The sequence below is a fragment of the Siniperca chuatsi genome, linkage group LG9 (assembly GCF_020085105.1).
Source record: "Siniperca chuatsi isolate FFG_IHB_CAS linkage group LG9, ASM2008510v1, whole genome shotgun sequence".
Classification (NCBI taxonomy): domain Eukaryota; kingdom Metazoa; phylum Chordata; class Actinopteri; order Centrarchiformes; family Sinipercidae; genus Siniperca; species Siniperca chuatsi.
The window spans coordinates 26,882,118-27,026,296 of NC_058050.1; the positions used below are offsets into that span (position 1 = coordinate 26,882,118).

The 144,179-nt window shown below is 41.0% G+C and overlaps 4 protein-coding genes across 5 annotated transcripts in view; 2 read left to right on the forward strand and 2 right to left on the reverse strand.

Annotated features, from left to right (window-relative positions):
• Positions 1–24,094: 24,094 nt before the first annotated feature.
• pomgnt2 (protein O-linked mannose N-acetylglucosaminyltransferase 2 (beta 1,4-)) lies at positions 24,095–46,890 on the reverse strand. The gene is made up of 2 exons (XM_044208528.1): positions 46,525–46,890; positions 24,095–27,885 (listed from the first exon to the last, which is right to left on the reverse strand). The coding sequence occupies exon 2, from the start codon at positions 27,816–27,818 to the stop codon at positions 26,010–26,012; it is 1,809 nt and encodes a 602-aa protein (XP_044064463.1). The 5' UTR covers positions 27,819–27,885; positions 46,525–46,890; the 3' UTR covers positions 24,095–26,009.
• A 5,318-nt stretch (positions 46,891–52,208) lies between these two features.
• On the forward strand, positions 52,209–107,707 carry snrka (SNF related kinase a). The gene is given in 9 exon segments (XM_044207978.1): positions 52,209–52,516; positions 53,368–54,081; positions 80,126–80,267; positions 91,682–91,894; positions 99,059–99,193; positions 102,867–103,068; positions 103,280–103,389; positions 103,889–104,426; positions 104,428–107,707. Coding segments are annotated over 8 exon segments (2,559 nt in total). The 5' UTR covers positions 52,209–52,516; positions 53,368–53,492; the 3' UTR covers positions 105,058–107,707.
• A 1,857-nt stretch (positions 107,708–109,564) lies between these two features.
• ano10a (anoctamin 10a) lies at positions 109,565–141,463 on the reverse strand. The gene is given in 16 exon segments (XM_044207982.1): positions 109,565–111,322; positions 122,258–122,274; positions 124,333–124,449; positions 133,621–133,749; positions 134,120–134,311; positions 134,479–134,667; positions 134,799–134,873; positions 134,985–135,040; positions 135,870–135,980; positions 135,983–136,253; positions 136,479–136,663; positions 137,035–137,154; positions 138,616–138,750; positions 139,738–139,935; positions 140,029–140,184; positions 140,878–141,463. Coding segments are annotated over 15 exon segments (2,001 nt in total). The 5' UTR covers positions 140,165–140,184; positions 140,878–141,463; the 3' UTR covers positions 109,565–111,252.
• Positions 141,464–143,645: 2,182 nt separating this feature from the next.
• The window catches only part of abhd5a (abhydrolase domain containing 5a), a 13,045-nt gene continuing 12,511 nt past the window's right edge, over positions 143,646–144,179 (forward strand). Inside the window, exon 1 of one of the 2 annotated variants that reach the window (XM_044208198.1) lies at positions 143,646–143,838. In XM_044208198.1, coding sequence (XP_044064133.1) covers positions 143,792–143,838 — 47 coding nt within the window. In that variant the 5' untranslated portion in view covers positions 143,646–143,791. The other variant, XM_044208199.1, reaches the window with a different exon arrangement.

Here is a 144,179-nt window from a genome sequence, read left to right on the forward strand (position 1 = left end):
AGTACGGTGAAGGTCATTATCTGGTGCAGATCAAAAAGAATGGACTATTATAAGAGGCAGAGGCGAGCCATAGGTCTGCTGTTGCTACCTTGAGGCTGTGATGTAAACATGTGAATCACAGGCCCGCTCTCTGGGAAAAGGAGGCCATGCAGGTAATGAGGATATTTTTCCTCCCTTATTAGGATGATATCAAGTTTTGCATTAGCTTAATTTTCAATACTATTACTGTGGGCACATTTATCCAAGGTGACTTCCAAGTTCATGAGTGCACACAGCCCCCGTGTTCATCAAAGTCTGGATACACTTTACCTTGCTCTGACAGAAGTCAGGCAAATGTTTTCATTGCCACGGTCACAGGTTGTCATTTGTCATTGTTGATTGGTTTCCAATCTCAAGAGGGCGAGTCTTACATAATATGAGCCAGCCTGAGGGCCGATACAAAGGGGGTGAAGAGAGAAGCAAAAGTAGAGGAAGAAGAGAGTGTGCTGCGGAGAGAAAAGGAGGGTCAGCCCGGCCTCGCAGGCGTGCATGCAACACTGCGGGGGACAAGTGTAGCAATGGCAGAAAGCTAGCCGAGCTCACGAGGGTTTCAGATGAGGCCTGCAACCTTTTCTTCTGTTGGCACAAGGCATTTATGGTATGTGATGGCCTGTTAGTAGCTGGTACAGCCATAAGGCTGCCTAGTTTACGCATTCACTATATCCTAAGTAAACAATAAAAAATTCAATATTTTACTGTAGTGAGCAGTAAATTGAGATTTTAGACACTTATGAATCACAGACCGGTGCAGTGTTCCATAATTAATGTACATCAAAGGTGAAGAATTGCATTGTGGGGGTTTTAGCAAAAAGCAGTGTACACTACATTTTTCATTCTGTTTTAGGGCACAACATAGTGTATACTTACACTTGGAGTTCAGACACTTGTGTTTGAAAGTTAATATCATGCACTAGGTACAGTAGCAAATAGAGTCTGATTTCAGACCATGAGAGCTGAATACCAGACTCCAAGATTTGCAGCCATTCATGCAAATAAATATTGCTAAATAACTGACCTTGTTTGCAGATGACATTGTCCTGTCAGCAGTTTTACAGACGTCTCATTTATAATAGTAGTCTATGGGAAAAAGTGTCATTTGAGCCTAAGGGATTTTTTGTTGTAGATCAGTTAGCCACTGGGACTCGCTGCAAATTATCCAGCTCTCTTAATACACTCATCTTTTAGGAGCCCAAGTAAAATCCATGATGGCGTGGGATTTCTTCTTTGCCTCCTCACTGAGTGCTGCTCAGCAGCAATGCACTCAGTGTTTCTACTGGTGGCCGTAAGATATATTGCAGCAACACTATAGACTACCATTTTAATCAGTAGTGTTGCTGCAATATATATTCTGTATTGACATTAATGGAACCTTAAAAGTTGATAGCAAGATTCTCATCTGGTGAGTTTGTACTTTCAACATTCTTACCATAATACATTTTATGAAGGCCTGAGTGACTGAACTGTCTGGGTTTCATCAGATAGCTATCAGGCTGGGCGAAGACAACATTTCTCATTCGAGGGGCAAAATCTGAAGATGTAATTGTGACTGAAATCATGTTAGTTCTTGTGAATTTGGACACATTTAGTACAAACAGTATGTACTAAGTTACTACACATTTGTGATTTAAATGAAGGAAGTGAACAGAGCGTCAGAGCTTCCGAATATAATATAAGCCTTATCCAGAGAATTCAACTCCACAGCCAGCATGTTCATCTTGATATGAACCCCAGTCTCCCTCTCCCTAATTACTGCTCCATTCATGCATCACACTTTAAGCTGTAGTGATGACTGCTGCAGGCCGCCAGCGATTAAAAGAATATTTACAAACTTTCTGCTCATGCCCATCAGCTAATAATGATGTTCTCACAGCAGGCGACAGCGAGCCATTAATAAAGACTGTAGTAGAGAGCTCAGCTGCTCTCCAACTTCTAACCATGGAGCAGGGAAAGTGGATCAGAGAGAGGTCAAAGCCTCAAGCCTCTGCTGTTCTCTTTGTTCTTTTACACCCTGATTTCTGTTCCCTTTCTCCTCTCTTATCTGCTTCCCTTTCAGCCATTCTAAGCTCTACATCTGGAGCACTAAATCCTGATTTTGAATACGACAGCTCTTCTGGCAGGGTCTGAGTATTTGAGAATGTGATAGGGCACTTGCTAACAAGTTTTGATTACCAGACTTCAGCAGGATATGTTCTTATCTGGCTGTTACAGTCCTATCTGTTTCACAGTTAACACCTTTTAGACAAAGGAAAGATGTTGCTCATCTTGCATGTTCAAAACATCTATTATGCTCACAGCTTTGGCCTTGCATGGTCCCAGACCTTTTTTTAGCCACACTGGTGGCGTGGCTCGAGGGATGGCGATGTCTAAACAGTTATTGGATGGATTGCCAGGATTTGTTTCAGATATCCAAGGTCCCCAGAAGAGGGGCAAAAGCTGAAAAGGCTGGTGCTCCATGTCTTCAGCAATCAATATTTTCAGGTAAGCTGGTTAGCCACATAGCTGTACATAGCCACATAATCATCTGTAGTTTCATCACTATGAGCAATCCCTTTCACATTGTCACAATGTTTTCACATTGTTATTATAAAGATAGATTATAGCTGCTTTAAGGATTAATATAAGAGTAAAATAAAGTCACGATACCTTACGTAGCAAGTCCAATTTATTTTATTAATGGATTGGTAATTTAAAAAAAAAAAAAGTATAAAGCTTTATATTTCTCTTTACACTCCATTGTAAATATTTAATTCACACTACATATGTGTGTGTTCATAACATTTTTGTCAGTTTCAGGGCTTCAACCAATTCCACCAATCAGATGGTCAGGGAAGCCTGCATATAACCTGAGAGGCAAAACCCAAGGCATAAAAGCCCAATAAGCACTCATCTTAAGCGCTCGTCTTAAGGCTTATTGTTGTGAGTGCACGGTAGCAACTGAAAGCAACCCAAACGAATGTATCAACATTTTAATCAATCAATCAATCAGAGCTTGTGTTATCTGGATTTTGGCAGTTGTACAGTTATAGGACACTGTTTGGAGAGATTTTAGAGAGTAAACCAAACTGAAACTATAAAAGTGTGACCAGCAGGTACGTGGAGGTCAGGGACTCAAAAAGTTCTAAACTGGCACTAACTGTTCAGAGGAGAACCACATGGAGAAACAGTCCTCTGGTGAGCCACACATTTTATTACTGGTAATTGCTACAAACTTGCAGAACGGCCTCTTCGTTCAGTGCTCAATCTCCTGATAGCATTAGTGCTTGGGAACCACTGATGCACCGAGCAGAATAAAAATATTAAACATTCAACACAGAGAGGACAAGGATACATAGTGGGCTGTTATTTTTCTCAACCCACACTCCTCTCACTGCACTCTCATTATCCCTCAGTGTGGAAAGTATTAACTAATTATGATGGCGTTGCAGGCTGGGAGCCAGACAAATATATTTGGTTGATAGAAACCAGTTGGAGACGTTGGTTGCTTCCTGTCCCAAAATTAGTAAGCCTCCACCCAAGAGCTATTGCCAGTATAAACTGTGTGCAACCCTGCCATATTTGCAGCTAAAGCTATAAAAAGAACAGTGGTTTAAAAGGGTGGCTAGAACTACAAAAAAGGCTTGCGGTTATCATCCTTTATATTTAAAATTACAATACACAGTCGTATGAATGTATCATCGTTATCCTTTCATGCAGCTTACGCTCACTCAGTAACAGCTTTAGCTCCTCACTGAAACACTGCAGTGTGGATTATGTTCTCCAACATTCATGCGAGCACACCGTGTGGTCCTTTGATATGACGCTGCTGCTGTGAAGATTCATGCGGGGGTGACCACTGCTGTCTCTCTGCGGCGCCCTGTCAGCTCTTTACAGGTGAGTGATAGTCGACAGGAGCCGACACATTAGCCCCTTGTCTGCCACATAGTAACCACATGCCAGCCTGCGGGGCAGACAGCTGGTGCCGGCATGGATACCAGCGCTGCAATGGCTACTCATGGCAGTTTGCATTACACTTATTCATGCGTGTCTCTGGCTGCTTAATTAAGTATTGTACCATTCATTCTTGCATATCCTAAATGTGCACTTTAATTGGCTTTAATTTCATGCAGTGCATGTACAGTCAACCAGGTTATTGTATATTCTGTCTTTAAGCCTGCATTAATTCATTTTAATGAATTATGTGGGGGCAGTGCAACTGTCAGCAGGTACACACAGGACACAGAGGTAAGTGGCGATACTATGGCAGGTTTATTGCAAACAGCAGGCAACCAACGCAGAGGAAGGAGAATGCGTGTATGGGAACGGGATGATGGAAAGTATTTGTTAAAGTCTTATCTGAGTCTTGAAGTCCTTTTCTTTTCCGGGGTTGGCTTGGAGCTGAGAAGATTGCAAGCGAGGGCTGAGGGAATCCAAGGGACCGGTACGTGAGTCAGGTAGATCAACACGGTAGTGTTGAGACCAGACAGTGAGTGAACGGGAGGAGTGCTGCTTTATAGTGCTGGTGGGTGATTGCTGACAGGTGAGTGTAATCACTAGTCGGGTGATTGGGACCTAATGACTGTGGTGGGCGGAGATGGTGGTGACTGTGTAGACTCCCTGACAGCAACAAGCTGTAAACACATTGATAACACATTTTGACACTAGTTAATCTGGCAATATTAGCAAAGCATTGCCTATTTACACATTCAGAAGACACACTCTCTTTTAGCTCAGTTTTGGCCTCCTCCACCTACTGAGGAAAATATCTGGCTGCTAAATGCTCCACTTTTTTGTTAAAAACTGCCGCCTGCTGCTGCTGCTGGTGCTGCTGGTGCTGCTGGAAATGGTGCTGGGTTGGGGGCCGTGCAATAAATATAATAATAACCTTATTTATAGGGCACTTTTTAAGCAATGAGCACAAAGATTAAAAACACGCAGCTGCACGCAAAATTGGACTGTGGCGTATGCACTGCATGCAATGTGAAAGTGTAAAGTCGTGTCATTTGTATGCAGCTTGAAGAGGTCTGGTTGCCTACACGCATTTGATCAATCAAATCAACCAAAGAGGAGCAGGGTTATCGAGGCAGCTCCGTGCTAGGCATGGTCACATTAACCGTCCGACCAACGAAAAACTGCGCCACAGTCAGCCCTGCAAAAGAATGCGATGTCACAGTTTTAATGTGTGTTATTAATTAATATTGAATAGGTCAATCGTAGACTGTAAACACTGTATGACAACGATGCTGCGGTCAGCTTAGTTTCATAGAGTAATATTATACAAAGCCTACTACAGTCTGTTTGGCTGCAGAATGCATTGGGCTTGATTGACAGCCTGCTTCCTGCCGTTATGACAGTTAACGGTTCATCGCTTGACTTAATTCCATGGCTTGTCATATGACTTTGAATATCTCTACAGATGATAGAAGCACATGTCCTCATCAATGTCAAATGTGTCCCTGTCCCTCATCTAAATCAATGCCGCTGGCAAAACGTGCCAAAACAATCACATCCCTTTGGTTTCTTGATAAGGCAGCCACTAACTGCAAGCTTGTTAATGTGTCACTTGTACCTGCTATGAGATACTTTTAGGGAAAGAGATCACAGTCCTGAGTGGCATGAATAATGAAAATAAGCCCTGTCTCCTTCTGTGGAAAGCAGTCTGCTGAGTGACATGAAATCGCCCTGGCTTGTCTGGTTTGGTCTCAGAGTCCTGGCTATTGTTACTTAAAGAGCTGCCAACTAGGCTGGCACAGCTGATGCTCCTGACTCCTGCACTGATCCCGTGTCTCTGGCATGGCAGCCTGTCAGCCGCTGACTTCACTGTTTCCTTTAAGCTGCTAAACACTGCCAAAACAGCAGTTTGTTATTCCAATTCTGCCTTCAGTACAGTGAAATATTCTAAACACTACGGTCAGCAAGCATTGTATCCATTCATTCGTCCCCATAGTACATACAGTACAGTGCCTATAAAGAGTGTTCACCCCACTTTATGTTTCTTTGCCTTACAACACTGAATCATGGTGGATTTAATGTGGCTTTTTTTTGACACTGATAAACAGAAATAGACCCTTTAATGTCAAAGTGAAAGCAGATCTCTAAATGCAATTACAAATATAAAAAACATGTTTGCATAAGAATTCAATATTTAGTATAGTTGTTCTCAAACTTTTTCTGTCACACCCCCTTCAGAAGCCGAAAAAAAGTTCATGGCCCCCCTCCCCAGCAAAAGTGGATTTCATTTTTGATCATGTATCATCATTTCATTGTCATTAACAGTATGGGCAGTTGAAATAAACAAAAGATGCAGGTTAGCAAAATAGCCTGGCCAGCATCAGAGCACGTTTGTCTCTTTATGTCATCACATTAATCACCCCCCCCAGTTTGGGAACCACTGATTTAGTAGATGCACCTTTAGCAGCAGTTACAGCCATGAGCCTGCACTTTCCCCCATTCTGTTTTAGTGAAACTGCTCAAGCTCTGTCAGGTTTTCCTTCAGGATCTCTCTGTATTTTGTTTCATTCATTTGTCCCGCCACCCTAAAAAGCTCAGTCCCCCTCACAAAATTCTTTGACGCATGTTTTTTTGATTAAGGGTGCTTTCACACATTGCCTGTTTGGTTAAAGCGAACTCTGGTGTGTTTGCGTCCATAGTGCAGTTTGTTTGGGCTGGTGTGACAGCCATCAATCTAACTCTGGTGCGGACCAAACTAGGCTGGAGCAAACGGACCAACAGGATCTCATGATCATAGACATGTGATTTTAGCATGAATTTAAAAGCTAAACAACTATTAAATCACTTATCTTGATAAGTGATGTACATATTTATGCAAATCACTTGGTAACCATGGTAACACATATGCACAGCAGCACATGAGTGTGGAGATTTTCCCTGATCAATCACACAGTCACAGTGTGCTGAGCTTGTATCTTACTCTGTGTACTTCGGCAGTTCATTAAGTCCACTAAAAAGTGCGTGACACACTGATCCCACAGTAATACCTCCCGGAATATCTGTAATACAAGACACCTGTTTTTTGTCCTGTCTCTGCCTGTTTGTCATTACTCATATCTCAGTTTATGAGTTTTCAGTCTAATGATGTTAATACTGCTCATTATCAGTTCTTTCCTCATGAGCTCTTTGTGACACTAGAGAACATAAATATGCACACAAGAAGCAACCTGCTGTCTGTCAGCAGAATTCGATCTCCCCACGTGGGCTCATGTAGCACTAATGATGCAGGATAACAAAACTGTTGGAGAAATTTAGACGCGACCAAAGGGTTTTATGGGTGTAAAAGAATTTCTGAAACTTAGACTAACAGATGGTTTTACAAAGGAGGCCTCGGGACTCTGTGATTATGTTGTTTTGGGTTAGGAGGTGCCAGCTACTGATAGCCCTGGACCTTGAGAGAGGCTTGAGGCACTCCTAACACAGATAATTATGCAATAAAGCAGTCTGTGCGCTATTTCTTCTGATTTATCTGTTGTTCCACCCTCTTTGGGGTATGAGATGTGGTCATTTTGGCAAGCTAAGTATTGTGCTGCCAGTGCTTCTCTGTCGACAGATCTGTTTGTAATAAATCCATATATTCAGGTGAGGACAGCTGTGGCTCCTTGAGGTATTCTTTTATTAAGGACCATCTCTTCAGCACAGCTTTTCTTCATCACCAAAACTGTCCAATCAATCAGTTACCTGCCAGTTTGTCCTACTTTATGTTTACTCCTCTTGGTTCGTTTGTAAAGAGCCAGTGTGAACATGAAGCGGACAGAACTAAAATGCACTCATGTATGTCCTCTTTCCGTGGTCCGGTCTGAACTACAGGTGTGACAGCACCTTAAGTAGACCGTCTTTCTTTTTGCCACTCTGTTGTTGTGTGTACAGTCTCTCCAATCTCAGCCTCTGAAGCTTGGAACTTCAGGGTTGTCACAGGTCTCTTGGGGATTTTCAGTGGTGCCATACCATTTCATTTTTTTTTAATTGATTTTTAACAATTGTAGCTAATTGTTAATAGAAGCAGAGAGTTTAAGCGGCTCTATTCTACTCTCTTAAGAAATAAAATATTAAATTAGGTCTAATATTTGTACTATCAATATGAGGAGGGCATGTTGTGGTACCAACTCCGCTGTAGTATGGCAGCCTCCATAGGACATATCTTGCCATTGCAAAAAAAAGCAGCAGCCAATAGTAAGATGGTAGGCTAAACTGAATACCAGATATACCAAACTGTATATTTGCATTGCTTTCTTAAAGTATTAAGCAGAATGTGACAACCAAGTCAAGACAACATTTCATGTTTATGATAAACAGGAATTAATGTACATTCAGCATTTATGTTGAATTTGAACGTTATTTTTTCAAGTTGAAGGTCTGCTTTGTTTTCTTGAAGATCTTTCTGCTTGGTGAGAAGAGTTACATTAAGCAAGTAGGCAAGTCGAGCTGTTGAATGGAGTGTTTAATTTTCTGATTAAATAGTTGAGTAAATGTAACAGTCTTCTATAGTTTGAGTCAAAGCTCAGTGCACCGAGCCTAGACAACAACATCGCTTGTGTGTTAGCTGAATCCCTGTGCCTGTAGCCGCACCTTGGTAACTAGTCACCCCCCCCCGCCCCTGCGTTTCAATCATCATTTTGTGGAGTGTTCATTTATCTTCATGGCGGAGGTTTTGCCACGATGCTTCCAGATACAGCTGTATTCATACTACAATTAACTGAAATCCTTTGACAACACACGGGTTCCATGTAACTAATTATGTCTTCTAAAACCAATCAGCTGCATCAGTGATGATTAATGTGTCCTATTTAAAATGCATGTGCATTTAGATCACAATAAACGAAAGCTTCCGAGGGGCTGAATACTTTTATTGGCGCTGTAAATCAACTACAACTCAAAGTGAAAGTCTTGTCTTGAAGCAGTTTTACGGTCCTTCCTGCTGCGTCCGTACAGTGGAGCTACATGAAAAGATATTGGGGAAACTCACATGTATTTACATTGCTCTCTATGATATCATACGACAGACACACACCTGCTGCAGCATCAACAATAACACTGAGCAGCTTTCACCAAAATGGTTTGGTTTGTCCTTGAGGAGTTTTTGGATCAAGACAAACTTCTCTTTAACTGTTCGACTTTCTTTCCCTTGAACCGTAATGGGGCCTGAGATCAGGAAAAAAAACAGCCCTGGAGCACTTTGTGAGGCTGGAGCTCAGAGTAATGGAAAAGAGGCAGACCACAGTTGCATTTATTGCTCTGGAGTCACCACATGCCCTCACTGGTTTATTTTTTGTGTGAGAAATGTGATTTACTGAAAAAGAAAATTGTCAGCAGCTGCTGAGCTGAGCTCCATTCAGCCTTCCAACTCCATATCCTTCATTTTTATCTTGTACTTTTGTCTTACCAGCAGAGAAGGTATGACAATCCTTTTGGCAAAACCTCAAGTCTACCTGAAAGAAAACCAAAAGTCATACTTACTTCTGCTCTTCTGATCTCTAGATTTCAGAAACGTGAGGTTGTTGAAGTTTTGAGGATGGACTGTCTGAATGTGTCTAAGGAATACTCCCTGCGAGTTCTGCTTCAGTCAGCCAGTCACTCAGATCAGCTGTCAGCCTGGCTGGGAGCCGCTTTCATCTCCAGAGATGCGCCATCAAGTTGTTCCCAGCAAAGACACAGAACATATCGGGAATCATTATAAGACGCGAGAGAACATTTACTAGAGTTTGTTTGGTGTTTTACTGAAACACAAGAGGTCCTGGCTGGTTTGAAATGACTTTCAGAAAAGTACAAAACTATCACAACTACTATAAAACCATTTACAACCTCAACAGGCCTCTCACACAGAAGAGAAGATGGGAAAATGGTCGAGTCACAGATGTTTATGAAGTAATCATTCCCTAATGATTCCTTAATATAGAATCTCCCAGTCTGTTCTCTGCTAAGTCATCATTATCTACTATATAGTCCTCCATTAGTAATTATTAGGGACTAAGTACTTAGTACCCATTCATCAATAATCAAGTCGTTCCTGATTCGTTCCTCACTACGTTCTGAATGAACTAATCATTAGCTACTCCATAAAATTTGATTAGGAGTTACTCATTAACTAATGGTTCACCAGCAGTTGGTTCCTCATTTGTTCCCTGGAGACTACTCAAAATTGTGTGTCCCTTATTAACATGTAAGGTACTTACTGTAAATAGGGGGCATATCAGAAAGTGAGACAGTGAGAAACTGTGTGTGATGTGAGTTAATCACTTGGCTGTAGCAGATATTTGACTTTATCACTGGGTTGTTGTATGGAAGTCTCAAGGAGAAAATACATAAATAATTATAATAAATAAATCATACTGACACAGTTCCTTAGACGTTTGACTGTCTTGACTTAAGCAATGATAAAGGGACAGGTCATTTCTGAGGCCATGATGATGAAGTTTACTTTTGACACATGAGTTAAATGTTTTGAGTGACCACCTTTGCAGCACAACAAGTGTTGTTTGAGCATTTTTTATGGTTTATTAACGTTTTAACAATTTGTATGTTTATGTTTAGGCTCTCACAGCAAGGTTAAGGAAAGTTCATGATCCGGCTTAATACAGAAATAAGTATGCAGTGACTTTAAGCATGAGACACGATGTATTAATTAACATTTAACCAAAACCACTATTTTTCCCAAACCTTATCCAAAGTGCTTTTGTTGCTTGTGATCATAATCCAGGCAGCGACTGCATTTGTCATCACAACTTAATTGGGAAACAATTGAATACTATATAAACCCAATATCTAGGACACAGGGTTAGGTTATAATCTGCTGGACCCATGTTTGCACCAGATTTCGTACAAAGACTGCTTCCAGTGACATTGGTAAATAAGAAGTGTAGGTTGGGACCAGGGGTAACAAATTGCATTTACTCTCATTACTGTAACAAAGTAGTTTTTTGTGTACTTGTACTTTTTTGAGTATTTAAAAAAAAAAGGTAATTATTTTACTTTTACTTAAGTACTTTTTATCACAAGTATTGTACTTTGCTACATTTCAAGTCCCATCCGTTACAGAGTATAAACAAAAGTCACATGAAAAAGTCCTGATAAACCGTGTGAGAATGGAACAAAAGAAAGATGTCAAATGAGCAGCCTCGTGTCTGTAGGGGTGTCAGTCAGCACTCAGCTAACACTGTGGAAAACGTACATGTTCTAAATGTGCATGTTCACTGGCCGAGTGTCGGGCGTGTGAGCGGTGCAGTCGCACCTGGGCTAGCTGGTTTTTGAACAGTAAGTAAGTGATGTTTTCCATCCATCGTCTGGAGCTCTCTCAACTGTCACCGAGCCCCACATCGAGACTCTAAACGCACGTAAAACTGATCACCGAAGCATTGATCACAGAGCCTGACACTCTTCACTAAACAGCCTTAAACACACAGTAACATGAGCTGTCTTACCTTAAGATGGGCATTTATTTCTGCAGTTTTAGTGCAAAACCATCCACAGCCGTCATAAAATCCATGGATCTGACCTGATCGCTGTAGCTAGCTCATTCTGCACTCTGAGCTAACCAGGTTTCCTTCTTGGGAAGTGGCATCCCTCACACCATTGTTGTGTTTACCAGTGTTGCTAAAATGTCAGTGCTAGAAATGTGAAAACACGTAGGCAGAAATATCATGGACCAGTGTCGTCTAAAGCTGCTTTAAAAGCCAGAGGAGCATCCTTCTTCTAACATGATTTCTGACATTTATTTTGCAGTCTGAATGAGTGTAATTAGCTGTGTGATTTCATCCCCTTTTTATTTCACTCCACTGAGAAAAGTGAAATATTTGCCACATTTCAAACAAGCACATCGTAATGTTTGAGGAAGGTACTCAATCCTGTGAAATATTCAGAGACTTTCAACTGAGCGAGATTGTATTCCATATAGTAAAATATTCAAGCAGAACAGGTCACACTCATCCAGAGATGCTTTCAATAAGGGGAAATATTCAAGGCTGCCTGACAGCTGGTCAGCATGATCTATTCAAAAACGTGTTTACAGCTCGCCCCACCCGGCTGAATTCATGCTTAGTTCTCTGAATTGTTTTTCTGGGCTTCTTGGCGTCTCCCTCCTTCAAGAAAAACAAGAACATCCTCCCCAGGGAACCCTTGCCCTGCACTCCTTTCCTTCAGATGCAAGAGTGTGGGGATGCCAATGTGTGTGTGTGTGTGTGTATGTGTGTGTTTGTGTGTGTGTGTGTGTGTGTGTGTGTGTGTGTGTGTGTGTGTGTGTGTGTGTGTTTGTGTGTGTGGTAATGGTGCACCACCTCATACCTTATTTATGCTGATGTCTCTGCACTGGTTCCCCTGGCTCAGAGGGTAAAATGTAGAGATGGATGGAGATTGCTCAGAACGGATGGATTGGAAAAAGAGCAAATAAAAAGAAGAGAGTGACATGACAGAAAAGCGCTGACTAAATTATGTCAGGAGAAACCATAAGAACCCAGCAGACAAAGAAATAGAGCAGGAAAAACAGAGGAGTAAAAGGTGGAGAGGAGCGGAGCAGCTTTCTCCTCAGCCATCCATACCCATGAAGACGTGATGCTGGAGCTCGTTGGTAGTCGTCTCATTAACCAGACTGAACACACAGCTCCTCCCTTAGGTGCATTGCTATCACAATGATGAGTGGTGTATCACCATAATAACTCTCTCACACACACACACACACACAGGTGTACACTGCCACAGTAGTAATGAGCAAGGGGATCTGTGTGTTCTCTAATTCCCATGTAGAGCTGTGGAATTTGTGTGGAAATGATTGGTGGGGAAATGATGCTAATGACAAACTGTCTCCATCTGTCAGCACCATGGTAGAAATCTCTAAAAACAGCGTGATGAGCCAATCAGATTCTTACCGTGACATTAGTGCAGCAGCTCCCGTGTTGAAGTTTGCTCTAAGCACCAGGGTGCTACAGCCTCCTGTTGAGCCTTCGTGGATCTTATATGAAGGGGGAAGTGCTCACCTGACAAATCCAGTGACATACTGTAACTGTCTCTTATATCCAAGTAAGGTTTCTCTGCTGGTGCTGAACCAAGAAAAAAAAATGTCTGGATACATTTTCTGAATAAAATTTACATGTGCTTATTTCTGCAGAAGAATTGCAATGGAAACATTTGAAACAGCTTAAATGTCTTCAAATATTGAGCTTTTGAAATGTATTTGTATGGGAGTAATAGCTCTAATTAAAGAACTTAACTTTTTTCAGTGTTTTAACTTAAGCCAACTTCAGTGGCAGTTGAAATGGGAGCACTTACAGGAGTTGAAGTTTTAGTTTGCGTGAAAGTGCTGAAAGAAGTCAAAGTGTCAGTTAAGGGGTAAACACTGAAAAGAATTGAAATGTCAGTTAAAGCGGAAGCACTGAAAGGCACTGAAGTGTCAGCTGAACAGCATTTGCTGAAATGCACTGATGTGTTAGTTTAACATTTGCTGCTGCCAGCCCTATCTTTCTACATAGAGTTTTTCGTTGATAAATACAATACAATAAAAGCCTTGTTAACAAATGAAAGAATTCTGTCCACAGAAATGCTAGAAGGCTTTCAATCTGAAACGGATACAGGAGGTGTTGAGTTAAAAAAATGTTTTATATTTTTTTCATGTCTGTGACATATTCTACAGATATAGACATTGAAACTGTAGAGAAAGGTGTAATGTTACTGGTATGATGTCCATATGACTATCAACAGATCAGTTTCACTGTCAATTTTTGCTGAGAACTGTGTGCATCACGCAGAAAAATGAGAAATGAGAATGGGCGCTGAAATGAAAAGCAAGAGGTTCTGCTCAGGTAGGCAGTGTGGCCCGGCCGTTAAGTATGAGCACAAATTCTAAGCACTGAAAGTAATTAAAGGGTTAGTTGATGTTGTAAAGTTTCAGCTGAAGTGGAACCACTGAAAGAAGCTGAAATGTCAATTGAAGACCATTTGTGGAAATTTGATGCAGTGTCAATTGAAGTGTACGCACAAAGTGTCAACCACTGAAAGTAGTTCAAGGGTTGGCTAAAGTGGAAGCACTGATAGAGGTTGTGTCAGCTATAGACCAATTGCTGAAATGTGCTCTAGTGATAGTTGAAATGTAAGAACAAAGTGTAAGCACTGAAACCATTTGAATAGTCAGTTGAAGTGCAGTAAAATAAATTTTAATTGCAATTGATGTGTACATATTGTCCCTAAGAAAAAAGAGATGAAGTTGTAGTGGTAGATGAAATGTAAGCATTGAACTCCAGGTACTACTGCTGGCATTAGTAGCAGTATTAGTAATTACACAGGTAGTACTACTAGTGCTAGTAGGCTTGAGGTGCCTATTAAAGTGTAAGCACTAAAAGCAGCTGTAGTTGTCAGTTAAGTGGTAGGCACTAAAAGGAATTGAGGGGTCAAATAAAGTGCAAGAGCTGAAAGGGGTTGAGGGGTCAGTTGAAGAGCAACTGTTGAAGTGTGAGTGCTGAACAGAGTAGAAGTTTCAGCTGAAGTGAAGGTGTTGAAAGGAGTTGAGGAGCCAGTTAAGGGGTAGGGGTTGAAGGGACTTGTAATGTTAGTTAAATACAAGCACTGAAAGGGGTTGAAGTGTCAGTTGAAGATCATTTGCTGAAATGAGCTGTATTGTCAGTTAGTATAATGCATAAGGGATTTCAAAAGTAAATTGAAGTGTATGCAGTAAAGGGAGTTGGGTAAAGGGGTAGCTGAAGTGTAAGCACTGAACTCCAGGAAGTGCTATTATTACTATAGCATTAACAGCAAAAGCGTAAGGAGTTGTAATCACACAGGTGATACTATTAGTGGTAATAACAGCAATAATAGTAGTTTTTTTTAGTAGTGAAACAGGTACTGTTAGTGCTAGTAGTACCAGATGTAATATTAAAAGTTGGTTCAGTACACAGGTAGTAGTATTAGTGTTAGTAATAGTAACAGTAGCAGCAGTAATAGTACTTACTGTACTAACTGTAAGACAGTACACAGTAGTGATACCCCTTTTACATATTAAACCCTGGCCCCTAGAAAGTCACCACTGATGGATTGAATTTTATTGTAGGGTGTTTCTCTTATTTTGTCCACCAATTTAGTTTCCCAACAAACAGCACAAAGAATAGTTACATCCAATTCTGTCAAATTTAAATGCTTCTTATTGTGATTTGTCTCTGTAGAGGGGCTGTTAGTCACTCACTTACATCTTGTGATCACCTGTAATATTATAGTTATATTGGTGTAAGGCTTCTTCATTATATGGGTTACATCCACGGTCCAAAATTAACACCTGCCAAGTGCCAAATGCGGGTAAATTTTGGTTTGGAGGAAAAATAAATTGGGGTCACCGGCCAGGTGGCTGGTAAACAATTTGGTATCACAGCGCATGGCCAGGTTTACTTCGCTGTGTTTTTTATGTGTACTGGCTGAGACTAATGTGAAGCCTCACTACCGCATCTATCGTGACGTCAGCAAATCAAATCAAAGCAGCTTAATTCTCTAATCGTGACTCCGAGGTAGGCTATATTTCATATCAGATGGCGTCAAGTATAAATATCAGAACACCGGCTAACTGAAGCCTGTAACATTAACATGATAAACAGCAGGGCTACGGCTACGTACTGACTCTCCCCCACAGACACACTCACACACACCAGACAGCCTCTCAGCCTCTCTGAGCCGCTAGCTCAGCTACAACACAGGTACCACACAGAAACTTTTACAAAAGGGCCATGAATGTGCCTCTAGTGACTGGTCAAAGCTCCAGCGGACTCTCTGTGTTTCAGCCTGGACACGGAGAGCAGCTGCTAATGGCTCTTCCTAATTATTTGTATAATGTGTATAATAAAGTTGTATGGCCCGGTAAAAATATTTTGGGGTGGTACATTTTCTGGCAGATGAGCCAAAAACTTCATTTTGGTCCCTGGTTACATCTGTGTGATACATTTAAAAATAGTCACGTACTAATGAAAGTGTTCATGCTCTATTCTAATGAGGTGAAAACTCGTATTATGCAACCAGTGGCACTGACAGAAACTCTCTAACATGAACTTTACACACACCCTGCCCTGCCCAATCCCCCAAAGTCACCTTAACCTTTTAACACAGATCAAAGAGGGACAGAGACACCAGAAAGCTTTAGTCACAGTTCAAAGCACTGATATGTGTGTGTGAGCAAGAGATATAGAGAGAAAGAGAAGGAGAAGGAGGTGGTGAGAGAAGAAAGGGAGAGAGTCAATGAGGCACAACCCTGACTTCAAACACATAGATTAACCTTATACCCTTCCTCACAGCAGAACATTGTTTCTGTGAAAAGCCAGAAACCCATTAGTGAGTCCAAGCTCTCTTTTGGAGGATCGTGACGGGGGGTAAAGCAGCATTGTCTGAATACAAAGCTTACTGGAAAAATCCACCTAAAAACTAAATTCACATACAGTAGGTCATTGCTGCCAGCTTAAAGGGTTCAGGCTTGATTTGTACTGATGTGTACATTTGTACCAATGAGGTGAACAAGCCAACCAGTGGGGAAGAGAAGCAAGATTAACAGCAGTGTCATCAAGAGGTAAATACAAAAGCTGCTCTGCTGTTAGTAAAAGGACAACTGACACAGCTGGATCTTGATCTCAGGGATAGACATACTGTGAATTTTGTTAAGGTTGGATCTTTTATTGCAGTTACTAACCTGAATAAAAACAGAATAATACATGAACTTTTGACCTCTGACACGTCATTTGAGCTCATGCCAGAGAGGATGTTTGCATCAGATCATCTTGATGTGACTTGATGTTGGTGTAGTCTTGAGAAACAGAGCATAGTGGAAGGAAGGCTTAAACAGAGGGTAGGCATTAAATTGTAGAGAAAAAGGTATTGTCAAAAGAGATAATTACCAGTATGTAGCATAAATGTTTCATTCATAGGTGTAGTACATGGCTCTGTGTGAGATGAGGAAGGTACAGATATCCCCTTTGGCTGGGTTGGATTTATCTGTGCCTGAAATGTTTGAGCTGACATTTGAACAGGGAGAGATCATTTGTATTTACAATGTTGGCCTGGAAAAGGCAAAGAGTCAACACAGGTTCAGAATAAAGGGCATAGATAAGAGATTTGACAAGAAGACACTTAAGGGCAACACACTGCAGTAGCAAAAAAGCTTTTTAAGCTGGTTTTAAAGGAATCCTTTTTGGGAAATATGTGTATTCTATTACTGAGTGTTAGATGAGAAGATTGATGCTGCTATAATACTGCAATTACTAGCTTACCATAAAGACTGGAAGCAGGGGCAAAAGCTAACCTTGCTCTCACTAAAGTTCATAAATTGTAAATAGTTACTGAATGTTATCATCTTTTTCATATTTCTGTTTCAGAAATACTTTATTCAGAAATACTTTATTGATCTCTGAGGGGAAACTCTTTTGTTACAGCTGCTCACTATCACGTCAATGCACACAGGAATAGAAGTACTAAGCAAATCAAAATATAATACACTATAATACAGGCAAGATAAATTAAATGTTTGTGTATGGATTAAATAAATGAGACATGTTAATTAGTGAGTTTTAGAGCTCTTGGTAGTCAGCCTGTCAACAATTCCAGAGAAAGATATCTGGACTACTGGCCAAATTACTGCGAATATTCATGGTCCCCAGAGAATTATCATTAATGGTTTTGGTGAACCCCTGAGCTTTCCTCTGGTGACACTAACCGGTAGAAAAGTTCACCCTGACCAATGTTTTTTTCAATGACAATTTATCTCAAAAACTAGCAGCTAAATTTGCATGAAATTTGCACATTAGTACATGTGTTACAGTATAGACAGGCAAGGGACACCGCGATGGACAAGAAGGTTCTTTATTGAATAACAGCCAGATATAGTGGGTATGGAGAGAGGAATAGTCTGTGGAGATCATTGGAGGCAAGCAGGGAGATCACTGGAGACAGACAGGGAGATCACTGGAGACAGGCTGGAGAAACACTGGAGACTGGAGAAACGAAGTGTTATGCCGAGTGGCATGGAGAGTCCTGAGTTTGAACGAGGTCGGACACATACTGAGGTGAGTGCAGGTCTTTTATACTGGCTGTGATTGGAACTAATGGGGAGCAGGAGTGTAATTGGGAGCAGGTGTGGGTGATTAGTGGATGGTGGAGCCTGGCGTATCTGTGACAACATGCTCTGCAGAGGATGAACCCTTTACACTTTGAATTCTCTGTGAGTTTGCCACCTTACAGGCTGTAATGTTACTTAACAGCGGCCAAGTATTTCTTTCTAATGTATTATTTTTTAACAAGTCCACAATAAAAGCTAAAGCCAGAATGGGAAGACTAACTGAACTGGCTACAGCCTTTATGCAATGAACTAACTAAATAACTCTTAAACGAGACAGAACTGACTGGAGACAATGTAGTAGCTTGCCGTTGGCATCTCCAAGACTCAACTCAACATACTGTATATCTCAGCATAGATCTTGTTCCAGATCAACAACAAGATGAGCTTAACAGGTGAGGCGTGATGAGGCTGATCAGTCAAGCCACATTAGTCCCTATCAGCGGGTACTGGCTGGGAATGTCTTGTAGCGCTGTCCACAGGACAAACTTTAAATTTTCCACCCCACTACTGCTAATAGTGTGCTCAAACTGAATGTGAAGCAAATTTTAGAAGCGGTGTGATCGCATATACAGTAAAGGCAAAGACACAAGTGCATGTGAACAGATGCAGATTTGCTTTAGAGCGACATTTGCACTTAGTCCTAGGATTTATGACACCAATTCATGAATGTATGGAGATAAGAAACCAAGGTGAAGGGTCTGGAGGATACAGCACAGGTACACTCTGAACAAACACAGCCAGTGTATACTTTGCTACCTATCTGGCTACAGCGTACAGTTGGTACAGTGGTGTGAAAAAGTGTTTGCCCCATTCCTGATTTTTTTTTGCATGTTTGTAAATGTTTCAGATCATCAAACAAATTTAAATATTAGTCAAAGATAACACAAGTAAACACAAAATGCAGTTTTTAAATGAAGGTTGTTATTATTTAGGGAAAAAAATCCAAACCTACATGGCCCTGTGTGAAATAGTGATTGCCCCCTAAACCTAATAACTGGTTTGAACTGCCTTTTTAAGGTCATGCCACAGCATCTCAAAAGGATTCAGGTCAGGACTTTGACTAGGCCACTACAAAGTCTTCATTTTTTTGTTCTTCAGCCATTCAGAGGTGGACTTGCTGGTGTGTTTTGGATCATTGTCCGGCTGCAGAACCCAAGTTCGCTCCAGCTTGAGGTCACAAACAGATGGCCGGACATTCTTCTTCAGGAGTTGTTGGTAGACAGCAGAATTCATGGTTCCATTTATCACAATAAGTCTTCCAGGTCCTGAAGTAGCAAAGCAGACCATCACACTACCTCCACCATATTTTACTGTCGGTTCTTTTTCTGAAATGCGGTGTTACTTTTACACCAGATGTAATGGGACACACACCTTCCAAAAAGTTCAACTTTTGTCTTGAGTATTTTCCCAAAAGTCTTGGGGATCATCAAGATGTTTTCTGGCAAAAATGAGACGAGCCTTAATGTTCTTTTTGCTCAGCAGTGGTTTTCATCTTGAAACTCTGCCATGCAGGCCTTTTTTGCTACGCATTCAATCTAAACACACTATACCACACACTACACCAGAAAAACTCCACAAACTCATTAGCTTGTTCTTTCATTTGAACATGCCCATATTTTGGGTTGAGTCCACATGGACTCTTAGTGTGGCTTTAAAGCTTTTATATTGGTACACTCCCGCTACACAATGAGAGCGACAGTGTCAATCTTCCGTTATCACAACTTTCAAACGTAAAGAAACGTATTCCAAACATTGAAGCTAAACACGTGTCATCTGTTTCCATGATGTTTTGCTTTCATATTCCAAACAATGTATTTCTCTGTTTGTTTCTTTCTTACTGTGTCTTCATCTGCTTGCAGCCCACAGGAACTCTGCAGGGTCAGGTGTCTGATGTAATCTGAAAGGAAAGCTGTCTAAAATCCACTCATGCTCCATAAATGCCAGATAAAAAATGATTTAGTTTTGAACTGCTGGTGCACAGCTAGGCTGCTTTATCCCTGGACAAAAGTGAGGAGAATTTTTTATTTGCCTTCTCAAATGTAAATCAGCAGAGGTGACTGATAGGAGAAACCTTTCAGAGTAGGCTACTCAAAAAATGTAAAGATATTCAAAGAATGGAAATGACAAAGACTGATGTTTGGAGTGATGGCTGCAAAGAAATCTTTCCACGTACCCTTCATATTAAATGTGTCTTTGTGAATTAGACATACAGCATGTTGTACATTCAGTTGACAGATTCAAATATGATCCCTGCAGTGTTCACTGTCTGAACCTTTTGAAAAAAATATTTAGTATATATTATTTATATAATTGTCTGTTTGTATTTGTTTCTGTGTAGTATAATATGGGAAAACTAATTCACAGCCTGTCACAGCTCCTCCTATTTCTCCACTCTGTGTGAACACCAAAGCTAATAAAACACTGATGGAGGGTGGAGGAGGGAAAAACATACTTGGAAGGTTGATTTCATGTAATTCCATCCCTAATGATGATAAATGTACTCTGGGGAGTTATTCAAATATTCAACTCCTGTGAAGGAAATGAGGAACATTTTCTCTCCTGAGACTCATGAAAACACACCATTATTCTTGTCAGGTGTAAAAACAGGTCTACAGTTAATTTGAGGCCCTCCTTACCCATGTGTATGGGTAAGGAGGGCTCAATATGTGGCTGTTTTATGCCCCTTATCACACCCCCACACCCATTCAGACACACACAGTCCATTACACAACAGTCCATCTCTCAGTGCTGCTGTGGGCTCCCTCTTCTCCTGCTCTGGGGAAGGCCACTGTCACTTAGCCTAGTGCTGCCCATCTGCACCTGTCAGGCGGCATCTTGTCTCTGCGGTTAAGCTGGCAGAAAATAGCCCTGGGAACAGAGAGCACTATGGGAACTGAAGAGAGGGGCTAGGCTGAGTCTCAGCTCTGAACAGGCAAATCGGCCCATCGTCCTGGAGACCCGATGGCTTGCTGTGCTTCTGTGGGCTTTTTCAACTGCAATTACTTTTTTACTTACGTGTTTTCTGGGCAATGTGCTCATTGACCCAAAAAATAATAACAATTTGTGAAAGTTCAGGTGTGCTCTCTTTTAGTTTTAGTTCAGGTAATCTGGATAAACTGTCCAATTGTCTGTCTGGTTGTGTTTTTGCCCAGTCAGACTTTGTTGTAGCAATGTTGTCATGTTCTCAGCAATTTCTTTACAGTAAAATTATAATATAACTGATAGCGCATGAGCATGTCTATAACAATGGAGCAAAAAAGATTCCTGGCTCACTGTTTGCATATTATCCCTGTGTAAGTTTGTGTTTCTGCCCACTGTCCAATTATATACAAGTATATGAGTGAGTTGGACTGAAGGCTCTGCTGGGATTGGCTCCAGCCCACAGTGACCCTAAACGAGAATAAGCGGTTAAGCAAAATTAAGTATTAAATGCTATTAAATGAATACCTTAATCACTCACACTATAGTTTTACATCTCCTTCTTCTCTGTACTGTTAGCAGACATGTCCTGTAAGGAGACAACACGTGAAACTGTTTCCTAGTGTAGGAGTTGCAGATTCTTTCGCTTTACTCAGTGACCTGATAATGCCACTGGGGGCGGTTCCTTCATTCAGTGTGGGCAGTAGGCAAGAAAGAAAATTCTCCATAGGGAGTGATTATGGCACCCAGTTGGCCATTAATCTACAGTTTAGAATGAAGGTGTCATGTTGAGACAGGGAGTTAATAGTCATTTCCCTCACTTTAGCTACAAAAGCTTGATTTCATATCCTGGTAAACATTGGCCTTGGCATTCATAAGCTGTTATCATCTACTCTTATATTGAATCACACTGCAATCTCATATTCTGAATGGTACATTCAGGTCAAGACTACTGAGATTTCTCTTCACTGTTTAAAGGATGCCTTTAGGTGGCCAAACACACACATCTTATTAATGCTTTAAAATCCTGCCAAAATAATTGTATACTGAGTTTCAGTTCATTTTTTAATAACTTTCACCGTTTCATTTTCAGGGTAATCAGCACTTATTTTAAAATGTTCCCCCAGCTAATATAAGGTACAGAAATTATTCGAAAGAGCAAAAATACTCTTCCAAGCTCTCTTGACCTATGTGGAAAATGAAATACAATATGAGCTCATGGCTGGATTAACCTACCAGGGGGGCCCAGGGCAAAAATTAGTTGCTAGGTCCCCATTCCTCCCAATGTGTACAGTTTTTCTATGCTCTAATACAATCTGGCCCCAGATTTGCTTTATGGTCATTTGATAAAACACATCAATTTATAAATATGCAACATAAGCATGAATCTAAAATAGCTACAGGTCTTAAAATTTGATTTTGACACAGGGCCCCTCTTCAATAGGGCCTCAACATCAGGTAATTAAGCAGAACCACCATTAAGGTCCTTTTCATGTCAGTTGATATTGTCAAATTCTTAATTAAATTAGCACAATCCAGTTGGCACTTACGAACCTGGAGCTATCAGGGCACCTGGACTTTCACATTTTGAGCAAAATTTACCCCAGCAGATAACCTTCACTGTGTAAAGTGCAATACTTTTGGGATCCTTCAAAAATACCAAGGTTAGGAGCGTCCTGCTAGCTCACCTGGTAGAGCGCGTGCCTCATGTATAAGGCTGAGTCCTTACCACCGCAGCCTGGGCTCGAATCCAACCCACAACCCGACGCTGCATGTCATCCCCTCTCTCTCTCTCTCTCTCTCTCCTATATTTCCTGTCTCTCTTCAACTGTTCCTATCAAATAAAGGCAAAAAGCCCCCAAACAATATTTTAAAAATACCAAGGTTAAAGGAATAGTTTGACATTTTGGGAACCAGGACTTAGATGTGAAGATTGATACCACTCTCATGTTTGTGGGGTAAATATGAAGCTACAGCCAGCAGCAGGTTGGCTTAACATAAAGACTGGGGTGCCAGTATACTCCAAGTGCTACTACTAATACTCTTAAGTGCTTGTTGGATGGTCGAATCGCTTCGGAAACCCCTCCTCCCACACATTTCGGATCATCAGATTGGGGGGGGGGGTCTTTGTCCGATCATTTCTGTAACTTTCCGAAAGTCACTTCACACTGTGATTGGCCGGGCGTGCAGAGGTGAGAAAGAAGCCAGGATATGAACTTCTCTCTACTTCTACTACTCCTGTCACTTTTCATGTGAGCAACCAAGTGCATTGCTATGAATGCCTTCTGGGAGAGACTGCCTGAAAATGTGCTCTGTTATCATATTTAAACAATATCATGTCTCCCCCTTTCTATAACAGCCGGCTTTTTTAACTCTACCTTCGAGTGTGGCCGTTCAGAAGAACTTTAACACATTTGATTTCTGACAAGGTCAGATAACATGTTGTACGAACTACTTCTTTTCAAGCATACGCTAACCCTTAGTAAGGTTGCCAGGCAACCAGCGCAGACTCCAGGAAGTCATAAAACCAAAACGTCGTTTTTTCACTAATGCAGATTTTTTACGGATTAAACAAACAAGATATGTGTTAATTAGTGAGCTTCAGACATGCTGGTTGACAGATTTTATTGACCCTAAACTAGGCTAACCAGCTGCTGTTTGTAGCTTCACATTCACAAGTGGTATCAATCTTCTCATCTAACTCTCAGCAAGAAATCGAGTAAGTGTATTTCCCAAAATGTCAATCTATTCCTTTTAGTTTAGTCATACAATTTTGACTACAGTTGTAAAAATCCAGGGCAGTGTTTACTTGGGCTGCCATCTTAAGAGGGAACATTAGATTCACATTAATCTAACCTTTCTTAGCAAGAAAATGCAAACTTAATTGGATCCTAGAAAAAGCCTACTATAACACAATGGTATGAGAAATTTTCTTTCTTCCAACAGAAACATTTGGTGGCAAGATTAAAGGTAATGAGAACAGCATATCTATTTAATCATGTGTGTTTCTTATTGTATGATCTTGGATTAAGTGTTATTATAATTTTATTATTGGTAAAAACTGCTGGAACAAAACAGACACCATAAGAAATAAGCTTCTTTATTCAATCACAGTTACTGAAAAAGAAACTCCAACTATTTGCTAATGTAGAAAACAGAGACTTGGACTCTCTCATTTCACTCAGCACATACAGTATGATGTCTCCACTGAGGTGGGGCAGGGGCACATAGAAATCTAATCAAGAGTACAAACACATACGTATCTAAACCATCACACACAACAATGGCTTAAAATAATCTCTTAAACGTGCATCAACAAACAGAACTGCATCTGAGAACTATCAGTGAAGTGAAAAACTGAAAAAAGGGATATACGGCAAATTCCTATTTAAGATCTGAGGTAAAGGAAAAGGATCTTCATAGTGGTCGGCAGTCAAAACATTACAAAGAGGGTAATGTAATGTTTAAAGGACTGGTCATAGGTATAAAGTCCAAGAAAAAGAAAGAAAATGGCGTCATCTTAACAATGGCACAAAACAACACAATATGTTGTTGGCAGTGTTTTTTAACTTGTGCCATTCCATAAACCATCTCTTGCCACATCTCTACTACCACATACTAATGCCTGCAATTCTTTATGTTGCAAGTTTTTTTAAAAATAAATACATATTTGCAGTCAAGCTACCAACAAGCAGCACATCATTAGCAAATGACACAAAAACAACTTCAACAGCCAGCTTGGATGTCTGTTGTTTCAATCTAAAATTCAACATTAGACTTTTTCTTACTACCTGGAAAACCTTTGAGGAAAATAAAAAGACACATAGCTGGGAATTTCATTTTAATTAACAGAGTTTTACACAAGGCAGTGGAATCCTACGCTGCAACATACCTCGTTGTTGTTTTACCTAGTAAAATCCAACTGTCCAGCAGCATACTGCTGCTTACAGAAAGGAAACTGCTTTACACTAATTATAGCCTGGCATAATAGATTCACTCTCCACAGAAGATTATAATTATTACAGTTGTAATTAGTGCCAATTAGAGAAGAATAATTTATTTATGCAGTAAAACGGATGTAAATTATTTGTGGCTGGGCGCAGCGAAAACACAAACTTTTGTGTGTTGTGATATTTATAACATGTAAAAGAACAATTTAAAGATAGTGCTGTTAGAACAGTGACTTTCATCACAAAATGCTCCAAAAAGTATTCTGAAATGACACACATCTTTTCTTTCAGGGTTAAAAAAAAGGATTACCATGGCATTCATGAAAAAGCCTTGCTTGACACTTATTTTACACAAATCCTTTACAATGTTTTAGAGACTGTGTTTAAAACTGTATAGTTCTTATCAAACATTAGAAGTATGAGAGATCTATAACATGAGTAAGTAATATGGCATGAATGACGACTGGCTGAAATTATGTGGATGTGCTTTGGTTTTGGCTAGGTTCTGCGAATAACGGTGTATGTAATTCAACAATTGATAGGTAAACTAAGCCACACAGGTATCACACATACAGTAGACATTGAAGTCAGAAAACATAAAAAATCTGCTATTCCAAAATCTCTCTTGCTCTCCACAGAAAAGCTATATTGCATACTGTTAAAGGTAAAGAACCAGTGTTTTGACTAATACTAAAAAACATGTTATATATTATTTTGCACATAAATAAATCTGCTGATTTGAATTCTGGTATTTTCAGTAGAGACATGGTTTAGCTCTCTTTCTTTCTTTCTTTCATAGGCTACTTTCCATTCATTAATGGCTGTTGCCATTGAGTTCTGACCCTGAGCCAAGTCTTTTGCAGTTCATCCAGAAGTCTCATCCATGTTGTCTGTGCTGGCCAAGAAAACATCACTGTGCAATAGTTCAACAGCCTGTACTAGGACAAAATGTAATCAAACAGTCCACTGTTCCAATTTGATTGTCTGGAACAAGCATGACTCAACTTTTGTGTAAAACTGCACAGCAACAAACTGGCAAGGTGTTTGTACTAGGTCCTGCACGTAAGAACATCTGCAAAGGGGCCGAGGAGGTTCTTGTTGAAGATACACCTGACCCATACCAGGTAAGTGGTGAAGGGCTTAATGTTCTCTGAAAAAGTGTAGTTCTGATGGGGAAGGATATAAGGCATGTAGGTGTTCTCTCCCTGCTCCTGGATCCAGACCTCGTACTTCACCTCTCTCACCTTCAGGTATTTCAGATTCCACGGGATCTGCCAGGAGACTGTGAGTTTAGCCTCGTTAGTGGTTTGTACTGAGGTCTGACACTGGGGTTCTCTGACCCGGCCTGGGTGGACTGTGCTGGCCGGCTTTGATTTCTTCAAGCTGGGCTTTGTCTTCATGCCCTCTTTGAGAACTTCCAGGAAGGAAGGGATGTCCACCAAAGTGTCCTGGTAGATCCGGAAGAGCCACTCTGGGTTGCGGCAGCACAAGTGCCTGGGGACATCTTTGCTGGCCAGTATTCGCTCTTGCTCTTCCTTCTCCAAGTGATCAATGCCCCCTTGTTCCCAGGGTCTGTCTGGGTGGGTGATGGTGTTCTCCTCCTTAGTGTTCCTCCAGGAGACATAGTGAAGGTCCATGCCTGGAAGGGAGGCAAGGGTTTTATATGGGGTATACTGTTCTGGGTTAACAGCAAACGGGAACAGCTCCACCAGAGCAGCTCCTCTGGGGAGAAAGAGTGAGGTGATAAGCTGAGCTCCATGCATACTGACTAACATGGAAGCACCGCTGATCACCTGGACAATACTGGGGAAGGACTGTTCCTCCAGAGATACCGTGACCACTCTCATCTGGAACTCCTGGGCCAGCGCCATGATTAGCTCTGCTTCATTCAGTATCAGCCTCGTCATTGAACGACTAAACACAACAATGTATTCATCCCTTTTCTCTTTGTCCTTCTCATCTTCAGCACTCCCGCCATCCTTCTCCACCTCTTCCACCCTTGTGATGTTCATTTTCTCCATCAGAGCCCTAGCAAACTGCCGGATCTCGTTTCCTGAGACCAACATGTTGGCTTTGGGCCCCTGTGGCTGAACAAAACCATACTGGTACCAGGTGGTCATCTTGGACAAGCCAACGTATGATTTTGTAAAACACATGAGCTTGCCAAAGTTCCTAAGCTGTTCTTTGAGCAGTGGCTGCTTGCTGCTGAGAAGTCGGTAGAGGTCAAAGTGTGGGCCTTCACCCCAGCCCTCCATAAAAACCAAACGAGCCTCATCATCTAAGTCTGAATACTGTTTCATAGTATAGAAGGCTGGGAGCAGGTCATCATGGAATACATGCATTAGGTTGTCGGGATTAAACCGATTTAGGATCAGTGTCACATCTGGTACAAACACAGGCTTGGGCATAAACTTTAAAGTAGCAGCTGGGAGCTCTAAAAAGTTGAAGTACTGGGTGTTGTGATCCTCTACTGAGGACAAGTCCAGCAGGGCAGGTTGGAAACGCCTAGACCCCAGGTTAGGCAACATGACAGAAGAATTGGAGTGGAAGAACACAAACTCCTCTGCCTCGGAGCAATAGCAGAGGTAGTCAAAGCGGCAGATGCGGTCGGTGTGCATCTTGCCTGTGCAGACCATGCGGGTGCCGTGTTCCTGAAGAGCCTGCAGGGCAACATGGTAGTCAATGCGGGCCTGTGAGAGCTCCTGGGACTGCCGTGTCATGTGCAGTTCTTCCTCCAGCAGGGCAGCATGCTCACTCAGCTTGGAATACTTCCAAAGCAGAGCTGCAACTACAGAGACCAGCAGCCCGTTAAGGAGCGCTCCCACGCTCATCCTGCAGCCTGCCACTGAAGCCCGCATCACTGCTGCTGCTGAGGACCCACCTCCCGACTCCAACTGGGACGAGACATCTGCTGCCAGGCAACGACTTAGGAAAGGGAGAAGAGGATGTAAAAGAAGATGGAGGGGTTGACCACAGGGGGAAAGGGGGATGATAGGACAGGGTAGGTGAGGAGAAAGTAAGGAAAAGAAAAGAAGAGGTTTAAGAGTAAACTAATCATAAAGTCAACCTTAAACACAACAAAAAATCGAAATTACTCTGATCTGATTACCAGTGCAGGAGACACAAAAGAGCACTGATATAATTAACAAATCAATAGTCAAGCCTATATTGCTGCAGTGCTCTTTATGTAAGCGATACAATCCAGTGATTCATCAGATCAGGTTTCAGCTCTCGCCTTTGGGAATAGTGGTTGTTTACCTTGGCGAACAAATGAGACATTTTCCTAACCTTACATCCCCTGTCACCCTCCCTGGATATGTTGAGACAAATTACACTGTGAGGAGGCACAGAGAAAAGAACAAGAGTATTGCTCTCAACCCTACTCATCTGCATACTGAGAGAACAAGTGAGTCATTGAGAGACTCTAAATCAAACCAACAGTTAACTGCAAACACGAGGCAACTAGCATGCTAAATACCCATCTGAGGGCTAGCTTAACTACCACAGAACAAAGGGTTCACATGAATTAATTACTTGCCATTTTATTCTTCACTTCACAAGTGCATGAGGTGCATGCACATATCAACATGCACCTACACACAGCTGAGTGGTTGGAGTCTAAGTCTGTGCTTAGGTATGACATCCAATATGTGACACTATATGATTTAGAGAGAAACTCTTTACCTCTGAAATTGTCCATCTGGCAGAAAGAAAACTAAATCAGGTCAAACTAAACCAAGACAGGAGTCTAGGTGAACACACATACACACACACACACATTGCACAAATTCATACAAGTAGACATGAACAACACGGTGACACAATACTAGACCAGCAACATGTCTCTTGGGTCAGTAATATTCCATAACTCACTATATTTCTATTTCTGCTCTAACTTTTTCCTAATACTCCATTTTTTCTTGTAAACAGTTTCATTCTATTACCAGTTACCAGTCTTACATGATTTGCACTTATGCTTTTTTGTTCCTTAGTTTCCGATCCTCCTCCGTTTTCTTGTGTGCTGTCTGCAGGAGCCGAGCAGAGTCCCTGAGCTATTTTTGACATCCCAGCAAGTACAATATGTCACTGGCAACAGGGTCACTCTTTGTGATCAAACTCAGTGAATACACACAGGCACAATATGGGCAGTTCAAAATGCAGCTATGTTCAGCTGCTCCAGAGAAGAGAGGACAAGACACAATCTTAAAATGCATAAAAAGATAGTAAGTCTTACTGCTGAACACTGAAATGATGAAAGACAGCACATAGCAGAAGCATAACTCAGTTATTTACATGTAAGGCTTTAAAAAGAAAATGGATTAATCTTTTTCTCTCCTAAATAATGACACCAAAGCTCCTGTGTGCATATCTTTGTAGGGTTTTAGGGCTATGGATATAGGAGACATGTCTAACTAGATAAGAGTTATTTTTCGTTGATAAAGCCTAACAAAGAATCAATAGATGATGACGCTCCCAGAGACCAAGTCGTGTCTTCAAGATGGAGAACGCAACTTAGAGAAAAGGCTGAGGTTGAAAAAGATTTTGATGCCAGAAGAGCATGTTGAGTTGTGCCCTACTAATATAATGCCAGGAGGGGGACTGCATATTATTCTGGGAACTTTGATGTCCACCTTGTTAGTCATAAAATAAATCCTGAGCTGCCTACATCAAGAGAAGAGCAGCCTAGCCAAAGCCAGAAGAGGACTACCAACTGGAACTGCTACTATCACCAGCAGCCTGAAGGGAGGACATCGTGTCACATGGGCGATATAGAGTCCAGTAGTGGGCTACGGGTGAGTCAAACTTGTCCCCCCAGACCAGTGAAACAGAACACACACTCATGTGGGACAAACATTCTCACATCAAACTTGTAACACCCAGGGTAAAGCTCTCAAATTAAAGGCAAGTAAGGTGGAAGGTAGGCCATTAGGGCTGCACAATATGGTAAAAAATAATAATATTGTCATTATTTTGACAGATATTACGATATGATTCACTCATTTTTGCATCACAATTTTAATTTTCACTTGATGTAAATAATGTGACATTTGTTGGGGTCTGTACCAAACATGTTTTCTTAACATCTGGAGAACAAGATTTGTAGGCCAGGGCATCTCTGCAGCATTACAGTACTTCATTATAATGCTGTTTTGTCACACTTTTTACCTTTGTCAAAAAACTGCAGCTTCTGCGAGTTGGATATTGCACTTGGCCGTATTGCGATTTCGATAATATTTTGATTAATTGTGCAGCCCTTGAGGACATGTTTTCAAATTCCTCCAAATAGGCCTTTTCTTGGACTTCTTTCTTTCTTCACAGCAGGAAAAGCACAGGCGTAAATAATACAATGAATGACGGCTGAATTAATTTAGCTACTTCAGAGATGATCTGGCAACTTGGGTGGCGTCAGACAAACATCCGAAACTTGGATCTGTGTAATGTATTCATAATAAAGTTTGAGGGCCATGCAAATATGGGGAGTTTCCCGGGAGAGACAACAAAACGGGAGGGCCCCAGGAGATGGCCTTGAAATACGGGAGAAACCTGGGAATAACGGGAGTGTTGGCAGCTATGCTATTACTTACATTTTTTTTTATATCTGTGCCAGTCTTTCTGTTTGTGCTAGTACTAACATGTCTGCCAAAGCGCCACAGCAATAAAGTCAATTTCTGCAGCTGAATATTATTTTCAATATCGATTAATTTGCCCATTATTTGTCAATTAATCAATTCATTGATTATAACTGCTCTATAAAATGTAGAAAATGTGAAAATGTATTTTTCCAAAGTCCAAGGTGAAGTTCTCAAATGTTTTGTTTTGTTCAAATCCTAAAAGATATTCAGTTTAATATGATATAAAAAAAAAGAGAGAAGCAGTAAATCCTCAAATTTGAGAAGCTGGAAACAGAGAATGTCTGGCATTTTTGGTAAAAAAAAAAAAAAGAAAAAAAAAGGCAATTGAATAATTGATTCATGGACTACTCACTGCAGCTCTACATTAGTCCTGCTAGAAATACAAATACTATTTTTCTCCATCTGATGTGTTTTGTGCCCACCTTATTTGCATGACAGGTACAAACAGACCAGGCACATAACTGCATGCAGCTGACTGTGTTATTTTACACTGTATGTACACACTAATGCTCAGTACCCTTGGCATGACCATGGCTTCTATTGCATTTATTTTTTACTTGAACTGTAGGTCATTCTTGACAGAATGATGACTGGAGGCAAATGTCCATAGCCAAGATTCTGACCCTGACATCTCCTTCACTGTTGATCTTACTGGGAAAACTGCCTTGAGTCAGATAGGACACACAATAAGGATATATTGGTTAGCTATTGTTACATACAAAAATTGTGTGTTGTAGGATAAGCCATAAGACAAAATCAAGATCAAGAAAAATAAGTGAATCTGGATAAGCAGCAAATGCAAACAGCAAGGAGAAAATCTATTGTTCATGTGCAAATAAACTCACTAAATTCAAAAGAGAAAGCGATGCAGGTCAAGACTACCAAGATTTGTCTTCACTTCGTTCAAAATGCACTTACTGCATAATAAGCTGATAAACAAAGCTTAAGGTTATTTCCCATGACAAAATGTAATGGACAGCAGATGTGAATCAAAGCACCTCAGACACCAAAAAAAAACTAAAATGAAGTGTGAAGAGGAAGCTGCTAGTGAGGCTAACATTAGGCAGGCATCCTGCATGCTCCTTCAGTCCACAAGGACAAGGGCAGCGTGAGGCTAACAGTGCCAGCAGTGCTGCTTAATCCCTCTCAGTGCACACTGGCTCCCACAGGGACGCATGTGAATGCCCTCTGCAATTTGCCTGAGCCAAGCAACCGAAAGCTTCAAAATGTCAAAGCCACTGCAAGACACTACAGCACACACAAAAACCCTCGTTTGCATCTGCACATTCATCAGGCTAGAAACAGAGACCTGGACACTGAGCTGTTTACTGGTTCTTGTCGGGTTATTTAAAACATGCAGGTTAGAATCAAGCTAAAAGAAACCTAAAACAAGAGGGCACTGAATCTGATGTCTGTGTGTGTGTGTGTGTGTGTGTAGTCATTTAAACTGACCGTGAAGACAAGTGGCTTATGTAATCTCGTCAGCAGTGTGAAGGTGCGAGCCAAGATACTGCCAGAGACTAAAAATGTTCATATTAGGAAAAGGTCACAGCAGTTCCAAATATAAATCAAACGTTAGATGAGATTCATCTCCTGAGCTATGCTAACACTGGAGAATGGTTTCATATCCATATTCTATTTCTGAGTTTGTATGCTATTAAAGGTCTAGTTTGTAACATTTAGGAGGATCGATTGGCTGAAATGGAATACAATATTTATTAGTATGTTTTCATTAGTGTATAATCACCTGAAAATAAGAATTGTTGTGGTTTCGTTTCCTTAGAATAAGCCGTTTTTACCTACAGAGGGAGCAGGTCCCCTTCCACAGAGGTCGCCATGTTGCACCGGCATGTTTCTACAGTAGCCCAGAACGGACAAACCAAACACTGGCTCTAGATAGGGCGTTTTTCGCAAGTTTCACGGCCACCATAGTTCTCCTACGCGCTTGGAAAGGGAGATTGAGGAGTAAAGAATTCAAATGGTTGCGATCTGCAATTTCACCGCTAGATGCCACTAAATCCTACACATTGGACCTTTAGTAACCCAATGATTCTGTGTCCAGATCTCTCCAGTCTGACGCAAATTCTCCTCTGAGCTTCCAAAATGTCTCCAGAGGTCACCAACTACCAACACTTGCTACCACATCCTGTGGAATACAGGTCTACTGAACCTGAGTTTGACCCCATTCATATGAGACCACGGTTACAGGTTAATCTCTTATCATTACCATTCAGAGATGAATGGTTGCAACTGTAGTTCCACACACATTACTGCTAAACCACATAATTAAAACAGAACTTTATCATAGTACCAAATTATCTTTGACTTTCACTTAATGCAGGACAATATGACTGAAATCAATTCAATTAAATTTTATTTATATAGCGCCAATTCATAACAGAAGTTATCTCATTGCACTTTTCCTATAGAGCAGGTCTAGACTGTACTCTATAATATTATTTACAGAGACCCAACAAATCCCATAATATTAATAAATTAATAATAATAGGAATGACAGTTATAGGAATAATAATGACAGCATTAGTAACAGAGCCAATAACAACAACTGTAGTAGCAGTTGTCGAACAGGAACACGGGGGCAGCAAGTGACCCACAACCACAGATCGAGTCTCTGCAGCTCCGGAGGCAGAAATGCCTGCTGAAAACAACAGAAGGAAAGAGGAGAGAAACGAGAAAGCATAGAACTACGGGAGAGCGAAGATGTCGAGTTAGTAACATGCAGTAATAGGATAAAAATGCATCCAGATGGAGAGGGAGAGGAGGAAAGAGGAAAGAGGTGCACCATGGGAAGTCTCCTGGCAGTCTAGGCACCCAAGCCAGCCCAAACTATAAGCTTTATCAAAGAGGAAAGTCTTAAGCCTACTCTCTGTGGAGATGGTGTCTGCCTCCCGAACCCAAACTGGGACCTGATTCCACAGGAGAGAAGCTTGATAACTGAAGGCTCTGGCTCCCAATCTACTTTTGGAGACTCTAGGAACCACAAGTAACCCTTTATTCTGGGAACGCAGTGTTCTAGTCAGGTAATACTGTATCATGAGCTCCTTAAGATATGATGGTGCCTGACCATTAATAGTTTTGTAGGTGAGGAGAAGGATTTTAAATTCTATTCTGGATTTTACAGGGAGCCAGTGCAGAGAAGCTAATATTGGAGAAATATGATCTCTTTTCCTAATTCTTGTCAGTACACGTGCCGCAGCATTCTGGATCAACTGTAGAGTCTTAAGGGACTTATTTCGGGCAGCCTGATAATAAAGAATTGCAAAAGTCCAACCTAGAAGAAACAAATGCATGCACTAGTTTTTCGCCATCATTTTGAGACAGGATGTGCCTGATTTTTGCAATGTTGCGTAGGTGAAAGAAGGCAGTACTTGAAGTTTGTTTCATGTGGGAGTTAAACAATAAATCCTAATCAAAGATAACTCCAAGGTTGCTTACGGTGCTGCTGGAGGCCAGGGCAATGCCATCTAGATTAACTATATCTTTAGATAATGTATCTCGGAGGTGTTTGGGGCCAAGTACAATAACTTCAGTTTTGTTAACATCAAAACCCTAACCCTAACCCCTGATGTTAAACATGAGTTTAACATCAGAAAATCACAGGTCCAAGTTTTTATGTCCTTTAGGCATCCTTGAAGTTTTGCTAACTGGTTAGTTTCATCTGGCTTGATCGAAAGATATAATTGGGTATCATCCGCATAACAATGAAAGTTTATGGAGTGTTTCCTAATAATATTGCCTAAAGGAAGCATATATAAGGTGAATATATTAGGTCCAAGCACAGAACCTTGTGGAACTCCGTGACTAACTTTGGCGTGCACGGAGGACTCACCGTTAACATGTACAAACTGAGAATGATCTGATAGATAGGATTTAAACCAGCTTAGTGCAGTTCCTGTAATGCTAGTTACATGTTCCAGTCTCTAATAGGATGTGATGGTCAATGGTGTCGAACGCAGCACTAAGATCTAACAAGACAAGTACAGAGACAAGGCCATTGTCTGATGCAATTAAAAGGTCATTTGTAATTTTCACCAGTGCTGTCTCTGTGCTATGATGCACTCTAAATCATGACTGAAAATCCTCAAATAAACTACTGTTATTTAGAAGGTCACACAACTGATTGTCGACTGCTTTCTCAAGGATCTTAGAGAGAAAGGGAAGGTTAGATATAGGTCTATAGTTGGCTAAAACCTCTGGATCAAGAGTGGGCTTTTTAAGAAGCGGTTTAATTACAGCTACTTTAAAGGATTGTGGTACATAGCCTGTTAATAAAGACAGACTGATCATATCCAGTAACGAAGTGCTAAATAAGGGTAAAACATCTTTAAGCAGCCTAGTTGGAATGGAGTCTAAGAGACAGGTTGATGGCTTAGATGAAATAATCGTCGAAGTTAGAAGGTCAATAGGAGCAAAGCAGTCAAAATATATATCAGGTTTTACAGTTGTTTCTAAGGTTCCTGTGTTTGAAGGTAAGTCGGTACCGGTAACACATTAGATGAGTAACAACAATGTGTTGAAATAAGCATGATTATATTGTTACATTTATTAAATTAAAGAGATAGAAATGTACATTATGCTTAGTTAGCTGCATGTTTTTTGTTTTTTTTTTTGTCAGGCCATTATTTGAGACCAAGCTTTGTTTTCACCTTTATTTATTCAGAAGGGAGTTTTACTGAGAGCAGTGCAATACAACACTGATCTGCTGGCCACCGAGCAGCTCCACTGGAGCAGTTGGGGTTAAGAGCCTTGCTCAAGGTGACAACTTTCCAGTCGCAAGCTTGCTTCTTTAACCTTTAGGCCATCACTGCCCCTTTTATTTGAGAAAAAGGGTAATTGTGTAATTGTAACCTGGGCCCTATATATATTTTTTTCTTTTACATATTTTGGGGTGTAAATGACTAATAGGTACCAAATGTTTTGGAATTGGTCCAGTAGATCACCTCAGCAAGCAATTGCAAAATGGGCTGCAATGGCTGCAACATAATCCTTGGGGGCAATTGTACCCGTCAAAAGTGCTTGTTTTTGCCACTGCCAGGCTCAGATCTGACAAGTGTCTGACAACATTATGGAAAGGATCCTTACAGAGATAGACCTTTTTAAACAAACACTTAAATTACCCTTTGTTTGTTTACCTTGATAGACAGAGAGGGGACTAAGACAAAGCCCCCGCCAAAACAAAACATTTAATTACAATTTTCTTGGAATTCATAATTTGTTCATCAAAATTTAGTAAAACAATAGCACGATATGATCATCAAAATGAGACTGAAAGTTGATAAATAGTAATACTGAAGTGTATCACCCAGCTCTACTTTTACTTCTCTTACTTCACTTGATCTTGGTTGCTTGCCTACAAGCGCATGCTCGCTCTCTCCCTCTCTCTCTCTCTGCCTTTACAAGCTCACAAGAAATCAGGTTATTTGGAGAAATTAGGTTAAGGCAGGAAATCAGAGAACATGTTTGCCTGGTCACTGTAAAACTGTAAATCAGATTACTCCCCTATCCCCAGCAATAACTCATAACTACTGTAAGTGTATTAGTGATATAAGATACTGCAGCCTGGAGAGTTTTTTCCTGGTTGAGGCATGGACTGAGTGGGCTCTCTAGTGAGAGACGACACGTTTTTTCTCACTTTTGTGGCTGAACTGAAAGACTACTGTTAAGCTATGGACACTGACATAAAAATATTAATTTTAGCTCGAATTTTGGTTGGACTTGATTAAGTCATTTCTGATATAAAGGTGCACAGCAACAAGTGATGATGATCTCTTTTTACTGCTGACAAAAGTCTTGGCTTCCAACCCTGCCGGAAACCTGGTTATGCATATACATGACCAGAAAAATCTAGGGATATAAAAGTAGCTACAAGTAGCTCCTAAGTCTGAGAGAAGCCAAAGGCAGTCCAGATGACTCCTAAGCCACTAAGACCTGCCCACAATCAGTAATGAGCTGCTGGTAATGCGTCTCATCGTGTCAAGCGTTTTGTAAAAAATAAATTGATAATGAACTTCTAAAACCATATTTTGATGGAAGCCAGTTAATAAGGGTTTAGTCGTCTCACCAACAAGCCAGACTCAAGATTTTCACACAAAATCACTGGAAAAGCAATCAAAATATGAAATGTATCAGAATAATATCATCAAAAGGCACGTAGGAAAAGGGAATTCTAATCTAAATCTAAGATCGAAATGTAACTTAGACTAGACTGGTTAGAGTGAGTAACATTTTAAAAGACCTGCACTCTACATCACCCTCAGAAAAACAAGGTAGGGAGGGGTGTGTATATCCCAGAAAATTATTAGTCACAACCACAGAAAATATAGATATCAAAAACCATCTTACTTATAAAAAGGGTTTAATGGAGAATTTTTTATGTAATCCTAGGGGGCCTTAGTTCGAAGGTGATAAATCCAATATAGTTCTCTTTGGAGGAGTTGTTTCTTAGTGTCACCTTTTCAACCTTTGAGACTCAGAACCTGGACAAGTAAGCATGATCGGTCCGCGACCTGTTATTTCTGACCATTTGATGAACAAAAATGTCTATTACCAGCTGTAATGGAATAAAACACAATACAGTGAAGAGAGAGACTCTTTTTTGCTCTTCACTCTTTGGTATGACAACAAAAACCAACTTGCACTTGAAACACTGGCACTGCATATTACATTCAACCAAACCCTTGTGTGCAGGTCCCAGACTAAAATATGACTGCAGCTTACAGCATTATTTGTATCCATGCAGAGTAGCTCTCAACAGACCTGCCCAAAGCATGTTCAATGCTATTACTGCTGTGCCTGTGTGTAACACCGCAATTAAGCCCATATTTAACAAAAACAAAGCAGCTTTAGGATTCCAAGCAACAGGCATTTTAAATGGCTGAAACATGGATTAAATATAAAACTAGGTAGCATTAATATTGCTGCAAACTCATCTGCGCCAGACAAGCTCAGCCTCTTACCTTTTTATAGTCCATTTGGATTCAGACTCAAATGTCTTCCTCTAAATTAACGCCGGTTTATTTTCCACAAAGATGCATTCTGAGATTAAATACTACCATTTAAACCACCGGGAGAGTCCAGTACAGCCTGACTCTGGACAGTAAAACTGACGTCCCATTAGCGCTAGCTTCACAGCGGAGCGTTCAGGCCCAGTCTAAACAATGCAGCTTAGCTGGCTTACAACGCCAGCTGCATGTGTAACATATAGCGACTGTGGATAAGAGGGGAGTTGACTGCAAAGACATCATATTTAAGTTTATGTTCTGCTTGTTCAACAGTTGTTTGATAAATTGCTATTAAACACATATGGAGAGGATCTGAATTGCTATTTTTATTCTCAATTCTTATCATTTTGGCGCTGGTGAGTTTCCTTTGGCAAAAAATCTCTTTGAAGGGTGCCAAAAATTCCTCATTGCAGTCTACCTTTACATCGACCCTCAGACATGGATACATTATCCATCATACATTATTATTATTATTATTATTATTATTATTATCATTATTATCATCCTCCTCCAATGGAAACCTTATTAATGTACTGAAAGTTCAATATTCACTCTTCTTTTAGCTGTGGTTTGGTCTCCACACAGCTTCTGAGAAAAAGATCTGGCCCATTGTCTGCTAATTTCCAACTTTATTCACCATGTACTCGCTAACTTCGTCTTCTATTTGGTGCTGCACAGGTAGTGCACATTCAGTTTATCAGAGCTTTTTAGCAGAAAGCCTGCTGCTGTAAATTTCCCCAAAATACAAAGCAATCCGCTAAAAGAGGCTAAAAATTGATAATTCTCTGTGTTCATCACTATTAGTGACCCTTTTCACATTACTTGTATTCAGTTGATTTAATTAATGAAAGAATATTTATTAATAGAGCTTTAAAGGCATCCTTGATTAAAGCACTAAAACCTTGCTTAATGATGTGCACTTTTGTGCTGAAATAAATGATCTCATGTCAGGATCCAGAGTTCTAAAGACACAGCAGCCTCAGTTGTAGAACAACAGCTATGTGAGCTGTAACAACACCGCTCTCAGCCCCCTGTTAGCCTAGTTACATCAACATTTGACTTTGTACTGACTATCATTTTGTAACAGGCAAATAATTACAAGAGATTTAATAAATGCAAGGGTTGGGAGTAGTATGATGAAATTTGTGCACTAGTTTTGACAGAAAATTTCTAAAAATTCGAAACCAGAGCTCAGCACACTCCACTGCACACCACCGTGCTTCACACACTGGTTTTTCTGAGACCCACCAGAGGATACCAGGCAAGTTGGAAAACACACAACCTTTTTGTGCAACAGCACTTCTGCGGTTGGATTTCAGTCCGCCTACATGTATAATACTTTTCCTCCATCTGCCTGAAAGTGTGCATGAAATAGCATACATACATGCAGCAATGTAGAAAATATATTTTTTGAGTGAGACATGATTTTGGAGCAAAACTATTTTGAGTGTGTGCATAAAAGTTTTTTCTAGAGCCTTAACCCCAAAGAAAAATCAAGCACAATACAGGTCTTTTTGGTCTGAATAGTAAAACTGTTTAAACCTGCATAGATAAATGTATGCTTGAAGTAGGAGGTAAAGCAACTGGATGCTAGAAAATCCAAAAACAGGTCAGCCATGTCCTTTCCATAAAATCTACCTCTTATTAGTTTGAAACTGAGTTACAGGCTGAAACTATATTATTGCATCATTAGAACAATACTGAAAGAGTATTTCTTTCATCAGACATTTGCTCCTGACAGTTTAGTCTGTCCTAGATCCAGTTCCACATCACTTGAAACCAGTGCAGGTTAGTTCTCAAAACTCAAAAGCAGACTAAGTATTGTTGCTTTAAAGCAAACACAAATCTACAGCAAAACTCAATTCAAGCTCAACTCAAAGGACTAACAATTTTCCTATGTCTGTCAATCTATGGCAAGGTTCAATAGGAATCTGTCTGGGACAGGTGTAATTTCCCAGACATGGCAGCTATACAAAAGACGCGAGATAGCCTTTGCTGAGGCACCAACATGAACCTTTTCTAATCCTGATTGGACAAACAGACCACTGTCTACCCTGCCATTTATGCTTGCTTCAGATTTTCAACTGGAAAAATATGGTGACCATTCTGAAAAAACGTTTCCTACACTATCCAATGAAATCAGTGTAGAATAAATCTGAGGTGAGATAAAGAACATGTTTGGTGAGGAAAAGGTCAGACTTGAAGCCTGATTCAGCAAATTATTAAGTCATGCTCCATTTTACATCTGTAAGCCGAATTTAGGTAGTCAAGAGATCTGATTCATGTCATCGTATAAACACTCTCCGTAGTTTGATGATTGGCATGGCTTCCGGCTGCTGGGCTCAGTCAGTTCTCAGCGGATGTTTTCCAGACTAAAATCAGACCTTAAAAGATTATGGTTGGCTTTGCAAGACTATTCTGTATGTCCTCGTGTCTATAAATTAACCCTACTGTGACAGTTTCCCCACCGTCTTCCAGTAATTATTGTCAGAGCAGTGCATGCTACCACTTGGAGCTGCTTACCGCTGCCACCTCCAATGTTTCCACAGCAGCAGGGTAAGGTGAGGTAAACGACTCAGGGAATGCGATGCAACACAAGGCGAAGTACGCGCTAAGCATTTTCTACGGGTCATAAGTAAATCACCTGTCAAAGCATTGTGAGATAGCATACGACGGGGGTCGTATAAGTTTGTATGTCCCTTGCCTTCAAGATTACAGATGAAAACAAAAAAGCTTCTTGGCTTGGGAGCGCTGGCACACCCACAGCTGCAAGCAAGAAGTGGCAAAGGGTGTGTCGCACAATTTATTTATTTTTAGTGGCTCTTCACCGTAAAGCCCTGGTCACATCAGAGAGTGGCATGGTGAAACGTACCCACACATCTTCGACGCTTGGCGACGTAGTGTATACTTGCAGGGCAAGTGGGAAAACCCACTGTAACCGCTAACAAACTAGCCAGCTGGAAATGCAGGTGCTAGTGAGAGTGTGTTCTTTCTCGAGTGTGTGCTTTTAAGTTAAGTCCACTGACCTGTAACTGTCATGTCTCCTTGACCTTTCATTCCTCATCATCTTTAATAAAAAAAAAATCGGTTCAAGACCACCTTACCCCCCCATAAACTGCCTGTCAGTCACTGCTCTCTCAGCACTGCCTTCGAGGCAGACACTGAAGCTCTGGCTTCCCCAGTGTTGCTGGTTAGCATATCTGTTTGCTCTGGAGATGATAAGCACCTCAATGATGTGGTGGAAGGCTGCACGGGGCAGCCTGGAGAGTCTAATGCATTTTAATGAGAATCCTGGAAAGCAAAAGCTAAGGGGGCTGTGGGGGAGGGAGAGGCAGCGGTAGCCCTGCGCTATGGCAGCTCATTCGGCCCCCCAGTGTTTATCATTCCTTGCAACTCACCGTCACCCCTCTTTGGAGTTAATCTTCCCCCATTTCTTCCCCTTTCAAATCACCTCGGAGAGCCCCGACATGCCTCTTCAAGAGGAATTAAAAAAAGAAAAGAACATCAACTGTATCACTTTAGTCCTTTCTCTTCCTCCTTCTACCTGCTTTTCTTTCCCTTTGGCCACTTGATTGCTGATCTCTTCCTGGCTGTGATGATGCGTCCTTATTCATTGTTCATCTTTATTCCTGGACCAAATGTGGCCTGTCAGGTTGGATCAAGCTGCTTGGAGCTCAGTGTGGCACTAGGGAGAATTAATGGCCCAGCAGCCATTATCTGGCTGTACAAAGACAAGTCTCATACCCTTTCTCTCACTTTGCATCTCTTTCTCAAACACGTTTGGACAGACAGGCACACACACGCATACACACACACATTGTTCTGTTACATAAATGTAGTGCAATGCCATCCAGTCTAGGGGTGAAAAATAGGCTCGCTGCTTCATAATGACTGGCAGTGAGTGTCAGAAAATGCCCCTGGTCTGTGTTAGACACATCCCATGTCTGACTACTGGCCTATTCCAAACTGAGACTGATTGCTCGCCTGATTTATAGGCTGCTACTTAATAACAATTTCGTCCTTCTCTATATCATTCGCTAACAGCAACCCAGTGTGCCCTCTGAAATACAGCAGATTTAGGACCAAGACTGTACACAACATTGTGCCGTCTCTTCTCCTAAGGGACACAAGAGAAACAGAGACTGATGTGGACCATCTGCAGACCGTGTGTGTGGAAGTACGTAACTGTGACAGACAAACAAAGAAGAACAAAGTGAGAAGGACATCTCTCTAAAAACACTGCAGCACAGCACTTCAGCACTGCCCCAGGACAACAGGCAATATTCCAGAAAGGGACAGAAATAGAATACCAAGGCTCTCTTGGATATATCTGCAAGTGCTCAAGCTCTTAAGTTGCTGCTCCCGTCCATTTTGAAAACTTTGGTAACCTAAGAATTCGAAAGGATTTTCATCTTTTAAAAAATTAGTGTAGGACACAGCGTCTCTTGCTGAGCATCCTCTGGTGCATAAATACTCTTAAAGGGCTGATATATTCCAAAATGGATGTGGATACAGAACACACACAGTTCTGTTTATAACACACTAAGTGTCTGCAAACACTGAAATGTTCGCACATGTTTGTCTGCGCATAAAGTCCTCAATGCAATGGTTTGATATTAGTCTGAGGACACCAGCTACCAGCTCTACCCTGTAGCTGCTTGAGCTAACGTTAGCTTCACAAGCTGAAGCTGCCTTCAGATGATAAGACATGTGCTCTTCGCTCACCACGAGGTAAGGTGCTGAACATAATGCAGAGACACTTGCAGAGGCAAAGCACAGCGCAGGTCTACGTCATCAAAAAGTGTGTAAGGAAGCTAAGCTAACTGTAGCATTGGATTTAGCTAATTGCGTAAACTTATATGCCTTTTCACAAACATGGTAGCCCCATCTGACTGCTGACATTTCGCGCGACCCTGCGACGACAGAGTCACAGGGAACGAAATGAGAACCGTGCCTTCTGAATTGTCAAAAAAAAATAAATAAAAAAAAGTGCAACACACTTGAGAAAAGTGCGGACTGAAGAGGGCCGTCTCTCGGAGGTCAGTTTTTGACTGCTTGATAGTTCCGGTTTTTTGAAGTGGGGCTGTATGAGGTACTTATCGATAGTCAGTGTATTACCTACAGCAGATGGGGGTCGGAGCCAGTCTGGAGAAGCAGACAGCTGCTCCGCCACTGACGCTCAGCTCTGTATTGTTGTGAATGGGGATCAACAGTAATGTGTATTTTTACCGCCAAACAAAGTTCGACCTATAAAAATCAATATCAGTCTGTGTACACTATAAAAGTTAAATTCTCACCGCTTTATCATGCTGTCAGACAGCCCTTTCCTGTCATAACCACGATGTAATTAAACAATTTGCTTTTGGATTTGTTTTGGAACATGAGACCCATTCATGAGACAACAATGTAGACATTTAACCTAGCTAAAATGAACCTACGTTGCTTATGATGCAGTTAAACAGAATGCTTGTTACAGTAGCCTTATTATGTCGCTTGAGAAGAGGGAAAAGTCCAAGCTCACTGAAAAGGACAGAAGCTGAAATGACCTTGTGACAGTTTCTTTTAGTTGCAGTGGTTGTGAAATCAATTTATAAATGTCATATCTAAGCCCTGTCTTTTAAATGACCTAACAGCAGCTGCAATAGCTGTAAAGAGCAAAAACCACATTCATTTTTACTAGTGTTCGCTTTATATAGCAATGTCATAATTCTAGGGGGAGTTTTTCCCTATATCCGCATGCTAAAATCGACTGTAAACACATTTTAAAGCTGATATTTAATAAACGTTCTTGCCCCTGGACCTCCATTGGGGATTCGCAACTTTGTCACCTTCTTCACCACTGATGAGTTTGCATGTCTGAAGTTTGGATGCACAGCATGAGTTTGTAATGACTGACACACCAGGTTGGAGGACGTTAAAATGGATAAACAAGTTAATACAAAATAATTATTAGTAATTATTACCACCTTTACAGGTGAACCTTTTCTGGGTGAAGCCTCTTGCAATCGTGTTCTCCTTTTCCCTGACACCTAAAATTAAGTCAGTTAGAAGTCTTTAGATAATTCAAGTGCCCAAAAGCTTGCAAACCATTTTACTGCATTTTATTTTACTTTGACTCCAAATTATAACCTACATAATCACCACAGCTGTGTGACAATCACAGAATTCAGTTAACTTACATGGGTTTTGAATTTCTTTGAAAAACTGATTTTTTGCTAGAGCTTTATCTAGATTGAAGGGTAGAGTCAAGTGTCTACATATTTGTGAACCTGCACAGGCCTTATGCACACAGATGTCTAGCCTTGTTCAGGACTCTCATCCACTGCGTGGGACACAGTTCCCATAGACAAACTTAGGGAAGCGGCTGTGCGCTGCTCTTTATCGCAGGTGGGGGAGTACAGGCGTACATTTGCCAAACCAACCACTTGGTCTTCATCCTTGAAGTCTTTTCTCTGCTAAAACCGAAAAATATGCTTCCGATAAAGCATAAATCTCACCTTTGCGTTGCTTGTCTGAGTAAGATTTCTAGTGCAGAATCTTCTTCGCCTCATTGTGTTGCACCAAGCCGTAATGGCACATTATTGCCCACCAAGGCCAGAGGGCCAAAAACACCCACTGGTACAGATGTTGTGGGTGTTTTTCCGCCACGGCCACAGGAGGCAACAATGAGCTCATTCCACACTCGAAAACAAACTTTGACAAGTGACACATAATAGTAGACTCACATGTGCATCAGAGGGTGCTACATTTACAAACCTAAATATAGAGAAAAAGCCAAGAGAACAAGGAACTGGACATCAATTTTAAAACTCTTAAAAAAATTCACTTGTAGCATTGGAGACTTTCACGCAGAAACAGACGCAGCCCAGAATGACAATAGCCTGTTATTAGATGCACGTCTTTTAGTTCCGTATGGAGGCCATTGTGCCAGAAATCCTGACTTGCATTTGTCTGACACGCAGGACTGAAGATTTGAGGCGCATACACATCAGCTCCTCCACAAGCCTCTTGAACTCCGATCACCTAGAAAAGCTTTTTACGTTATAAATCTCTCTGCAGAGACGTTTATGTGCACCTTTGCAGAAGTATGTTTTGAGATTTACCCTAATGCATAATCTGTTTTCCAACAAAGTGCTGAACCCCATACTGTGTGTGAGTGCATCCGCTCTGACACTTTTGAAAAGCCATGCAAGTCAATTCTGCTTAGCAGTTAGGGGATGTGGAAATACATGAATATCAGTTACTTTAGAGACAAGGCTGCAAGCACATTTTCCCCTTGAAAATGCAAGAGTATTCACAGAGGGTGATCCAAACTCATCTTTTCCTGCACAAGTCAGCGTTTCAGTATTCGGGAAATTTGCAAAGAATGGCTTTGAATTATTCCCAAAGACAAGAGCAGAAATGCAGATCAAAGTGACAGTACAATGGGGAGAGCTCCGGGTCTGCGACACAAGACCCCGTTAAACGTCTCCACTCATTTCAGACATAAAAGAGGCCAAGGAAAACACAAGAAATGGACAAATCATGGTGATGTAATCAAGATGTGATTTCACATTAACTTAACAGCTAATACTTATTAAACTGAGTCAGTGCAGCCAATTAAAATCTATAATCCAGCATATTAGAAACAACAAGATACCGATGCAAATTGGCCTTGTATGACTTTGCAACAAGCTGTGAAACATGTCTTTTTCAATTTTGGGGTCAAGACCCACATTTCAATGGCAGGGGGATTAAAATAAACCACATCAATATTAACTGAAAAATTCAAATTTCAGGACATTCCATAACGGTAGATCTTATTTGAGTTAGAGAAGCCTCTGAAGAATATAACAAACTCCAGGGACATGAATTAACGTCTCGTCTGGGAGTCGATGGACCATAAATACCACACAAGCAGCATTATGGTATTTTCATTTTTAAAGCACTGGTGTCATCATTGTGGAACAGACAAAGAGACCCCTTGTCAACAAAGATAAACCTATCAGCCTGTTTTCATTCGCTCAAACTGTTACATTTCAGTAATGCAGCACACTGAAGCAAAAATGATTAGAATAATAGTGGTTATTCTTAGATTTGTACTCTAAACCTTACCATGACATGTTACTAATACACACTAGGGAGCTCAGTACACATACTTAGATTCAGTGAGGCAGGTGTATCCACTAAAACCATTTTTACAAATAAAGAAAGCTTTTTATTTGTGGATTGGCGTTTAACTACATTGTTTAAAGCAAAGATCCACAGAATACATAGTTACTATTATCAAATTGATGAATACAACAAAGGGGTGTATTGTGGGATAAATAATGAATTATGTCTTTTCTCAAAGAAAACACTGTTCATATTAATGATGATAAGTGAGCACCGACTAGAGGTCAGCTTTAACCCACCCCATTTATAAATGAACACTAATCAATGCCTGTACCTATATAAAGCAAAAACACATTGCATGTCTAAGGTAGTTTTGAATGGGATTGAAAATGGGTGACTAAACTATATCAAAAATTATGAAAATAATGTATTCATATCCATTCAAAATAGATATATTTGGACACTGGAAATACAGGTTCTTCCTAGCTGCACTGTTGACAAACACTCATTCATTCATTTAATCATAAATTCATTTGAAGTATATTTTAAATGATCTTTTTAAAGGTGCATGATGTTTACAGCACTTAAGAAGTCAAAGAACATACACATGAAGGTTTGACAAGGTTTGATATTTTTATACACACATCTAGAAGCCTCTTTCTTACAAGGTAACAGCCAGACACACTCATCTGAGATATACCAACACCTGCAAAGGCAAAGCCCCGTGACAGTCAGGCTGAAAGAATTGTATCGATACAACCCCTTTTTGTTCCACATAAACAAATAAAAACCATTATCTGTACAATAAGTCTTACCTCAGGTCTCACTGAAAATGTTGCTTTTGTCTTTGAAGACAGTTGACCGGTTAGCTCATTTAGGCAGCATCAGTGCCTCAGTATGTTGCAGAGACGGTCCTGAACAGGAACACAAGACATGTAGTGGGAATGAAAAGAAGAATACTGGCGGATACTGGGACTATTAGTAAAAACAACGGCGTGTTCAGTCATTAGATTCTCCGAGACACCGCCGGGGCTTTTTGGCGTTGTTTACGAGCTAGCCTAGCTGTCAGAAGGCAGAGAGAGAGCAGCTGCCTGGATACCGACTCCACTCTGCTGAGTCCAGTCTCCACCTACCACCGAGGGAAGTCCCGCGCTCAGATCTCGCGATGACACTCGACCACTCTAATTGTCACATGTGCAATTGATAATTATTGCATCTTGTGCATATTGATCTGATACCGTCGTGAAAGTATTGAGATCCTTTATTTTTTTAAAACCCACTCTTTATGCAATTGCTCCAGTCCTGTCAGTGATACAATAATAATGCAGTAACATATAATATAAATTAAAAAGCAATAAATAAATAATATATTTCTTTAAAAAGTGAAGTATTAACTCCATCTGTAAAATAAATATAGTGGAGTAAAAATGAAAGATTTCCATCTGAAAAGTGGTAGAGTAGAAGTAAGTGGCAGAAGACCTGAAAAGTATCTGTACCTCAGAATTGTACTCTTGTACAGTACTTCAGTAAATGTACTTAATTTTCACCACCGTAAAGAAGACAAACAGAAAGAAGCAAACAGCAACAAAAACAATAACATAATAAAAGTAAAGAAAATCATCAGTCTATTATTGTGGGCTGTAGACTGAGGGAGAAGACTGATAACTGCTCACAGTGCAGGAAGAGGTCGCAGTGTCACCAAGGGCCAGATCTGGCCAAGATGTAAAAGTGATCAGTAAGATGCTAAAATCAAATCAAGGGAGGTGGTTTCATTCAACAAAATGGGAATGCACATTTGGGTCAAAGTTAGGTCAGGAAATAGCACTGATGTACATAGGAGTGGTTTTCCCTTGATGTGTCAGAAGGATTCAGTTCTGCAGAAATGAGAGAGCAGAATTACTGGCCAATGTGAAATGCACTGGCACTGAAAGGAGACACGCAGAAGAGCTCTGTTTATATTTAAGGGGAAAAGTTTGTCACCACGGTCCTTTTTCACAGCAGACATTTTGACTTGTCTCAGTAGGAAAAGCACAGGCCTTACTAATAACATTAACGATTGGCTCTGTTATATTCAAGTGTCTCAGTGAGCTGTGACAGTGAGCCAGCATGAACAATGCCAGGACCCTGGAACTGAAGCAGCTAAATGGATGTCAGCCACCATTCATTTTATTATTTGCACCTGTGTTTTTCCTACAGTAACATGTCTTCTGTAAAAAAAAAAAAAAAAAAAGCCCCATGCAGCTAACATTTCAAACTCTCCAAGTGATGCAGTGGGAAAATAATCTGAATTCAGTTGCTATTTTCATAATAAAGGATGACGGTCTCTACAGACTGAGCATGTTTTGAAAGGGATTGCATATCCATGATACATGGTTATGGATCATAGTTATGATCAAATTATACTATGATTTAGGTTCATTATGATACCTTTAAGTGACCCTCTTGTGAGTCTTGAATAGCCCATTTTTCTGAAGTTCTTAGTGGCTCAGTGAAGGGAAAAAGTACAAAATAAATGTATAAGTCCCAGAATGGAATGGGCCATGCGGCAATGTGATCAAGAGGTAATAAGATGATCATTTAGCTAATAAAAAACCCTAATCTATTTTAGATTTCCCCCATCAAACAAACTCCTGTGAATCTCCAGAGAAGCAAACTGTAATTTCTACTTTGAGAACAGTTTATAAGTACACAGTGTGGTGACATCAAATACAAAGCAACACTCCCATCTTGAGTCTGAAAAAGGAAAAGCAAGCAACACTGCCAGTATTGTTTTTTATTTCTGTGAGTGTGACATAATATCCACATCATTAGATCTACTTGAAATCTCAGTATGCATAAACATTAAAGGCATGGCCTACAGAATGAAAGTTCAGGTCACCTTGTCCTTGTCTTTCACACTCTGGTTAAAACCCCAAATACCTACAGATGGATGACAAACTGAAGGATAAAAATAACAAAGTGTGTTAATAAGGTGTTGCTCCACAACAAGCTTCCAGAACAGCTCTAGTGCTCCTTGTTATTGGCTCTCCAAGTCTCTGAACTCTACCTGGAGGGATGAACACCATTCCTCTAAAAGATATTCCCAGAAGAGACTACCACCGTCAGGATAGAGAATGCTTCATCATAGGATAAAGTATTGATTTGCAGTGACCCTTCCCTCTGTGGCTCAATCCATGCACCCACAACATAACAGAGCCACTTGACTCTAGGGGTCACACATTCCGGACTACACTGTTCTCTGGGTGAATGCCACACCTCTACTTGTAGAGGAGGCATAACTTATCATTTTAATCTTAAATCCAGGTCAACTGGACTCACTCAGCATTTTAAAACATGTCACATGTTAAGTGCTTAATTATATCATGCAGTGCAACTGTATGGAAGCGCCTACATTTGTTATGTTTCTCACTTATTTATTCAGGTTTTTTTCCTTTAATAGACGTTTTTCGCAGCCAGAATTTCAACAGGATAAGCACAGATGTGTGAAAGTCGACGGATGCTGGTATTGTGGATGCTCTGGCTCATGGGCATGGCTACTGGGACACTAGCCATCGTTAATGTTTTTAATTACACCTGTGCTTTTCCTACTAGTCAAAATGTATGCTGTGAAAAAGGCGGATTGGTTACCTCTCTGTATTCAATTAATTTATTTTTACTTATATAGCACCAATTCATCACAGATGTTATCTCATTGCACTTTTCCTATAGAGCAGGTCTAGACCGTACTCTTTATATTATTATTTACAGAGACCCCACAAATCCCACCATGAGCAAGCACTTGGTGACAGTGGCAAGAAAAAACGTCCTTTTAACAGGCAGAAACCTTGGACAGAACCAGACTCTATGGTGGGCGGCCATCCACCACTGCCGTGTTTTGAGAGAGAGACAGAGGGGTTTTGGGGGAGGGGGGTGGGGGAGAGGGAGGCACAACGCAAATGCCACCTAGAATTTTTTTTTTAAATAGTAGAATAGTAATTGTAGTGTTAATATTAATAAATTAGCAATAATAGGAATGACAGCTATAGGAAAAATAATGACAGTATTAGTAACAGAGCCAATAACAACACGACTTTGACACGACTGCAGACTGTACAGAACTCAGCTGCTCGGCTCTTAACCAGGACCAAGAAGTACGACCACATCACACCTGTTTTAGCCTCTTTACATTGGCTCCCTGTTTGTTTTAGGATTGATTTTAAGATCTTGTTGATCACTTTTAAGGCTCTTCATGGCCTGGCCCCAGGTTATATTTCAGACCTTGTAATCCCTTCTGAACCTTCACGTAGTTTGAGATCTTCGGGCAGGGGTCTCCTGTCTGTTCCTGAGTCCAGGATGAAAACTAAGGGGGGCAGAGCTTTTGCTATCAGGGTCCCAAGGCTCTGGAACAACCTGCCCGAAGAAATGAGGTTGTCTGAGTCAGTGTCTTCGTTTAAATCTCGTCTCAAAACACATTTTTATCTGAAAGCATATCCTGATTTTACCTGAACTGGCTGTTTATTTTACTGTTTATTTTATTGCTTTTGTGTATTTTATGTATTTTATTTCTTTATATCTCGTCATTCACTGTGGTATTTTATTTCTCTTGTTGTGAAGCACTTTGTACTTTGTTTTGATAAGTGCTCTATAAATAAAGTTTTCTTTTTTTATTATATTTATAACAACAACTGTAGTAGCAATTGTCAAACAGGAACAAGGGGGCAGCAGGTGGCCCACAACCACAGATCCAGACTCTGCAGCTCCGGAGGCAGACAGAACAACAAAAGGAGAGAGGAGAGAAACGCGAAAGCACAAATCTACGGGAGAGAGAAGATGTCGAGTTAGTAACATGCATTAATGGGATAAGAATGCGTAAAGATGGAGAAGGAGAGGAGGAGAGAGGTGCATCATGGGAAGTCTCCCGGCAGTCTAGGCCTATAGCATCATAACTAAGGGATGGTTCAGGGCTCATCCGAGCCAGCCCTAACTATAAGCTTTATCAAAGAGGAAAGTCTTAAGCCTACTCTCTGTGGAGATGGTGTCTGCCTCCCGAACCCAAACTGGGACCTGATTCCACAGGAGAGGAGCTTGATAACTGAAGGCTCTGGCTCCCATTCTACTTTTGGAGACTCTAGGAACCACAAGTAACCCTGCATTCTGGGAGCGCAGTGTTCTAGTCCGATAATAAATAAATAATAATATATTTACATATATTTTCCCACCATAAGTAAATACACACTTGGAAATATATATGTGGGCATTCTTTCTTTTCCACATTCTTTGGATTCTCTCACAAAACCTTATTACTTTCTTACATGGAGGCTGTTTTCTATTGTTAGAATTCATCTCTGTCCTTGTTGTTGGGCTGTGCACAGTACTTAAACAGGAATAAAATGAATAAAATATTATGGTCAGAAATAAAAATGACACTCTTACTTATATGTTTTAGTAAATACTACTGCAAATACAGTACATAACCTTTAGAGCCAAGTTCAAAGAAAAATACTGATACTTTATAATTTCATGCAAAAAGTGAATGAGAGTGTGTGAATCCGTGAATGAGGAAACATTTTGTGAGAACGTGAAACACAAATAGATTGGGAGGAAACACACCCTGTTGGCAACTCAGGTCTTGGTGCAGGGTGAGGTTTCTCAGTATAGGTGAGAAAAAACAGTGATGCCTCCAAAATCAGACCACATTTTTCTTCAAAAGTCACAGTCAGCATCCAATCAGAGAAGGAACATACTCAGGTAAGTCAAGTAAAGGCCAAAACAAATGTCTGTTTTGTCCGTCACTAGGTGTCACTGCACGCCGTTTATTGGGAAGACCAGGCAACACTGTCAGGCAATGGATCCATCGCACAAAAACGTAGGTTGTTTAAATCTTGTAGTATGAAAGATACATGTTTAAGGACGATCACCACATCAAGTGTTGTCGGATGTTGTCTCCTTGTATTAAATTATTGGCTAATTGGGCGACATATTGGGACGTCCTGCTATGCATGTCTCAAAATACACCAATAATACTCATACAAGAATACTCCCTTTCATTAAGGCCAAACTGCCATACCTTTATCAATTAGACAGGCCTACTTATTCTACCGTATGTTTTTTTATTGTTGTGTAAATAGAATGTTTCAGCAACCTTTCCCAATCAAAAGACTTTGTTTGACGTCAGAGTCGAATGCGGTTGGTGATGCTCTTATGCTGCCTTCACGTGGTCCTCGTGACTCTGAGCTCCCAAATTGTGACCATACAACTTGCCCGACAGGTAAATGCCCTTTAACCTTACTGTTATATAAAAAAACCAAAAAAACAAAAATAAGTTGACAAATTAAAAAAACTTTTTTTTCGCTCTGAAAAAAATATTTGTCCACCTTATGGTAAATTTAATGGGAGAAGTTTGGCGTTGTATAGTATGTTTTCATTCATTTATTAAACATTTGTGATGCATATCTCTTTAACAGTGGAATCATTTTCGAACGTGTATGATGTGCTATGGTAATCCCATCCTGGCAAAAGTCTAATCGTGTGGGAAAACTCGACACTTTTCTCAGGACGTGAAGGTAGCATCACAGCCCCACCGCCTCGGCAGGGAGGATACAGCGATTCCGATTAGGGCTGCTGTTGCCAACGATGCAATGCCTCGTTTTACGGATGAACCCTGGGCATAGGCACCTTCGGAGTGCTGCGGTCACCTCGAAGAGGCGGTACCATCCTTGTCTTCTCTGACAATCTGCGATAAGCTTCAATAGAGAGCACTCGAGGACCCAAGATACCCGGTAAAGACCGGACTCGGGGCTTTATGTTTACCGAAGAGAAGCTGGAGAGGTGAGCTGAGCGAGCCGTAGTAACTTTAGCTTGCTACATGCTAACTATGGCTAGCTGTGTGATATTTAAAGCAGCACCTGTGTACCTGAATGGCCAGCGCTCTGTTACACGGGTAAATGTGTTTATGTGGAGATTATTGTTGGGTGGGTTTGTGAATTAGCGGGCGACGTTCTAACGTCAAAGAACGAAAGCAGTTAACGTTAGTCAGCCAGTAAGCTAACGTTGATAAATCAATGAACAACGAGCTAGCCCCTGGTAACGTTAGGCTAACGTTAGTTTGTGTTACCGCTGGGCCCGTTATGCAGCTGACTTCTGGACTAGTCTGTCAAACTCAGCTGTGGTAGCAGGTCAGCTGCCTTCGTGCGACTATTGGAAGCGTTTTATTACAGTTTTAGGAAAGTTTTACTTGGTTCATTGTAGCAGCACGAGGCAGCACATCAGGATAAATTAGCTAACGTGAATGCAGCAGCCAACCTGTCAAAACAAGCCCTACGCCTCCTCTGAGTATTCAGCAAGCCGGGGATTTAGCGTTAAGTATGAAGTTTCTATGCCCTAACGCACATATTATTTTTGCTCTTATCTTCATCTTTACTCGTATTTTTGTTCAATAGGCTTAATGGAAGCTCTTTTATTCTGTAACATATCCAAGCATTATTCTGCTCAGTGCTTCACTCTGGGAGGGGGCAGGTACATTAGTGTTGTCTGAGAAATATAACAATGAGGTGAACATGGGAAATGCTTAAAATTTAATTTGGACTCATTAATGTGTTATTCTGTTTTATGGTCAACTTTGCCAATGTAATGTTTCTTTATTAAAACTGTGGTCATTTTGTGTGTCTTATATCTTTTAGGAAGCTGGAGACATGGGTTTCTCCTTCAGCCTTCGATGAATTGAACTAAGCTGGACCCACGCAACTCAGCCAACCGGCTCCTGCCTACAGTGGGGGCTCCCCTCTCCCCATCGCCCTCTCCAGCTATGGCAGGCTTCAAGCGGGGCTATGATGGCAAGATCGCTGGCCTGTATGACCTGGACAAGACACTGGGCCGTGGCCACTTTGCTGTAGTCAAGCTGGCGCGCCACGTCTTCACTGGGGAGAAAGTGGCGGTGAAGGTGATCGACAAGACTAAGCTAGACACCGTGGCCACAGGCCATCTTTTCCAGGAAGTCCGCTGCATGAAGCTGGTCCAGCACCCCAACATTGTGCGCCTGTATGAAGTGATTGATACTCAGACCAAACTTTACCTCATCTTGGAGCTAGGCGATGGAGGGGATATGTTTGACTACATCATGAAACATGAGGAGGGTCTGAATGAAGAGCTTGCTAAGAAATATTTTGCCCAGATTGTCCACGCTATCTCTTACTGCCATCGGCTGCATGTGGTGCACAGGGACCTCAAGCCAGAGAATGTGGTGTTCTTCGAGAAACAAGGGCTGGTCAAGCTCACTGACTTTGGATTCAGTAACAAGTTTCAGCCAGGGAAAAAGCTGACAACCAGTTGTGGATCTCTGGCATACTCAGCACCAGAAATACTTCTGGGTGATGAGTATGATGCTCCAGCCGTAGGTATGCAAAACATGTGGGCTGATGAATGATGCCAAAGTAATGAAATGAGTCACACTGTTAATTAGAAAATGACAGAGTTACAGTGCAGAACTACCAGACAGGATGTGAACTAGATCTTTGATTCAGCCCATTTATGAAAGTCTGGTGCTTTCACATAGGCACACTTGCTATTTTTTCTTGTATGATCCATAGATTGTTTTAAGTTGGATGGACCAGGCTTGCTGCCTGTCGCACCAACTCAGTGTCCAGTCCACTTATTAACTCCCTTACCGCCCAAAAAGCATGTCTCCGTGTCAGAGCACAGGCTTTTGGCATCAGACTACACAGGACATCTTTATCAAAGTCATATTAAAACCCAGCTTCAGCACTGTGGTGTAATGAGGTAGGCAATGTGGCTAGCACCTGTTTCACACATTTTTGTCACACCTTCCTGTAACACCTTGGCTGTTAGTTTGCTTACAGAGCTTGAGCACGTGTTCAGCATGGCCGGTTTTGTGTTAGGATAGCCTCAATCCAGAACAGCCATCAATCATGTGCCAGGGCCCTGTGCAACAGAATATACAGAGTTGGACTTGTTTTAAATCTCAAGCTCTGTTCCAATAGCAGTATACTGCTAACTGTACTTGACACTGATCATTTTGTAGGCTGCCATAGGCCATGTGCTACAAGGTCAGCTCTACTAGCACTGATGTCTGTGGGTGTCCCATTGCACTAAATTAACTGGCTCATTGATTTTCTATGAGGGCTGACAGGGTGCAGACAGACAGATTGTGTGTCCTTCCATGACTGATATGATATCTTTCACATCAGGTAGCTTCAGTGATGGTAAAAAACATGGGACTAAGTCCAGCTTTTGAATTGGATAATGAGATGTGTGTTAAGCTTGTTTTTCGGCCGGTGTGGTTGTCCATGTGGTGCTAATCCTGAAGGAGTCTGAAACTGGTCTCATGATTGTTTATGTGCATAGAAAATGCTTTCAAAGGCAGTCAGCCAGGTATTATTTGCTTCCCCTTTTTAGGTCGTGGTTCTCACAAACTTAAGAGGTGCGGCTGAGGCAATGAGGAAACTGTGGTTACTTTCTCATTGAACTTGATATACACCCACACACGCACACACACAAACACAAACAAACCCACACATACTCATCCTAAGAACTTCCTAAGAACACTCGTGTTGGAGCTAGGTCATGGAGGGAATATCATGAAACATGAAGAGAGTCTGAATGAATGGCTGGCTAAGAATGCTAGATTGTCCATGTTATGTCTTTCTGCTGTTGGCAGCATTTGGTGCATAAAGACCTGAGGGTCAGTTCATGTTGGGTTCTTACAGAAGCCATGGCTGGTTAAGCTTACTGACCTGTAATATGAGCTGTGATGTGATTGGCTATGTAGAACTGGATTTTGCAATCTTGAATGTGAAGGCTTTTTTTGTAAATACGCAATGCAAGTTCACTATGCTATCAAAACTAACATCAGGAACTGCCGTCCATTTTCCTGACCATGTAAATTAGGTTAAACCCCTCCTTCATTTCTCTGTTCTAAAGGAGATTAAAAAATGTCATTCAGGTCTAATAATGAAACATTTTTTAAGTTGGTCTACATGGTTGGCTACTAATTGGTCTATAAGTATTTCCACCTGTGCTGAAAACCCTCTCTGACGGTGCACTGGTTGCTGGTATACACAGGTATTTTTTTGCAATGCGACCAATCCTTGGAAAGTTTTCCTGGTGCACTCTCCACCACTCCATGGGATTCACCTCACTGTCAGCCTCAGTTATGGAGAGGTATGATGCCAGTTCTCCCTCAAGTACCTCTTTCAAGGGTGGTGAGGAAGATGTGTCTGTGGTTGTTGAGGTGCTTGATGCCTGAGCATGAGCAAGCATGCGTGCTTGAGCATATTTTGCAAGGTCAGTGTCCTCAGCATCTGCACTCAAGATATTCATTTTCAACAGGCGGAGCACGGTGTTCAAGTAAGACACACTCACGTAGTCCTCACCTGACAGCGCATCTGTGAAATCTCTGAGAGGACTGAGGGCCTTCTTGACAGATTCCAAAACGTCTATATCTTGCCATGTTGGCACAAGGTGTCTTGCTTTTCTGTCCGCCTTCAGCACCTGTTGAATGGCTGCCTCCTGTTCCAGGACCTTTTCAATACGTCACCCAAGGAAGAGCCACGTCATGTATTTCGTCTAGTCAGCATAGTCATCTAGTTGGCTACATCATTCTATTGGTTTGTTCATGTAGCACAGATCCACTAGTTATTGAGGTTATATGAAGTTTGGAAACAGAAGAAGACATTAAATACACAGTTGCTACGATTCGCCTGAAAAGTAGATTGTGGACGCCTTCAAGATTGATCACGATCTAAAATCATCAGTTCGCCGACCCCCAGCCACAGCCCTCTTGGAGCCATTGATGGCCACTCTCTGATACTGTTTTTGTCTGTACTCTTCTGTGCAACATGGTGCAGTTTAGTCAAGTGTTGCAGTGGCTGTGGTGGGGCTTGCGATGCTGTGGTCAGAGCCATTAGCCTTGTGTGTTTGTTGCTCTGTGTGTAATGTATAATGTAAAGTGAAAGTGCTTATTGTTTGCACGTGCAGCCCAGGCCACGGAGAGGTTTACTTTTGGTTTTCTAGTGGCCATCCCTGGGGAGGGAAGCCCTTTTTATCTCCTAGACTTACTTGGGGCCAAAACAGGCGTGTGTTTTTAATGAAGTTAGTAGTTAAAATTAAGATCTTTATAATTGAGAACCACATTCCTTGTCTTTGTATTTCTTAATATAAATGACAGTGGAGGCAGTGCAATCAATGACAATTAGTAGTTTCATTACGGAGGGTGATGTCTTACCTTCATGTACCAGCTGATAGTGGAGACGGGTTAAAGCTTGTATTAAGAGGTTCAACGTGTTGTGCTTCAGGCACACTTTAGCTGATGGAAAGCCCTTGACTTACAAAAGCCTTCCTGTCTACTAGTCGCCATTGATGACCCATATCAACGTATTGACTGCTCGGTGTACCTGTGCCCTGCAGAGCTGTTTGGCAGGCCTTGTCATTTGCACCACGAGGGCATCAGAACTGTGTCTCTAGAGAGCAGCCAGAGGGGCTCTTAATTGCAGTCCTGGTTACTGCTGCCTGCTGCCAGTAGATGGGAAGAACAGTTAATCCATGCTATTGTTTGGACTGGGCCAGGAGAGGATGAGAGGGAGGCACGATACAGCGATTACACAGTCCCGTGTTGATACAGACTGGCTTGCTTTGATTAGAACTCATTCATCTGGTTCCCACCACTGGGCTAAAGACCAACTTCCTCATTATCTATTCCTCCCCAAACAAAATGTTTGTAAATGTTTCTACTAGAGTTGGGTTCAAGTAATAGTTTACGTAATTACTCCTCCTTCACACGATTACTTCTTGGGTAAATGTATTTAGTCCTGAATCATATTTGCGAGCTCAGAATGAAACCCTTTGTATCATATTATATCAAAATGACAATAGACTAAGCATTACTTAATGATGACCGAAAAAGTTTGGTGTCTATATACTTAATGTGTTCATGCATTTAATATGCATCCAGGGGTGCTGCATGGCCAAGACGGGTTCTAAAAACAAATTCCCTGCAAGAGCAGTTAATCTGGACTGAACTCTGATCTATGAAAAAATGTAAATCACAACCCCTTCTATCTTTGTTTGTTCTGATATTCTGCCAATTACATAAAACACTGGTCCTTTTTGATTCAGTGTTACAGATGTGTTAAATGGTCACAGAAAGCCTTCAGTGGCACTGCTGGCTTTTATTTCATTACCGTCAGAGTATATCCAATGGAAGCAAAAGAGATGGAGTATAACATTTAAAAATTCAATATTTACACTTGTATTTCTGTCCATGGTGGTTTCTGTCCCAGTAAATCTGTCTTATCTCCACTTTGGATGAAGAGTTGTGTCCTTCCTGTGAATAACAGGTAATGCTGCTATTACAAATTAGTTCGGAGAGGACTTCCTCTTCTTTGGTTGGATTTGGACTATGCACACGAAACAATATTCAAATTCACATTGTAGGTTCAATTGTAAATGCAGCACATTGACACTCTACACATTTGACTGCCTTCCTTTACCTTTGAGCTGCATTTTTCTCTGTGCCAGAGGCATTTTGTAATGGCCGACCAGGATGTAAAGATGTGCATGACAGACCCACACAAATATACACACTCTAGTACAACAGTTTTCCAGTCACGTAGAGGTGTCAAAGAGGCGTGTGCTAATACTGTGTGTTTCATAACTCAGCATATCAGACTGACTGATTGAAGGTTTGTAGGAATTGTGCATGGACAAACAGGTTCATCAGGGAGGCTGACATAACTGGATGAAACTACAGTGTGCACATAGTTTTTTGAGTGTGCAGTAGTAACACAATTTTATTAATCAAATAAAGTCTATAAAACGTTCTGGCTGATATTAATTTCCAGTTATTTAGAGAAACATTGGCCAATTTGGATTTTACTAACTGTGTTTCACTAATTGGTTCTGCTTGAAAGTTTTCATTTCATTTGCATTAATGGGATAAGAATGCATACAGATGGAGAGGGAGAGGAGGAGAGAGGTGCATCATGGGAAGTCTCCCGGCAGTCTAGGCCTATAGCAGCGTAACTAAGGGATGGTTCAGGGCTCACCCGAGCCAGCCCTAACTATAAGCTTTATCAAACAGGAAAGTCTTAGCCTACTCTCTGTGGAGATGGTGTCTGCCTCCCGAACCCAAACTGGGACCTGGTTCCACAGGAGAGCAGCTTGATAACTGAAGGCTCTGGCTCCCAATCTACTTTTGGAGACTCTAGGAACCACAAGTAACCCTGTATTCTGGCAGCGCAGTGTTCTTTCAAGCTCTTTAAGATACAATGGTACCTGACCATTAAGAGCTTTGTAGGTGAGGAGAAGGACTATATATATATTCTGGATTTTACAGGGAGCCAAGGAATCTTTCTGCTATATTTTTTTCCTCTTTTAAGTGACATAATCATAACCCAGACTTAAGCAATAGGCCTTTTTCACAGCAGACATTTTAATTTCTCATAGTAGGAAAAGCACAGGCTTTACTATTAACATTACATCTGTTCTGTCCCAGTATGCTATGGCAGTATGACAGTAAGTCAGCATGAACAATAGCAGCTAAATGCTATTCAGCCATTATTAATTTTTATTAATTACACCTGTGCTTTTCCTTCTGTGACATGTCAAAATGTCTTCAGTGCAAAATGCCTATGCTGCTGGTTTTCAAGTAACTGGCCAATTTCTAGCTTTACTGGCTAATACTGGTAACTGGTGGATACATTGCATCACTAGCTGTTGTTTTTTTTTATTTAACTTTTAAAATTTTTCACGTACTTAATGTTATCATTAATGTAGAGCTTTGTCATTCATATACAAAGTGAATGAATGATTGATTGATTGATTGATGTATGAAGTCTCTTTTTGGCTCAAACCTTTCAGGCAGTGGTGAAAATCTAAAATTAGATGTCATTCATTCATTTATTTCAGCCATTTAAACCCAAGACTTCTGCCAGTACTCCATATCCAAATATTGTCTCAAAAACTTTTGCTTAACAGTGTGATCCTAATGGAACTAGGCCAGTTCTGCTGTTGGATCTTAATGTTGGACCCTGCTGTCCAGTTATCCTTATCAGTTATCAATTTCTTTTCACTTTCATAGAGGCTAAGCATGTCTGTTGCCAATATGCATCATTGTTGTACAAAGTGTTGGCGTGCGGAATTCTTCCAATACCTGTCGTACTAAAGATATTTCAAAATCAAATTATCTCAGGAATGGGGAGTCAAGCTGAGAAGTGGTTTGTGTTGTTCTTTAACAATGTTTATTAGAGGATAAGTAATAGCCAGCCTTCTTATGTGTAGCTTTACAAAATATGAACAAAATGCAAAATATTGACAACTGGTTAGCTCAGCAGTTTGATCCATGGTGTTGCTCTTGTTAATGTTTGACATCCTGGTTCACAGGAATGTAATACTTGGTCTGGTATAATGTAGTTGTGTTGCTGCGACTGCCTTCATTGACCGAAATGGAAGAGGTATGAAAATGTGTTTAGGATTATTACCGAATAGATGGTCCAGTCTTAATTAAGTGGCTGAGAAACTATGGGCCTATATAGCCTGCCAGGGCCAATGTAAATATGTCTGTGTGTGTCCCAGTTCGTCTCTGTGAGGTGACACTCAGGAGAAGAAGCCTTGCAGCGAAGCTCAATCTCAAGGGAGAGAGAAGGCTGTGGAGGAGTGCTCCATGTGAACAAGGATGTGTTGGAAACACATGCATCACATTCTATTCCCATTAAAGCCAGTGTTACTAATGACACCAGGAGTTGGCAGATCTTGTCTAGTTCTTCATATCAGGTACAACATGAAAATCCCATGAGCATCAGGAGCAAGCTACATGTGAGAATTGCTCCAACTACCTCCTATATATAGTAACTTGTGGATCTAAACTTCTTGTGTCTTGCTCTAGTCCCAAATTCTTGTTGAGCTTGTAGAGCTGCAATGGCTAGATGTCCATACGTAGTGCCCCCTTGCACCTGTGACATTGATTTCAAAGCATATGAATGCAGGAAAAGAAAGGAGAGGAAATAAAGCCAAGGAAGGATGGAAGCCTACTTAGGCACAGTGGCTGAGAGAGCAAATGTTTATCTGTCAGTCAGTGCTGGTGGGGATTAGTCAAAGCTAGCTGGGCTCTCAAGAGAGACAGACAACAAAGAGAGAGAGACATACGAAGGAATGGGGTGACAGGTGGCAAAGGTTGTGAATTACACTCTGTCTCAAGACATGAGGACATGCTCTGAGTCAAAGGCTCCACTACTAGACTTTCAGGATGAGAGCATTGCTAACCGGTTAATTAGTAGTGATCTTCCATTAAAACCAAAACCAAAGCATTTTTTTTTTAATATATATTTACATACCGTATCTCTGCTGCCATGGTTATATATCAATCTGAAAATGAATAACAAAACCCGGGCCTGAGTGTGATTTTAAGCATTGTTTTGACATTACAAAAATCACAATATGATATGATATAATCATCCCTAAGTAGCCTAAAGAAATAAATGAATAATATGGCCATTCAATAAAAACACTCAATTATTGAGAATTAATTAACATTTAATATTACAATTGCATGAATTAGATAGGTTTTTTGTCTTTTTGTAAAGTTATGTTGAAGTCATATTGATTTTTTTACATGAGGATACATTCTAAATATTTGTTGAAGCTTTATGTGCCGCAGACATTGATGCAATGAAGTCGCACCCCTTTTTAAAAATTCCAGTAAGCAACTACAACTACTTGCCAGCCTGTGCCAAACATTTTCTCATCACAGTGTTGATGTACTGTATGTCACACATCAATGAACAATTTAATAAAAACTTTGCTCAAGCCTATTAAAACCTAAAACCATAAGTAATATGAAACTACCCTGCTGTGATGCGGTTACCAAGGCAGCCATAGAAATGTACTACACTTTTTTTCAGTAAAAGTAAGCTGACAGTTGGGATTCATCACTCTGAGGGCATTCGAGTGCCCTCATTTTTTGGACTTGAGCTGAAAATTGTGATATGACTTTGGAGGTGGTTGTTGGTAGTGTTGTGAGGGAGGTATTTGAAATCACAGGGATGTGAAAATGATTGTGATAGGTGGTGTCTGCATTGCTGTAAACTATAGTCAGGATTAACTTGCTAACTCAGGATTGTCCCAGGGTGAATGTCAGTATAAGGTTAGCTTGACGTGGAGAATGCTGGTCAAGTGGTTTTAAATCCAGGTTTTATTTGTTATCCAGCTTTGTGAGGCACTCTAAATATGGGTCCCATGTTGAGAATGGAACCTTAGCGAATCACTGAGTCTTGCTCCTAGCAGTAAAAACTGCTGTATATGGAAAGTGAGATTGTCACGATACCAGAATTTTAAACTTTGATACAATACTAGTATAAAAAAAACGATACTCGATACCCCATTCAATACCACGGCAAAAGGGGGTAAAAAAAGTCCTAGGTACACTAGATAGGATACATTTTTTTCTTTTTTAAATTAATCACCTGCACACAGTGTTATTGACTTTTGCCACCTACAAAAGTCAATAACAGTTTAAGTGTACGCTATATTTAGAATGTTTTTTTCGCCGCTTTACCTTGCCGTCAAACAGAGTTGTGTAGAACAGCAACTCCTGTGTTCTGCGCCGTAAAATTACTGTTTTTGTCAAAGGAGTCTGGTCATGGCTTTGGAGAGAGCGATAAAAGGCGTCAGTTTCCCGTCGGAAAGGCTGTCTGACGGCAAGGTAAGGCGTTGAAAATATTCTAAATATAGCGTACAGCTGATATTGATTTCTTGTTTTTGTGTGTATACCAGTCAGCGCCGCCCGTTTCCAGTGATACTACAGTATCATGATGTACCAGTGTTTTGTTTTTGTTTGTTTGTTTTTTGGCATTTCACTTATATTGACATTGGCAGTAGAGAGAGACAGGAAAGGCAGGGGAGAGAGAGGGGATGACATGCAGCAAAGCTGCGGTAAGGACTCACCCTTCATACGTGGTACCAATGTTACCATTGGAAAATGTCAGAAATACTGTGATGTACTATATACATAGCTACACTATGTAACTATGTAGCTGTATAAACCACCACTACCTTAATTTGTAGCCAGAGTTGGTAAGTGTGTTATGAGCTGGAGGCAGAAGAGCATTCTGCCGTACCCTGCAACCAGTAGGCTATCTGTTTTCAGCCTCATTGTGAGATGTTTCCATTTTGACTTGGCCATCTCACTTTGTCTTGTCCTCTCCTGTACTCCTCTGTCATCTTGTCCATTTCCTTCCGTTTCACAGTCCAGGTTGAGATGGCAGACGTCTGGTCTGCTCTGGATCTGACACATCTGCTATTAATACACACACTGAGCTACTGAGTGGGACAGGCACTCTCTGGCTGACTTATCAAAAAGTTCACATCCTAGATAAAGCAGCCAGCACTGTACTGCATCTGACCAGCCCAACAGTGAATCAGGCACATGTGTTCTCATTTGTTGTCAGTATCTCTGTCCACTGTCAGTTGACATGGAAGTGGTGAAGAGTATTTTATCACAGCCACATTCAACAGCCAACATCGAGTACAATAGTTGCTAGCCACATTAGCCCCGCAACCTGCTAACGCCAAGTTCAACAGGCTAACCTGCAAAATACACAGCCAAGCGACATAAAAACTGCTAACTTACAGCTTCCAAGTTTGAAGTTGGTATCGATCCATCCTTGAGCCTCAGTTTTAAAACAAATCCTGCTTTGTAACTTACCACAGTCAAAGCTAAAGCAGTCCGAAGTAAAATGGTTAACTTAGCGCGCACACATAAGAGTTTTCCAGTTGTTGTGGGCACATGTCCATCAAAAATAAAAAAAAGTTAACCCACTGGGTTGATTTGTGCAGCCAACAACAGAGAAATTAGCATGCTTTGCTCATAACGTTACCATCCACATCTTCGTGTTACCGGAGTCGGCGTTAGCGAGGAAAATAGTATTTACTGGATGTAACTTCAGTTTTATGAGTATGTGCGCAGCCCTCTACCTGTATGTTATCGCAGCCACAGTACAGCACATTAGTTATAATATGCTAAAACATTTATCATGGTAATGATGGTATTGCTAAGTCCATGTTGTGGCAGAATGTGAGACCGGTGAAGAAACCGGTATACCGCCCACCCCTAATCACAGACTAAATAAGGACTTAAAAACATGTCCCCCTTTTTAAGAAGAGAGTAACAAAGGAGTGGAGATGAAGAAATGAAATTATGTCGGCCTTCGTTCTCACCAAAGACGGAGCTACTGGATTAACTATTATCACAGTATGACTCCACTGTAGAGAAAGGACAGCGAGCAGGCAGGGAAACAGAGGTGATTAAGTGTAATTATTCATTTCAGTGATCCATGACAAATGAGAGGTGGTGCTGCTGTGTGCAATGAGGCCCATCACTCTATATCATCACAGGCCACTGGGTAGGCATAGCTGGCTGTTTGGCATGCTAATTGACTGACTGGTTGATATGCAGACTAACATAATTGTTAACTTACAGGCTGGCTAGTTGGCTTGGATCCCGTTGTTGCTCCAAAGTTGAATATCTAGTCATTTTGATGACTGTGGTATTGACTAGCCACGGATATTTGTTAAACTCGATGCTCACACTTGAATTGAAGTTGATCCCCTCCTGAAAATACTTTAATTGACAGGTCCTCGAATTGTGCCTAGTTGGGACTTGTAGGCAAATCATTCAGTGGAGAAAGGGAGAGTGAAGGTAAGAGAATAAACGCTAGCATCCAGATCAGATCACTTTAAGGTCAGATTGAATTGTCTGCATGATAAGTGACCATTAGCAGCACTATGGGATCAGAATTTTATTTTAGAATGGTCTTGTAACGTAGGTTGTTCTTGTATTATTATTGGACATGAGTCATCACAACATTTTGTCTGATAAAGCCTATGAAAAATGGAACTATTGTAAAAAAAGAAAAGACATGCTATGACATGCTTGGAAGTGAGGTTTTGCACATGCAGGCCTTAAAAATATACATTTGAATCATATTTTGGTCTTTTTGCTTCTGTGCAGGAAAAATAAAATAAAATCATGAATCATCCATATGTTTAAAAAAAAAATTACTTTTTGGCCAGATTGCCCAGCCCATCTCTATTTAAATATGATTTGAACAAACCACTGTAATACAGACAAGATTTCCTAGAGGTGCTCAGAATCATGGAAAGTTTGAACATCTACAGTTCCATGGCAATTGAGCAAACTCAATCTTCCGATGCGGTGTAAAGCTCCAGAAGCTACTAAATGGACCTTGAGGTTTTGTTGACTGCTACATCTAAGGTCAAGAATGAACTTGAAGTCAACTTGAATGAGAAGTTCTAGGCTGTGTCTGATATTACTCTCCATTTAATATGTAGTGTGCTAAATGTACTGTCTGCTAATTTATTTTATCGTCTGAAGTGTGAAATCTATGTACTATAAAGTACCCTAAAAATTCCAACAGTGGAACAAAAAAGTAGTGTCCATGGCATGTACACACTTATTATTTTGCCAACAGTTCCACAATGTTGCATTTTATAGATGCAAAAATTAGAATCGACCTGATAAAATGATGATCATCCATAATTATCTGAAATCACAATATACTGTGCACTAAGTAAAATATTGAATGTCTATTTTATAGGAAATTGTGAATGAGTGAAAGGGGCAGTGATTTCTGACAATTCTAGAAATGCTCAGAATCGTGGAATATTGAGCAAAATCAATCTGCTGATGAGAGCTGTGTGATGCGGTTGAAAGCTTTTCAGAATATCTCTTGAAAGAACCTTGAGGTGAAATTGTTTTGTCAACACTGTAATGCCATTTTAAAATACAGGGGGCTTGATAATTTTAGTGCTGGTACTAAGAAAAGCTACAGTGTAAATCCTTAAAACTATTAATTATAGTATTTCTCAGTGCTGATCTGGTCCAGTTCCCTCAACACGGTCCCCTGTTATTGGTACTGTGGCTGCTGTCATTTCAAGCTGCTTGGTGGTTTATCAGAGCAAAACGCCTGAATGCAGAGTAGGAGAGGAAAAGATGCCAAGAGACAAATCCCACAGTCGCTAATTAAAGCATCATGGTGCCACTGTAATACAGGGAGGAGGAGGAGGAGAGGATGTTCAGGAGATCGCAGATGTATGTGTGTGTGTGTGTGTTGGGGGAGGGGGATTGGGAAGAAGAGGACAAGAAAAGTGGAACATGGTGGGCTCCACCACCAAAATTAACAATTTTAGAAAGGTGAGTGAGGGGAAAAAAGAGAGTGGTGGTTAAAGGTCAAGTACCGTAACCCCACTGAGGAGATATTGGAGGAGGGAGATAGCTGGACGGAAGGATGGGAGGATAATGGTGCCGGAATGCCAGGACGATAGCTAGTGAAGAAGAAATAATGACAAGTGGATTGAGATGTATGATTGATTATAGAGAAAGATATAAAAGCAAAATAGGGTGGAGTAGAGGGGGATAGGGGACAGAGGGGCTGGGTTATCCCCTTCCTGTTTCCTCTAAGAGCATTGTTTGTTGAGGCCGATATGGGAATACAGAAAGAAATTGCTATTTTAATAGTTTAACAGTCAACTCCTTATTGTATTTATACCAGAGTGTAGTTGTAGTCATTCCTGACTGCTTGCATTACTGGTGTGAATATGAATTCAAGCTTTTTCTATATGTAAATCACCTGGGAACCTAGCACTTAAAATTTAAATGTGACACATAATTGTAGACTTCAATGCTTGACTTTGCCAGACTGTGAGATAGAAAGATTATAGACAAATATTGATGGGTAGGGCTGCCATGTTATTGTGTGCGAGTATGTACCTGTGGACAGATTTGCCAGAGGGGCCTGACAGAGGCACGTTTCATTCTCTAATTTTAGACAGGGAGCGTTGCTATAGTAACTAATGCTGCTGTGAGTGAACCAGGTGTGAGGCAGAACGTCTGTGGTCCCTGGGGGTCTCTGGCTTAGGTCAAACTTGGGCACATATCGCTACAGCAGACTCATGCAAGAGACAATGCTGAGCACACTCACACAAATAAATTGATAGCACAAATTAATAGATAAATGCAACCCGAGTATAGCTTAAAGAGAGAAAGTATTTATGTAGTTGTGTGTATGTGAAGGAGTGTATATGCTGCAGGTCACTACTGGATCAAGCTCCTCGCCCTGGTTATGGCATCAGTATAGTTTTTTTCTTTACACAGTGCAGCAAGTCTCAGGAGGGCCTGGGCTTGTTTATAGTTACATAACCCACTAAAGCATGACTAAATGAAACATGTTTATAAGACCAGATCAAAAACATAGATGGTTTATGGGAAACTGCAGCAGGAGCACACAAATTTCATGAGTCAAGCCTCCGTCAAACGTTTTTGTTATAATAAATGCCAGTATGCATGGAACATACAAGCTCACACACTCAAAATAGGTCTGGATGAGCCTAGTGTTGGTTTCCTGTTGTGAAAGGCATGAGTAATCATATGCTGTTCAGTTAATTAAATGTGCAGAGGAGACGTGATGGATCATCGCTCTGCTTTGAATCATTTTCCTGTAGAAAACTTCCAAAGTTCATAATCTTCAATTTGAGCCCAAGATGACCTTTCTATCTTGAAAATTACGCTTGTTGTGGCCAAAATTCTTCACTGTACCACAAATCAGAGAAAACTGAATTTTCAGTCGCTAGCCTTCCAAATGGGAGTAAGCATTTTTTTTGCATCTAACAATATGTTCATATGTACTGCTACTACTGCTATCTTAAGTGAAGAACATGAAAAGTGAATACTACAGTAGGAAAACAAATGCTTTTAAATGGTATTCAAAATATTTTTATGTTGTATATGCACAGATAGCTTGTCCAAATCAATACACTCATTTATACGGTTATAATACAGACTAGCATGACTACCATGTGATCAAGAAGCCAACCATCAATAATTATGAATATTGCAAATCAATGTGCACCTAAGTACTTAACATTTAAAAACAGGACCAAGGACTCATTTGAAAGGCAACATGCTCTAGTTTGTGAAAATGTGCTCATTTAGTATTGTGGCTAAAACAACCTACACTACATCAGCTCAAACATGAAGGAAAAATCATTTTAAAATAGAATGGCAGCAAGTCCCAGAATCTTATATTGCTACTTTCTCCTTTCAGGGTACTCTCTGCCAAATTTCATACTTATATGATTATTTATGCAATTGTAGTACCTTAATATATGCATTTACATCATTTTGCCCGAAACATGTCCCCAAAAAGGCCCCCTAAGGCCAAATGGCCCAGAGTTGGGGTTGGTCGTTATCAAATTGTGATGGTCCGAAGTATAGGCTAACAGGAAATAGTGAAAAATGGGTAGCAGAAAACATCCTGAGGGCTGGACCTGGCTCCCAGCCTACTAGTTTACTGTTATCATGCTAATTAACCAAGAAGAAGTCAGAGACAGAAACACCAAGTTTATTTCACAACTATATTGTCTTTTGTGTTTTTAGCCATGCTAACGGTGTGGCTTTAAAGATAGAGTTGTTGTTAAATCAGTCAGTCCACCACTTTGGTCTAGGCTGAAATACCTCAACTATTGGATGAATTGCCATGCTGTTTGGTACACATTCATACCCCCTTAAGATTAATTCATTTCTCACTTTGGAAATCCTTCTCTTTAACTAGCGCCATCAGGTCAAAATTTCAATTCGTCTAATACTTGTGACCAAATACAAGACATTTGTCAGCCTCAGCTGTATTTTGTGTTTAGCATTGGTGGAAGAAGTATTTAGATAATTTATTTAAACTACCCCTCCACTCAAACATGTGTTATGTTTAAATCCCCTAAAATGTCAGACCTCGACTTTACTGACTTGTATCTGTGCAAAGTTTGTCATTAGAGAGGTGTTTTCACATTCCTGAAGAGGTAGATGTCTGTACACTTTCCTAAAATCTGAGATTCAAACGCACTCCGGACAAGCTAGATGTGGGACGTCACAAATTCAAAAGCCAACAGCAAAGAAACCTGAAACCTCCAGCGCAGAGCGGACTTGTCAGTACAGAGAGCGAGAGTTTGCACTAAGTTAGCTTAGTGAAAGTTTTGACAGCAAACATGGAGTGCAGTTCTTGGATGTAAACCAGACCCTGGAGCTTCCTTCCACTGTCTACTAACATTACGTGATAACAATGTGAACGCACTGTAACATCGTAGCAGATATTATTGTATGTTTCACAACCACTAATGCTGTATCAGCCATTGCAAGTTACAAGCTAACAAACAACATAAATAAATAAAAGATGCTAAGTACACTTACCATTCTGATACGACTGCTAGTCACAACAGACTCCTCATCTGGAGGGGAACTTTAAGTAGAAATAGCAATACAACACTACTAAAAATAAAGTACAGTACTTGACTTAATGTGTTACTTTCCACCACTGGTTTTTAGTGCTAACTAGCAAATGTTAGCATGCTAACACACTAAACTAAGCTGGTGAACATGGTAAATATTATTCACATCAGTATAATCCATTGTGAGGATGCTGAGCATTTAGCTCAAAGAACTGCTGTGCCTAAGTACAGCCTCACCGAACTGCTAGCAAGGCTGTGGACTCTTAGTCTTGTTTTCTTATATGAGAGTAAACTGAATATTTTGGATTTTGAGGGCTTGGCCAGACAAAACAGGCAATTTGAATATGTCACTTTGGGCTCTGGGGAATTGTGACATTTTATAGACTAGGTAATTAATTGAGAAAATAATTGCGTATTAACTTAACTACTAACCACTACTGTTAGTAGTTTAAGAGTTAGGGATTTTAGTTTCTTTCATATTCAGAGCACAGGAGAAGCCCCCAGCCATCATGCTAATATAAGACAACATGAGGCAGGAGATGCCTGGGAGAGAGCTGCACTTTATTCTGGGGCTCTGGCTCTCATCCATATTCAGCAACAGCAGCTCTGCTCGTCACTGAGAGCTAGCATATTTCTGCTCTCCCTCCTCTCTCTGTCTTACTCCCTCACCCTGTCTTTCGTTGTCTCAGTCACTCGCACATACTTACCCAACATGTGCACAGATATCGTACACACACACACACACGTATTATTTTATATTCTCTTATGCCAAAACACATCCTCCTCCTCTGATCAGTGACGTGCTGTTGTGCTGTCTGTATCAGTGTATCCTGGCTGCTTCTGTGTGCCATGGTTCTTTTCAACATCTGTTGCTGTTTCTCTCACTTGCAGAACGAGGACAAGAAATATGCCCCATTGATACAATTAACATTTGGAATCGCACAGGAACAAAATCCCTCATAACCCTCCACAAAAAAGTGCTGGCACTGTTACTTTTTGCATGCTTGAAACCTTCTGAGCCTCAGTCAGTCAGTGAAGGGGCGGGGGTTGTGCTTTTTAATAGAGTATAATGGAATAGCTTTGGCATGTCTGTCTAATCTTTCTGTCTATTTATTCCTGCGCTCTTGCATGTCTGAGGTTAGGTGTGGTCAGTCTACCAGCATTCTCTTTGAGACGTCACTTATTGTCTTCCAGCATCCGTAGCATTCTTTAGATCTCAAAATGATTACTTTATCTATTGACTACCAATCACTTTACAGTTCGCTAACAGCATAACAAGAGGCAGTGAAAGTACCTGAGAATGGTTCAATGTAAATGATAAAGCCAGTCCCCCAGGTTTCAAGACTACTGTCACACACTGACAATCCCAGAAGATGTTTAAGCTGTATTTGCATCTGTGTGTGTACTTTTATAATTTGCTGCAGGTTATAGCTGAATCATTAGCAATTGTAACATGTCAGGAGGATGTGTGTATGTGGAGGGGAGGAGGATGCTTGATGAAACTAGCATCAGGATAGCATTTCATCTTTTCCAAGGATCCTAATGCTGTTGCCTGAATTTCTCTTTTTTTTCCACACATAATGCTATTATCCCAGGTTTCTGTAGTTGAGAATGTACTAGTGTTACAAGTAGTTTCAGCCATTACCAATTGAGGATGGGCAAATTTGGAAACTTTACAGTAGATAGAGATCCTGGAGACTTGATCTTGTATGATGCTGATAAAATGTTTACTTCGAACCACATTGATTTTACATGGAACAAAACCCCCTTTTTATGTTAATACATTTCCTTTGTGATATTTTCAACCATCGATTTCTCTAAAAAAATCAGACCATACTCTGTTTAGTTCTTTAAACAAAACAACCATTTCAAGAATCTCTAATTTGGAAAGTTTAAATTAGTTTTTTGAAGGCCTCAAGTCTGCTGAAACAGACTACAAAGGCTCAAAAGTGTCAGACAACCCTGGTTTTTTGAAGTACAAGGGTGCTTCCCCAGACCCCTTTTGAAAATAGAGACTTGATTAGACTTGCTTGATGAAGCTTCAGACAAGTCACCAGAGGAAAGCAAAGTGCATGGCTCTCCAGACCTCCAGACAGAGGACAGTCAACCACTAACAAAGGCTTTGTAACTACAAACCAAGATGAGATTCAAACATTCAATCAATCAGACGGAAAAAAAGAAAATATCACTTTCAAACACAAACCCTGTATTTGACGTTGGACAATGAGCATGCATTTTACCCACATTTGACCTATTCATACCAGACTGCTGCAAACAAGCCCTGTCTCCAAATTAGGCACCATCAGCTTGTGTGATAGATGGAGGGAGTCCACCAGTACCTTAAGCCATTGCAGTTGTCCTTGTTATCTGTGCAGCCCTGCTTCCTCTGTGCTCACTATATTTTCTTTCTGCTGCCTTTTCTGCTTTCAGAAGTAGCCAGATGAAATGGGTCCAAAAAAAGTTCTGTCTCACTTTCTCTCACTCACCCACTCATGTTCTCTCTTTCTGTCTCTTGCACTCTTATTTTTTACTTGTTGGGTAGTAGGTTACATAAATATTGTTTAAACATAAGTAATATTAAAGCTAGGATAGGTAATGTATTGCAGAAGCATTTTTTGTTATTTGTTAAAATTCTGTTTACATCCCAGAGTCTGGATCGGTGATTGTGGGCCACCTGCTGTGTTCCTGCTCGACAACTGCTACGACAATTGTTATTATTAGTCTTATTTCTATTTCTATTATTATTATTCCTGTCACTATCATTCCTATTATCATTATTATTATTATTTATTTATTTATATTTATTAATATTACCACTACAATTACATTATTATTTTTAAATTCTAGGTGGAATTTGCATTGTGCTTCAAATCAGAATATTTTCTGGTTTTCCTAGTTTTCTGTGGTTGAGTCTCTTTGGGTTTTGAACTGTTGCCTAGACAAAACAAGCAATCTCAAGGCGTCAACTTGGGTTTTGAGCAATTGTCACAGCGACAACGATGAAGCTATTACTAGAGAAAATGGGCAGATTAATTGATAATGAAAATGACCTGGGCGCCCCGGTAGCTCACCTGGTAGAGCGTGTACCATGTGGTTTGATTCCAGCCCGGGCCCTTTGCTGCATCATCCCAGAAATGACAAAAAAAAAAAAGAGAGAGAGAGAGATAATGAAAATGACCCAGGTTGCAGACCTAGTAGACACCACCACCAAGAAGTACTGGATGCATGTTATATAACTGAAAGTGCTGAAAGCTTGTCTTGGAGCAGCGTCTTGGTAAAACAGATATAATTGATTAATATTCAGATTTTGTATATTAAGAGATATACTGTATAGGTAGTAGAAGACCAGTGATATGTGACACACAGGGTTTTTCCTCCATAGGGAAATGTTTGGCACCCCCCAAAGAGATTTTAGCCAGTGCCAAAGGAAAATCACCAGCGCCACAATGATAAGATTTGAGAATAAAAATGGCAATTCAGAGCCTGTCCGAATGTATTTAATCAGTAATTTTGACATAACAACTGTTGAACAAGCAGAAAATAATCTTAAATCCGATGTCTTAGACTTCCAGCAGTTGACTCCCCTCTCATCCACAGAGCTGCTATATTTTACCACACATGCAGCTGGCGCTGGTAGCCAGCTAAGCTGCATTGTTTAGACTGGACCTGAACGCTCCGCTGTGAAGCTAGCGCTAATGGGAGAGAAGACTTCCTGTGATTTCTCGTAAAATAAAAGCCGTTTTTTGCTCCCCTCACTTAAACCAGAGTATTTCCAGTATAGGTGAGAACGCGCCTGACACATATAAATAAAAATAACAAGTCCCTGTTTAGCGTTATGTAACGTTACTAGCTTGCAGTGTCTTCTCTCTTCACAGCACAGTTGTCGAGACGGTGAAAAGCTAACTTAGCTGGTTAGCAGTTGAGCTAACTTACAAGAGAAATTCGATCAATAATCTGATGGCTCTGATTACTCTACGCAGCTTCCAGCTCCGCAAATCCAAAACGTATTTGGGAGACCTCAGGTTTTAGGCTATTTTAAGTAACATTAGCCTTAGTCCCACAACAAACCAGCTACACTCTGTCACACAAACTGGTTGCCCACAAGACCACCTTTCTCAAAAGGCTTGGCTGGTAACACAGGTGCAGTTAGACTGTGCAGTTGTGCGCTAACCAAAGGTGGAAGAAGTATTGAGGTCCATTACTTAAGCAAAAGTACTCAACTACAAGTAAAAGTTCTGCATTCTAACCCTTACTAAGCCATATCGCCCAGCCCTATCATGCTTAGTGTCTTGCGTAGTCACCCCCCAAAGGCCCATTCTGAGCCAGGAAAAACCCCAGACACACTATGAGATGGAAAGCAGGACAGCAGTCTCCTACATGCGGTGTGGAGGTGGAGCTGCAGCAGCAGATCTGTATGTGACAGAAAGAGATCTTAAGCAGATCTACAGCTGTCACCCAGAGTGCTCTCTCCACTCTCCTGCTAATGACAGTACCATTTATGTTGATGTGATGAGAGCATGTGTGTGTGAGTGCAAGGGTCTGAAGGCCTGAAGAGTGTGTGAGTGCTCCTCGGTTGACATGTTGGTGGCAGCCTCTAGAATTGCTTAATGTGACTATGGTGTGTATGTGCCTTTTGCGTGCCTTGTAATCTTACAGCTGTACATTTCATATGAAGATTGCTTGAAAATAATTGTCTAATGTGAAGCTCAGTAATGGGCAAACTGAAGCCCATGGACTCCTTTTGCATATCTCAACTGATCGATATGGCTTTCCTCACAGTTTTATCTGCTGTGCATTATCAGATGTCTGTAGTTTACTAAAAGTTAAATTAATTCGCTGTCTGTAAACTGGATGTCAGTAAACTTTTGAGACTTCAGCAGCTAGTATTAGTCACTTTGCTAATTAGTTTCTAGGGCACAAAAGTTCCAAGCAAGTCCCTTTGCAGGGTATAAAACTCTGAACCTGTCTTGGCTACTTTTCCATAAACTTAGCTTGGTTGGGAATATGGAGGTTTCCACTCCACAGATTAAAACTAATGTTCAAAAGGCTCTATTTTTATCTGGCCTTTAGTTGTGCATCTGTTTAAGCCACCACACGGGGTTGGGAGCTGTATGGCATTCTTGCTGCTTTTTCCTGTTTACACTTGTTTTCTATTTTTGCAAGAACTGCTTAATTGTGTGGAGGAATCCACTGTTTTGAGTTGTGGGTCCATGCACAATAGAACTAGAAAATCAAAAGATATCACTATATCCCTTTATTTATTGTGCCAAACCCTTTTTCCAGGTTTAAACAATGCTCTAATGCATTATAGACACACACAAGGTTTACAGTAATGATGTAAGAGTATCCTTGTGAGTGTTTCTAGCGGTATTTAGTGTATTTGTGTTTTCATCTGTGCCTTATCCTCACTGTTTCCTCAACTGCACCTAGTTTTTCTTCAGCAGTTAAGACAATATAGATGAAATGTGGTGTAATTATCATGTTTGCTGTTAGTACAAGTCTGGTTTCAGCCTCAATTAAATATCTCTTTGATGAATCCAGATGTTACTGTATTACAGGCAGGGCTTGAATGCCAACTTTGTCACACCATTAAAATCTCTTTTACACTTTATAGTTCTTTGATAATGGAAAGTTAATTGCTGTAGAGCCGAAACAATGAGCTGATTAATCCATTAGTCAGTTGACATAAAATTAATCAACTAATTTGATTTAATGATTTGATTAATTTTTAAAGCATTTGCTACTTCCAACTTCTCAAATGTGAGGATGTGACACCTGGTATGTGTCCTTTGTAGATGTATATAATGCTCCATAGAACAGGTAGAGCCAGAACTAACTTTTTGACGCACCACCCTTTTTCCAACCACCCACTGCTACAATGCATTGGTCTCATTGAAATGAATGAAGAAGACTTTTTTGAGACAGTGCTATTATTTGTGTGAAATAGTCCCCTTTCTGTGTTGCACACACACTTAGTGTAAGGCAAAAGCAAACTTATATTTGCTGCTGTGCTGGTTATCAGTGATTGTGACAGTTGGAGGTCTGAACACTGTGAGGAGACAGCAAGACCACTCACAGAGGAGGATTGTAATAAAGTCCAAAGTATACAGAAGCACAACAAATTGCTCTGCTATGACCTAGATCCTTTTTAGGTATTGATTTCTTTAGTGTTGCCCTTGCTGGAGTTAGGCGTAGCCAGACTGCCAGGCATCTTGTGCCCAGAAACATAAAAAGATATAAAGTAGACAGCTGAGTAGTGTACTCATCCCTCCAGAGTAATTTTTTTAAAACAAAGTTTTAAGAATTCATGACATATATATTCATACTTAATAAAATATCCAGGCTGAAGTTGGAACACAAGAAAGGAACAGAGGTAAGAAAAGTACATGTATCTTTAGCAGCCTTGCAACAACAAATAACATGTAAGATCTAGGGATGCCACATTTTTTGATACCGATTGCCGATCGTCTGTGAGCCATATCGGCCAATTAAAGGATAAAGGATCGATTCCTTTTGTTATAGTAGCTGGTATAGCAGTATTAAAAAATCAAGTACTGGAATACCTTGAAAATAGCCCCCTTTTTTTACAAAAGCGCTTAAAGTCCTTGAAATTGAAATGAACCACATAACGCTCTCAGGGCTGTGCGATATGAGCAAAATCTCATTGACTAGCAAAAGTTTTGTCAATGAAGCTTGACAGGCAACTCGACTTGAGTGAAGTGTTTTTGGCTTGGCATTGTGTACCTTGGGTCTGTTGTAGGGACAGGTCTGCGGCATAATTTGCAAAGTATGGTTTTGTGGTCCGTGTCAGACTTTTTAATACCCAAACCATGTCCATGCGACAGAAGTAGCCCCTCTTTTAGGTTTGAGCTCCTCGTTTTGTCTTGGCTGGTTGGAGTCCTTCTCCTGTTTGGAATTACCCCGTTCTGTGTCATGTTCTCTAGACTCCCCCATGTTTGTTTGTGTTGCCAGCCTTCATGCAAATTTCCTGCCTACATCAGTGCCGTGTGGATGATTGAAATGATGAAAATAATTGCTATAAAAAGTGTGATTTGAGTGACAACGAAATAAACAATAGACAATAATATGAAAAGATAAATGTTTTTCTATCGTCACACAATATATATCTTCATATCGCACAGCCCTCATCAAGTCTTTATAATTAAATTGCTCAGAATCAGAAATAGCTCAGCTTCTCTTTTTTTTAAAATTCCGATTCGTTACCGTCTCTCCCTCTCTGACTCGCCACCGGTTCTTCCTCTCCTTTCTTCCTCGCCTTGATGAGCCTATTACTGAACACTAAATATGCCAGGAAAGTGTAGATTTAATGCAGCATGGCTGGAAATTGATCTTTACAGCCATTGGCTTTTGACTGCTCTGTTTTATACCAACTCCTGACTCCTCAATCCTCCTAACCGGCCGCAAGCGATCAACAACTGCTAGGCTAAAAACAAGGCTTACCTAGTCTGTTGCAGGCCACATTTTGGCCTTTGTCTTGGCTCAAAAACTGACATCCATAGAAAGTTTGGTCTCAACTTAAACTGGAGCATCTGCAGATTAATTCCATACATGATATGTTATGATTCACTACAGTTAGACCCTTCGAGATGAATAAATAGCTTTTTTGTTAGCTTTGCCGCCATCTTGACTGGAAAGGAGTCTGCTGTACATCGCCGCTCTGCGTCTGCGCAGTTGCCGTATTGGAGAGGTCAAGATCCATTAGTAAACAAATACAACATTCGTCCTCGATCAATTTTCACGATCGGCGACTAGAAAGCATTATTCCCGATCTCCCGATTGCATATTTTTACTGAATATCAGCGGATAACAATCAGCGTATTGTTATGGGCATCCCTAGTAAGATCCCCTTCTTTCAGAGAATTTGCTTAATTAAACAGGCTCTTTAAGCAAATGTTTTGCTTTCAGACATGTTTCTTGGTATACTCTTCCAGACAACTTTACGGGCTATAGAGCGGTTTATTTTTTAGCATATCAATGTGTCCATCAAATCAGTCTCGTAGCTCTTTGGCTGAAATGTTCCACTGCTTGTATTTCAGGCCTGGGTTGCCATGTCGGCATACTGTAAGGGCATTTGGGCAGAGAGCCCTGTGAAAAGAAAGAAATAATTTAATTTTAATACTGGCAGCCCTGAATGTCCATAGACTACATAGAGTTTATTTGAAAGACGCACATGAATTCATTTTACCATATTGCCAGCAGTAGTTTCACATGCTGGGAGAATTAAGCATCACATCTGGAAGACATATGAGTTGTGGGTGTGTCAAAGTATAGCTTGATTAAAAACCATTATTGTTCTGGATATGTATTTTTCCTTCTGACTACTGTCTACATTTGTTTCGGTGTAAGTTGAAAATGTTACCTCCACTTAGGCCTAAGCTTTTCTCTAGGGATGCACCAATCCAACTTTTTGTCTTTTCCAATACTGATTCCGAAACCTAAACTCATCCAATACTCAGAATATGTATTGTATTAATTGCGATTAACAATTTAATTGTCTTTTTTCTGTTTATTTTATGCCACACAGCTGTGCTGTTGTGTTCGGCTTTGCAACTAGGCCTAAATCCATGTTGTTAATTTCAATTAGGGGTGTCACGATTTTGATTCTAAATCGAAAATTGATCGGTGATGTTGAGTGCAGTGAGCACCTGGAAATGTATGTCAGCAGTTCTTTGGACATGCTTTACACCACTTGTTTTATCATCTTGTATATTAAGGCAGCTTTTTGGTCCATTAACATGCTTAAACTGAAAGGCGTGGTCTAGTTGACTAATACTCAAACTTGGGCCAAATCAAACCATTGCAGGGGCTCTATAAAGGGGTTAGGAACACAGTGACCACACTGATGCATTTCGCGTTTTAGACAAAATCATCAACTGCTTCTGTTGTCCCTGTAACACCCCATTTGTTAAGCTTTAGCAGTGGCTCTGTGTTACTAATGCCTTTCACTTTTGCCTACTCTCAGAACAAATGCCATCTGGAAGTGAGACAGAAAACAGGAATTATCCTCTAAACTGCTACATAGCCTGTGTTTTGCTTGTGGGGACTCTGCTCTCACAAGACAAGCTAAAACTGTGGACCAGTGTCTGCCACAGCTGCTTCCTTATGCATGCTGTGTCCAGTGTTTATATTGCCTTGTTATTTCACTACTGCTGAGTGAACATGGGTAAATGGAATTGGTATAAAACATGCCTCAGGGGCACTCCCCTCCTATACTGTGCCATGCTCGATGTAGCAGAGACCTTGACCCTGGTGGCTGTCACAGTCAGGATGAGAGAACGACGCAGAGCCAAGGATAGCCCCATAGACATGAGCTAGGACAGTAGTGTTGGTGGAGCACAGGTGTGTCTTGAGATTGAATTTGATGGATGGTATTAAAATCCAATCCAAACCAAACTAATTACATTTACTTCAATCAACTGAGCCTTTCCCTCAAATGAGTGCTCTTCAAAGCAAAGCTCCAGTCCAGCTCATTCTGCTTGCTTTCTAAATGATCACTTAGTTTAATTATACACAGCACTGCTTAGCCTAAGGCTAAGTCCTGCAATGCTGATACTAACCCAGCAAAGTCAGGTCTAAAGATAGGGCTGGCCCGATTTAGAATGCATCAGATAGCTAACTCAAGGCTAAGCCTGCGGCTCAAAGCATTTCATTAGCCGTAAGTCTCGATCATGCTTTTCGGACAAAAAAAGTTTTCAGAGTTGGAATTTTTAGTATCTGGCATTTCTTCTTGTGCATCATCAGGGCTCCATTCTGCCAACCCATTAAGTATTTAGGGCATCTGAGCATTTGAGCTTAATTAGAAAGTTACTTAAAAATCTTCATCATGGTAATTACTTCAGAGCTGCCAATATTTGACTGGAGCTGCTGTGATGTCTTTTTTTTCTCCCAGCCTGAGTGAGTTGGCTCTGTTTCTTTGCTAAACAGGGGATTGGAGATGGAAATGTTGTTCAAACTAATGCACAATTGTTTGTGTGTGATTATAGGGGTATTTTAGGCCACATATCTGTGCTGCTTATTTAGAAGTAGTACTCTGATGTGTGTTTAATGAACTTGCTCAAATATCTGCCGGTGTAGGAGAGAGAGTTAAGGATAGTGCATACTATAAGTAGTGACATGAAGGTGTTTACTGTCCTAGCTCCACACATACATGAAATGACTTGACATTCATTATACTGTCAGCACACACACACTTTTGCATGATAACGTTGTATGTGAGAGCTTTTTTTGGGGTTTCAATGAAATGGACATATTAGAGTATGCACACAAACACTCGACCCCTTCTTTGTGCACAGCCATTCCACATTCCAGCTCAGGATTGGTTAAAATGCCATGGGAGAAAGAAGATGGGGAGAAAAGAAGACAGGAAAGAACTGACATTTAGTGTAGGACATTGCCCTCGCGCTTCCCACCATCCCTGTTGTTTACCAGACTCTCAGAGTACCACTTCCCTTAATTGTCTCCTTGTTTCCATTCAATGGCATCTTTGCCATCGTAGTCACCCTTTCTTAAGATAGATGGAAGACATAAGAGGAAAGAGGTATTGGAGAAAAACATATTTGTAAAATGAGACGTCAAATTCCTAATTGAAGTGACGTCATTTAGTGGTGATACAGCAGTATCTTGCACTTGGGCAAGATACTGTACCCCAAATTGTGAGTGTGTGTGTGTGTGTGTGAATGATGAGCAGTTGGCACCTTGCATGGTGGCATCTGCCATCAGTGTATGAATGGGGTGAATGTGACATGTAGTGTGAAGTGCTTTGAGTGGTCATAAGACTAGAAAGGCACTATACAAGTACAGTCAATTTACCATTTATGTGACCAGATTGGGCTTTAATTACTATAAAATGTCACAAAATATAATATTAAAAAAATACAAAAATTGAGTGTGGGAATAATTTAGTAGTCCATCCAGCTTGGAAAAAAGGAAATTACAGCCTACATCACAACTAGTGTTTGCACCAAGCACAGTGTGTGATTTCTCCATTCTGACTGAATAGAAATGTTTGTAATACTTTCTTATGGTTTGATCATGTATGCTGTAATAAAATGTATTTGCCTGGCAGTACACATGGATTCAGATTGTGTTTCTGTTTGGTTCCCTCTGCTTCAGATATCTGGAGTCTCGGTGTGATCCTGTTTATGTTGGTATGTGGCCAGCCACCCTTCCAGGAGGCTAACGACAGTGAGACCCTCACCATGATCATGGACTGTAAATACACTGTACCAGTCCATGTCTCCAGCGCCTGCAAAGAGTGAGTGATACATACATTGGAAATACATCAGATATAGCACAGAGTTTTTGGTCACACTTTTACGATAAGACAAGTTGCACTATGGAGCTTGGTCTTATGCTTTTTGATTTCCTATTCTATTCCTCCGGTGTTGGTTGCCTGGACTCCTTCCTATTCTGCCCCACTTAACACTATATTCCTCTGTGTATAAGTTGGTGTATCCCAGTTTTCCCCCTCTGTCTGTGTCTGGCTTATAGTTATATTTACATATATATACATATATATTACATATACACTACCGCTCACAAGTTTGGAGTCGCCTGCCACAAAAGCTTGATTCGGTACAATCAGATGGGCGAGAGGAATACTCTGTATTTCTGAATGGTCTTTCATGCTTTTAGGTTGTAGAAAGTCCTCTTTACAAATAAATGTTATTTTGTATGAAGGGTTTGCAAAAAATGGAATGTTTTGTACATGGAGAACAAAACGCTGTACAATGGTTTAACCACACTGGCAACTGAAAGGGCAGAAAGAGACAAAGATACCTCTGAACAACAGTTAAACAAGAATATAAGAAATCAGCAGTCACTGGTAAAAGAATTTGGAAGCTTAGCATTAAAATCTGTGCAGATTTAAATAGGAACAGGTTCCTGTTTCAGTGTCAAGTGCACAATAATGCCTCTAACAAGCTGGAATTAACAGGCGTGTTGCTTTAGCAAAGCTATTCTTAAAACTTCAGAATAGAAATAGTAGGTTAGTCTAGAGTTAGCACTGTTGGAAGTGGATCAGCTGAACATACTAATGGACTGACAAATCACAGTTTAAACCTATTCAGTCTAACCACTGGACTGCAGAGGGCCCGAAGAAAACGGGTTCCCAAAATATTTAGAGCCCAGTTGCACAGTTGTGGTTCAAAAAAAGATCTAGGCTCACCTAGCTTTTCTGGACTGGAAAACAAATTAAAAATCGAGTATTTGGAGGAGAAAAAGGTTACGACAGTATTCTCCCGTCGTGCAGCACTGTGGGGACATCGACTAAGCGGAGGTTTTAATCATTTAATTATTCTAAAACTCTTGCAAACATAAGTAATACATGTGGTGTATAATTATACTGTTTTTATCTATGTTAACATAGCCATTATTGAAGGAAAGAAGAAAAACATCAATATAACAGGTGACTCCAAACTTTTGAGTGGTAGTGTATATATATTTTATAGTTACAGTTACTATAGCTTGCACCAGAGACCTGATCACAGTATGGTTAGTCCACATAGTGCTATGGTTGCTGTGCCGCCACCCTGTCTGTAAAACATGTTTTATATAGGATATGTTGCAACACAATCTATCAACAGTTACTTTGCTTTGTAGTAAAGATCATGATATTCATGATAATCCCATGCTCTTTGGGTGGATGGAAACCATGACTCACCATGTTTCAACATTCAGTGTTTCAGACCTACAAAAAAGCAACCTGTACGCAGCAGGAGAAATATCTAATATTAGCACTGTACAGTAATTATGTTACCATTAGCAGCCTTCTCTCAGTCATTGTTAATCACATTACTGACTTAGTTCACAATAAATAATAGCTTATTAATGAGTTTAACTACAGCACAGTCAATAACAATACAGTATATTCAACCACATATAAATATCTTTTTGGGTGCCTCATATCTGTGTGTGTACTGTAGAAGTGTCTCGTGGCTAAACAAGGAGAGGACAAAAATGCACATTGTGGTGGCATTATTACAGCTTTTGTCACAGAAAATATATGTTGTAAAACAAATTAATACCTTTGCAATTGTTTTTGATTGTTGCTTTATTAAAGGAACATTGTATAACATTTAGGAGGCTCTATTGGCAGAAATGGAATATAATATTCATAAGTATGTTTTCATTAGTGTATAATCACCTGAAAATAAGAATTGTTGTGTTTTCATTACCTTAGAATAAGCCGTTTTTATCTACAGAGGGAGCGGGTCCCCTTCCACGGAGGTCACCATGTTGCACCGCCGTGTTTCTACAGTAGCCCAGAATGGACAAACCAAACACTAGCTTTAGATAGGGCCTGTCCTGTTTTTCCCAAGTTTCGCGGCCACCGTAGTTTCTCCTACGGGTGAGGGTGAGCGGTATTCAAATGGTTGCAAACTGCAATTTCACTGCTAGATGCAACTAAATCCCACACACTGCTCCTTTTAAGTAAGAAAAAATCAACACATATCAAAATACCCTTGAAATTCAACACACAGTTGGTAAATATAATCGGCATACAGCTTTGCTCACTTGAGATACACAGCTGGTTTCCCCAGAAGGTACAGCAACATGAAAACAGCAACATGAAAACAGATCCTCAGTATTTCAAAAATGGTAGGCCTCAGTCAGGGTAGGCACAAACTCTATTTTCAACACAATTATTTGTAGTTTTCTAGCATAACTCTCTGACTATCTCGACAGCATTTAAATAAAATGCCCACTTCTGAAGCTTGAGCCAGCTCTACCTGATATAGGCAATACTAGGGGTGGGCCATATGGCCAAAATCTTGTCTCACGGTATATCTAATTTCATATCATGATAACGGTTTATATCACGATACAGTAATTGATCATGCGAGAATACAGCCCCGATTTGTATAGTCCTCCCCGATTACAGAGACACTAAGCAGTGTTTCCTCTTGGTCATACTTTCTCAACCACGGCCGTGAGCGCCCTCTAGTGGGCCGTAAAATGTTTTCAAGTTGAAGCTAGTGGGCAGCTCACGTCATTAATTTGAGATGCTCAATTTCTTGACAGGTAAGCTAACTGGTAGGCTGTGTCAGTGCCCGACCCATACAGCTGCCCAATCTTTTCTGCACATGCGCAAAAGTGGTCCTGGCAGATGTGCCTGTTCAGAATTACTCGTGATGTGAATGACATCATAAAACAATCCTACTCACACTCAAGATAAAATGGTTTTTAATCATTTGAAATGTAATAGTTCGGTCCATGTATCATCACATAATCCATACTTCCTTTGTAATTAAAAAACGAAAAAAACATTATTGTGTTTTGTTTTAATTCGATGTTCATTCAATAAATGAAAAATACATCTTCCAGATAGTAAATTATAGTTTTGGTATTTTGAACAGGCACATTTGTGGCAACCTTCTTTGACTGTCATGCCCTATATATTATAAATTAGATTATTAGAATAGAATACATTATCCAAAATCATTTGTAGTATTATTATTATAATTTATGTTTTAATGGGCCCAGGCCCGTTACAAGTATAAATAGGTGGGCCTTGAAGTAGAAAAGAGTCCCTGCCCCAGGTTGACTGCTTTGGGGGAGGGTATAACTGTCAAGGTTCATAGACAAAACAACTGCTTTTTGCTAGTTACCATTATTAGCTTAGGCCTATGGCATTTTACACTGCATAAATTAGCAGAAGGTAGTGGACTTTTCCTCTATTAATAGCTTAACAAATTACATATTATTTATACTTTTTCTAACTCACCGTTGGTTTAAGTCACTGTATCTCCCAACAGATTATACCTTAAAAAGTGGGTTATGATATGATGTATTGAATGGCATATATTGTATCATAAAGCGTCATATCCAAATAGTCTAAATATTGTATTAATAAATGCAATATGAAAAATGCATAATAAAGACAATAATAACTTCATGTAATAACCAAGTGCATCATAAATATTTAGCTGTGGTAAAAATACAATACAAAGAAAAAACTTCTCTCAATGATCTGCATTGTGCATGAGAAGGCACTGGAACATGGCAGTAGCCACACTGATTTATTCCAGGCCCTGCAGACCAATTTGCTCCAGTAGCTGGCAGAGACTAAAATCCTTCAAGCAGTTTGAGCAGCCCAGCTGCAGGGCAGTACAGCCCAACTGCACACAAAACACATGTTCCACACTCACAATAAGTTAGGCAAATAAATTAGCAGGTGCATAATTAACCATGTGTCTTAGTAAATCACACTCTTAATTTTGTACTAATTAATTCTCCCACGATACACTGGGGTCATTTTTGAAGCAGTATAAATGGACAGCTTTTCCAGCAACTGTGGCCAGGATTAATCAAGAAAATATTCATGATGTAGTGTTTTTTTATCATGACCCAATCTGTTGTCCACACAGATTTTTCTTTAGCTTAATGAGAGACCAGACCCTTTTGTATCCACAATTATTATTATTGTCTACATTCTTCTTGAGTATCAAGGCATTTCATTTGTGGTTTTGACACCCCTAGCTCAAGACCTATTTACAAGACATACACATCCTGTATTTGAAAGTGTATCAGATTAGACAAAGTAAGAAGCCACTTTTATTGCAGTTCAACACCATACACCCATATGTTTTTGGATTGACACAATGAGTAATGAGTGGGTTTCATGGGCACGAGCAATGGCATCAGAGCCACTGGCCAATTCTTTATTTCCACACTCTCACTGCACATCAGAGTATATTTAGACATAGGAAATAAACACTTATCTCCTCTGAGTCGAAGGAGAGATCTGACTACATTGAAGTGCTAAGCTGAAGCAGCTGTGAGATCTGATGGGCTTTGACTTCAGAGTAGAAGAGCTATTTGTCGCATGCTGTGTCCCAAGCTTATATTTTTACCATGTCACTTACTGGTGAATTATCCACCCATGTCACAATTTTGGATTTCCAACATGCTGCTGTGCTTCATCTTACTACAGTATAGGATTTGTGTGGCTTCACACAGTTCTCTTAACATTGCTAATTAGAGAAACAGTTAAGCAAAACCCAGTCATAATAAAGATTTCAAGATGCTAGGTGACAATATGGTCATAGGGTTGGCCAGGCTGCACATTTCAATAGCAGGAAAACTCTTATCAGTGCTTCTTTGTGATAGCATTACAGAGTGCATCACATACTGAACAACGTGGGTGCTGCACATAGACTGTATATAAAGATGGACAACGCGTCTCCACTTCCTCCAACTGTACAAAAATGAAGCCAAAATATCCCGGATACGGGAGCTGCCATCTTGCGCTGGTGACCTCATTTGGAGCCAGAGTCTGCGCAGTAGTGATCGGGGTTAGAGCCGCGTGCACCACTGATGCACCATTCTAAGCCAGGAAATATCTGGAGAAGAGCAAACTACAAATGCGCACCATAGGAATCGTAAGCACCTAATTTACTTTGGCTTAGCAAGAAAGGGTAGAAACAAAGGGTGGTAGCTGATTTGTGGCTATGCAGTCATTGTGAAGCTAGAATGAGTTGGCCTTTGCTGGTCTGTATGAGAATTCCACTAAGAAATGTACTTCTATGTAGAGCCGCTGAGACAAGTGAAAAGAAATTGCATGATATCAATGCTAATATCATGTTTAATCAAAGAGGGGATAGCGTAAACACTGTGGCCACTGGAGGAACACATGTTGTTTCTGCAGCGTCTGCTCTCAGTGTGACTTGTGGCTAATTGGGAGAGCCGAGCTAGTCTGCTGCCTTATGTTTGGAGGCTGTGAAATAGAGAAGGTAGACAGACACACAGATAAGAGAATTGGAGAATGGGAGTCATAAACACAGAGATATTGTCTCCATAGAGGAAAACAAAGCACAAAATATGGTTTGTAGTGAGTGTAGAGAGTGAAAAATAAAGTACAGGTGTACACTAGGAATTGAGAAAGAAAGACCAAAACAAAAGTGAAAATTATGTGGAAGTTGAACAAGTTCAAATCTGTCAAGGCAAGACGCAGTCTGAAAAATGCAGTTTCACAAATAACGTACAATTTTTAACGTTTATAAAAAAAAAAAAGATCAAGCCAATACAAAGTTACCAAATGAGAACACATGCATCATTGAAATGTATTGAGATTTCTTTTCAGCAGCTTCAAACTAATGGTAAAAATAACTTAACTTGCACACAGAGCGTTTTTCTTTTCATTTTAACATGGTGTTACCACTACGGATATATATGGTCTCAACAAGGTAAATTTAGGAAATTCACAAGAGGGACATTTTTCTGTTGTACACCTGTATGGCCTCAAACTGTATCTGTTTTTTAGGCACTCTCAATCCTATTAGGCATTAAATATATATGAAACTGTTTTGACATTTTCACAGTATTTAGGACTAATAATTACTGAGTAGTGAAGTGATAACAAGTGGAGCTGGTAGCTCCATCTACACTGAGTGCAGAGTGCGACTAAAGCCAGTGGACTGCTGTTTCATACGCAGGTAGCTGCACAACTAGGTGAGCTATTCAGTTCATTGGCTTATATTCTTCTATCAAATGAAGGAGAAAGGGGAGAGCAAAGAGTAAGAGGGCTTGTAAGTGATGAGGTTAGAGGAACAGGTTTCTAGAGTCTATTTTGCCTTTGACAGTCTGCCAGTAATTATGAGCTGGCTCTTTTGGTTCTAAGTGGGCTCAGTTTTAGACATTGGTATAATTTAAGGTCGAGGTTTGCTGTAAGTCTCCACTTGGGTTGGTTTTTGATGCTCTCGTCCTCTAGATAACAATTCCCACGAGTTCTACAGTCTTCAGTGCTTTTTGTGCCAAGTCACTGGATCAACACAATCTTCCTTTTTCTCTTCATTTGTTTCTGTCTGTGGCTCATCACTGTGTGCGCGGATGTTTCTCTCTTTCTGTTGACGCACCAAAATGCATTTACACACCTCACTAAATTATTCACCGGCTCGCTTTTGTGATCCCACACCCTCCTCCTTCTGAGCTCTGTTTGTTTTTGTCATCCATGATTTTAATTAGACTCGAAATAAAATGTTTTACATGTTTTATACCCCCCACCGCCTACCACCCCTCCCCGCCACAACTACCATGACCCCCATCGACACATAGATACAGACAAATGGACTGTAGCTCTTGTGTTTGTCAAAGCGTGACGTGTGGATGGTGATCGTGTGGACTGTTTTTGATTGTTTGTGATTTTCAATCACAACCAAATCGAACACTATATTCCATCGTTTCTTGTCATTACTGTACAAACCACACAGAGTGCACACACAAACACTCAACCTCCTTTTCTGTATTTGCTTCACACACATCACTGAGATGCATTAGAACTGGGATTTAGTCAGTTCATTGGCATTTCCATTGTTTGAATCTTGAGGAGTGCAGAAAACATCAATGCCTATTGTGATGCCAATATTTCTCTTGGCGGCCCTTTTAACACTTTCTCTGGCTCCTGGGTTGGTGGGCTCTCTCACACATGAGGACACACCTGAGAATGTGTGGACTAGCTGTTATACACTAGTGTGTGTGTGTGTGTGTAACCTGTAGTGGAAGAAAATAAAAGAGCAGGCAGCCCTGTGTGACTGCTAAAGAACTATACAGCCTCTGTCTGTATAGGTCCCAAGGGAATGAGAAAGAGAGGGATGGGACAAGACAGCCATTTGTGGGGAAGCAAGTGTTGGTTAGAGTACTACATATACTGAGAGCTGAAGAGGGCATCCTTTTTTGTTTGTGCTGTAACACCAGTGGGCTATCTGTTGCTTGTAAGATGTAGTGTGTTACGTGTGCAAACACACCATTCAAGTGTCCAGCTGTGCTGGATGTGTTGCACTTTACAGGTATGCTAATTATTTGTTGCCCTTTCTAGAAGCAATAGAAATTGACATATCACCTTATTATTATAATTATTATTATTACTGTTAAGGTCTCTCAGCAGCCAGCGCTTTTTGATAAAGTCCATGTAAACTGCACTCAGATATTGACATTTCAGACCCATGACAACATGTGTTCTTATAAATGGATGCTTGTTAGTCCATGAAGGTGCACAGGTGCTGGTGCCGGTGCACACATAGCCTATAGCTTGTGACAGGAAGTAGTTTACATGATTTAAACCTTTCGTGGTACAAAATTTAACTGAAACAACTTGGTTTCTTAAATTTGCATCACTGCATCAATGCTGGTATTTTTTCATCTTTTTACTATCAATTCCCATTAAAAGACCAAGGCCACCAAAGAATCAGTCCTGCTAGCAACTATTATTAACTGTATCCACAGCCTTATAGAGCTTATTCCTCTGCTGTATGTTATAGACTTCTAGTGTCATCCAAAAATGACTTAAAAATACATGAAAAAGTCATACCGTTGCTTTTGAATGACCTCTTTCTTTCCTTACAGTGAGCACAGCCAGTGAAGGTTATTCCTCTGAGCAGTGTAAACATAGAGAAAGGTCCTAATCATTCTCAGTGACATCTGCCTGACACACAGGTTGTCTTCTGAGATTGACAATGCAGCTGCGGAGCTTCAGAATAAACTGCACTTACTGTTATAAAGAAAGTACTTAGTGCAACAGTTTGCCTCTTTGATGTGTTTTGAATAGATTTTAGACAACTTTGCAAGCCTATGGCACAGCTACAGCATATGAAGCTGTGACTATACAGACAGTACTAGTTAGTTGGTTTTGGTCTTTTCAGGGGAATTAAGGTAATAAGATAATAACATTAATACAGCAATAAAATAATTTACTGTTTAAGTCTTTTTAAAGAATATGGGCTAGAAAGTGGGTTTTGAAGGCCGTTTGTCTTATTTCTTTGCGTTGAGGCAGTTAAAACCACATTTCCTCTCCTGTAGAGCTGAATTTGTCAGTTTTTCATGCATTGTACTGTCTTGTGCGTTATGCTTTTATTACATGTTGACTTTATAATATAGGTTGTTTGTATATATTTTTAGGGTGCCTTTTTAACATCTAGCCAGGGACAACAGATGAACATTAGCTTTCTACTCTGACCCTGACCAATAAGCAAAAAAAAAAACAAATTTATCTCAGGGCCTGTGTGTGTCCATACTTACAAGTGTATCTCTACATACTGTTTAAAATATGTATAAACCTGTGTCTGTGTAAGTGTGGTTATTGAACCAACTTAGCAGTGCGGTGTTTGCTATCAGTGTGCCGGCAGTGTGCAGATAGTAATTCCCTGCTGCCTCTATCTCCCCTCCACTGCTCCTGCTGTTACTGCTGCTGCTGGTTGTAGTCCTCAGGGAGCCTGGCTCGCTGTGTCTCATCCCCAGCATAACTGACAGACAGCAGAGCTCCGCTCTGCCCAGCCTGTTAGCCATGGTCTGCTCACACGTAAGCACAGACACACTTGGGGATTTGAAAAAAATTAATTCAGTAAAGCCAAAATGAGTTGAAATGCACACACTTGGTTGCACAAGTTTCTCATCTTTAGTCTATATGTGTAAATATGTAGGTGGATGGGTTTTTGTGTGCAGCTGTCATAATAAGACCTATATCAGACCTTATGTAGTTTTTTGTCTTTGTTTCATAACCCCTTGTCACAAATATCATACAAGTACTGTGCCATATGTGGTCAAGGTCACCATACAGCATCATTGATCCTGTAGTTCAGTGGAGACCGCCCCTACTGTATAAGGCCTTGACAGGTAAAATGGATTTGTAGATGTTAAGTCTCCTCATGAAGATCTTTTTCATCTTTTTTTTCTATCTTCACTGCTTTCTTGTCACACGTTTCTTTTTTCCCCTTTGTCAGTCTGTCATCTGCAAAATGCACAACCGCAGATTTGTCTGCCTTATTATGCAGATGACAGAGATGGCTTACTTGTGGATGCATGATGCTTTTTTCCTGTATTAATTTTAGTCTTCTCACTAGATTCCATATCCCACCTAATCCTATTAAATTGCAATCTCCGCTTTCACCAATGTCATGTGTGTGGAATTTAAGCTGCCAGCTGACCAGCTGTAGTTTCACATCCTCAGCTCTCTCAAAGCAAATGTCTGGCACAGTCTGTCACCACACATTATACACCATATATTCAATGCCTCCATCTGCTCTTCCTCCACATACCAACAAAACAGGTTAGATTGTACTCTAACAAGTCCTGGTTCAGCAGACAGCTGAAATGTTGGCTACACCTCAAAAAGAATGCGGTGGCAGATTTATCGAGCCTCTTGCAAATAACTGTCAGAACTGTAAGTTTTTGTCGCTTCATCTTTTCAATTCAAGCAGGGTATTTACTACGGATGTCCTGAGCCGATCCCAAGGATCAGTATAGGGGCCAATGTGGGCATGTTTCAATGTGTCAAACATAATTGATCAATATTTAGGTAAATATAAATATCTGATCAGACTCTGTATCGCAGATACCCAATATTAAAGGACTCAGATTGTGATCAGGACATCCCTAGTATTTACTAGGACAGATGATGTAAATGGCCACAGCTGCAGACAAGGCACTGTCACTAATTAAGACTGATGCTGGCCTTATCTTATGTATGTCTTATAATGTAGTGTAAACCAAATGTAGTGTAAACAGACTGCTGATGAATGAAGAGAAGAGAATCAAAGTTAATCAATACTTAAGGATCTGTGTAATGTTACCATGGAAGACCAGGGTTTCCAGAATAAAAGATTTTTTCAAATCCCCCTACGAAGAATCAGATATTGAAGTGGTTTTGATTTTGTTCCATGTGTTCCAGCAGCAACAACAAAACTTGTTACCTAAATCCTTCAGAGTAAAAGCATAATTTCCACAGCAGCATTTAGACATAATTTGTGTATAAACAATCTAGGAGGAATTATACAGTGGACACTTAAATTGTCACCATTGTATAGTGAATGGCTGTCATTAAGGGCCTGTAGGTTTTATTTCTTGAATTGCACTGCTTTATGCTTATTTTAAAAGAAATTGAAAAGGCCAGAGATTCTCATTCCCATTAAATTACAAATTTGTCTTTCCAGCAGCAGTCAGTCAGTGATGTTAAATCAGTTGTGCGGTCCTACATACAGTAGGAACACCCAAAAATGCATATTGAAGTAACCCAGACACACCAGTTTTAGCGGTGCTGCTTTATATAATTTTACCTGCATAAAAAAAATGTTCATCTCCATTGCAGATAGGATCAGCCAAAAAAAATCTGATCAGACACAGGGCCAAAGTGATCAGACTCCACCATAAAAACAAACACTGGTAGGGCAAGAGTGGTGGCTATCTTAGTCACACCAGTCACTCATCAATTGTTCTGACGACATGGTCCTGATGGGTCTGTTCCCTCAGGCTGAAGGGGCAGGTGGTGGAGCAGGTGGAGACCTTCAAGCACCTGGGAAGCAGTCAGCCAGCACCAATACTTTACAAGCATGCAGATGGGGTCTTCAAGACCCAGCAGCATCTATTTCTCACATCTCATCTAATCTGCTCTCACTTTGAACATAGCACCTGGGTAAAGCTCTCTCACACTCCTAAGCAGGCCAAATACTCAAGGATCATTAATCAAGCTGCCCAAGTAACCAGCATCAACCAGAGCCAAATGTCCAGTTGGTCCGATGGAGACCACATCCGTCGGTCACACCCACATCAATAAAGCCAATAATGTGTAAGCATTTTACAGGATTTCTGTGACTTTTAGATTTATATTAATTTTAAGTTTGTGTTCTTTCTCTTTTATCCTTCCCCTCTCCCTCCCCTCTCTTCTCCTCGTGGCTTCAGTCTGATAGACCGTATGCTTCAGAGGGATCCTAAGAGACGGGCTTCCCTGGAGGAGATTGAGAGCCATGCCTGGCTGCAGGGGGTCGACCCGTCCCCAGCCACCAAGTACAACACTCCCCTGGTCTCCCACAAGAACCTGTCAGAGGAGGAACACAACAGCATCATCCAGCGTATGGTGCTAGGAGACATCGCAGACCGGGAGGCCATAGTCGAGTAAGCTGTGCTATGTTTGCCTTTCTCTCTCTGGTGTACAAACTGGAATATGGTGCTCAAAGACATGCTTTAATTCTTAGGCACTAGAATGTAATGTTAGTAGTAGTTAGGCTGGCAATGCTCTGTAACATTAGTTGCATATAGGCTTGGAGTTATACCCTGCCTTTCCTTGTTCATTTGCCTTAAAATGCCATGTATAGTAAAATGTATAGTACCCAAACAGAACTGCAAGCTGTTTTCTGTCAGTCAAAACCGGTCATGGAGATTCTGCACTTGCACCTGCAAACTACTTTCAATACGAACTAAAGAGAGGAGCAGGCAGTGGTATATGTTTTGGTGTGTACATGCTTTAAAGCTATGCCTGAATTATGTAAGGTGTAGCTTTTAGATGAATGAAAGCTGATAGGCTGAACCTTCACATCCACCACAATTGATACAGGATCTATTTTAGCATCATCATACTTTCTTGCCCCTATACTTACAAAAACAAAGTGAATGGTGTTCAGGCAATCCTCATTGTTTTCCAATTTTTTCTAGTTCTGTTTTTGAAACCATTGTGTTTTTTGCACTGCTTAACATTCTAACATTTTGAAGTTCTCGTAATATAATAAGTGCTTAGGCAAACAGATTAATGCCAGGTTGGTGGTAAATTATTAGGTATAAAAACAGCCAGCATCTCGTGACTCACAACATATCCAGGCTGCTAATGAAAACCTGTTGTGAGTTTCAAGGCCAAAACATACAGTGGTTTATTGGACATGACTTTACAAGCTTCAATTATCACAGTCATTCTATGTTTAACCTCAGCGTTTACAACGTATTGAGTAGAAATATGCTGTTCATGCTACAAAGTAATTTACTAGGATTGTGATTATTATGTATTTGATAGGCCAACTTGGTGGCAAAAGTTAAGCTTGGGTCAACTGTTTTGTTTTTGTTTTTTTACTGGATTTCTTGACGTTGGTACCCTTGCTGTACTGTGTGTTTTTTCACGCAGTGCTAATACCGGTCTGCACAAGGCCTTATTTACACCTTGCAGTTTTGTGGGTTTTCATTGGTCCAGTTTGTATGACATATTAGCCAGTAGTTAACACAAAGTTACCAACACACAATGGATTTTGAGATACGAGCGCGGTAAAAGAAGTTCTGGTTGTGTCCTCCAAATTTTTTCTTGGTGGCAGTCTTTGAAATCGGCAGCCTTGTCAGATCAGTGTGACCTCTTCATTTATAAAATGCAGACTTGAAAGGAGGCAGCCTCTTAACGCGAGGCACAAGAAAACAAGTAAAACATTGTTTTTTGCTTGACTTTTTTACTTAACAATTTACAAGTAGGTAAACATGGGCTCTAAAAGACAAATCCGTTCTAAATTCATAACTTTTATCTAAACTGATATCTATTGAAAAAACTATTCTAAAGACAACACTCATCAGTGTATAAACACCAGCATCATCTTTGCTAATCAACACAAATACAAAGATTCCATCTCCTGCACAAACACAAATACTTTGAAATCTTCGTACCAACAGATTATCTGGTAATTCAGCTGTAAAGAATGTTCACCCACACACAATCAGTGAAAACCAGAGCCACAGCCTGCATACTGCCACATGCAATTACTTTGATAGCAGTCCCGCTGTTCCATTCTGTGCCTCTATAAAATGTGAGTCGACCTGTTTCCGTTTCACTTCACTAAACTGACGTGTGAGGAGCCATGTAACACAAGACACACAATGCCTGAAGCGCGCTGACAGACGTTAAACTTAAGTTAAAGCAACGTATGCTCTTTACCCTGCAGCTGTAAGAGAAACCTGGGAGTCATGATTTCAAGTTCACACTTGTTCCTGTCAACTTTGTTTCGCAGTTCACCTTTATTTTCTTTATATGGGGCTACCTGTGTTGCAATGGAGCAGGGCTCCAGACTAACTTTTTACATGGGTGGCACTGGTACGCCTAACTTTCTCATTTAGGTGCACCAGTACATAATTTAGGTGCACCCAATAATACATTTTAAGCCTTACCTTTTTGGGGGGGATAATATATACAAGGTAGATTTATTTATCATTTTACAACAGAGTGTTGTATAACGAGATTTGAGTTGTATTTCCCTTTATGCTACTCACAAAACAAATGTTATATAGGCTAATATTTGAAAGAATACTTTAATACATGATCCTATTTCTATTAAGTTATTTCTTATTTCACCATTTTAATTCTACTTAATTCTCCCTTCTTTTAGTGTTTACTCACAAACTACTTTATTCTGCTCACTTTGCTTTTCCCTTCAGTTCTATTTTTCTTTTCTCTACACCATAGACTGTATATAAATCTTTATAAAGAATAAGTATTGAACACGTCACCATTTTTCTCAGTAAATATATTTCTAAAGGTGCTATTGACAGGAAATTTTCACCAGATGTTGGTAAGAACCCATGCAATCCACACGTGCAAAGAAATCTAACCATAGATGTTCATAAATTAAGTTATGTATAATAATGTTAAATGACACAGGGAAAAAGTATTGAACGCGCTTACTGAAATTCATTTAATACTTCGTACAAAAGCCTTTGTTGGTAATGGCTTCAAGACGCCTCCTGTATGGAGAAACGAGTTGCATGCATTGCTGAAGTGTGATTTTGGCCCATTCTTCCACACAAACAGTTATCAAATCTCTTCTATGAACTCTGATCTTTAGTTCTTTCCATAGATTTTCAATTGGATTCAAGTCAGGTGATTGGCTGGGCCATTCTAGCAGCTTTATTTTCTTTCTCTGAAACCAACAGAGTTTCCTCGGCTGTGTGTTTGGGATCATTGTCTTGCTGAATTGTCCACCCTCGTTTCATCTTCATCATCCTGGTAGATGGCAGCAGATCTTTATCAAGAATGTCTCTGTACATTTTTCCATTCATCCTTCCTGAAAAACAGCCCCACACCATGTTTCCACCTCCAAACTTCACTGTTGGTGTGGTGTTTTGGGGGTGATGTGCAGTGCCATTTCTCCTCCAAACATGGTGTGTATTATGGCATCCAAAGAGTTCAATTTTGGTCTCCTCTGACCAGACTATATTCTCCCAGTATGTCACAGGCTTGTCCAAATGCTGTGCAGCAAGCTTTAAATGAGCTTCATCATGCTTTTTCTTCAGTAACGGAGTCTTGCGTGGTGAGCATGCATACAGGCCATGGGGGTTGAGTGCATTACTTATCGTTTTCTTTGAAACAATTGTACCTGCTAATTCCAGGTCCTTCTGAAGCGGTCCACAAGTGGTCCTTGGCTCTTGAACAACTCTTCTGATCTTCTTCACTCCTCTGTCAGAAATCTTGCGAGGAGCACCTGGTCGTGGCCGGTTTACGGTGAAATGATGTTCTTTCCACTTCCGGATTATGGCCCCAACAGTGCTCACTGGAACATTGAGAAGTTTTGAAATCCTTCTGTAACCAATGCCAGCAGTATGTTTTGCAACAATAAGATTGCAAAGGTCTTGAGTGAGCTCTTTGCTTTTAGCCATCATGAGATGTTTCTTCTGTGACACCTTGGTAATGAGACACCTTTTTATAGGCCATCAGTTGGGACTGAACCAGCTGATATTAATTTGCACTGACAAGGGGCAGGACTGCTGTCTAATTACTGATTGTCTTGGCTTTCTGTGCCTTTTTGCATCTCCCTTTCTTCATGTGTTCTATACTTTTTCCCTGTGTCATTTAACATTATAACACATAACTTAATTTATGGACATCTATGGTTAGATTTCTTCGCATGTGTGGATTGCATGGGTTCTTACCAACATCTGGTGAAAATTTCATTTCAATAGCACCTTTAGAAATATATTTACTGAGAAAAATGGTGACGTGTTCAATACTTATTTTACCTGCTGCACAGTCAATGCTCTACACACGCACGCACCTACACCTCTGGACTCCTGCACACACACCGGCTTGCCCCGCCTCTTTCTGTTTCTGCTCTGTTAACTTTCTTAGTCAGCAGTATGTTTTACAAAATCGCCCAAAAAACACAACTCGTGTTTTGGATTTTTTTCACCCGCGATTCCGTTTTCACAACAGCAGGTGAGCCGCGTGTGGAGGAGGAAACGATCTAAACCAACGTGGTACTAAATGATATCGGCATCAACAGGTGCACTTACAAGCTTTAACAAAACAACGGCATAAGTAGACCTACGTTAAACAGGAGACTGTCTCTGTGTTTCTCTGCAGAGCATGTGCGATTGTCAGTAGACCGCGAGGGGACATTGTCCACTCGTTAAACGATCGCGGATGCCGTTGTTTTTTAATTTTTTTATCAGATCTGCTAAATTCCAGGTGCGACCAATGAAAGTGTTTAGTCTCACATAACAGATTTTTGGTCGCATGTGCGAAAATGGTCGCACCCTGAAGCCCTGCGGAGAGAAACACACACCACTTCCAGTATTGACATTCTCCATTTGCATATTTGCCTTTGTCTTTCCTCTCTTCCTTTCAGAGCTACAACACTACTACAAATTCACCATCATATTTCTGTGTACACACTAATGAGGAGTGTTTATGTGTGTGTTTGTATGCTGACAGGCGAGCATACACGTGTGCCTCTTCTATAGATACTGCTATCCAGTGTGTAAAAGCTCATGAGATAACTGTAGAGAGAGAGAGAAGCTGTACATCTGTAGCTTACGGTTTTTATGAGCCAGACTTCCCCACTGAGCATCAGTCTTTGATGGATCTGCTGTGTCAGAGTGTGTGTAACTGTGTTACTACAGTTGTGCTTTAACCTACATTCTCTACTCCTGTCTGATACAGCAGCTCCTTCATAAGATGAAGTGTCACACAGCAGAGACCATGCCTAGCTATCACAGACTGTGTGGTACAAATGAATGAAGCAGTGTCACCACAGTTATTAATAGACATTTCTGAGGAAAATACAATTTAGTTGCAGCTATCTTCCCCTTCTGATGTTTTAATCCCAGTCTGAGCTGCTGGGAGGGACAAGAGATAGTTGAACATAAATATTTGAGAATTTACAGTATTCCCAGCTTCCATTGTTAGTCCACTAACTTCACTCTCTCTATATGTAGAGATGTAGTGAACTGGTCACCACATGTATGAATCAAGAGAACTATATTTAATGATTTATGAGAATACAACAAATGACTCCTCTAAAAGATCTACAATACTAAACCTAAATTCCTTGGGTTATTTACATAACAGTATGGAGATTACCTGTGCTTTGGGCTACAACTAAGAACAGTTTTTCCATGAACAAACAAGCACATTGAAGCTCAAAGTGAGAGTACAAACACACCTACACAGTGCATAAGTGCTCTCACTCTTCCTGTGTATACAGCTGTTGGCAGCAGTCTTCAGGATTAGATTAGTTTTATTAATATGCAGCGATTAATCTCTAATCCTACTGGCTGCTCAGGGAGTCTGAGAGAGTGTTTCTCTATACAGACTTCACATGTTACATCTAGGTCACAGAGGTCAGCAGGTCATGCTTCACAATGATCATGTAATGTTGCATTGGGATAGTAGACTTTAAAATCGCTTGATGACATGGGCAAACGTATAGCTGTAGTATAATGTCCATGTAATTATTGGGGTTATTTATTAGGAAAAAAACGAACATTTTGTGAAGGAGAAAGTTGTTTTTGATGATCTTTATGTAATCTGTTCTTCAAGAACACTTTGTGTCAGGAATGGGGTTGCAGCATGAAAATTGATGGTTATCATACCATGTACATTTGCTTATCTACAGTATTGAATTCTACCACATTAGTGTTGTAAAAATGTCAAGTGTACATCAGTTTCATGTCTGTCAGGACATAATATTTTGTGAAATTATAATAGTGTTTGTTCAACCAAAAAAACCTTTTCATTCCTTTAAGGATCATTGTAGCTGATAATAATAATTGTGTAATACCGTGATATTTTCTGAGGCGGTTATCGTACCGTGAAAATCTGATACCATTGCAACCCTAGTAAGGAATATTGGTTTTACAGTATCACACATCCATAATAATGCCATTAGTGAGATGTTTGCTGCTTAAAATATTTGTTTCTCTTAGCTATTCCTTGCCAGCTGTGTGCAGTGTCATCTGGCATTGCAACCTGCTAGACAGACCTGACTTTTGACTTGGTGACACGACAGTGTTGTGTTGTGTTATTTTCTTTGGTGGAACCGCAACCACAGCACTTGTCCACCACTTGTGCTTCCAGCTTGCCAGTGCTGCTGCTGGAACATGCCCTTCTCTGTTGTGTTGTGGTGTTTGGATCGCTGTGGGGTCTCCACTCTCTTCCTCCTTCTGAGTCTGATCAGCTGCAAGTTGAGACTGAAAATGATCGTGTACTTAAACTAAATTTCCCCCCAGGATAAATACATGTTAACCCTGTGCATCAGTGTTGTGCGGTCTGCTTTTATCCTGTGGAAATTTCTTGTGTTGATGTTGCTGAGATAATTGACTTCCAATCCTTTTGTATTTTCACATTGGTTTTGTGTTAGTTGTTTTTGACAGATGTAAAAACAAGTCAATGAATTGATTAGTCGATTGACAGAAACTTAATCTGCAACTTTTTTGATAATCCAATTATCGTTATAGTCATTTTCTAAGCAAAAATGCCAAACATTTGTTGGTTCCAGCTTCTCAGATGTGAGGATTTGCTGCTTTTCTTTGCCATACATGATAGTAAACTAAATATCTTTGAGTTTTGGTCTGTTAGTTGGACAAAACAAGACATCACCTCAGGCTGTGGGAAATTACAACAGGCATTTTTCACTATTTTCTTTACTACTATCTTATAGACAATACGATTTAATGGAGAAAATAATCGGCTGATTAATCGATAATGAAAATAATCGTTAGTTGGAACCCTAGACAGATGTAGAAATTTGCAAATTCAACCACTCACAGCCACATTTATCTTGTGCCGTGGTGTTGGAGATATGAATTATTGTGACTGTTGATGTTAACTGATGCCCTGGGAAACACAGAATGTCATATAATTGAGTTATATTATTTTGGATGGTCTCTAATGTAGACATCCAGCACTCTGCTGTTGCCACAGAGTAACCCTTATTTGTTATCGTCCTTAACTCTGTTTATCCCTTTATCCCATCTCTCGTTTACTATACAATATGCTCTCCATTTGTATATGTTCCTATTTTGACTGTGTTGTTTCAGAGCCCTGGAGACCAACAAATACAACCAGATCACAGCCACATACTACCTGCTAGCAGAGAGGATCCTGAGGGAGAAGCAGGAGAAGGAGGTCCAGACCCGCTCCTCCAGCCCCAGCAACATCAAGGCACACTTTAGGTAAAGAACAATACAATCCTGCAAAAACACTGTCAGAGCAATAACAAGATGTATCGACTCAGCAAGCATGAAAGCATTACCATTACAGCTTATACTAAAAGAGCAACCTCTCCCATGCTGTGGCCTGTGCAGAATTCCAGTTTTTTTAAAATAGCGAACTAGTGAAGAGTGCGAGTAAGAAATATCACTGCTCATCATCATAATGACTATCTGAGTCATAGTATGAGCCGAGAAGAGGGTAATTGACCTATCTCGCTCCACCGCCTCACACTGCAGGCTGTCTGGCTCCACTTAGCAGAGCCCAGCCATAGTTACTTAAGACTGGGTTACATCTCCAAAGGTTTCATTTCCATGTCTGTGTTCACTGGGCCTCCACCTGCTGGGCTCAGGGGGAGATGGAGCAGAGGAAACGGGAGAGGAAATAGTTTGAACTATCAACAAATTCTTCGCAATATTTAAAATCTGGGCCTCAGATTTTCCATCATTATTCTAACTCACTGTAATGTTTCACATTCTTCCCATTCACTGTTGACTCCAGTCAGTCATCATCATGGTAAAAACTAAGAAAAGATATCCTAGTTTATCCCTTTAGCTGTTTGAGTATTTCCTTTTTGCTTCCTTGCCAACATTGTTCCTCTTAAAAGGAAGAGGAGAGCTGGGTGGTGTATAGTTATATAAGGAAGAGCGACAGAGGAGTGGAACAAATAAGGAAGAGAGGAGTGAGGAGGCTTGAGCAGGACAGCTGTGGTTGTGAAACACTGGCACATCTCCCTTCACATTCCTCTTCCTGCTTCACAGAGCAGAGGGTCCTTTAAGAAATCCTTAAATAAAGCCAATTTAAAGCATGAAGGCAACAATTTTTTACATCCAAGGTTTATTTTTTACTGCTCTATTCTTGTAATCATTAATGAAAAGAAGGGCTTGAGGGTTAAGTTGGGTTAACCGGTTTAATAAAGAGTACTTAGTGATGGCAACACAGGTGTCGCTCATCTCAGATACAAGACAAAACACGAGTCATCACATTTTCCAGTGCTGCCTACAGACAGACGGTATGTACTGTACATAGCAACAGTGACCTGCACAAACACTGTAAGTGACAAAGTTGAGTTGGTGTCTGTAGGCCTCTATAGGTACCTGCATCATTCTGTGAAATGAGAATGTCTGTCCCTTCCTGATGTCTAAATAACTGGGGGGGTATGATTATGGCCACCTCATGCTTTACTTGATGGTGCTTCTCTAAACGCCGTTCCTCTCTGCTCCCTCAGTAGTGGAGCGGTAGCCTTGCAGCCTGGTGTCACTGAGCTCTGGTGAAATGAATCTTTAGCCTCCTGTGCTGCGATCCCTGTCCAGAAGATACTGACTAATGTGTTTAAGCGAGACTTCTGCTTATTGGCTCAGACTGACCCACATACCAGGGGCTGTTCCACTGCCAGGCCTACTTCACACACACACACACACACACACACACACACACACACACACACACAGTCATATGCGCACTAACACGCACACATCCTCAAAACCAGATTATCGATCGTTATTTAAACAATGCTTAAACAAAGTTGTGTCTCTTACTGTGGTTAAGGCCCTTATCTGATACAATGCAACTGTGTGTGTGTGTGTGTGTGTGTGTGTGTGTGTGTGTGTGAGAGGCCATGTCCAAGATAAGCAGGCTGAATTTTAACATGTCTCTTTTCCTTTCTATTTTAGCCTTCAGTCCACACAAAGTTAGCATCATAGACATTTAGCCTGCAAGTCCTTTTAGATTTATCCGTCTTAATGTGGATGTAGTCTGATGTTTGTCTGTGTGTGTGTGTGCATAAGACGTGCTTTCCGTGCAAATTTTAGCTCGAGTCAGTGAGAGTGCATTCAAGACTGTTGAGCTAACAGCAGTGTCTCTCATGTGATTAATTGTTTTCTGACTCTTAAGGGTGCTGTGAGGGGATCGCTCAGTCTTACTGTTTGTTCCAGCTCATTCCTGTCAACACAAACCTTCCAGGAAAGAGTCTGCCAAGCTTGTTTTGTCTGCCAATCGTTTGTTTTCATCTATTACATGGACCCAATACAGAAAAGAGATGGTATTCAACATATATTAGGTTCAATAGCCCAATAAATCTGCGCCAATATATTGTATGTGTAACTTAATGCAGATACAATATATCAGTGTCGGTGTATATAAGTAATGGGAAATTGCAGAACAAATGTGCCAAAGATATGTTTGAGATCATTTAGAAACAGCTTCCATTACATTTGTCCACTAGAACTAAAAACAAACGTTTCAACTGTAAAATGTCCTGCTCGGTACATATAGTGGTCACACATTCTTTAATAATCAACTTGAAAGGATTGGTTTATGTTATGTATTTATTAGTGTTGATCGATATCAGATTTTTAAACTCTCAAATAGTGATATAGTTTTTGGTCTCAGGTGTTCAATATCATTAGGGCTCCAATCTAAACAAAGAATAAGTCATCAAGGCTGAGATTCTGACCAAACATTCAGTGTACAGTATTAAACCCGCATATCAGTTGCTTCTCCCAGTCTCCCAAACTAACTTTTAAATGGAGCAGACATTTAATAAACATGTAGCTGATTGGACACTTCAAACGTCCCCTGGAAAGACCCGGATACTGGATTTGGGATTGGTATAGCTCTTATAAATTCGGCAGAATTAAACTGCTTTCAAAATTGAGTAATGACCTTGCACTGTGCAGTAACTGTAATATCTGAGGTCAGGTATGCACGTCATTCAAGACTTTGCTTCTGCTGTAAATAGACACACTGTACACTGTCACAGAATGGGATATACTGTATATAGGGTTTCATAATGAGTGGTGACAAGTGATGAACCTCCCATAAGCTGACACACTTTGTGAAATGTTGTTTGAGTGTTGTTAAGAGAAAATCTGTCAGCTGCTGGCTTTCAGCTATTGCACACAGGATGATCTCCTGCATTAGCTCAAGCATAATGATGTTCAGCTTTTACACCGGCTGACATTCACAACTCTCTCTCCCTTGTGACGCTGACTACTCAGCTTCACAAACTCTGTTCCCCCTGTCTTCCAGGTCTGGGCAGACTGTATTTAATTGGTGCATCATTCACGGTCAGTGAATGGAGGAGCTGTGGTTTAGCTAACAATCAAAACAGACGCACAGTGTGGCCTTGGTGCACTATTAGATGATGACAAACACTGAATAAAGAACTGCGTGGACGTAAGTGACCTGTAATCAGAATCACTTCTGTTGGGCTGATTATGTAAAAAGAGTCCTGATTTCCATTAACAAAGCAGAGTGCAGTGACGGCACGTTTTTTACAGAGGAGGCTGATTTATTCATCCTACTTGGGTCAGAAAGCATGTAGTATGACATTTACATATTTCACTGGAACAACTTATATGCAACATCTTTGAAGTTGTGTGTAGTCTCCCTCCCCTCTCCTCTCTGCTCCCTTGCAAATTGTCTATATTTGTCTGTGTAATCTATTACACAGACAAATATAGACAATGAGAAGGTTTTTCCTAGCTGATAACTTTGCACGTCACTTGAGGAGGGAAGAAAGTGACTATAAATCTGGTGTTTAAAGTTTCCTGCCTAACTAAATAGAGGCATTTTAATGATCAAAGACCTCAGAAAATTAAACCCAGAGTTGAATCCTCTGTCTTATCTTTCCAGGCAGTCGTGGCCCACCAGAATGGACATGCACCAGGACATAGAGGACAGCTTGGCAGCATCCTCTATCTCCCATGCTGGAGGCCCCCAGTCCCCGGCCCGCAGCACAGAGAACCTGCTCAACGGACATCGCTCCAAAGGCATGATGGAGCTGGGCCGACGAGAGGAGACAACAGTGACCGACTCCCCGGGGCCGCCAGCACAGGTACGCTCATCTTCATCACACTTTTCCACCGCTGGGAAAAAACATCAAAGGAATTGGGCTCTGTTTGTTTGCAAATTTTAGGACGCCTAAAGTGCCTTCATGCATGAGTTTATGCACACTGTTGAACACACTGTATACTTAACATCCTCTTTTAATTTATTCTAATGTATGTGGCTGGTCTTTTTATATTTTTGTTTTCATGTCATTCCAGGGAGCCTGTGCTGCTGGCTCGGGCCCTCCTCCGGGGTCTGGTTCTGGGACCATCAGGGCCCCCATACCATCCACCTCAGCAGCAGCTAAGCAGCGAACCTGCTTATTCAGGTCTGACAAATTTGGATTTGGAAGTGGAATGTTTTTATTTTGTGTTGGATGTCACGAAATGTTCCCATCCAGAAGTACATGACACAAGGTGTGGAACCAGGCATCAAAAAAGAATTGCCTATTTTTATAATAGTCATTTTCATGAAAAAATTGAATCTCTGCTTCCATTTTCTCAAATGTAAAGATTTGCCGCTTTTCTCTGTTTTATATCATTGTAAACTGAATATCTTTGGGTTATTCAGACAAAACAAGACATTTCTAAGACATCACCGTGGGTTCTTAGAAACTATGATGGTTACTTTTCACTGTTTTCTGACATTTTATGGACCAAACGATAAATTGATTAATTGAGAAAACAATAGGAAGATCAACTGATAATGGAAATAATCATTAGTTGCAGCCCTATTTGAAATCAAAATAGTCCAGTGTGGTGTTGCTTTGTGATCCTGTTCTGATCAGGTAAATCAAGTCAAATCAATCATGTCTCATGTTTTTTCAGGGTGGAGGAGGATGAGGAGGAGGAGGAAGAGCAGGACCCGTCTCCCCTCCCGACCCAGGTGGTCCTGCGCCGTAAGCCCCCCTCCATCACCAACCGCCTCACCTCCAGGAAGAGCGCCCCGGTGCTCAACCAGATCTTCGAGGAGGAAGGGGAGTCGGATGACGACTTCGACATGGATGAGGGCCTGCCGCCCAAACTCAGCCGTCTCAAGATGAACATGGCCGGGAACGCTGCCAACCTGAGCTCCGCGGCCGGCTCCTCCTCGTCCCCGGGGTCCACGCAGAAGCGCTACCACCGGCGCAAGAGCCAGGGGAGGGGGTCGTCGTGTTCGAGCTCCGAGACGAGCGATGACGACTCAGAGAGCCACCGGAGGCGACTGGATAAAGACTCGGGCTTTGGTTATGGCTGGAACAGAAGGGACAGCAGCGAGGGGCCGCCTGGCAGCTCAGGGGGCAACGGGGGCGGCAGCAGCTCAGGGCAAGGTAAACCTCCAGGAGAGGGAGGGGGAACCTCTGGTCCAGACAGGGGGAGTCCTCCTGGGGGGCGGGAATGGAGAAGGGGGTGGTGGTGGTGGAGGGGGTGGGGGTGGCGGAGGAGGTAATAAAGGACAAGACAGCCCCTCCAGTTGTTGTAATAACAGTAGCACTATTAACCCCTCCCTCAGCTCTCTGTCCCGCTCGTCCCGCACGGCCAGCCGCGGCACCGAGCTGGTGGAGAGCCTGAAGCTGATGAGTCTGTGCCTCAGCTCCCAGCTGCAGCACCACCGCGGCGGGCGGGGGGGGCGAGGAGGAGCAGGACGAGGGGGGAAGTTCATCATAGACTCTCGCAGCCTCTCAGGAGGGAGCGTGAAAATCCAGGAGAAATCAGCCTGGAGGATGTGCATCGGCTCCACCGGGAGCCTGGACACCATCACCCTCCCCACCACCGCCCTGCCTCGCACCCACGCCGCGCAGCACCACCACCGCAAAACAGCGCCGCACGGCCCCCCCGGCCTGCAGGCGGGGCCGGGCAGCAGGGACGCTCACAGCAATCTGAGCACTTTGAAAAACGGCGTGCTTCAACTACCTCTGTGTGAGAAGACCATCTCTGTCAACATCCAGCGGGGCGGGGGCTCCAGGGATGGCCTGCTCTGTACCTCAGCTCCGGCCAGCTGCTGCCAGGTCATCTGATGCTCTCTCGCCCTCTGTGGACCATCAGCTTCCACAACCAGCTGAAAACCACCCTTCTCCTCCCATGGTCACCTCTCCATCTTTTCTCTCAGTCCCTCTGCAGAGTTGATCCCTTCAGGTCATTAGTTTGAACACACCACTCCTCCTTTTAACTCAAGTCTGTCTTGTGTTTAGCTGTAGCAGAAAGCTGACCTCACATCACCATCAACACACCTGCCTTCACCTCTCAGCGCTGCATGGCTCCACTTCACCTTACTGTCCCTGGTTTTATTTGTTCTGTGCTCTACGTACTGTTCACATGTCTGAGGTGCATGTTTTTAATGGTTGTTTTTTTTAACATTTATCAGTGTGTTCAGTAACTAACTGCCCTTTAGATTAGTGGAACTAATATTGTTTTCAATCAATCTTAATAACAATATGCTGATTTTAGAACATATTAAAATGAGGTGGGTTGGATTTGATGGTAACTGAGAAAAATGTTTTAATGCTATGAGCATGAAGTCAAAAGTTAAGAATAAATTTGTTATTTTTTCAAAAATTGTAATACTTCGAGAATATATTTGAAATTTCACAGAAAATGTTAATATTTTGAGATAAAGTTGTAATTTTTCAATAAAGCTGTGTTACTTTAAGTCCAAGTCATAATTTTGTGAGGAAAAAGTCATAATATTTCAGGAATAAGGTCTTAATAATGTCAGATTACAGACAAGAAATATACATTCTTTTCTTCTGAATCTACAATTTATTCTCGTAATATTATAATTATTCCACTAATGACTTTTTCTAGTAAAATTATAACTTAACTTTTTTGTAAACTTGACTTTATTCTTGTAATATTATATATATTTTTTAATTACAACTTTATTCTCAAAATATTACATTTTAGCTCTTGAAATGTCAGATTTTTTCCTCCTAACAGTAGCCCTAATGCTCTGTCGTACCTGGCCGTTGGTTGTAGTGCAGCGGAGTAGTTCAAAAGGCGAGCGCCTCTGAAGAACTATTAGAATAGTTCCAGTGCTGTACTGTAGCAGGCAGCGGACAGGAGGAGGAAAGAGTAGCTCTCCATGTTCATACAAACACTTCCCTCCTTCCTTCACCTCTAACCTCTGCTCCCCTCCGAATGTTAGCTAGCAGCTGGATTATAACGTGGATTACATGCAATGAATCCATGCAGGTACCTTTGACCACTTCTGTCAAGGTTTTAATTTTGACTCCAGTCTGGACTCCATATTGCACTCAGACAATCTGTTTTATGTTGTTTTTAGTGTTTTTAAAAAAAGAATGAATTCAGCTCCATTCACTCACAACAATTGCAACATATTATCTGTCAAAACCCCTTTAAATTTGGACAAGTGTCTATAGAGGCAACGCAGTTTTAGCTTAAAAAATGGGACAGCAAGAGAGAACCTGGTGGTTTATCAGTGTGTGCACTCCTCTGTGGCAGCAAACAGGTGATAATGTTGATACTGTAGCAAGATAATGCTAATCACCAACAAGTTTGGAAATGTTACTGCTGACCATTTATTTAAAATGAGGTATTCTTATTTTTGTATTTCTATTTCAATGTGTTGCTGTAGTTGCTGAAAGAGAACATTCGTTGTGTCTGGCTCTCTGTGGAAACAAACACACTACCAATATCCGAGTAGTCTGTTCTGATTTGACCTCTGCTGGCTTCTTGTAGTCCCACCTGCACCCACATGTCACCCAAAGCTTACTGCGCATGTGGGTGCAGTGTGTTGACTCGTGTATCAAGTATGTATATACAGTATGTTGAAAAGTAAAGTTTATTTTTAAAACTTGTACATTTTTTGAGCGATCTGCTGTTTTCAAATGTCGACAGGGGCCTGTGCGGCGTCTCGTTGGTTAGAATAAGTGTGTGTGTGCACCAGGTAAATCAGTAGGAACTCACCTGTGCAGGAGAAAAAGCTCATGACTTACAGCTTTAAAGGAGCTGGCCAAGAGATGAACAAATGAAAGACAGGAAAGGGGAAATGGGGAAATTCTTTAAGGGCATTGGCAATAAGCTATACTGTGTGTTGCAGCTATCTGTACAGAAACATTTTCATTAGTTTCATTTTTTAAATTCCAAACTTGTGCAACCTTACAACGGCCACATTGGACTGAAAAGAAAAAAAGGAAAGCTATGTTTTAAATCTTTTTTTCTCTCTTTGGTTGTTGTCTGAGTTTTCTTTTAAAAACCAAATGTAAATATAGTTGTAAATATGGTGCTCTTTATCTAGAACAGCGGAGTGAACCCTTTGGTGCATAGCTGTACAGTAATCTAGCCTTATGATAATTAGTAATACTGTATGGGTGTCTCAGCTAAAAATAAAGCCGTGTGAGAAAAACGACACGATTCTACTCATACTGTCAGGTCTCTTTGACTGTTGTCTTACTCAGCTGTATCCAGGTGAATGACGTGCATGTGTTTCATTTGTTTGACATTCAATGACACAGAGGAGAGAGAATCAGCCACAGAAATGTTACTGGACCAAAAAGCAACAGAAGAAGAAGAAAAAAAGGAAAAAATAAACATGAGTTGGAAGTGACAGAAATATTCAGTGTATTATTCTGTAGTTGATACCTGTTGTCAGAAGTTACATATAGCTATGGTAATATCCAAAAATAAAATGTGGAATACTGTCTCATATGTGTGGTTTTCTGGGTCTTTATTGATTTATTTTTTTCCTCAAGCTGGGCAAGACGAATGATCCTCTAATGCTGGAGTTATTCTCCACGGCTGAAGTGAAGTAAGACATGCATTGACTGATTTTTAGCCATGTTAGCGGTGTGGCTTTATGGATGGCAATGGCAATTTGACAGTCCACCACTTTGTTTGAGACTTCTACATCTAGCTATATCAACTATTGGATGGATCATTATGGTGTTTGGTACAAACATTCCTGTCCCCCTCAGGATGAATTCTAATAACTTTGGTGATCCCTGAAATTTTCGTTTAGCGCCATCATCAGGTCAAAATTTTAATTTGTCCAATACTTTGGTTTATGACCAAAAACCTGCAAAACTAATGACATTCCCAACAGCTGTACAGTACTGCGCACTGTGTATAGTGCAAATGTTAGCATGCTAACATGTTAAACTAAGATGTGACCATGGTAAACATTATACCTGCTAAACATCAGCATGTTAACATTGTCGTTGTGAGCATGTTAGCTTGCATAGTATTTGTCTATCAGATTTTTAAACTCTCAAATAGTGATATAGTTTTTGGTCACAGGTGTTCAATATCATTAGGGCTCCAATCTAAACAAAGAATAAGTCATCAAGGCTGAGATTCTGACCAGACATTCAGTGTACAGTATTAAACCCGCATATCAGTTGCTTCTCCCAGTCTCCCAAATTAACTTTTAAATGGAGCAGACATTTAATAAACATGTAGCTGATTGGACACTTCTAACGTCCCCTGGAAAGACCCGGATACTGGATTTGGGATTGGTGTAGCTCTTATAAATTCGGCAGAATTAAACTGCCTTCAAAATTGAGTAATGACCTTGCACTGTGCAGTAACTGTAATATCTGAGGTCAGGTAAACTGATGTTAGCTTAGTCCATTTTTTCTGCCACTTGGGGGCAGCAAATACAAGCTGCAAACACAACACTGACATATCACCTTATAAAGTTGACATGACTAACATGTTAGCAAAAACTTGCCTAGTTACTCATCCAGCAGACACAGAGCAACATCATTCATTTAGAGTTGTGTTTGTGTCCACCTGATGAATGTAAGTTCAACATTCACTCTCCTTTTAGCTCTGTTTTGGTCTTTTAGCTGCTAAATGCTCCACTATGTTCACCAGCTAGTCGCTAACTTTGTCTGCGGTTTGGTGCTGAGAAGGGAGTGAACTGTGGGTTTTTAGAGCTTTTTCTCTGAAAACTGCTGCAGTCGAAAGCAATGCTGCGACAGTGAACCAAAACAGTAAAGTTGCGGTCCTCAAACAAAACCAAAACAATGAGCTGAAGGATGCTAAAATGCTACATAGAGCTAAGGGGAACTGCAGAGTTGGGAGACAAATTCCTGTGTCTTCACTATAAGCGACTGCTTTCACATTACAAATAGTCATGTGACACATTGGTAATAAAAAAATACTGATTGCTGCAACTTTAAACCACTAATTCAGCTTCGAACAGTCTGCCATGTAGGTCAGAGACTCGAGGCTGTGATCCAGGTCATCGAAGGTGTTGAAAAGCAGTCAGTGGTGATTAACATGCTACATGACACTCTATGCTTGGCACACTCAATCCTCAGCTTCTCCACTCAAGTAACCCAGAAGCCTCCTGACCAGATGGCACGGTCCGAGTTTTTTTTCTATGAACTCGTCTCTTAATTTCCTCACACAAACGCTGTGGAGCTTAAACCAAGAACTAAGAGTGGTTTAATTGACATGTTTCACGCCTCCGGCGCGAAAATCCAATAATACTACAAACATACAGCTGGACACACATTTCATTTCCTTCTTTAGAAATGTATTTAAGCTGCAGAGAGCCTCTAAGGTTTCAATATACTTTATTCTCCACAACAGTTTTAATACATTCGGTAATGTAAATATCAGTGGACTGTGTGTGTAGAGCATATAAAAACAAATATTCAGATAGGCATTGCATTTCAAGGCACCAGGGGTGTTACAGGAGTGCATGGTTTTAACTTCAAGTCATATTCATCTACACTGGAAGTAACAAACTTATATTATTACTAACTGATACTAGTTATAGGATAATACCTGGGTCACGTCACATGCTAAGATAAGACAGCAACAACAACAAAATCAACATTTGTCATGATCTCTTGTCTATGGAAGCAAAAAAAAAAGCCATGTTATTTGACTACCTCACTGTAAGATTTAATCACTACTTAATACTCAGTGTTGATATTTAAATAACACTAAATTTATGGAATTAAACATTTTACTTTGAAAACCATCTATATGAATTTATGTGGTTTGAATTCCCAGAAGGCAATTCCAATTTTTGCTATGTCAAAAACTCGGATTTTCCACTCACTATTTTTCTTGGATCACATGACTAACAGACTGTAACCTGACAGGACAGATGTCTGATCGGTTCCATTCAGGCTTCACTGCCTTTTCTTGTTCAAGTTTGAATTTTTAATCTTGACTTTTGATTTGAGTAAAAATAAATAAATAAATAATCTGAAAATGACCAACACAGTTTGAGCAACTTCAATATAGTTTTTTTTATTTTTACATTGGACAATTGAATTTTCTATCTGAATTTGTGAACAACAACAACAACTTAAAATTCAGTTTTTGAAGTTTCACCACTTCTTTCAAAGAGGGGAACTCAGACAACATAAATGCAGATAGATGATTTTCAACGTAAAATATTTCAGTGCTATACAGTCAGCGATATTTAACACTAAGTATTTAGTAGTAATTAAATTTCACTATTAGGCGTTTGGTTGCTTATAAGATTTAAGCCTTTATGGCCATTATTTGCTTCCATACTTAGAGTGCAGAACTCAAGATGAGAATATGTTGTCACATTACAAGCAGCTTTAATATTGAAAGATAGTCAGCATCAGTTGTTATACTGTCATTTCAGCCAGTAGATTATTAGATGGAGTCTTTGGTGAAGTGTGTTTACCGTGTATACGCCATCACCCTGTAGGGTTATAACTCAGTAATCTTAATTGTAAGTGGACAAGCTTTAAAATTTGCATAATCTCAAACCACATTATTGATTAAACCCAACCCAAAGTGACTTCAGTGGCTGAAGAACAGAACACATATATAACAGGAAAAAAACTTTTATAACAGTCATGGACATAAAATCAGTATTTGCTACAGTATAATACGGCATAATACAGCATTCTTCTGTGATTTGAACACCTGGCTTTTTACCAAATGTATCCCATTTACCCCCCCCTAAATAAGACCTCTTTACAATACACCTTATTTAGAGACCAACACAACACACGTAGAACACAGCTATGCTGCTAAAACAGTGGTCTGCTCTTCAGCTCATGGAAAAATAAAAGGCCAGTTTTTACAGTAAACTCACCTCCTTCAGTAATGTAGTGGGGCTATTGCATTAAAATCAGCCACACAAAGTCCAAACATAACATGTCGTCGTGTCTCAGTACATACATGTGAATGTGTGTCGGTGTAAACAACAGTGGGATCTGTTAAAGCTGTGTGAAGCGGCTGCTGGCGCTCCATCAGTACCTGTAGGCCCTCCTCTCCTCCTCACTGGATGGTCTTACTGAGCCCCGAGGCTTCCAGCATTTTCTGAAACACACACGACAAACAGCAAAAAGATTAATGTGGATTTGTTTCACTACAGAAAGGTGCAGTGTGTGTGTGTGTGTGTGTGTGTGTGTGTGTGTGCGTGTGGTCTAGGTGTAATTTATTTAAAAGGATTTGTGAGGAGTTGGCCTCCATCCTGCTTTGTAAAACTGTGCATTTTATTGGAATAAGAAGCAGAAACCCACCTTCCCACCAACCTTCTGGATGAATGCGATAATGTGCAAGTAGCGCATTGTGTGTGTGGCCTTGTACTATTTACAGGACATCACCCACGGCTTAGATGTTTGTCTCATTGGTCACCTTAAAAGGATTATTCCAGTTTATTACAATTTGAGTCTTATTTTTGTAGTTTTGGCCCTCATTTGTATCATTAATAACACTGCATCACGTTAATTGCTGAGATCACCGCTAAAAAGGAGTCAGACAGGTTGTAAACAAACGCCCAGACTTACTTGGAAGAGAAACCAAAGAAAATATACAAAATTCACTAACAACAATTGCTAATCCAGGAGGAGGCTGGGAAGTGGAGGGAGTTAAAGTTGGATGCAGAGCTCGGCGTTGTTGTATGCAAACTGAATGAGTACCAACTGTTTATATGGACCGGATGGGTGGGTGGATGGATGGATGGATGAATAGATGGATAGATATAGAGAGCGAGAGCGAGAGAGAGGTCGTGGACATACATGATTGGAGAGCATATGGACATGTGACAATAAAAGGACTTCTGTGCCTGCCTGAATTACCGCAGGCTCCATGAACATGAGGACAAGAATCCGAATCATCTAGTCATGCATATAGTTTTGAGATATCCTCCTCTGAGGTTTCTTCTTATAACTCGAAGCAGTGAAAAATGACATACTGTGTATGAAAATCTCAGCAGCAGAAACAATGCCCTGTAACTCTGGAAAATCCACCGTTTTCATTGGAATTCTTTTCCAACTAAGACGGTCAAGGGAACAGAAACTGAGGTTTGATGTTTCTGAGGTACAAATGTTAAGATATATTTGAATTAACACAGGATACTGCAGCAGGTCCGGACAGTCTCTGGCAGACGGAGGCTGTCAGGGACTGAGGACTGGCTCTCTGGACTGGATCATACAGACACATACAGGAATGGCAGGCAGGTTTTGTTTGCAGCGCTCTGCTGACAGCACATAACTCAGCGAGGATCAGGGGTCATCAGGAGCAGGACAGCGGAGCTCAGTGCCATCGATGCGGGCTGGAGTAACACTGTAAGCAAAAACCTGATCCTGAAGCACAGATCGGATCTTTTCACAGCTGTCCAAACACCAGAAGTCTGTCCGCTGGGGTTTATCCACAAGGTTAGACGGGAGTGGAAAGAGCAAGTCTAAGTGTAAAACTAAAGATGTAAGTGTGCAGACAGTTTTTGGTTCCGGCTGGCCACGATGCTTCTGCAACAGATCCTGGTTGCTCTTTAATAAATTACAATCCGCGACTTTGAAGACGCCCCTCTTCCCGAGATGCTGATCTTGGCAGAGTTACTTTTTAATCTATTAATTCCTTCATGCTCCTGGCAAAACGCTATGCAGGCAAATTGGATGTTATTAAAAAGTTTCTGTCCCACAGAGTGATCCACAGGGTGTTTGTGCTGAGGCAGCCGCTCAGCTTCAGAGCTGATTCTTCAGGGGCAGCAGAGGGGTGAAACACAAACGGACTCCCCCCGCGAACATAAAGGGGCAATTAAATCCTTTCAATAACAAGCGGAGGGACGGGATCCTTCCTCCAGAGGAGAATCCAGAGAATGAAAGCGTTTTAATGTCCAGATAGTCAGCGAACAGGATGTCTGCAGCCTGGATTTATACGGATTATATGGACCAGTAACTGATCTAACTGGCCATCTCTAAACTAATGCAGAAGGGTTTGGTATAGTTTTAGTTCCTATTAGTGGTATCACGATAGCTGACAGTGCACACAAGGAGAAACCTACACTTGGACACATTGCTTTCTCCAACATCCACCATCACACAAGCTTCGCACTGGGCGGCTAATATCACTTCATGTTGACAGACACTTTTCATTAATTCGAACGTTTCAGTTGTATTTTACTTCCGAAGCTTTACATCTGTGAATGTCCGTTAAAGGATCTCTTCCTTATGCAGATCGCGGGGCTAAGGACAGAGGCAGGGTGTCGTACGCTGCACAGATTGTAAAGCTCCTTGATGCAAATGAGTGATTTTGGGCTGTATATATAAAACGGACTAGATTTAAAAATCAAATGTAGTAAAAAAACTGAGATTGAAACACTGAACAAGTCAGATATTTTGCGCTATAGCAGTGGTGGCTGACTACAGTGCCAACATAAAGTTCATTTTTTTAAAGAGTGGATTGCCTGGTAAAGTCAATAAACATAGCTGATGTTGTGATTACTGGAAAGCAGTGCCCCCCCCCCGTTGACCCTGCTGTCCTCAGAGGGGCATCTCTGTAGCCAGAGCCACTCTCTGCTCAACATGTCCTGCTAATTGTCCTGATATGTCAGTATTGATCAGAGAGGAGAGGAAGCAGAGCTCTGCACAGCCTCATTTCATCTATCATGCAGACAGACAGACAAAGGGCCTCAGATGAGCAGGTTCATCCTGCACACGTGAGCACGAACACACACACAGCCACACACACACTTAAACATGCACATACTGTATGTAGTTCTGCATACATATAGAAACTCACACATCTACTGCCGGTTTGGGTTTATTTAACCCTCTGGGGTTACAGTGGCTACAAGACAGACAATTAAAGTGATCCTCTGTCAGGCCTTTCTCACTCAGAAATCTGTGCGCACACACACATGTGTCATGTGTGAGTGTAATTACTTGTCACAATCTGTGCAGTGGTCACGGAGCTGTACGAGTCCTGAGGGACACTGTGTTCTTCTCTGTGAAAGTGAATTGTGTGAGTATGAGACACTGCTAAACTGTAATGGCTTGTCCATGTCTGGGCTGTAGGTCTGAAGCGTGTGAGTGTAGTGCCCGTTGCTGCTCTAGCGATCCAGTGTGGAGCCGCTCAGCCTCACCCCTGCCTGACTGCTGACTCTGCATGGCTTCGGAGCTATATGTGTCAGAACGGTGGCTTGTTCCTTTGACACTGCTGCACCACAGGCCTGGCTTTCATCCTCCACTCAGATGATGGCAAAAGCCTCCTTCACCTGACCTTCCAACAATAATGAATTGCACGGCTGCAACTAAAGATCATTATTATTATCATCCATTACTCTGCTGATCATTTTCTCCACTAATCGATTATTTGTTTGGTCTATTAAATGTCTGAAAATAGTAAAAATGCTCATTACAATTTCTGAAAGCCCAAGGTGATGCCATCAAATTACATGTTTTGTCTGACAGTCAGTTCAAAACCAAAAGATATCAGAATCTGAATCAGAAGTACTTTATTGATCCCCGAGGGGAAACTCTTTCGTTACAGCTGCTCGCTGTCACGTCAGTGCACACAGGAATAGACGTACTAATAGAATAGAAATAGAAATAATAATAAAATAAATCCGCAACGAGACAATTATTTCTAGTAAGAAAGAGATGTGCAAGTCAGAATATAATACACTATAATACAGCTGAGATAAATTAAGTACAAAAGTGGATATAAAGTATAAAAGCTAAAATAAGTGTAAAGTACAAAAGTGGATTTACAGGTTGATAAGTATAGTACGGTATAATACAATGTAATAATATAAGGAATAAGTAATAGTGCAGTAATGAGTACTGTCAAGTTAAGACGACGAGACGGAGCAACGGCAACAGGCAGCATGCACGTTGGCGCATGCGCACTACATTCAGTTTATTATCACACGAGGAAACGGCAAGCAGCAATCGTTCACAATTGAGAAGCTGGAACCAGGAAACGTTTAGCATTTTTGCTGAAAAAGTGACTTAAATGATTAATTCAATATCAAAATACTTGCCAATAATTTTTCTGTCCATCAACTAATAAGCTAATTGTTTCAGCTCTATATACTTGCCTTCACCATTACTGAATGAAAATCTTTACAGCCTCACAACAGCAATCCAGAACCAGACCTAGAAGCACTCTTGTTAAGGGTAACATGTAGCCATTGTCACCGGTTCTGCTGTTGTTCCAACTGCTCTCTGCCCGCTTTGAGCTCAGGAGGAGATACTAAATGCAAGTTCCAGGTTCTTTCAGGGGTTGCCGGTGGCGCTGTCGACTGTGATTGGTCAACAAGGATGACTACAATAAGCACAATACTGACCACCATTTTACTACAGCATCTGCATCAACAGGACAACCAATAGTTTAAAAAAGAACAACCATGGAGACACTTTTTGGACAAACATATATGTGTAAGTTCAGGCCCTCATTAATATTTGGTGAGAGGAGGCCACTGAGCTGGAGTCAGTGGTTAGAAGCCAACAGGTGTACCATAAGATTTCTCAGCGTCTGGCAGAGGTGGGGATACAAACACACAGCCAAATAGTGCAGGGGGGAAAACTAGCCATTGACTGGCCCCAGCAGGGCCCTGGATTCTCCATCGGCATATAAATGTGTGTCTTATGTTCATGCAAATGTGAAAGAAAATCCACAACTATATCAGTGCCTCTTCTCACATTCTGTCCCACAGGACAGGGCTGACTAAGGCTATTAAATGTAGTACCCTTGCTAACTGTTTACATATTGTTTCTTTGATATATATTTCTGTTCACAAACATACAGTCTTGAAATATGGGCTGATTACATTGTCGCTGGTGTTTAATAACTTTTGCACGTATGGAGAAATGTATAGTTTGGTAAGCGGCTGAAATGTCCTTTGTTTTGAGTAGCCCTCGAACCTCACGTCCTTTTTCTGCTGTGTGTATTGGGTGGCCAGGTGTCAATTTTTTTTTTTTTTTAAATCAGCCAATCAGTGCCAGTCAGAGATTAGTTTCGTAACCTACCGGGTTCTTAGAGGTGGGACTAAATAGAGCAAAACAACAAAAACAAAAAACAAAACCAGACGGAGGAGAAACGGACGGAGAGCGAGAAAAGCGGGTGAAAATAGAGAGACGAGCTGTTCCAAGTTCAGTACCCGGTTAAATAACTGTTGTCATTAAAGTTCAAATCCGGGAGTTTAGTATCAGTGTGTAACCCTGGTAAAACGGGAGAGGAGCGTGTTTTGAAGCTGTGTTTTAGCGAGTAATTCTGCTACTCTAGCGAAACCGCCATAGCCACGTGTGGACTGTTGCTAACTAGCTACCGCCCTCGCTGGGAAGAGAGACTGAGTGCGTGCCGGAAACCCATTTTTGCCCCGAGTTTCGGAGTGAGAATGGACACTTGAGGAATGTAATGATATGGACCTTTATAGTTAAAGGATAGGAAGTTCATTAGTGTTTGTGAATTTTTGGCTAGCGTGCTTCGTGATGCTGCTGCAGTAGAGGTGCTCAGGACTTGTAGCTGCATCAGAGGGACTTGCTTCTGCACGCGGACAGAGCCTCAGGACGGGGTTTCTTCATCGCACAGCTCACCGCTGGACAGACGGTTTGAAAAGACTGTTGCTAACAGCTTTCAGAGTACACAAGGAACAGTGAGTACAGACAATATTGTCCTTGAGGATTACAAATGCGCTCCAGCAAGCGCGCCAATGGTACCATGAACTGAATTATAAAATCCCGGGTATTTTCTTTGCTTTATTTTCTTTGGGTCAACAGAACATTTTAGAGGTGTGAATCACCTGGTTTCTGCAATAAATATTATACTGTTATTGCCTTCAATTCTTGTGGTGTGATATTTATTCATGTTTAACAGAAATGTGACTCATGTGCATGTTTGATAATAATCTGATTCCTGTGGTAAAATAAGGGTTAAAGCTGGCTATGTATGAATGCATGGGAGTTTTAAGCTCACAATAACAGTACAGTGATATAATAAGCTAACCAGGCCTCCCTGCATCCAAGTCAGAGTCATATGCCCAATTGTTAGTTACTGTAGACACATCCTAATTTTACACTGTAGTATACCCTCACCAATTCACCGCCCATGCAAAGGGATTAGCAGATGTAAAGGTGTATGCCATGATAATCCTGTAACAAAATTAGAATTGAGTGGGTGGGCTACATAAATATTTAGGCATCACTTGGGGCAGTAACCTCTGCTTCACCTACCACTTGTAAACACAAACTAAAAGACTCGTAGTAATCAGTGACGTAATTTATTTTATTTGTTTTATTTATATAGCGCCAAATCATAGCAGATTTTATCTCAGGGCACTTTTCATATACAGCAGATCTAGACCGTACGCTTTAAAACCAGAACCAATTTCTTAACATTTTCATTCACTCAGCTACTAAGATATTCAACCCTCTGACCCTCAGTTTTTGCAGCCTTCACTGTCACTTTACACACCTTTTCCCTGCTGGCAAAGATCACTGGAGATCACTTCAGCAACAGCTTTGTTCCCTCTGCAGTAACATAAACAATCCTCCCTCCTATAGTGCTAATGTCTGTGTCTGCACAGTTTATGTAAACATTTGGTGGTATGGACATGTAGGTATGTGTACAATGTGTTATGTTTTCATAAAGTACTACTGTCATCGTTTGGTATGTGTTTACTAGGACGACATCAAATGGAAAGCTCTCAGCTGTATCTACTGTTTCTCTGTCTAATGAAGTCAGGGTTAAGGTATGAAATGATCTTGTGCTGTGCCTGTTCATTCTGCTGTGATTGATTTGCTCAGATGGCAGCGCAGAGGAAGGTGACTTGTAGCTGGAGAAACGCAGCCAAGAAAGTCACTTCAAGCGTCTGATCAGGTGTCTCCTGTGGGAAGTTTCCCTCACCACTTTATCCTACTGTGACTGCTTGTGTCTGCATGTCGGTGCACAGAGTCAATGAGCACATTTTATTCAGCTACATTAATATTCTATAAAACGACCAGGGGGAAAGGGCAGTTTGTTGCATTTTAATACAACACCCCTGTCTAATTTTCAGATGTAATTAAGAGATAATGATAACTCACAGCATCATTAAATCCGACAACACTCTTGTAGTTTCAGGTTAATTGATACCTCATGCATGTTAAACAGCTCTCCTGACTACATCCACTAGGCCTATCTGTTTGTCTGTCACCCTACTGCACTTCAGTCATTGTCCAGCCGTCCGTTTAGTTTTACCCCCTTATCCTCTGAGGCTGGAGCCGATCCCAGCTGACATTGGGCGAGAGGTGGGGTACATCCTGGTCAGTCACAGGGCTGACACATAGACAGACAGTCTTTGGACTGTGGAGAAAATCCACATAGACACGAGGAGAACACGTAAACTCCACACAGAAAGGCCCCAGCTGGCCAGGCAGGTTCAAACCCAGGTTGCTGTGAGGTGACAGTGCTAACCACTGTGCCACCCACTTCAGTCATTGTATTTCTGATAAACTGATGCACATTCATGCTTTAATTTCCATTCATGTGCAGATTAGTCTTGATCTATAGTGCCTTATAGTCCACAAATACCCACACCAACAACGTGTTGGTCCATCTCTCAATACTTTCTGACTTCCTGTCTGTGGCTCTCAGCTCCAAGCCCAACTGAAGACATAAATCTTTAAACACAGCTCGCAAATAAATGCTTTCACTTTTCAGTAATTTCCTAAAACAGCTGGGCACTGCAATTTTTAACAAACGTTACTCAGACAGGAGAAAGTGCATTTGTTGGGGGACTATTTTCAGCAGCAGATTAATACACATTTGGCACTCTAGTGAGTATTTGGGGCAGCAGGAAAGTGTGTGGGATTAAGTCAAAAATAAACTACAGTGTTATGTATTCATGGTAATGAAGGAACATGTCACCCAGTGCGACAGTGTGGCTCATTGGTGTGATTGCAATAGTTTTTGGACAACAATGGAGCTCTATGGCACAGAGGAATAATTCAATTCAGTTTTATTTATATAGCGCCAATTCATAACAAAGTTATCTCATTGCAGTTTTCCTATAGAGCAGGTCTAGACTGTACTCTTTATTTTATTATTTACAGAGACCCAACAAATCCCACCATGAACAAGCACTTGGTGACAGTGGCAAGGAAAAACTAACAACACTTGTTAGTAGGATCCCTTCATTGTTGGTTTGGGTCTTTTAACGGGATTTGTTGACAGTAACAAACACAGAATATTGCCAGCCTTATTCTTTAAGGCTGAACTGCAGCAAATTTTGACAAACATCAAAGACCTACGTAAGTTTTGAATGCACCCATTGTTCTTAAAAATGCAACTTTTTTATTTTATTTTTTATAACCTTTTTATTTTATTAGAAAGCAGCCACCTTTTGTTGTCAACACAGACAAATAAGACCATAATTTCAGCTTTCACATTGATCTACATTTGTCACATTACTTGTGCCGGGGTGGCACACTATATTTGGTTCAGCTGTTTGCTGAAATGTCAGTGGTTACAAATGGTTGAGGAGAACGTAATAAATGAGTAGTAGTGGTGTTAGGGGACCTGAAACAAGTAGAAAATACCATCAACTACTGAACTGTATAAGTTTCTGTACTGAAATATGCCCATAACCAATAATCATAAAATCTAAAGAAAGAACATCTCAGTAAATTGGTAGCCATGATGATTATATGGTAAACAGAAGATAGTTTTTTCACTTTAAGTTTGTTTAAGTTGTATATTTTAGTTTAATACATTTTGGTATCATATTTAAACTTCAAATTCATTATTATTAAGGATTAGGGGTGGGGTATGCGACTCTAATCCAATAGACGTCTTTTCGTCAAATTCAGCAAATATCTCCTCACGGTCCGCTAGCTGTCCGTTGTCTGTGTGCGCTGAAAAAAAAATCTGGTGTTTGTACACAGCCCTGGCTCCGTAAATGGGAAACAGACAAAGTGGCTCGGACCGAGCCACACAACACATTCCAGCAACGATTTGTGCGTCAGGTAACGTTAAACGACTTGCCCACGGACATTCAGCTTCCTTTCTAGTTTGCCAAGATATGCTGCTGTTGTGATGTTAGCTACAGCAGCAGGAGAGTTGTGAGCATCGCTGTCTGGAGCTGCTGTGCTGCTCTGGGAAACCGCCTCGTTCTCTCTGGCTGTTAGCTTTGCAGCAACAACTGTAGCGACAGTTTGCTAACCCACAACCTAGCTAACGTTAGTTACATTACTTGTGTCGCCGTTCGCTCTGTGTCATGGTATTGGATTTCTCCAGAATTGCATTCCCCACCTCAAACAAGTGTTTTTTCCTTGTGGATTAAGGCAGACTATCTGTACATGACTAGTGCTACAGGTCTGGACCACTCATAAGTTTGGTTTGTACCTAACAGAAAATTCGAAATATAACAAAATTGATCAATGCCACAAATTCTCTAAAATCACTTGTAGGTGCCACTAATTGAATCTGGTTGAATGAGTAATTCTTGCATGAGGTCCAACGCATGTTGATGAAAGTTAAGGATCTGTAAGCTCAGTTTATCACTCCTCCTGTGTTAATGTTTTAAATCATATGCAGTGTGCACTTGTGTCATAATACAGTAATGTCCTGCATTATGTGTACACTTTTTATGGCTAAACTAGTCTGAACAGTAAATTACATATTCAAAACAGCCCAAATACAAAACTGCCAAATGTTTCTGCAACAACTGTTATTTCTGCTTCTTCTAACCAAGCAGCAACCTCAAACCATCTGAGGCTGGTTGCACCAACAGGGCTTACGCCTGGGCTTAAGCTAAGTCAGTCATAACTTGGCGTTCTAAGCCCGACCTCATAGTTACGCCAGTTGCACCTCCTAGGCTTAAGCTTAAGTCATGGGCTGAACGGGGGAGGTGCTGACGCATTGATCAGGATGCACAAAGCAGAGCTGACCTTCACTGTTTTTCTTTTAAATCAGCACCTTATGTTAATTCTAAATATGAAAGAGACAGAGATAAAGAAAGAGGCACCCTGAAAGAGTCTGCACCGTAATAGCAGCGTGCACTGTCTTCCACATGTGTCACCCCCCCCGGCACCACCATCAGCCGGTGCAGGAGGAAGATGTGGTCCCTGCAGTGCATGAGGATGACAACTACTCTGTACACACACTGTTAACGAGTTATAAGTTCAGACAGGCTGTTTTAACTTTGCTTATTGTCGTAGAACTATTTCCAATGTAACTTATTGCTTCAGTTAAAAATAATCCCCGGCTAAAACAAATATAAAGAATGGACATCAATGTTCTTAAATAAGTATTTTATTGTTTACAGGTTGCTCCGCTGCAGGGCACGTGGGCATTTGCATGGACGCACGCGCATTGCTAAGACCGGGCGTAGTTAAGACTAGGCTTAAGTCTGGTTGGTGCAACCGACTTAAAGTCTAAAGACTGGTCTTAACAAAGACCGACTTAGCAGTTAGGACCAGGCCTAGTAAAGACCAGTTGGTGCAACCGGCCCCTGAACTATATGTCTTTCTACTTCAGTCAATATATTGTAATGCTTTGCCTTAAGTAGCGGTCTAACTACCTTCATTTAGCTCTAACTCAATCTGAATGCTTTTCTGTCTGCCTGTGTTTCTGAGACTCAAACAGACGGTCATCCACTGCAAACAGGGAGGATCGACAAGGTAGAAAAAAGGAAAACATTAAGCCCCAGGGTATATATTTAATCTTGAGTAAATTATACAGTAGGTCAGGTGTGATGAGGTTAAGTATTACGCCATGCTGACTGTTGAATCACTCATACCTGGCTTTAATCGTGGTTGTGACTGGGGAAAATGTGATCTTGCTAAATATCACAACTTTTAAACAGAACTCAGCATGTTAGATCACACATTTAAAAAACAAACCACTGGAGTTAGAATATTAGATGAGGAGTCAACAATATACATTACTAATATTATTCAAATCCTTTTGTGAAAACACAAAACCCTTTAATTATGTCACTCCAGTCTACAAACCAGCACCATCCAAACTCACATAGCCAGAGCTACTCACCCTCCATGGAGCTGTCTCTGCAGAACCAAGAGACCACAGAACAACACCCATCAAACCAAGCATCACTGGCTGATATAACAGAAAACAAAAGAATATACCAGTCCACGGCAAGTATTTCATCATGCTTCAGTGGTAAAGACTGCAGAAATCACTGGATTTCCGTGTGTATTCTGTATTAGAAGGACGGGATTACGTAAACAGTTCTTGGGGATGGGGAAACTGTAAAGAGTCAAACCTGTAACATGACATACTGAGCAGCAGCAGAAGTCTGACAAGAAAACCACGAGAGAAACGATGAACCAAAGGCCAAACAGCTCATCAGAGAAGCACTCAGCCCGTCAGTGCACATCAAACAAATGGCTACGGTGCCGAGCAAGCTAATGCGTTACTGTGGAGCCATAGCAATACTATTAACATAACACACACCATTTGTCTTCAGCAAAGTGGTCGGGGAAAGGCATCAAGAGCCTGTTCTTAATGCTAAATGGGAAGCTATGGACCAGCATGTTGTAATGGACATATACATGAGATCTCCACTCTGTCTACATTGTGTGGGGAGGCTGATAGGGAGTTATTACAGCCTCAACAAGGCCACAGAATGTGTGTGTCCTAATGTATGTGCGAGTAAATCACCATATGATAAATACCTGACAGAATGGTAAAATCTTATTAACAACATACACCAGGGCTGGACAATATATTCTGTTAGTATTCCCAGGAGGATGCAATGTAATAACGCAAATTAGGCCTAATCTACACTAAAACCACACCGTGGTTATGTAGTGTAGGCCTACTACAATGTGACTTTTACATGGCTGCTAATCACTTACAATGGACTCATGTCCACACATCAATTTATGTGTTGATTTTAGCTCTGCTCAGCTTCTTCTTCTTATTATTATTGCCATTATTGCTATAATTCTTATTACTATTATTATTTTTATTAATATTATTACCACTACCATTACTTTAAATTTTTATGTGGAACTTGCATTGTGCTACTGTATGTTCTCTTTCCTCCCGCTCTCTCTCTCCTACGGCCTGTAGAGGAAAGAGTAAGCTCTAGACCTGTCTGTTATGATTTGGTGCTATATAAATAAAGCTGAATTCAAACACTGTTAATACTGATGAGCTTTTCTGAGGTCTGCAACAATACAATCAGCAGTGCAGTTCACGGGTTAGACATGTCCTACTGCTGTCCATCAGAGGCTGAGCGCTGTCAGCTCTGAGTAACAGGAATACATTCAAATGCTGCGTCTCTGGGATCTGACTATCTGCACTTTCTATCTGCTGATTATGACGCCTTACATATCATGGAAACATCTGCAAAGGTTTTTCCTGAAGACTAGTTTCTCTACAATTGGAAATGCCGAGAATTTCCTGTTTCCTTTATTATACATACATGTATGTGTGTGACTCGACCAAAGCAGGAAAGAAACTTTGTGTAGAGTGACTTTATTGTTAGCTCGATGATTAATCCTCTGTAGGTGGAAGGCTGCCTGCCCTCCCTCTTTTATACAATGGATAAAGGAGCTCATAGTGTGTCTTTAAACTGAGAAACTGGGATTCACTTTAAATGGATCGCTTAAAAAATATAATAGAATCTTGTTACCCTTCATTGATTATGTGGACAATCTGTTCTTTCCAGCATCTTGATTGCTAATGGCATTCATTAGTAGACATTGTGACCTTTTCATTTTAAATTTTGAGTGCTAAGAACGTATATTTTCATTTTATTATATTGTTGTTGGTTTTATTTTTAGATTATTTAATATTTGCTCGAGGATCCTGTTTTAGTTATATTTATTTCTTCCTTGAATCTTTGCGGTACACTTCCATACCCACATAGTTATGATATAAAGGGTCCACTGCAATATGAAAATATATGAATGGACTTATTGTTACTCTCAACATAAGGAGTCTGCAATTATCTAATTGTATTGTATTTGTTTCTTTTTCGGTGCTGTTGTTTGTACTGTTAACACTGTTTTGTTGAATTGGGGAAAATGAATAAATAAAGTGACTATGTTGAAGCTTGCCTGCGTCCATACAGAGACTATATAGTCAGATTTTACCTTTTTCTTGAGGGCCTCCAGTGATTCAAACTCCAGGCGGGCCTGTTTGATCCGGATGTGTTTGGGAACATCTGGGATGAGGAAGGACAGGATGAACTTGAAGGCCAGCAGACCATGCTGAAATCACAGAATAACAAACATCAGCGATTCAAATACTTCACTTGTTTGCAGCTTTTATTTGCATCCCAAACCCAAACAGTAAGGAGAACATGCTTTGAAAGAGAGATCAACATAATTTGATTATGTTTTTATGGGATGGTGTCCTTCATGGGATACTGTGCTGTAAAATCAGAGGACAGAATAAGAGACGGGGAACATCAGGGTTAGACTGACTGCCTCTGTACAAATGTCCTTGAAACTGAATGAGGACAAGAAATAAAGCAGTTTGGCTGAGCAGCCGTACTCCAACGCTGACTTTTGAAATAAAACAATGACCATGATGTTAAAGTGCATATTTAATATGTGGTCAGCGTCAGTGACTGCTGTTGTCTGTGGCCTGTAGACCTCAGACACTTAGAATACTTTAGTCCCTGATAATGCTCTGTGTCTGAAAAACAGTCTGCATTTATCTATAAATGAATGAGTGATTCTTACAGTATCTGTTCACGGCCGCTTCATACTGCATTTAAGTTTCTCCTTCAGTTCATTAAATCCCTGCAGCACCTGAAGGCAGCAGGACACACACGTTGATAAATCTGCAGCCTCTGATTTTAGAAGTGCGCACCAGAGCCATTTACAATGTGAAATACAGTAGAACGAAGACTGAAATAGCGCTGGATTGATGCCAATCGTATAAACTGCTTCACCAAACTATTTTCATCATTGTACTAATTAACTGTCTGCAGATTTGTGGTGCTGTGTGTTCACTCTGCACCATCCAGGCAACAACATGATTTACATATCAAGGTCCTATTGCAAATATTGCGAATGCCTTCTGAGAACCCAAATATCACAATAAACCATCCTGTATATTCCACTGCATCTTGGTACACTCTGGTTTATTCATTTACAGAAAAATAGATATATGAGGGTACATATGCTGCTTAACATCTGAGCTATTACCCAGAAACCTGTGTGCTTATAAATGTCTTCTCAGATCTCAGCTTGTCTCCTCTGTCAGAAACAGCAGACCTGCACACATATGAATCAGCAGGGTGTGTGTTTTCCCATGAAGATGACAGTACACGTTCACTTACATGTATGCTGAGCAAACACACACACGATTGTTTCACTATCCCCATGGGGGGGACAGTCATTGACAAAATGCTTTCCCTAGCCCCTTACCCGAACCTTAACCATCACATCCAAGTCTTAACCCTCAAAAAGCAGTCTCTACCCGTGGGGACCTCAAGTTTTTTTTGTCCACAAGGTGACACAGGTTTCCATAGGTTAGTTTGCATTCAGGTTAAAGTCCCCACCGGGATATAAGAACATTAAACACACACACACACACACACACACACACACACACACACACACACGTGTGAACCCGCACACTTAAAAGGACGTTTGGCGCACACAAGCACCTGTGCCAGTCCACCTGGAGGACTGCCAACTGCCATGGGCTCCTTTGATTCAGCACCCTTTTCCTCATCATGGTAATGGACTCTTGTATGCTACAGTAGATGGAACAAATGGTGTGAGACTGAGAGCAGATAAGAGGGAAGACTGCTCCACAGAACTGCGTTATCAAACTAAGTGATTTGGGTAAGACGAATGATTATGAGCTTCTAGTGGTAATATTTTCAGATCTAATATTTTCTCTAACAAGATATGTTACAATTGTTGCAAACACTAATGCCAATATTAGCTTCCAAGTATGTTAACCTAAATGTAGAAACCATTCTATCTAGTCAGAGATCATAATTCCACTTTTAATTTTACTAAATTGACCTACAGTCCAATGATCTTTCTCAGGGATCTCTCTTCTTGTTTTATTCGGGATGTTACATATTATTAGTGCACAGGTAACGCTCAGATGAGGTTTCTGGGAAATTTGTGGAACCACTGTGGTGCCTTAATTTGCTTCCAAGAAGAGCTGTTAAAACGAAATGGCAATTTTGAACCTTGTTAATGAATAAAGATCTATTCTGTGCCTTTGCAGTTTATACTAAGGATTTTTACAGGCACAAGAGGACCATTTATGCCTTAAAGAAGCACAGACTAAGGAGTTTAGTCATTCCAGTCAGCAGAGCAGCTCCACTAATTAACAAGCAGAACAAGCGAAGAGATCCCTGCTCTCAGTGACACGCCATATTGATTGAAAGTGCACAATAAACACTCTAGCTCTTAGTTGATTGCTAATGCTATTCAAGGCTAATTTATATTTCCGAGTGTTCAGCAGCACAAGGTTGGGCTGACACTGAGAGGACGCCCGGTTAAGACATAAAGCAGAATGCGACCTAAAATAATGTTGTTCTTTTCAAGGTCTGACAATACATTGTGTTTTGCCAGACATAAGGGATGTGATCAAACTTCAAAAGAAGAAGAACTTGACTTGACTAATCTTCTCCTCCACCTATATGATCCCCATGTCTCCTCCTGTGCATTCACAATGGCTCAGTCCTCCCCTAGACAAAACTCAAAGCTTCTAATTGGGGCAAAAGTGAGTACTTGGTACCATCCTAAATGTTATTTTAGCCACTTTGGTAATGAGAATAATAATTCCCAGACTCAGATAGTGTCCTCACCTGAAGACTATAATCTTAAAACATGACAGCAGACAGGTCTTCGAGAGCATGCAGCTACACCGCTGACAAGGCTGGCACACATTAAGAGGACCACAGTGCAACTGCTATTTCCACTATTCAGTATTCAGCACTTAATGCTGTTACCATGACACCCCTTCACTGTTAATTGGAAAATTAGCATTTCAATCCACCATAAATCCAACTGATGAGGAACTACTAATTCTGCCATTTCGTGTGTGATCTGACATGAGCATGAATGTGTCATTCAAACTCAGACTCTCTGGCACGTGTTAAGCTGTGGAGACTACAGTCTTCACCGCTTGCTACATGCAAAGCCAACGCACACAGTAAGATGCTAGGCTAGCTTACTGGTGAGTCCAGGTCTGATGCTTTAGCTTTCGCCCCCTGGCAACTGCAAATTTAATCATCTAAAAAACAGTGTAATGAAATTACTGTGTGCTGGGCTGCTGAAAATAACCTTGGAGAAACAGACACATTGACAAGCCACATGAAAGTGGCACACATGGGCCACACAGGCCACAGCACGGCTGCAGTAATGATAAGCTGTTTCCCTTTGTTGAAATTACATTGAAGGACATTAGACTTAATTAAACAGAATTACGATTTAACCTTTTACACTAAAGCAAATTGAAAGCTAATAAAAAAACTACCTGTAATTAAAATCAACCTGCTGAACCTTTAAAGCCATGCTGGGTGTTTACTGTAATAGAATACTGTTTATTTAAAACTGGTATGTCTTTACTGCACCAGTCATTATTTTTATATTGATATACACAGCGTAACGTGAAAGGTGTCACTCGCAGTGATTATCACCCGACTCTGCAGCTCCAGTCAGCCCTGCGGTTTAGGGTTAGTGTTTTAGCGTCTTTCAGCTCATTGTTGTTTTTTCGGCTCACAACTTTACGGCTTGTTTCAGTCCCATCACTCTCATCATCCTTTACAGCAGCAGCAGGCAGCTGTTTTCTGTGAAAAAGCTCTGATAAACCCAGTGCACACTACCTGCTTAGCGCCAAACAGCAGACAGACACAGTAAGCCAGATATTTCCCTCAGGAATTGATAATGACCAAAACGGAGCTAAAAGGAGAGTTAATATTGGACTTCCATTCATCAGGAGGCCAGAAACACGACTTCAAATAAACACTAATGTTGCTCCATGTCTACTGGATGTGTAAATAGGCAACATATTTGCCCTAACACTGTCAAGTCATACTGTGTCAATGTTGTGTTTATAGCTTGTTCTGCTGCCCTCAAGTGGCCAAAAAATAAACTAAGGCAGCTTTAACTCATAATCTTTACAAATACAGTGCAGTACACAGATAACCCCTTTCCTTTCACTTTGTTGAACTGCTCAGTCTTTACAGTTAGAACATTTGAGTTTCTGTCTTGCGGTTTTAGAAGAGCTTGTTGAAGACATTTTGAAATTAGTTGACATGCATGAATTATGTGCAGATCAGTTCAGAGACGTTCAGGTTTTTTTGGCACTGATGGCCGAACACTTGAGGGAAAACCTGCGCTGTTGGTTTTGGTTCAGGACAGTCCAGGAGGTCAACAAATCACCTCTGCAACATGCAATCAAACCACACAGGCTACAAATCCATAAAAGAATTCTGAATTTTTGTGTACACTTCACCAATCACACATAAACTGACAAATCCCTCACTCTACTGTGCACGATCATGCCTCCCTGCATTGTTGGGGCTTTGTGGGCAGACACAGTTCAGACACTGTTCTGTTGCTCTGTTGCACATAAAATGAGTAGATTATAACAGACAGACCCGTGACTCTGTAAGAAAGTCTCTGTCTGTTTCTGTAGCAGGCTGGCCGGTTGCCTGGTTACTGCTCACTGATGTGTGTAAGCCCTATACAGTAATTACCCAGGTATCATAGCACCGCTGCTGGAAAGCGACGAGGCACAGCCCTCCCTCCCTCCCTCCCCAATCCCATAACCAAGATAAGAAGGGCTGAATGATTTGATTTTAACCCTCAAGTGTCTGAATCTTCTTTTTCTCTTTAAAGAATGACGATTAAAACATTGTAAAGATAATGACTGACCTAACAAGAGAAATTTGAAACTGCTAGATGAAAAACACATTTGTGGTCCTCTGTCCGCCTGAAGCCCAGCACTAATAGAGTCAGGGTTAGCAGGTCTATTCCCACCGGAGGTGGCCGCGCTTAAAAATGCATGCACTCGCAGGCCTGTTAATGGCTTTAGATAAAAAACTGCCTCTCCAATAGCAATATATTGAATGTTGTGTCAATAAGTGACATCTGTGTGTATTTGTGTGTAGCTCCCCCCTGGTACACTAAACATTATACAACCTGGCTCTCATTATTCTTCTTGTCCCATCTCTTTAATAGCCTGCTTGCTCTATTCTAGGAAATGTGCTGGATGGTAACAGGGAGGAACGTGCTTAGATGTACAATCAGCTAGTGACTCAGGTTCATCATACACAGACATGCACTGCTTTTCTCCCCTCTCTCAATCCATCTTCCTCTTCTTCTCTCTCTCTCCTCAGACTTCTCATTTCTTCTCTCAACCCTTTCCTCTCGGACTCTTTCTGCATCTCCTCCCTTCTGTCTGTTTACGCCTTCATTTCATTTGCTGACTCTTTATCACTCCTCCTATCTTCACTTTGATCTGAGCCTTCCATCACAGGTCTGTGGCGTATACTACGGAGAAGGGCACATACAAACGGATGCATGACTGATCCAGTGAGTCGTCACGTGCAGGATGATCACACAACCACACGGAAAAAGAGAGAGTAATAGCCTAACACATGCTGTGAGCTGTCCTCATTTTTTCCTGTGTTCACCAGAGCAGGACCTCACCTCCTCTCCTTATTCAGGTGACGGGGCAGAGTATAAGTCAAACAGAGAAAATCATCCCCGGGGCCAGCATGCACTCTATTGCTATAAAAAGTCATGTTCACTTCTACTCAGCCAAGGAGTATTTGAAGGAGGTGGGGATGGCACAAGAGTTCATGACTTTCCTGTCATCTCCTTGGCCGAGTTTTTAACCAACAACACTAAAAGCCTAAAGCTCTGCCGGCAGTTTCTAGAGTCTGGACATTAAACCTAAATCAAACAATACAAAAATGTTGGACGGAGCAATACTGAGGATTTTGTTATTCTTACAGTCTTACCAGCAGTGAGGTTAAAAACATTAAGTTTGTCCTGAGGACAGCACTAAACGTCACGGTGTCCATAAAAGGATAAAAGACGTTGTCCCCTTGGGAGCATAAACGGGCTCAGTAAATCTCATGGCAACTGGCCTGTTAAAGTTGATACTGTGTCCTGAAGGTGGAGCTGGAGGAAAGACCTGGGAGGGTCCACAATTAAGAGAGTTGGTCCTCTGAGGAGGATTAATGTGCTTAATGAATTACATGGCAATCTGCCTTTTAGTTCTATAACAGCTCTTCTGTACAAGTTGATACTTTAGCTTGACAGTGGCCCTGGGGGTAAAGGTCTGCGGCTCAACAAAAACTTTGGAGTTCATCCTCGAAGGACAATTAATGTCCACAGCAAATTTACTGAAAAGCTGTGGAAAGTGTTGGACGGATGAGCGGACGGGACCGTCTTCACCATTCTGAGCCCTGCTGCTAGTGGGGCAAGAATGGATAAGCAATAACAAACGGGGAGAAAATGTGAAGGAGGTTTGAACATGAGGATTTCATTTAGTTACCTTGTTTGGGAAACTGTTGCAAAACCACTATGTCACCTGGCTTCTTTAGGCACAGTTGTACAAGATATTTTCAGTCTGTTCTATCTGTATTTTTGAGTCAGACCACTGAGAATCTATCATGACTGAACTGCAGTCCTGTTTCTAGGGATGCTCGAGGCTCTATATGGATGGCAATGTCGGTTAGTGGGTCGAATTTGGTCCAGACTGAAATACCTTAACAACTATTGAATGGATTGGCATGATTGCCATTCAGTGGAAATATGGTTCCCAGAGGATGAATCCTGATGACTTTGGTGAGCCCCTGCTTTTCCTCTAGCGCCACCATGAGGTTCACATTTGTGCTTTTGAGTGAAATGTCTCGACAACTACCGGATGGATTGAAATTTGGTTCAGATATTCATGTCCGCTTCAGGATGAATTATAATGACTTTGGTGATTCCTTAACGTTTCATCAAGCGCCATCATCAGGTCAACATGTTAATTTCTCCAGTAGTTTGGTGTATGACAAAATACCTGCAAATCAGCATGTTAACATAGTCATCGTGAGCATGTTATTACGCTGACGTTAACATTTAGCTCAAAGCACCACTATGACTAAGTACATCCACACAGAGCTGCTAGCATGGCTGTAGACTCTCAGTCTTGCTGTACATTCTATTACAAGTATAAACTAATCTTCTGCATGCGTATAAAGCTTTAAAACGTGGAGCCTTTTGTGCAGTCAGCCAAGCTGAGAATGCAAAAAACCCTCCAATGAAGTAAAACGCTGTGGGTTGCTATCAACAGAGCACAAGTAGCCTACACTGTGGTTCTCACAATGGAGCCTGTTGACTTTCCTTTATAAGGCCTCCGGGGAGTCTGCAGCAAAATGAGGATCCGCTTAATTCACTTGGTTGTTCCTAATTAGCACTATATAAGAAATGGGTTTCACTCTAACTACTCATCCCTCACTTACAATGTCAACAGTCAATACTACAACAATAACAGTGACAAACGGCTGTCCAGATGGGGGGTTCCTGGGACAAAAGACACATCTGGGAGTCAGTGCTCTAAACCTGCAGTAGCCTGCGAGGCAGAGCGAGGCTAAAATAACTCAATCTATAATTCTCCAAAGGAAGGTTTAATTAAACACAAGGCTATCCTGACAGCTGCTGAAGAACAAAAACATTTTCATGAACAGTGGAGTTTATCATTCAGCTCCGTGTGCAGACCATACAGTTAATCAAACATGCGGAGGATCAATATGACCCAGTTTCTGCCTCAGCATCAGCAGAGACCCGCCGTACAGTGAGGTACAGTAGAACTTTATAGAGCGTTTTACAGTCGGAGACAATAACTAGATGGTTAGAACAATCATCCCTCAGGAGTTTGTTAAGGCAGCACAATCATACAAACGTTTTCTCTATGAATGTCCTAAAGAAACCTCTCCACGCTGCATCATCCCCCCTATTCACCACAGCCTCACTATTTCTCTGTTTGTGCTGTTATTTTGAGCTTTTTCTCTGGAGGCATGAGGTGTATGTGTGTGCGAACGTGTGCGTTTGTTAGGCGATGTGTTTGCGCCGTCTGAATGCAACACAGGAAAAAGGGGAGTGAGCCGATGCTAACATTACTAGAGGTGGACTCAGGAGAGGAAGAATCTGGAGTGGGAACGCTGGATTTAACAAAACACACAAAAAAGCCCAAACAATGATAGGCTGACGGGAATATACACACAGTGCAAAAAACATTTATGCACACACACTTATGCACACAAAAATCCCCCACCATCCCTTCTCTCATTTCTCTCTTTCCCCTGTCCTCTCTGTCTCTCTCTATCACTCACAGATCTGTGTGGAACTAGTTTGGACTCTGGCTCCATCTAGTGAGCAAATATCTTCATCAGCCCCTCGACTACTGTGGTGTGGTTGAGGATATATGCGGGCGCAGAGCAGGGCTGTAACTCCATGCTTTATACCTATGGTACACCCACACAGGTGTTTTCACTTATTTTACCTGATTAGACCTCTTGTCAAGGTGACCAGATTTTGTTCCTTATTCATTTCAATGAGGAGCAGGGCGAGACGTATTCATACCGTCAGGACTGTGTCGGAGTGTAAGGACTGTGCTTGATTGACATCTTTTCACTCCAGTGTTGCACCAGTTCAGGCAGAACAACTTTTGAAGACTTTTTGAAGTTGTACGTAACAACTGTTTGTTCTCATCGGCACGCCGTGTTTGGTGACCCCCACATAATCCGATCATAGCTCCACCTAATTTCAACCTGAGCAGAGGTCTAATCAGAATGACACCTGTGTGGATGTTCAGGACCTTTGATTTTTATTCTTACAGCGGTTTAAACACTGAACATCGTAGTTGTAAGAACACTGTTGTACCCAACCAAGTATGACAGAAGTGAGACTAGACCTTTTTCACGGCAGACATTTTGGCATGTCCTAGCAGGAAAATAACGGGTGTAATTGATAACATTAAAAATGACTGCATTCCATTTAGGTAAGCTACTGTCAGAATGCTGGTGTGCTGCATTCTGGCTCACTGAGACACTTAATGGAACTGAGCCATCGTTAACTAAATTTGTTTCACCGGCGCTTTTCCTGCTATGAAAAGTAAACATGTCTGCCGTGAAAGGTCTATTCACTTTCAACCAAATTCAGTGAAAAACAGACTTGTCCCTGCTCCTTATAGGCTGGACGGGACGCGCTTGTGTTCTTCTGATAGGAGACGAGACAAGCCAAGCCTTGTTTTATAATAAGTCATACCAAAACAATTACCGTGGAATACCACTGATGTACTGCAAAACACAGCACAGATGGCCTACTGTTCTATGTAGATAGATAGTGTATGTGATCATGCACATGGGAGTGTCTTTGTGTATGCGTGTGTATATGAATTACCTCAATAGCCACTGTCCACAGTATGAGCTGTGTCTCTGAGTCGGGGAAGTAAGCCTTGACTTGCGGAGATATGCCGATCAGCGCACAGTTGGTCACAACAGCTATCACACTCATGGCCTCAAAGGCGAGCTGGACACAGACACAGACACAGACACAGACACAGTCAGTGACTTGTTTCCGAAAATGAAACTGCCAGCTGGGCACAGTGTAGAGTCAGTGATACCTTGTTCTTCATCAGCTGGCACATAGACAGACGTGAACTATGGCAACAAGAGAGCATGTGTGTGTCTATTATCGGTCTTAAGCTGTTCAATAATATTTGAACATTTGCTTTGGTGTGCACTTTAAAAACAAAGAACATCAGGTCACGTGTTTAGCTTTTTATTTTCTTAAAAATCACCTGCCTCCTTCGTGTCAAGAAAAATCTGATAAATCCATAATAGTTGCTGAAGCAAACTGATAGTTCACAAAACAAGCCGGCAGTCTTTGTGCGTCTCACCTGCCAGACTCCTATGTTTGCTGCCGGGTCAGAGAAGGGTCGTTTGAACACACGACACATCTTGAAGGCGTCGGAGTAAACCTCGGTGATGTTGTTCAACACCACCAGGACAGCAGCCAGAGGGTAGACGCAGGAGAACAGACTGACGTAACCAAACAGCAGGAACAGCTCCAGGTAGTCATCAAATGTACCCTGAGAGAGAGAAGCACAGACAGGCATATGGATCTACACACACACACACACACACACACGGAGCCATGATACTCATTTGTCTTGTGTATTGAATAAATTCTTGTGTAGAAAAATCAAGAAATCGAGGTTTTTATCCAAATCGGAGTGAAAAGACCTTGTGCACCTACCAGGTACGTACTCATGTCGGCCTCCAGCCAGACCTGCGCCGGCAGAGGAAGCTCTTTTTCCTCCAGAGTTCTTCTCTTTTGGATTTTGCGGATCATCTTCTTGTTGCGTCTCCTCTGGAGCCAGTAGGGCAGGAAGGCCTCCATGAACTGATTCAAGATCTGACTGGTGATCAACAAGGTGGCCAGACTCTGGATACAGAGAAGAACAGAAGATGAAGAGCATGTGAAGGAAGGAAACAAAGGAGAAAACAAGAAAAGAAAAAAGAAATTAAACAAATGGAGGGAAGGAGAGGAGGAGGATGAAGGGAAGGTAAGCCTACCTGTCTGAGGAGCACCATGTCCTGCATGACAAAGGCGATGTAGAACAGCGAGGCGAAACAGTTGAAGAAGTTGAACTACGGGGAAAAGAGTCAAGACAGCGATGATAAGTGGTGTGTGGCACTCTGATCACTGAAGGATGAAAATGGCAATGTTGAAAAACATAAATATGTTGTTTTTATACTCACTACTAATACTTTGAGGACCAAGTGATTCTGATAGGAAGACTCCAGCCTGTGATTTTCTACATACATACACAGAGAGGAAAACAGTAACACAAATCAACTGCAGAGAACCTCAGCTCTTTCCACCCACATCACATTTCCTCACTCGTTCCACAGAAACACATTCAAGCCTACAGCCTATCACCGCCAGTCTTCCCATCTGCATTTTAGTTTATGTTGCCTGACATCCAAAAGGAAACATGAAAATATCAAAACGTTTCCCTATGTGAAGTTTATAAATGCGTTACAATAATGTCGTTTGTACGGGGCCGTGACCACCTGGTTAGGTGGGGGTGCATTCTGTAAAGGCTTGAACTGTCCCTTAGTGTCACAGATGTGTAGATGCGAGTAGATGCCTTTCAAATGAGGTAACTTGATAGTGACAAATATTTTTCTAAGTAAGTCTGAGTAAGTTTGACTTAAGTCATTTCAACTAAAGATCGAGCCCCATTTTTCTTAAAGACAGAAAAAAACGCTTAGTGCCAAAGTGTGCCAAATCATCATGATACTTGTCTTAATGTAAGTCTGTTATCATTTCTTTGATCTAGGGCTGCAACTAAACATTATTTTCATCATCAATTAATCTGTTGTTAATTTCTTCAATTAATGGATTAATCATTAATATAGAAAATTTCCATTAATAGCAAAAATGTCCATCTCAAATTCACGGAGTTTAAGGTGACATCTTCAAATTGCTTGGAAGCAGGAACTGGGATAATGTTTTAATGCCTTAAACGATGATACTGAATCGAAAATGTTGTTGATTGACTTTCTGTTGAATAAAAGACTATTTGATTCAGATTTAGTGCATGCGTGTGTACTGTACATAAAACAATCACTGCTACTCACCCCACTCGGTGAGGAACTCAGCAGCATATCTGTAGATGAGGTTCATAATCTCTATGACCACGGCGTAGATAATACTGGGGATGAACAACAGTATTCCTGTCCAGAATGTGGGTCCTCGTCGTGGACTGACAGTGCCCATCCCTCCATCTGAAAGTAGATCATCATGACATAGAGGGACGCGTAGAGGCAGAGCAGGACGAAGGGCAGGGACACAAGGTAGATACGCAGCTGCCTCTTGGCGTTGGGGTAGAGAGGCTCCTCGCGGCCCGTCACAGGGTTGAACCCGAGGACGCCGTGGAAACCAGGCCGAGGTTCTTCAAAGGCCTTCTTTCTGCTCAGTGTGCCCCACCTGTAGGCCAGTGAGGCGCTGCAGCGCTTCCATAACTGGCGGAGGAAAGGTTCAACTAGTCAGTTACTCAGCTTTCACTAGATTGTTATTCATCCAAGCTACATTATATCATACTCATGTAATTCATCTGGCTGCATTATCACTTTATTCATTTTTTAGAATTGTTTTAATAGTCAAGTTTCTTCTTCTTAAGCCCCTTTGGTAGTAATTCCACTTCAGGTGACCAAGTGACTGGTTTATAGTACAATCACTGCCCATACCTCCAGGATAACAGTGCACCAGACCACGTTGAACACAGCAAAGACAACATATTTGTCGTAGTCCTCCCAGTCGAACAGATAGTAAGGCACTCCAATGAGAGCCATAGGCACCAGTGCAAAGGTAAAGTACTCCAGGAAACCAAAGTACAGGGCCTGACCCTCACCATAGTAGTGTCTGATGTCGTCTGGGGATAAAGAATGGAGAGGAAGTAGTGGGTAGGAACATTAATGAGAGAAACTTCAACTCAGTCAAAATATGACAGGAATATTATTGGAAATTGAAGAGAAATAAAAAGAGGAATAAAACATCCACAAAGGTTGAGAACAACTCTGAGCTGGAAGGCAAATAGAGCACCGTGATCATCACTGTGAGGGCAGAGGTGTTTAAGCATGTGGAAGGAGTAACAATGAAAGGTATGAAACGAAAACCTCTGAACAGATTCCCTCCATACATCAAAACAATTGTTCGTCCTGGATAATGTGGATTATTTGTGCTTATCTCACAAGGTTTCCACAAGAAAGACTATGAGAGATAATCTGTACTTCTTCCACTTACCAAGAGGCTGAAGGGACAGCTTCACCTTTCTGTACCAAGAAAAAGACAGTCTCTTCAGTTCCTCCTTTTCATGGAGAGGAAAAATTTGGATCAGGATCCCCTTGGACTGCAGTCTGCGAACTAGGATGTAAATAAGAAAACAGCATGTTTCTTCCTGTGTTGCCATTTTTTGTAATATTTTCCTGCAATCAATTCACTTCGGTGCCAGCATCATACCATACTTACCTGCTTCCACAATGTAAGTCATGATGAATGAAAATGTGGTGTATAGGCAGTGAAGCTTTTTTTTGCTTAAAGTTTGAATTATTTGGAAGATGTTTCACTGACTTTTGAGTGACATGAAAACAGCCTTGTTGCATTTTCATCCCTCACTTTGTTTGTCTGAACTCACTTTCCCAACCAAATAAACATGCAGCTTAATTTTCTAAAACAAAGGACAAGCAAACAATAGCTGGGAGCTAGCCCGTTGTACACAATGTCTGTAGCAATAATTCCTATTGTCTAATACAGAGTAACTAAATACCACTACACGAAAGCTCTATCATTTCATCTGCCATTTCTTGAGTGCATCATTTGTCGAAAATGATTACATTCTGCTTTAACACGACTTGTCAAACACAGGCGCTGAATAGAGGCACCCTATCTCCACTGCGAGTGCATTGCTTCCTTATCTCGCTTTGGGAATATTTCACCGCATTTGCATATGTATTGTTTCCATACTGTAGCCACAGAGAGAGCAAGAGCGACAGAGAGAGAGAGAGAGAGAGAGAGAGAGAGAGAGGGAGGTACAGAGGCAGTAGTGGGGGGGACAGGCTGTGTTCAAATTCAACATTTCACTACTACTAACAAACTCTACGATATACTAGAGGAACAATTTCTATGTGCCACAATAGCTGCTGAAATCCTGTCACAAGCTGAAACTGAAGAAAAAACAATCTGCTACAGAAAGAAGGAAAAAACGCACCGATTATGTTGATTTTCAACTAAGTAAAATTCAGTATTCAGTGGCTATTGTTCACAGTTATTATCACTGCTGTTACTAATTGGTACTCTTGACAAACAATCATTCAGCATTTGCTTTGGTTTCAGATACTTAAGGGATTCATTTAGAGCAGCATATAACAAGTATTTTCATTCTCAATTAATCTGTGAATCATTTGCCCAATAAACAATTCATGGTTTAGTCTATAGAATGTCAGGACAATTGTGAAAAATGCCTATTACAAGTTCCCCCGAGTCCAAAGTGACATTTAAATTGCTTGTTTTGTACGACAAACAGTCCAAAACCAAAAGCCATTCAATTTATTAAAATTAAAATTCTAAATTAAACTATTTAGGGGTGGGCAATAAGGATGAAATCCCCTATCATGGTATATGTAGCTTCATGCCGAGATATGCATACTGTATATACTGTGATCCAGTATATTTTCTGGACAAATCAACTAAGACATTGTTTCTAGATAAAATAACCAGATGACTGCTTTTGTGTAATCCAGTGAGTTAAATAGCTGACGAATCAATAAACGTCACCAAATTTCTCCGCCTACAAACTGACCGAGGGCGAGGTGGATAGACACTCACTGATAGATTTCCCGGGGTAGAGCTTGGCCTGGGAGTGTCCTGGTACATGAGTCTCATCTTTGGCTCTTAATGTGTCCAACTCATGTTTAATGATGTACTGACACTCAGCCATACTGAGGAAGTCATCCCCATCCCCTGGAGAAACAGAGCAGATGAGACGCACACAGCAAACACACAGCCACCGTGACATTCACAACAAAGGCATGTTAAACAGCATTACTGCAGCAGCTCAGAGGCCAGCCATTTCAATCTGTGACCAATACTGCAGTCAGACTGTGTCAGCTACAATAACAGCAGTCTGTTCTGACACTACAGTTCCTTTTCCCCCAGCTCTTCTGATTGTGGAGCACCTTGCGAGACTTGGAGCTGTGATGATTAGAAATCAGCTACATGTTGGAACCGTGGTTTTAATGCAGCAATGATCCGGCACCGTCAAACAGCAGTGACTCATTTACCTTTACCGCCGTTAGTTTCAGCCCGAAGGTTCACTACTTTAGGGCTGAAACTGCCCTGCCTTATCTGTCTTGCGATGTTGTAATTGATGATACTTAAGATTAAACTTTTTAGGGTTTAATACAAGCTTTAACATGCCTATATAACACATATCATACAGAGTGGTACTTCACAGTAAGGTTGCAGCCAAGACAAGAATAAGAAACACTAAATCACTGTAATCCTACAAGTGTCATGGACATGTGCATTCTCAGTCATTCATCAGATGATTGGCTGCTAAATGCTCCACTATGTTGACCAGCTACTCTAACTGTGCCTGTCTGCTGCTGAGCAGGTAGTGTACAGAGGAATCTCTGAAATCAGCTTCCTGCTGCGGCCTAAAACGACGCTGTGAGAGCGGTGAGAGTGAAGCAAAACAGTAAAGCTGAGGGCCCGACAGCTGAACAATGAGCTGAAAGTCCCGATAAAGCTCCGGAAGCCGAGGGGAGCTGCAGATTCAGGTGACAATTCTCTGTAGGCTCATCACTGCCAGCGACCTCTTTCCCATGGTTACACTGTTTTCACCATGTCATTGATACATTGTTATTATATACAGTAAGACTTTATTCTGCAGCAGAAATACTTGCAGGACAAACAACAGCCTTCATGCAGCCTCCTCCTGGACTTTACCTTTAAAGTCTTTGAAGTTGTGTTTGTTGGCACAGGTGAAGCCTCTCATGGATCCATCACTGAACTCCTTGAAGAGGCCCACATCCTCAGCACCAGAGAGCAGCCTCTGCCATGTAGCCCCCACCAGGAACATGTTGGGGTTTTCCTTCTCCCGAGCCCCGACTCCAGGGCCCAGCTGCTCCACCAGCAGCTCGGCGCCTGGGAGAAATGATGGAATTCATAACACTGAATGTAATGGCAAACTGTGGAAACAAATGTTAGCGTGGAGTAGATCAGCTCCAGCGTCCAGACCTCCATTCTGTTGTTGGTCTCTTATCCTGCTCAGTAGCCATGCAACGGCTTCCTCCTTGGTGTCTGAGGCCAGCTCCACCACCACCAGCGGAGTGAACCTGGAGTCACTGCTGTCTCCTGACGGCCCCTGCAGCATCTTCCCCTCTCCCAGGGCCCCTGCACCAGAAATCAGAGGGAAAGTAATGTCAAAGAAAATGTCTAGGAGTTTATATAGAATTTATATCTATATGATAATTAAAATGTATGATATACTATTTTAATAATAAAACATATATCAATTTAAAACTTAGATATTATATTATTATTTTGGGACTTGGGCGTGCTATTGTGTGCTTTAACAGAATCAGGGAGTGCGTGTTTAATGTAAACAACCCACATAAAAGAAAATCAAAAGAGGCATGTGCTCAGACCTGGCAAAGATGGCAGTCGTGAGGGCACAGGCTAACAATATAATCAGGAAATCTCACTGACGGGTTTACACATGGTGTCTCAACAGCCGCTCCACCTAAGTAGCCCATGTACAGAGTCCTCCCGGCAATAAAGGCATCTTATCATCACCAGCGCAATCAGTACTACTATGATCTACTGTGCTGGGTGAACTCATTTTATTCCACTTCCACAAACTGTAAGGGCAGTGGCCTGGTGAGAGGACGACAGATATAGTCTACTGACATAAACAGCTGGCCGATTCACACACACACACAGAAGGGGAGAGGCTTGTGTAGGAGCGACGCGTGTGTAAAATAGGCATTAGTGGCAAAGTAGTAGTGAGAGAGAGAGAGAGAGAGAGCGCAGAATGCCACAGGGTCGATGCCTACTGCCTACTTCCGAGCTAACCTCTCTACTCACCCAGATCTGCGGCTGTGTAGGAAGCGTCGCGGTAGGAGCTGCCCTGCTGATCTGTGAACAGTCAGACCGACTCACACACACACGACACGTCTGCGGGCCTGCAGGCTGCGGCACCCGGCGGACTTCAGCTGTGTTCCACGTCACGAAGCAGCGCAGCGCAGCGAACTTCAGCTGTGACACCCGCCGACGTTACAGTCACGTGCCCGCTGTCACTTTGCCAACGGGCTGAGATTTGACCGCAGAACATCTGAGTTTTTCTCTGTGTTGTTCCGCAACGATCCAACACCGACCCACAACTTCCGCCTTTTCGACACTAATTTCTGTTTTTCAAGTAGTCATTTTTAAAATGGAAATAACAAAGAGTGCATTTTTAAAGGAAGAAAAAATTGACCAATAGGCCCATCCCGTGGATTTTGAGCGATTTTCGGATGCACCAATCAAAATGCTTTCAACCCCGTCGACACCTAATTGTTTTTTAATGTAATTACTTGCACATAATAATTAGGGTTCAAACCGCTAAAGGTAGCACCCTCTTGAGTTTGTGCCGGTTTATTATTATTATTATTATTTGTCTTATGCCGCGGCTCAAATTCCCCTGAGCTGGATGAGCTAGAAACAGGAAACCTGGCCCAGTAACTGGAAATGATGTACAAGTGCCACGCCCCTCACACCGTAAGTCCGACTGACTTGAAATTTCTCTCACAAGTCCAGCTGAAATGTCCAGTTAAAAACAGTAAAATGAATAGAACTTTTTGAATTGTGACTCTATGACACCAAACTTTGATCCAGCATTACGACTGAAATACACTTTTCTATTATATATGAGTAAGATCGGTAAAAAAAACATGGCCGCCATCAACCAAAATATCTTGGGCGGGGCTTAGCACAAAATTGGCCATAACTCATTAACAATTTGTCCAATCATTACAAATCTTGGGATATCTTCAGACGTGTTTGGGAAGAGGCCTGCAGAAGCATTTTGAGCTCAACCCATAGGGGGCGCCACAAATGCCAAAAACTAAACCTCAAAACCCAGTGGACAGAATTTCACCAAATTGTGTTAGCATGCCCTGGGGGCAAATATTAACCAAAATCTGAAGTTTCATATAGATTGGTGTGAGTGGGCGTGGCCTATCACATATTTGCTCGTAACTCAAGATGTCTTTGAGCAATCGTGATTAAACTCACCGCAGACACCCATCTCCTGAACACACACACAGAGGCTCATTCAAATCCGATGAAGGGAAGGGAAGAGGAACTTTGAGTGTGCAATGATTGAAACGCTGCAAGCTTTGTGATGATGGAAAAAGTGTGTGATTGAGCTCACTCCTTCTTTCAAACAGCTGAAGTGACTTTGCTCGTTGCTGCCTGAGGCTTTCATTTTGGCTCATCGAGCTGCTTCTTTCCTTTGAGCGAAAAAAGGTTTGAACCCGCGGCTATATTATTTTATTTCTTTTTTCATCATTAGGGTGAGACCAAAAATGATTTTGCACTTGTGGCTGGCCAGTGCAGTTGGATTCTATAGACCTTTTTCACAGCAGCAACATTTAGTCCAGTCATAGCAACATTAATTATGGTACTCACATTTGAGCATCCCAGTAAACCATGTCAGAACCATGTCATGTGAGATACCATATACCATAGCATCAATTGCACCTACAGCAGGATAATGATCCAAAACACACCAGCAAGTCCACCTCTGAATGGCTGAAGAAGAACAAAATGAAGACTTTGGAGTGGCCTAGTCAAAGTCCTGTCCTGAATCCTATTGAGATGCTGTGGCATGACCTTAAAAAGGCAGTTCATGCTCGAAAACCCTCCAATGTGGCTGAATTACAACAATTCTGCAAAGATGAGCGGGCCACAATTCCTCCACAGCGCTGTAAAAGAGTCATTGCAAGTTATTGCAAACGCTTGATTGCAGTTGTTGCTGCTAAGGGTGGCCCAACCAGTTATTAGGTTTAGGGGGCAGTCACTATTTCACACAGGGCCATGTAGGTTTGGATTTTGTTTTCCCTTAATAATAACAACCTTCATTTAAAAACTGCATTTTGTGTTTACTTGTGTTATCTTTGACTAATATTTAAATGTGTTTGATTATGTGAAACATTTAAGTGTGACAAACATGCAAAAAAAAAAAAAAAAAAAAAAAAAAAAGAAATCAGGAAGGGGGCAAACACTTTTGCACACCACTGTATGCTTTTCTGCTCTTAAATTAATATAATTATATCAATTATATTATGACATCCTTGACCCATAACGTTATGGTTGATATCTACAGTAATAATCTACATATTGTAACAAATACATACGTTTAAAGTTATTATTACTGTCATGTTCAGTAAGAGTTTTAACCAAACACTTGAAACAGTGTTTCTAACATTTTTAATGACTTGCAGGTAACGTTATGACTTAAGACTTCGGTTGTGTTCAAAATGTAACATTTTAGTGTGTACCAAAAGCTGTCAATGCAAACTAGATAACCGTGTTTTACGTTTAATATGCGCAAAGTGTCAGCTAAAGACAACTATTGATGTCATTTAGCTATTTACCAAAGCTCTCTCCTCTGCTGAGTATCAATGTTTAGATATTGGACAGAAAAGCTACTTCCGCAGTGCCTCACGCTCTGTAGCTGGATGCGCTTGCTTTGTGTTACAGACAAGAAAAGAAACTCTGCGAGGAGCGGGGACAGAGCCGTAGTGGACGTGCCTGTCGGCCGCGTTCAGCCCCGACAAAACGTATCAAAACCGCGTACGCCGTTAAGATTGAACGTGCCCCAGCTGTTAAGGCACCGCTCGTTGGAGTTATCTCAAACAACAAATCAAATGTCCTCAATCATAACTACGTCAGAGTCTCTCAGGTCATGTGACCGCGAGTAGTTTCAGAGAGGTGCTGTTGCGGTATGGCCTAGTTTATGCAGTCTATGAGTATGGTCGAGCAAGAGGTGACAGAGACCGGAGGGTGAGTATTTCCTCTAACCGCCTCACGCCCCTCTTTGCGAAAGTATGTATAGTAATACAGCTGTTAAGTAACTAGACATTGCAACGACACTTTGTATCTGTGTAACTCCGGAAAATACCTGCATGTTGTTGCCATAACTTACACTAGCAGTGACAACACAAGTTAAACATGACAGCTTGTGAAACATTGGTCTATTTTAACATTATTAACAAGTTAAACAGTTTGACTTGTTTTTTTTTTTGTTTTTTTACATGTTTAACTGTTTAACTTGTTAAAAATGTTAAAAAAACAAGTCAAACATGTTGTCAAGAGTCAGGCAGTACCCTGAAGGTAAACACTAT

Coding starts and splice junctions, on each gene's coding strand:
- pomgnt2 (XM_044208528.1), bottom strand. CDS start 27,818: ATGCGGGCTTCAGTGGCAGGCTGCAGGATGAGCGTGGGAGCGCTCCTT.